The sequence below is a fragment of the Argiope bruennichi genome, chromosome 1 (assembly GCF_947563725.1).
Source record: "Argiope bruennichi chromosome 1, qqArgBrue1.1, whole genome shotgun sequence".
Taxonomy (NCBI): Eukaryota; Metazoa; Arthropoda; class Arachnida; order Araneae; family Araneidae; genus Argiope; species Argiope bruennichi.
In genome coordinates, this window is record NC_079151.1 from 33,448,507 (window position 1) to 33,592,685 (window position 144,179).

General features: G+C 29.8%; 1 protein-coding gene across 1 annotated transcript; it reads right to left on the bottom strand.

Moving 5' to 3' along the window:
* Positions 1 to 54,549: 54,549 nt before the first annotated feature.
* Positions 54,550 to 97,676, bottom strand: LOC129969101 (CRISP/Allergen/PR-1-like). The gene is made up of 9 exons (XM_056083514.1): positions 97,416 to 97,676; positions 89,361 to 89,636; positions 79,360 to 79,447; positions 77,028 to 77,233; positions 61,371 to 61,468; positions 59,727 to 59,842; positions 58,399 to 58,542; positions 56,187 to 56,446; positions 54,550 to 54,834 (listed from the first exon to the last, which is right to left on the bottom strand). Exons 2-9 carry the CDS (start codon positions 89,622 to 89,624, stop codon positions 54,733 to 54,735), a joined length of 1,278 nt encoding a protein of 425 aa, XP_055939489.1. The 5' UTR covers positions 89,625 to 89,636; positions 97,416 to 97,676; the 3' UTR covers positions 54,550 to 54,732.
* Positions 97,677 to 144,179: the final 46,503 nt, after the last annotated feature.

Here is a 144,179-nt window from a genome sequence, read left to right on the forward strand (position 1 = left end):
TTACGAGTCAAGATCACGCACATGCGCAGAATTCATTCGTATCCTTAGCATTGTGCTTTTAGACCAGATTGACACCGTATTTAATATTTTACTGGACAGTCGTAGTGAGACTCTTAGACCCTTCAGAAGTTCTCGGGTTACGAGGCTTCGTGGCTGGATCGGCAGAGTGCGGCGCTTAGTTTTGCAGGTCTTCAGTTCGAGGCTCGAAGCCGACAAATATTTTAATATATTTTTCTTTTTCTTTTTTTTAAAATTTATTTTATCCAGATTTCTTCATCATTCCTATAGATAAATTGAATAATTCCAAATCATATACGTCAAAAATAGAATTTAATATCAAAATATTTCTATATTTATTCGAAATTTTACGAGTCAAGATCACGCACATGCGCAGAATTCATTCGTATCCTTAGCATTGTGCTTTTAGACCAGATTGAAACGTATTTAATATTTTACTGGAAAGTCGTAGTGAGACTCTTAGACCCTTCAGAAGTTCTCGGGTTACGAGGCTTCGTGGCTGGATCGGCAGAGTGCGGCGCTTAGTTTTGCAGGTCTTCAGTTCGAGGCTCGAAGCCGACAAATATTTTAATATATTTTTCTTTTTCTTTTTTTAAAAATTTATTTTAGCCAGATTTCTTCATCATTCCTATAGATAAATTGAATAATTCCAAATCATATACGTCAAAAATAGAATTTAATATCAAAATATTTCTATATTTATTCGAAATTTTACGAGTCAAGATCACGCACATGCGCATAATTCATTCGTATCCTTAGCATTGTGCTTTTAGACCAGATTGACACCTTATTTAATATTTTACTGGACAGTCGTAGTGAGACTCTTAGACCCTTCAGAAGTTCTCGGGTTACGAGGCTTCGTGGCTGGATCGGCAGAGTGCGGCGCTTAGTTTTGCAGGTCTTCAGTTCGTGGCTCGAAGCCGACAAATATTTTAATATATTTTTCTTTTTCTTTTTTTTAAAATTTATTTTAGCCAGATTTCTTCATTATTCCTATAGATAAATTGAATAATTCCAAATCATATACGTCAAAAATAGAATTTAATATCAAAATATTTCTATATTTATTCGAAATTTTACGAGTCAAGATCACGCACATGCGCAGAATTCATTCGTATCCTTAGCATTGTGCTTTTAGACCAGATTGACACCGTATTTAATATTTTACTGGACAGTCGTAGTGAGACTCTTAGACCCTTCAGAAGTTCTCGGGTTACGAGGCTTCGTGGCTGGATCGGCAGAGTGCGGCGCTTAGTTTTGCAGGTCTTCAGTTCGAGGCTCGAAGCCGACAAATATTTTAATATATTTTTCTTTTTCTTTTTTTTTAAATTTATTTTAGCCAGATTTCTTCATCATTCCTATAGATAAATTGAATAATTCCAAATCATATACGTCAAAAATAGAATTTAATATCAAAATATTTCTATATTTATTCGAAATTTTACGAGTCAAGATCACGCACATGCGCAGAATTCTTTCGTATCCTTAGCATTGTGCTTTTAGACCAGATTGAAACGTATTTAATATTTTACTGGAAAGTCGTAGTGAGACTCTTAGACCCTTCAGAAGTTCTCGGGTTACGAGGCTTCGTGGCTGGATCGGCAGAGTGCGGCGCTTAGTTTTGCAGGTCTTCAGTTCGAGGCTCGAAGCCGACAAATATTTTAATATATTTTTCTTTTTCTTTTTTTTAAAATTTATTTTAGCCAGATTTCTTCATCATTCCTATAGATAAATTGAATAATTCCAAATCATATACGTCAAAAATAGAATTTAATATCAAAATATTTCTATATTTATTCGAAATTTTACGAGTCAAGATCACGCACATGCGCAGAATTCATTCGTATCCTTAGCATTGTGCTTTTAGACCAGATTGACACCGTATTTAATATTTTACTGGACAGTCGTAGTGAGACTCTTAGACCCTTCAGAAGTTCTCGGGTTACGAGGCTTCGTGGCTGGATCGGCAGAGTGCGGCGCTTAGTTTTGCAGGTCTTCAGTTCGAGGCTCGAAGCCGACAAATATTTTAATATATTTTTCTTTTTCTTTTTTTTTAAATTTATTTTAGCCAGATTTCTTCATCATTCCTATAGATAAATTGAATAATTCCAAATCATATACGTCAAAAATAGAATTTAATATCAAAATATTTCTATATTTATTCGAAATTTTACGAGTCAAGATCACGCACATGCGCAGAATTCATTCGTATCCTTAGCATTGTGCTTTTAGACCAGATTGAAACGTATTTAATATTTTACTGGAAAGTCGTAGTGAGACTCTTAGACCCTTCAGAAGTTCTCGGGTTACGAGGCTTCGTGGCTGGATCGGCAGAGTGCGGCGCTTAGTTTTGCAGGTCTTCAGTTCGAGGCTCGAAGCCGACAAATATTTTAATATATTTTTCTTTTTCTTTTTTTTAAAATTTATTTTAGCCAGATTTCTTCATCATTCCTATAGATAAATTGAATAATTCCAAATCATATACGTCAAAAATAGAATTTAATATCAAAATATTTCTATATTTATTCGAAATTTTACGAGTCAAGATCACGCACATGCGCAGAATTCATTCGTATCCTTAGCATTGTGCTTTTAGACCAGATTGACACCGTATTTAATATTTTACTGGACAGTCGTAGTGAGACTCTTAGACCCTTCAGAAGTTCTCGGGTTACGAGGCTTCGTGGCTGGATCGGCAGAGTGCGGCGCTTAGTTTTGCAGGTCTTCAGTTCGAGGCTCGAAGCCGACAAATATTTTAATATATTTTTCTTTTTCTTTTTTTTAAAATTTATTTTATCCAGATTTCTTCATCATTCCTATAGATAAATTGAATAATTCCAAATCATATACGTCAAAAATAGAATTTAATATCAAAATATTTCTATATTTATTCGAAATTTTACGAGTCAAGATCACGCACATGCGCAGAATTCATTCGTATCCTTAGCATTGTGCTTTTAGACCAGATTGAAACGTATTTAATATTTTACTGGAAAGTCGTAGTGAGACTCTTAGACCCTTCAGAAGTTCTCGGGTTACGAGGCTTCGTGGCTGGATCGGCAGAGTGCGGCGCTTAGTTTTGCAGGTCTTCAGTTCGAGGCTCGAAGCCGACAAATATTTTAATATATTTTTCTTTTTCTTTTTTTAAAAATTTATTTTAGCCAGATTTCTTCATCATTCCTATAGATAAATTGAATAATTCCAAATCATATACGTCAAAAATAGAATTTAATATCAAAATATTTCTATATTTATTCGAAATTTTACGAGTCAAGATCACGCACATGCGCAGAATTCATTCGTATCCTTAGCATTGTGCTTTTAGACCAGATTGACACCTTATTTAATATTTTACTGGACAGTCGTAGTGAGACTCTTAGACCCTTCAGAAGTTCTCGGGTTACGAGGCTTCGTGGCTGGATCGGCAGAGTGCGGCGCTTAGTTTTGCAGGTCTTCAGTTCGTGGCTCGAAGCCGACAAATATTTTAATATATTTTTCTTTTTCTTTTTTTTTAAATTTATTTTAGCCAGATTTCTTCATTATTCCTATAGATAAATTGAATAATTCCAAATCATATACGTCAAAAATAGAATTTAATATCAAAATATTTCTATATTTATTCGAAATTTTACGAGTCAAGATCACGCACATGCGCAGAATTCATTCGTATCCTTAGCATTGTGCTTTTAGACCAGATTGACACCGTATTTAATATTTTACTGGACAGTCGTAGTGAGACTCTTAGACCCTTCAGAAGTTCTCGGGTTACGAGGCTTCGTGGCTGGATCGGCAGAGTGCGGCGCTTAGTTTTGCAGGTCTTCAGTTCGAGGCTCGAAGCCGACAAATATTTTAATATATTTTTCTTTTTCTTTTTTTTTAAATTTATTTTAGCCAGATTTCTTCATCATTCCTATAGATAAATTGAATAATTCCAAATCATATACGTCAAAAATAGAATTTAATATCAAAATATTTCTATATTTATTCGAAATTTTACGAGTCAAGATCACGCACATGCGCAGAATTCTTTCGTATCCTTAGCATTGTGCTTTTAGACCAGATTGAAACGTATTTAATATTTTACTGGAAAGTCGTAGTGAGACTCTTAGACCCTTCAGAAGTTCTCGGGTTACGAGGCTTCGTGGCTGGATCGGCAGAGTGCGGCGCTTAGTTTTGCAGGTCTTCAGTTCGAGGCTCGAAGCCGACAAATATTTTAATATATTTTTCTTTTTCTTTTTTTTAAAATTTATTTTAGCCAGATTTCTTCATCATTCCTATAGATAAATTGAATAATTCCAAATCATATACGTCAAAAATAGAATTTAATATCAAAATATTTCTATATTTATTCGAAATTTTACGAGTCAAGATCACGCACATGCGCAGAATTCATTCGTATCCTTAGCATTGTGCTTTTAGACCAGATTGACACCGTATTTAATATTTTACTGGACAGTCGTAGTGAGACTCTTAGACCCTTCAGAAGTTCTCGGGTTACGAGGCTTCGTGGCTGGATCGGCAGAGTGCGGCGCTTAGTTTTGCAGGTCTTCAGTTCGAGGCTCGAAGCCGACAAATATTTTAATATATTTTTCTTTTTCTTTTTTTTTAAATTTATTTTAGCCAGATTTCTTCATCATTCCTATAGATAAATTGAATAATTCCAAATCATATACGTCAAAAATAGAATTTAATATCAAAATATTTCTATATTTATTCGAAATTTTACGAGTCAAGATCACGCACATGCGCAGAATTCATTCGTATCCTTAGCATTGTGCTTTTAGACCAGATTGAAACGTATTTAATATTTTACTGGACAGTCGTAGTGAGACTCTTAGACCCTTCAGAAGTTCTCGGGTTACGAGGCTTCGTGGCTGGATCGGCAGAGTGCGGCGCTTAGTTTTGCAGGTCTTCAGTTCGAGGCTCGAAGCCGACAAATATTTTAATATATTTTTCTTTTTCTTTTTTTTAAAATTTATTTTAGCCAGATTTCTTCATCATTCCTATAGATAAATTGAATAATTCCAAATCATATACGTCAAAAATAGAATTTAATATCAAAATATTTCTATATTTATTCGAAATTTTACGAGTCAAGATCACGCACATGCGCAGAATTCATTCGTATCCTTAGCATTGTGCTTTTAGACCAGATTGACACCGTATTTAATATTTTACTGGACAGTCGTAGTGAGACTCTTAGACCCTTCAGAAGTTCTCGGGTTACGAGGCTTCGTGGCTGGATCGGCAGAGTGCGGCGCTTAGTTTTGCAGGTCTTCAGTTCGAGGCTCGAAGCCGACAAATATTTTAATATATTTTTCTTTTTCTTTTTTTTAAAATTTATTTTAGCCAGATTTCTTCATCATTCCTATAGATAAATTGAATAATTCCAAATCATATACGTCAAAAATAGAATTTAATATCAAAATATTTCTATATTTATTCGAAATTTTACGAGTCAAGATCACGCACATGCGCAGAATTCATTCGTATCCTTAGCATTGTGCTTTTAGACCAGATTGACACCGTATTTAATATTTTACTGGACAGTCGTAGTGAGACTCTTAGACCCTTCAGAAGTTCTCGGGTTACGAGGCTTCGTGGCTGGATCGGCAGAGTGCGGCGCTTAGTTTTGCAGGTCTTCAATTCGAGGCTCGAAGCCGACAAATATTTTAATATATTTTTCTTTTTCTTTTTTTTTAAATTTATTTTAGCCAGATTTCTTCATCATTCCTATAGATAAATTGAATAATTCCAAATCATATACGTCAAAAATAGAATTTAATATCAAAATATTTCTATATTTATTCGAAATTTTACGAGTCAAGATCACGCACATGCGCAGAATTCATTCGTATCCTTAGCATTGTGCTTTTAGACCAGATTGACACCGTATTTAATATTTTACTGGACAGTCGTAGTGAGACTCTTAGACCCTTCAGAAGTTTTCCGGTTACGACGCTTCATGGCTGGATCGGCAGAGTGCGGCCCTTAGTTTTGCAGGTCTTCAGTTCGAGGCTCGAAGCCGACAAATATTTTAATATATTTTTCTTTTTCTTTTTTTTAAAATTTATTTTAGCCAGATTTCTTCATCATTCCTATAGATAAATTGAATAATTCCAAATCATATACGTCAAAAATAGAATTTAATATCAAAATATTTCTATATTTATTCGAAATTTTACGAGTCAAGATCACACACATGCGCAGAATTCATTCGTATCCTTAGCATTGTGCTTTTAGACCAGATTGACACCGTATTTAATATTTTACTGGAAAGTCGTAGTGAGCCTCTTAGACCCTTCAGAAGTTCTCGGGTTACGAGGCTTCGTGGCTGGATCGGCAGAGTGCGGCGCTTAGTTTTGCAGGTCTTCAGTTCGAGGCTCGAAGCCGACAAATATTTTAATATATTTTTCTTTTTCTTTTTTTTAAAATTTATTTTAGCCAGATTTCTTCATCATTCCTATAGATAAATTGAATAATTCCAAATCATATACGTCAAAAATAGAATTTAATATCAAAATATTTCTATATTTATTCGAAATTTTACGAGTCAAGATCACGCACATGCGCAGAATTCATTCGTACCCTTAGCATTGTTTTTAGACCAGATTGACACAGTATTTAATATTTTACTGGACAGTCGTAGTGAGACTCTTAGACCCTTCAGAAGTTGTCGGCGTCCGAGGCTTCATGGCTGGATCGGCAGAGTGCGGCGCTTAGTTTTGCAGGTCTTCAGTTCGAGGCTCGAAGCCGACAAATATTTTAATATATTTTTCTTTTTTTAAAAATTTATTTTAGACAGATTTCTCCATCATTCCTATAGATAAATTGAATAATTCCAAATCATATACGTCAAAAATAGAATTTAAAATCAAAATATTTCTATATTTATTTGAAATTTTACGAGTCAACATCACGCACATGCGCAGAATTCATTCGTACCCTTAGCATTGTGCTTTTAGAAAAGATTGACACCGTATTTAATATTTTACTGGACAGTCGTAGTGAGACTCTTAGACCCTTCAGAAGTTCTCGGGTTACGAGGCTTCATGGCTGGATTGGCAGAGTGCGGCGCTTAGTGTTGCAGGTGTTGAGTTCGAGGATCAAAGCCGTCAAATATTTTAATATATTTTTCTTTTTTTTAATTTATTTTTGCCAGATTTTTCTATTATTCCTAGAGATAAATTGAATAATTCAAAATCATATACGTCAAAAATAGAATTTAATATCAAAATATTTCTATATTGATTCGAAATTTTACGAGTAAAGTTCACGGAAATGCGTAGAATTCATTCGTATTCTTAGCATTGTGCTTTTCGACCAGACTTACACCGTATCTAAAATTTTACTGGACAGTAGTAATGATTCTCTTTGACCCTTCAGGTGCTCCCGTATTACGAGGCTTGGTGGCAGAATCGGCAGAGTGCGGCGCTTAGTTTTGCAGGTCTTCAGTTCGAGGTTCGAAGCTGGCTAAATTTTTTATATATTTTTCTTTTTTTTAATTTATTTTAGCCAGATTTCTTCATCATTCCTATAGATAAATTGAATAATTCCAAATCATATACGTCGAAAATAGAATTTAATATCAAATCTATCTATTTTTCTTCGAAATTTTACGAGTTAAGTTCACGCTCATGCGCAGAATTCATTCGTACACTTAGCATTGTGTTTTAGACCAGATTGACACCGTATTTAAAATTTTACTGGACAGTCCTAATGCGACTTTTGGACGCTTTGGAAGCATTCGGTTTATGACCCTTTATGGCTAGCTCGTCAGAGAGTGGCGCTGAGTTTTGCAGTCTCCCGTTCGAGGCTCGAAGCTGGCAAATTTTTTTATATATTTTTCTTTTTTTAAATTTATTTTAGCCAGATTTCTTCATCGTTCCTAGAGATAAATTGAATAATTCCAAATTATATGAGTCAAAAATAAAATTTAATATCAAAATATTTCTATATTTATTTGAAATTTTACGAGTTAAGTTCACGCACATGCGCAGAATTCATTCGTAGTCTTACCATTGTGCTTTTAGACCAGATTGACACCGTATTTAAAATTTTACTGGACAGTCGTAATGAGACTCTTAGATCCTTCACAAGTTCTCGGGTTACGGGGCTTGGGGCCTGGATCAGCAGAGTGTGGCGCTGAGTTTTGCAGTCTTCAGTTCGAGGTTCGAAGCTGACAAAATTTTTTATATATTTTTCTTTTTTTTTAATTTATTTTAGCCAGATTTCTTCATCATTCCTAGAGATAAATTGAATAATTCCAAATCATATACGTCAAAAATAGAATTTAATACCAAAATATTTTTATATTGATTCGAAATTTTACGAGTCTAGTTCACGCACATGCGCAGAATTCATTCGTATTCTTAGCATTGTGCTTTTAGACCAGATTGACACCGTATTTAAAATTTTACTCGACATTCGTAATGAGACTCTTAGACCCTTCAGAAGTTCTCGTATTACGGGGCTTGTGGCTGGCTCGGCAGAATGTGGCGTTTAGTTTTGCAGGTCTTCAGTTCGAGGCTCGAAGCTGACCAATATGTTTATATATTTTTCTTTTTTTTTACATTTTTTTTAGCCAGATTTCTTTATCATTCCTAGTGATAAATTGAATAATTCTAAATCATATACGTCAAAAGTAGAATTTAATATCAAATATTTATATATTTATTAGAAATTTTACGAGTCAAGTTCACGCACTTGCGCAGAATTCATTCGTATTCTTAGCATTGTGCTTTTAGACCAGATTGACCAAGACAATCTTAGACCAGGTTTATTTAGTTCATTTATACCAACATCTGATATTTAAAGCAACAATGGAAGGGTATTTAACAATAATAATTTTAACGTACACCAAACTCGCTCCCACTGCGGTCACTTTTAAGAGATCGGGATTCAAAATGGAATACTCCAGTCCAGAAGCCAAACTGTTACCACTAAACCTCGTCGGACCGTTTCTACAATTTGAACAGCTTTATACATTTGTGTATGGGGTGGGTGAGACGGAAAAGTAGATCAGATTTCATCATGAAATAAAATTTTGGAAAAAGGAAGAGCAAGAAAGATACGTAACGAAAATGCTCATCTTCAGTTTAAGTTCAATCACCTTCTGTCTTGGTGTTGTAACTTTTGAGTATTGTTGCAAGTATTATCTTCGTCATCTGTCCATGGTACAAAATTAGAAGTCTGTTCCGAAACAATTCTTGTGCTATTTTCAAACGGAATTTAAATATAACTTAACAAAACTATGCGCGGACGCAAAGTCAGTTGCCGATTGATATTTTTTATGTTTGCGTGCTGTTATTTGTGCATTAATATGTTCATGTACTGAAATAGCACACACTTCAAAACTTATGCGTATCCTCTTTTATCGTTTGCGACTTGTATCCTCCTTTCTCTCATACGAACTCTCAATCTTTATATGTACTCTCTCGAGTTTCTAAATGTCGTTTGCAACATCTTCTCCCATTATAATTTTTATTCCTTTCGATGTTTATTGATCATTTTTCCGAGTTACTCGCTGGAATATCTGACCAATCTATATATGATTTTGACAAAGAGAATTGATTTGAAATGTCCTACTCTATCATGTATTAATAAAATATATGATTAAAAATTCATATATAATAGGAAATAAATTCATATATAGATCGGTAAATACCCTAATAGATCGGTAAATATTTAACAAATTTATTCCAATGTTTCAAAGCTTCTATGTTAAAATGTACCAGTACTTAAAGATGGGACTTCACTCATGAACAAAACTTAATTCTGTCATTGCTACAGAGAAAGCAAGTTCAATATTATCCTCATTATTTGCAAACATTTTCATAGCCTAATGACTAAGAATTAATTTGATATATCAAATTGTAAACAGAATATTTCAACTAGGGACAGCCAATTAGAGAGCAAAAGTTTTCACTTGGAAACAATCCTTTGAAAATAACGTCAGTAACTAATGGTATATATTTCGGGGGAAACATGCCAGTGGTTTCAATAAATCACAAATAACAAATAATTAGCCACGGTAATAAGTAACCCAATTAGTTATTAAATCCTAATTGGGTTTCCTCTTATACGAGAAAGCGACTCAGTTTTGATTCGAAGAAATTATGTAGAGTAAATATCTGCAACCGAGGAATTAAATTTCTATGAAGGTAGTTTTATTAAAATCGTTGTTATTTATAAACAGCTATCTTGACTCTTCTTATTCTCTAGAAGAAAATTATCTTTATTGTCATGGTTACCCTGCACGATCCACATGAATATAAAAATATCAACAGTGGCATGCATTTATTCACATAAAAAATATAGCATATCTTTATATCCATCTTTCTTTACTAATAATAAATAAGAAATGTGTCTAAGTGTCAGTATCGGTGTTCTACCCAAGAGACCATGGAGGAAAGAGCTAAGACATTAGACACAAACATACTTTGGAGGGATAGAATATGTCCACAGGGAATATTTTTTGAAATTTTTACTAGAAATTTATTTAATTAACAATTAAGCGATATATTGGAGATTTTTCTTTGACAGCTTCTTAAAATATTATAGAACACACATATATATTTTTACATCGTTTGAAAATTTAAAATACGATGTCTTCAACGGTACGAATTTAGTTGCAGGAGAACTAATGGTTCAGATACTTGCTTGCCCTCCAAGTTTTCTTGACGATTTTCAGATAAATAAGCTTTTTTTTCAAATTAAAATATTAAACTGTTTGAGCATTATTCACAAAAATAAAAAAATCGAAATGATTCTCTTGCCTTTTAAAATAAATTTAGTTATTATATTTGAATTTAACTTTTGCTTCATGATTATTTTTTTTTTTTCATGTTTGTAGTGAAGAAACTTCGTAATTGATATTTCATTCCTTTTCTTAAGTACTATATTTCTGAAAATTTAGACAGTTGCATGGTTTTAATCAAATGTATTGTTTTAATATTTTGAGAGCTTAATTTCCCTGCCAAAAATTTAATAAAAATGTAATATCATTTTGATTCTTGGCTGTGGATTTGAGGAAAAAATTGTTATTAGGATTCCTTAAAGATTTTGATGACGGGTTTAAGATTAAATAGAAGGTAATAATAAAAATAAAACAATATTTAAATACACAATTTTATTAAAAACCTAAAAATCAAATATTTTTAGTATCAAATATCGGATGTGAAAATAAAATCCAGAAAGCTTGAGACTCTGAAACAACACGATAAGGAAACAAACTCTTTGAATAATATCAGGATGTAATTGCCTAAATTTTTAATGTAAAAATATATTAAAAAATACGATAAAAATTCTGATTTTTTAAATGTATTTTCCTTAGAACTTCCTACTTTTACATCCCCCCCCCTTTTTTTAATGAAGCAATAAAATTATGTTCTTTAAAAAAAAATACATATTTTTATTATTTTTTATTTCAGAAGTTTAGACAACTTAAATTAGCAATGAACTAACTATATAAAATTTTTTTGAGGGAAAATTTAAAATTAGTTTAAATTTAGTTAAAATAGATTTAAAATTAGTAAATCAATAATATTTGCAATTATACATTAGATCTTAACTATATCAAATACCTTTAAAAATGCCTTTGAACTAAGTTCATTATTTTTAAAAATTAAAGCCCTTAATTAAAAAAAAATATGCCTACGTGGATTCTAGTTTTTAACTTCTTCACATTACGTTTCATTTTCCTCATTTAAAAATCCAACTATCTAAAAGAAATTGAAACTGAATATGTATGCGTAGGTATATTTTAAAGCAAAAGAGGAATCGTTATTTTAAATTTTGTATAATTTCTTCAAAATTTAACATTTCTGGAACACTTCAAAGACATTGGGAATGTAAAAAATATGAGAAGAGGCATTAAATATATTTCATTTAAAGATTTAACTATTTAAAAGATGCTGAAACATAATATGTAAGCGTAAGTTTATTTTAATGCGAAATATGAATACCTTTTTTAAAATTTTGTATAATTTCGTTAGAAGTTAACATTTCTGTAATGTTTCAAAGACATTTAATGAAGAAAAAAATTGTTTTGAAAAGATACATTAAATATATTCTTATTCTTCCTAATGCTTATTCATGTTATTTAAAAAATATTTTTTTATTTCGATTTTACTCGCATATAAGCACATATTTTGAAAATAAAATATTAAAACAGAGTTTCATTTCTTTGTCATCCATATACCCTTTGAGACAATCATCATATATCTTATTTGTTTAGTTTTTAGAACACTTCATCAATTGATAATCAAAAGGCTGTATGAATATTTCACTCATGACATTTTGCTGCCTATCCCATTAATTATTTAAAAAGCAGCACAAATCGATAAAGGGTTATATAACCGAAGAATCTGCAGGAATATAACAACACATTACTCCAGTGTTTTTTCTTTGGGGGTGGAAAAAGATATAGAATTAAAAATGAATGATTTCGTATATTGTTTTGATGGCTTTCATATAAAATTAATTTCGATGCGTAGAGATAATTTTTTATGGATCGCCTAAGGGATTTTCCTATGAAGATTAAAGATTCATTGTCATTTTCTTCCAGTCTCAAGTAACGTAACAAAGCTTTTTGAAATTATCTAGAAAATTCCTTAACAGATAAAGAAGAAATTGGGGGTGGTTGAAGAATAGATAACCAATTTCTAAGAAGATTTCGAGATAAACCGTTTTTAAAAATCGGTTTCCCTAATGCTGCAGATTAAATTTTCAATTTAGAATTCGAAATTCAAAGAATGGTAGGTTGCACTGTTGCATCTACCTGTTGCAAGCTTTTTTTAATTTTCTTTTTACAAATTAATATTTTATGATGTCCTCGAGAAAATTTCGATCATGTTACTTGATTTCTGAGAATAAATCTTTTAAAGATCGAGTTAAATAAAAATAATTCATATGAATTATATTAAATGACAATTTTAATTATTCTCCATAATAATAATTCTTTGCTATATCGATTGGAGTAAACTATTTGAAGTTAAAGACACAATATAATTATAATTCTTTTTGCTTTTTTGTAAAGGAAATATACAAATATACAAAAGCATCATAATAGTAAAAAAAATTCGAACTCGAGATTTTGACGTCATGTTTCAGATTTCTCTGACTTCCCAAAACATAATTTTAGAATTACACCTGCTGTCTGACCGTCCTTGTATCTAATTATGAACACGTAACTGAAATTTTGGATTGTATTTAGAAAGTCTGTCTGAGTGTTTGTTTGAATATTGCCGCATTGAAAGGAGGCGATCTACTCTCCATGGCCGAATGGTTATAGTACTGATTTCTTAATGCGGAGATCGTAAGTTCGAATCTCGCTAGAGGCAATGCGATTCCCAGTCTGTGTAAATATTTAATTCCTTGATTTTATGTTTTCCTTTATTTCATGTTCCAGAAGATTCTTGACATTTCTTTAGTATACCAGACAAGTGTTCTGGACTTTTTTTACTGTCTCCAGAAAAGTATTCTGGAACTTTCCCTGTTAGCATAAAAGCAGAAGATCTGTCAATCACCGTGTTCTGAGTTCAGAATTGAGTTAATAAATTGGTTTAGCTCTACTTCTTGTATGCGTCATTGAGTTCCACATTAGAGTACCTACGTGACAATATAAGGTACCATAATAGTTATCAAATGATAAAACCTAAATCGATAAAATTTGGTACATAGGTTTATTCTCTCAGGTGTAGATTGAGTATGTAATATTCAATGTGTTGACAGTTGAACGTTTTTTTTAAATATTTTTTTTTATATGCATGTAAACGCGATGGCTCAAAAATGAAACGACTTGCCGGCGTCCTGGCAAAGGGGTAGCGCGTCTTCCACGTCATCTGGTCTTCCCGGGTTCGAGTCCTTGGTTAGGCATGGTTGTTCTTCCTGTTCTATCTGTGAGGTGTGTGAATGTGCCCTCCTATAAAAAGGGGTTGTGCAAGCGAATGAGTGAGTAGTGAAGTCGTGCTCTTGGCCCAAGTTGGCTCTAAGATAAGGCCCTCCCCCTTAGGCTTAAATCGGCTGTCTTCGAACAGAGGGCTTGTCCGTGGCAAGTGCCATAAGAAACAACAACATGAAACGACTTTTATTTAAGTAGTTTTATATGAGAATTTGTAACAAAAATTAAAATTCTCTACAAAATTTTGGTTTTAATAAGTTTAAAAAATGGCATAAAAAGGCTCATTCGTTTTTTAAAATTAGTGTATGAATTGCTGAAGATCATATGTTAATATTCTGTTTCGTAACTATTGTTCACTCATATGATGAGGCGAAAAATATACAAATATTAGAGAATATTTTAAAAAGTTTCAAGGAGAACACTCCCATTGGTTTATTTTAACGTAATAAATTTTAATGATGAATAATTTTATTCCAAGGGCGTGTTTTCCGCACGATTCTATAGTCTATGCTGAAAATTATTGCTTCTCTTAATTGCACAATAATTTTTTTGTTAGTGAAGATTGTTGCATGGGTGAAATAACTTGAAGACACATTTTGTCTTTTATGTGGTTTATTGGTAACATCAACAACAACAGGCACATGATTACGCCATAGTGTAGCAGACCTAGAGAACTACACGTAAAATTTCTCAGGAGAGAGCCGAGACTCTCGTCAAGTTCGCTTCTACTGGAAAAGAAAATATACTAACATCAACAGTGAAACCACGTGGTATTTACATGAACAGCAGCTAGATCCGCCCAAGAAGATCACGGGGTTAACTGAATCCTTAACATATGCTACAAGACTCAATTAGAGCAAAACTTTGTTGTTTAATAAAGGAATCGAATCCATATTTCTGAATTCTTCTTTTTGACTTAGTAGGCACTATATGTTTGCAGATCTTTAAATTTTGTATTTTACCAAATGCTAAATTTAATTTATATCGATTATTGCAATTTTGAATTTGTACTTTCACAGGCTTAAACTGATAGATAATTAATTCTTAACAGTTAATCAATCCTCCGACAACTTGTTCTTAAATTTTGTAAAGACTTAAGATTATAGTGGATAAAAAAATTAAATTTTATCTATCAACTCGTTGTATCTTTGAATTATAGTAAATATTAACATGCTCCCAGACAGACAGATTTCCTTTTCATGAATTTCATTAAAAATCGTATTTATGACAAGATTCCGTAAGGAATTTCATTTGTCTATATTGTTTTCTTCTTTTGAATTTTCATGCTAATCAACTGACGATGTTAATACTTTCATGTAACATGCTTCATTTATAATACTGAAATAGTATTCAAAAGACTTAAAATGAATTGTACATCTTTTTAATCAGCTGAATCTCAATGTAGCAAACAATTAAAAGTCGGAAAGTTTGAATTCTAATGTTTGAATAAAAAGTGAACATATTAAATAATTCAGTTATAATGAAATATTTTGATATTATCTTGTAAAAATAAATGAATAAATTTTTATGCTTTTATTAGAGAATACGTGAATAATCCTCATTTCTGTTTTAATTAGCAACGTACAACATATGTAAAATATTTAGTTCAGAACATATATCGATTTACCATGCCAATTTAATTACTAAATTTCAAAGTAAGATTGGGTTACGCTACGCTATATCAAGTATCTGTTGTTGTTGTTTCTTATGGCACTTGCTATACACAAGCCCGTTGTTACGAAGAACGCGATTTTAAGCCGGTTGGGGGAGCGTCTCTTGTTTTTATATTAGCGCCATCTAGGTCCAAGAGAACGATTTAGCTACATACACGTCACAACCCTTTTTACGGAGCAGACTTCATTCACGCATTTCATTCACTCATCCGCAGATCGTAATTTAGACCTGAATCAGAGAACGATCACCCCTGTTCCAGTATCCCCAGTGGTATTACTCTCGACATGGAGGACTTTGTGACCACGACAAATTTATACGCTCGTCAGCCACCAAGCACGCGGGGAATCTTCGGCCGGCGGGGTTTGAGCTCGCAACCTACGGAACGCGTATCCAACGCTCTACCAACCATCTTATCGCGGCCTCATTTTGAGTATCTGATTTTAATAATGGATTGTATTTGGTATTTTAATACCGATACTGTCAATAATCGATTCTTTTCCCATTTAAATGAAATCGAATATTTGGTGGTATCGGTTCTCTCACTTGTGCCGACGCTGGTAACTGTTATTAATATGGATATCATTTTAAACTGAAAGGTCACTTATTTGGAAGGGGTATTGATGGCGAAGTGCTAGTGACCTTGGTTTTGACAGTGAATGACGGATGGTTGAGAAGAGAAAAAGCAAGGTTTGGCTGTTATAGCTAGTATAGAAAAGAGCAAGAATCTTTATTGATATGTATTCATGGGGTAAAGAGCAGTTATGGCTGGGGATAAAACATATATGGCTAAAAAATATCACGCATGCTCATAGTGTCACTAAGGCAGAACGATGAATTAGGTTATATTAACCAAATGCTTTGTAAAATCAGCTGAAAATTTTTATACTCACTAAAAGTTCATAATTATTTTTAAATTTTTAATCCCTTTCTCGTGAATAGTAATTATAGTCTATAATGTTAAAGCTCTGTTGAAAGAATAACAAAACTCAAAGCTATAAATTGCGTAAACCACATTTGCTTTAAAAAATTCTATAAATGTTTTTTCTCCAGCTAAAACTGATAACATTCCAATCGCACAAAAAAAAAAAAAAAAATCTGTTGCCAACATATAAACATAAAATAAAGGTTAAAATTCAGAATTTTTTTTTTATTACATTGATACAGATCAAAAATAAATAAGGCCGAGAAAATATCAATAAAGTGCAAAAACTGATACAAATATTTGATATTCTAAATCTATATCAATTTTGTGCATCAGATACAAAATATTAGGTTGATGCAGAATCATAAGGAAGAAGAGGACGGAATAATAATGAGAATATAGATACAATTTTGTAATATAAATGCGACCCCATGTAAATTAACTGTATTTAAATTTAACATGATAATGTTTATAAGCTGATATATTATCTTTAAATGCGATGAAATAATTAAAAAAAATTATTTAAAAGCTTTACAAGTAGATACTTGAACCTAGAGCTACCAAAGTTAACACTTAATTACGTCTTGGGTTGTGAAAGTTAAAGTCCAATAAAAAAAGTGTATATGAAAAGTTCAAAAAGAATCAATCAATTTTAAAGTCATTTCCTGTTTGTGTTATTGCATAAAACCAATTTGAATCCTTTTAAACAAATCAAAAAGCAAGCTTTATTTCCATATTTGTTTTAGTTTCATGTAGTTTTTTTTTTTACTCTAATTATACTAAATATTTAAAAATATTTTAATATTTTCTACATCATTATTTTTTTCTTAGTAATTTAATTTATATTCAATGAGACGATATTAAATAAATTTCTTTTCTGAAAACTTTATTGATGCTGCATAATTAAGAGTAAATTCTAAAAATAAAATGGATGAACCGTATCTACGTTTTGGGCTACGATTCCAAATATCCTTTAATTTTCTGACTTTGTTCCCTTTACTTTCTTCTTTTCTTTTCGAGACTTGAAATGAGAAATTAGGCAAAGATCAATAACAATTAACTATACTGCTAGAACAAAAAACAACTATTGAAACAACAAAACGCCCATTATTTAAATTACTAATGGAGCTTTAACTGATTACATCAGTTGATCGATTGCTACATTCACTATTTTAAATATTATAAGTCAAATAAATGTCATTTATGGAACATTGAAAACTATTAAGCTAACTATATGAGAGGAGATGAACGCCATTAGTTTTTTTTTATTTGTCGAGGCGCTTTTGATTCAAGGTTTGGGATAAATGCCAATAATTTATCTGGGGCGAAAGCTGAACGACTGCCATAAAAAAATGGAACGTTTTTTTGTGATTAATTGCATTTCTGACAAAATATGTGATCAATGGAACGATTCAAAGACAGTTCGGCAGGATCACTGCGAGAACCTAAGCGAAGAAAAAAACTTTCAGGAGCAAATCATAATTGGAAGATCGAATGAAATGATAAAGTATTACCTTAGATTTTATAGGCAACGGGAATGCATTAGAATAAATAGTTTATAGCACAGCTAAACAATAAAAACACGACGAAAATTTAGAGGAATGGATACTGAAATATTTCATTTTTATTTTATTTATTTTCTCAAAAATTATTTTATTTAAAAATCGTTTTCGCATTATGATGATTTTTTTCTCTACAGAAATGAATTAATTCTATAAAGGAATAATAAATAGATTCGCACTTTGCGTTTATGGATATTCGAAAGCTTTTATAGTTTTGTGTATGAAAAGTTTATGACAAACAATATTTTATATACTTCTTTATGAAATATACATTGTAACTGAATAATATAAATTTTCAGGTTAAACGATAAATAATGGCTTTTAAGTGAAAACTGTTTCCAGTTCAATAGGAATAAAGAAACATTAACAAAGAAATAACAAAGCAATTAAAAAGCATTAAAATGTTGCCTTTTTTCTGTTTTGGGAGTATTGTTTCATATTCCTTTACTAAGCAGAGTTCAAAAGAATTTTTTAACGTTATTAAGTTGTCATTGTTTTAGCAATAAAGTTTCAAAGATATATAACAGTAACATTTTTATTGCTTTTGAAAGAGGAATATCTCCAAATTATAATATCGCCCTTTAGAATAATTTTAGAGTTTCAGTAAAAATGTTAAATAGACAAAGCCTTCAAAAAATTTCATACATATGTGTATTTTTGTTTAATGATTACTTACTATATTTCATTCATCTAGTATATTACAGTGTTGGATTATATTGCTACTTTACATATATAAACACAACATCAAAATCATCAATTCTAAACTGTTCGTGGCAAATATTGTGCTAACTATCGGTTATAACGGCGACCAAAAATCGTCAACAAAAGATTTCGCCAATCTGACGATTTCAGTTGGCAGCATGTGATTCACATTTGATTTGATCCATATTTTTGCAAATATTTATTATATCTATATTTATCCACTTGTGTATATTTTTGTAATATGGTGAAATTTTTTCTTAGCGGTTTTTGTTCTTCGTTAAAATTAACAAATATCTAAATTTCATACAGATGTATATTTTTGTTTAATGATTACTTTCTAAATTGAATTAATCTAATATTACAGAGTTGAATTTTTTTTTCTACTTTACATAGATAAATGCACCCTCAAATTTCTTATTTAATTAATTTCTTAATTTCTTAATTAATCACGGCAATGTTTGTATCATTGATTAGAACTACAATTATTAATAAGCTGGGAAAAACTTAAATATTAATAATAATTCTGACTTCAGAATATTGTTTTATAATTAAGTTCATTATAAATTCTTTCTCTTTCTTATTTTTATTTCTAGACATTATTTAGTCTGAAAGGAAATTTAATATTAAGTCCGATAAAATAGATTTTTCATTTCTTGCCTCATACCAAAATGCAGTGTCTTGATATGATAATTAATAAATAAAAATTATGGAACCAAATTCATTTTATCTAATGAATTTGTTTTCTTAAAAATTTCTACATTTAGTCGTCTTAACAAGTAATCATATTAATAATAGCTCGTCATATGAATAAGATCAATTTAATTCATGCAACTGATTAACTTTTTAGCAGGCTGATCTATCTTAAACCAATGACTTTCAAAAATATAATAATGTTCATTAAGAATTAAAAATCTACCGCCCTCAACATTTTATGATTTACTTTTAAATTGTTAATTTTATCACACAATTTATTTCTCATCGAGTCAGAATCTTCGTTATTTTCTGAAATACCTTTTAAAAGACATTTTTCAAGCCGTTATAATTAATTGATTCATTTCTTTAATCTGAGAAAATACTTTGCATTTAAGTGCAAGAACACTTCACATGTCTGGAGCAGATAATAGTTTTTGGAGTCCATAAAAAAATGATTTTAAAACCTGCCACTTAACTACTGAAGGACATCTGAATATATCAGCAGCTTATGTCGCGAATTTAACTAATCACAATCATTATCAAATAGGATTTACTTTTTTTTTAGTCTTGATGTATAAATATGTAGAACGTTAAATCATAATGATCCATTTTAATAATGCGTTTTTTTTCTTGTTGAATTTTACATAAGTGTTAAGTTTTTTTTTTCTCTTTACAAACTGCGAAACATGACTTTAAAGTCGAGTTCTGAAAATATCGATCAAGCAAAATTATGCACCCCCAGGGTTTCACGGATGACTTATTTTCGTTGTTCTCGGTAACTAGTCACGGAATGTGACCATTACGGAGCTTATTTTCGCTGTTTCATCTGTTAGCTTATGAGTTTGAAGGAAAAACAGATTGGATGCTTATTGAATAATTTTCCCCCGAATTTCAAAGGAATAGTTTACTGCGAAAAATCGGTTCTTTATTTGTAGTTTGAAAGAATTTTTATTTTATTTCAAGTTTATTTAGCTGTTAGGAGCAGTTATCGAAAAGTTTATTTATTTTGCCTTAGAAATTCGGTTTTTTTGAAGACCGTATCATTGACTTTTAGATTATATCCTAAGCAGTATTACTTCTCGGTTAGCTAGCAGATTTTTTTTCTCATTTTTTTTTTATCCAAAGCGTTAGAGTAAGTAATCAGTTCACATATATATGAAATGAAGGATCAATTCATTGTAAGCTATTTGATGAATTTCGTGTTAAATTTGCGATTTATCTCCATAGAATTTCATATAAAAATATTTACATATGAAATTTTCTTCCAAAAAAAACATACCAAATCTAAGAAAGTTAAAAAAAATATTTTCGATTCGCTATTTATGTAACTAAACTATTAAATCTATTATTCGCAGATCTTTTACTCAAGTAAAATTACCTTAACATATGACAGAAATCTATTCAAATTTCAATCTATGCTTATTTGTGAATTAGACTAGAGCTTTATTTTTGCTCCATGAGCAGTATTTGGTAAAGGGACATTAGTACTTTGGTAGGGCTGAAATTTAAATGATGAAATAGGGTAGGCCTACTTATTAATTAACGATGAATGAATCAAAACTCGCCAAATGTAACACCAAAACCAAAGTGACATTGCAACTCTATGAGCGCTCTGTTACTTACTTACGAGAAGTAAGAAACAGAGCGCGAAGAAAACAAGCATCTGTTTTTACAAAATTTACAGGAAGAAAAGCGTTTTTTCGCGCCAATAAATCGCCAATTCTTCGCCGTTAATTAATAAATATCTGAAATAGCTTATTTGCAAGATATATATATATATATATATTCTGATCTAAATCTTAAAATCGACCACCTTTTGGTAGTCCCTGGCTATTCTGTCTATTATACTCTTAGAATAAAGACCTGAAAAACGTGGTATAGTGACAAAGGCCGGATTCAAGTTACCACATTGTGGAAAAAAAGTCATATTCATTAATGTTGGCTGAATGTTTGACTAAACAAAATCACTTTTCCACTAAATATAATATAACGTTTCCACTAAATCGAAGAATTGGAAAATAGAATGTTTCCATTTTACAGTAACAATTTTTTATGAAATCATTCAAATGTTCAAAGTGAAGAATCGTTAAAGTTTTAATGTGTTTATTTGATTGCTCTAAACTATTTATTTTCAAAAACTGAACAAATTATATCGCATAAATGAAATTAGGGAAAATTTCATCATTGTTATTTTAGATTGAATTGTATGTTTATTAATAGTATTGTTATTATGTAACCCTGATAGTAAAGAATACGCTTGGTTACTTGTATAATAATCGTAATTGTGAACTGGAAAGTCAGTGTAATTGAAACACCGGTATTTTATATGCTTTTATTGTGACAAAGCAAGTAATAGAATTGAAATTATTTTACATATAACGCTGCGATTCATTAACAATAAAACAATTTGTTACCCAATTAAAAAGTTTTCATGCTTTTGAATTTCTTTCTTTGCACTAAAATAAAGAAATTAATTCGATTTATATTGCTAGCTACCATTTCTTTTATTCTATGTTGATGTTTTAGAACGAGTTTTATTATACTTCTTCTCAATTTATATCAGTCCGTTAAAAAATAAAAATTATAAACAAAGTGCTTTGTTACAGAACATTCTACTAATAAATAGAATATATTTCAAAAGTAATACACATAAAATAATACGTTATAAGAGCAAACGATTTATAATTTAAATTATTCTGTACTATGTTTTCGTCAAAATAATCCAAGTTAGTATCAATTATTCATAGCATTGTTACTAAAATAATATCTGCTTCATTTGTTACAGAAATTTATTTCGAGTTATATTTTTGAAAACAAGGTGTAAGATGATACCTTGTCTTTCTTGAATAATTTACCGCAATCTTAATTAGCTCTATCCGTATGGAAGTAGTTTATTTAGACATTGTTAATTAAAAATTGTTACATTTTCTTGGAGAAAACATGTGAGAAAAATATCTTCATTAACGAATGAAAAGGTTGTATTATTACTTTTGTAGAAATTGTTATATTTATCTTTTTGATACATAACAGTTTGCCATTCGAACCTTCATTTGAATAAATATAAATTAGAAATATGCAAGAAATAAATTTTTAAACAAAGACTTCATTCTTGATTTATTTATTTACTAAATATAGTTTCAGTTGATAAATAGATTCCACTATCAAAAAATAATCTTTTAATAGCTATACATTTGCTCAAATATATTTTTTAATGTTTTTAAAATAATTTTAATCTTCATTCACAAATTTTATTTAAAAATGCATCTTTTGATTCAAAAGTTATGATTAAAAAGAAATGAAACTTTCGATAATCTAATTACATGATTATGTTAAATTTTAGTTACTGTATTGATGGTGATGAAATACTGGAAATTATAAAAATGTTGAATATAATCGCATAAATTAAATTATAAAAGAATTTAGGTAACATTACCCTATCGGTAATAGTCTTGATATAAATCTAGTTCTAAGCTGTTTGTTTTTAAACAAATTTTGAGCAATTATAGTGAAATTTTGCCAATTTCTATTTTCAGTATTGTACTTTTTCACAACAATAATACTATTTTACTTATTAAAAGTGCTTTTTATATACTAAATAAATTTCATTTAAGTAAGGGTGCAAGAAAGTCAAATGAATCATTTTCTCAAGACAAAAATATGATTGGGCATGCAATGAAAATAGAGTTTAAAAAAATTATGAAAAAAGTTTTGAATGATAATCTGTATCTGTTACTTAAAATATTTTATGTGTCTATCGTATATATTATTTTTGTGCATTATCTCTTCCGTGTTTATTGGGATGAAATTCATGATCTTTTGTAGTTTGTTGAAAATATAGCCTTTGATAGATTCTATTTAATAAAAAGTCTCAAGTAAAAATGCTTTTTAAAAATTATCTGCTTTAGTATTTTGTAGGAATAACTTTTATAAAAAAAACATGGTTATTTTAAATATATTTTTGTTAGTGAACGAAAAATACATTTTTTATTTTAATCATTTTGTTATTTTTTTTAGTTCTTAATTGATAATTTATTATTACAAACATTGCGAAATCATGATAAAAATTTTCACAATTTATTATTTAGTGTCAAATTCTAATAGGTTTATGAAAAATACATACTCATATGGAATCCAAATTTATTGAATTGATCTTGTTGCTTATAATGGCACTTGCCATGGACAAGCTCGCTCACGAAGTCAACGATTTGCAGCCAAGGGAGCGTCTCATGTTTTAGTAGCGCCAAGAGTACGTCTTAACTACTAAAGCATCAAATCCGCTTGAATGACCCTTTTTTTACATGGGGGCGCATTCATACATTTCATAGATAGAACAGACGAAGAACAACCATGCCCTAACCGGAATTCGAACCCAGGACGTCCATATTACGAGGAAGACGCGCTACCCCTATATCAGGACGCCGGCTTGAATTGATCTATTACCCGATAATTAATTTCTCACAATATTAAAATAACGTTTTTCCAATAAGAACGCACAAGTGTTAAAAATTTAAAAGCTCAAGCATATCAAAAAGAGAAAGAAAAACCAGTTACAAAATTTCATTTTTAAAATCAAGAAAAATTTTAAGTTAAAAAGATACGGATAAATGTATATCATTATTAAATATATATCAGAAATAATAAAGAGCACGCCATGCCACTGAGAAACTTCAATAAATATTTAAAAGATATTAATATTATTCCGACTATTATAGATTCAAGTACTTCTTTAAAATAAAAAAAAAAGATTATCACGGAACTGGATGTTGAAAACCTTTATCCGTGTTACAATCTCTTAAGTTATGAATTCTAATAACTTTAACTGCGGCTGTTTGTCCGTGATTAATGGCAAGTCAAATAACTCATTCCTTATTGATGGAATTTTAATGCGCTAGTCAATGCACTGATCCGGAAACAAAATTGCATTCGCTCTGGGTTAAAGTATTTGTCTTAAAATGTTTCATTCATCAGTTAAAATTGGAGATAACAGCGAAGATACTTTCAGCTGCAAAGATTTGATAAACAGTCCCCCTAATTCGCTGCAGTAATTGATGAAATGCCTCTTCTCCAAAACCTTTCCTTATGTAGCTTGCCAATACGATATGAGGTGATCAAATATTTATTCAACCATTACTTAGTCGTCTGCGAACTGAATTTCTGACAGGCAGATTGAAGAAAAGTGGGACGAGTCGTTAGGGTGGTGTATTTTTATGCAGGTGGTTCTCCTGAGATCATGTGAGAGATATGATATGTAATTAGCTCTGATAATAGTCAGGCGAACATTAAATTTATAATGAACATGTTCATTACCGAAATACTAAAGATTGGTTATCTTTATTTGATTTTATCGTGCTCATTTTTCTAATATATCTTTCTTTATCTTCTAATATACTTCTACTTAATTCTTTTAATATCTCTTTTTTAATGTATAATTCTTACTGTGTAGCACTTTTATCTTATACACGAATTGTAGAGGGTGTATAGTAAAAAAAAAAAGAAAAAAAAAAGATTCTCATTCAATTTAAAGAAAATAATACAAGAAAAACCAGTCTTTAATTCTATGTTTTCACAATTAACTTGATTATTAGGAATAAGTGGTTGGAATATTAGTGACTATTCGATTTTTGTGATTCTCTATTTATGTGATTAAAGTCACAGTTATAAAATTAATATTCTAGATCTGACATTTGAGCTGTTGGTCACGTGCACATTATATCTGAGGAGGTTCTAGATTATGTACGAGATCGATATATTTTAAGACTTTTATGAATGTTATAACATTGATGTTCTCACTAATCAACGGAAGATAACTATTACAAGAATAAAAATAGTTCTCGGATGAATAATGAAATATTTATCTAAAATAAAGGAACTGTGATATCCTAGACAAAGAAAACCATTGAAGTTTTAGTTGTAATTAAAAGAGACCTTTGCATTAAAAATATATCTGAATAAAAATTCAGTAAACATGAAGAGAAAATAATTTTTTAGCTTAAACTAGGAAATAAATATTTTCATCTTTAAGTATTTGTTTTTAATAGTATCTCTTAAATATATTACAATACGATTAACATGGCTAGAAATTTAAAAATAAAAATTCAAAATATACAAAATTATCCCAACTGCAAATTTCCAAAATTAGTGAGATTTCTCAACTTTTTGGGCTAAAACTAAAAAACCGATTTTTTTATAGTACAAACTATTTCAGTTCCTTTGACATCTTGATTATAAATAGATATTGTGCAGACAATTTAAATACGTGAAGTATGCTTCTCAGTCTTTTAAAGATAATATATTCACAGGAAAATTCCCATTAAAATTTATTCCATTCAAACTTTTGCAAGAGCTTAATTCTTGTTTCCACCCAAAATGTGAATCTTATTACTAATAAAAGAGTTCTAGTGTAATTTATAAAATTTTCTCATGAGTTTCGAAGATATTTTAATCCAGCTTATAAAAAGGTTTTGATTTTACGGCCAAATAATACCATTGTCTAAATTTATATTTAACATTATCTTATATAATTGTTGTAATATTCCAAGAGTTTTTTTAATCTATATATGACTAATACTAACTTCAGCAGCGTAATATCCTGCTATCATCAATTTTTCCCAAATCCAACCATAAGAAACTAATTCCTGCAGATTCTGAAATAAGAGCAAGAGAGAAACAATTAATGATTTGAAGATAATGACCCAGCACCAGAAAAGAAATTCGCTTGAGAATTCCATTCAGAATCCCGACAAAGAAAAAAGATCCAATTTAATTGATGTCTGCTGCATTTGGCCTTATCTAGAAATTCATTTGGTTGTTCGCTTCCCTCGATTGCTTTTTTCAAAACTCTTCTTCAACAGAACGTTAAAGTAGGATTATTTTTCCTTTTTAATTGAAGGCAATAAATGAGTAGCTGTATTCTGATGATAAATTTGTAATTTTCTTTACATAGGAAAATCCTGAAATAAGACGGTGTTGAAGGTGAGTAAATTATTATTCTTACGAATCTGTAATATCTTTTCCCTGAGCAGCTGCTCTCATAGCGTGGAAGAGAGATTTACATGTGTTATTAATGAATGCTGAATAGAAGTCAGATCAGTGTTTACCCATCTTGGCGACAAATTTGGCGAGTTTTTGTTTTGGGAACTAGTTTTGGCATTGCAATGAAACAACTTAGCAGCGCAATAAAATAAAGATTTTCGAAAATATGAGAATTTCGGTTATATCTCTATTGAGATCTGAGATATGCAGATACTTGTAGAGAGTTCTGTATGAAGAGTGTTCCATATCCTATCATGGAGAATATAAGAGGGAAACATATACAAATAAAGGGAATTTTCTTTTTGGAATATTGATTGTAAAGCTATCTCTCCAATTGTTTGGATTTAGCTGCTTTCTGTTTAACAATTTGCTACTTTTATATGTATTTTTTAATTTCTGTATACAGGGTGATTCGAAACTTATCATTCAAATTCGGGGGGGAGGTATGGAATACTTCAGGAAACCGATTTCACATAGGAAAGTATGTTTGCAAACGTCATCTGCATGGGCAAAATGGACAAGCGAAGTGAAGACAAGGAAGCGGTACAGTTTAATGGTAACGAATGTGAATTTTATTCCAACAAGGTAAAGTTCAAGTTTACAGTAGGTGCTCAAAATTGAGACCATTTGCAATAACACATGATTCACAACGCCGTTGCATTGACCGCTGAACATTTTCAAAAACTCCTGGCATAACACAGACAATGCCTGCAGCAGCCACTATTCGTGCAACAAAGTCCATTTCATTGTCGACAGCTATCTCGTAACGCGATCTTTCATGGCCCAGCACAAAAAGAAATCAATGGGCGATAAATGGTGACCTGGGTGGCCAAGTAATCGGTACACCTCTGCCAATCCATTGAGCTCCTTATTTTCGGTTCAGATAATGACCCGCAAAAATTGTGCTATGGTCTGGAGCTCCGTCATGTTGATATCAGATCTCGGCGGATGTTCCCCAGTTATTGTCCGTGATATGCCAGGCGTTTTTGAAAATATTCGGAGATCGATGCAAGGGTGCTGTGAATCCCGTGTTCATGTAAATGGCCGCAATTTTGAGTACCTACTGATAACGAAGGTACTTTACCTTGTTGGAATAAAGGTCACATTCGTTACCACTTAACTGTACTGTTTCCTTGTTTTCACTTCATTTGTATATTTTATCCATGCAGATGAATTTACGAACGTACTTTCCTATGTTAAATCGATTTCCTGAGATATTCCTATAAAATTTGAACGATAAGTTTTGAATCACTTTATATATTGTCTGTGTTGGCCTCTGCTATATTTTGCTGCCTGTGTTTCATGGGGTCTTTTTCTTTTGTGGAATAAAGTATCGTTAACCCCTATCAAGCCTATTATAGGTATTAACGAATAAGTATCGTTAATACCTATTGCTCATGCACTCTCTAGATAGTTTTCATAACAATATGAAGAGGAACAATATTATAATGATATTCTTTTTGTTGATCTCGAGAAATTAATTGGAAGAAATTGATGAGAATGAAAGACTGAAGGTAAAGATTCTGGCCTGGTTGCAAGGTATTCGGTGTGGAACCGTAGGGTTTCAGATTCGAGACCTAATTCCACCAAACAACTGTCATGTAAGAGGGTTTGGTGCACACTAAATCCGTCGGGGACAAACATTCTTTCGCTGATGTGGTGTGGAAGTTTGGAGAGGGGGTGGTGTCAGACCAGGAATCGTCCTCGTCATCTGATCCCAGTTCAAAATTACGAGGTAGTTCCAAAATAACCCAAGTGTTGCTTTAAAACGGAACATTAATATAACTAAACTAAATTAAACTGAAGGTAAGGATTCGAAAGAAATTTTGAGGAAATGGTGAATGAAAGTTTGGAAAAATCTCTTTCCTTCAATTTTAAATGCAGAAGAATTGATATTCCATAAAAATAGCTTTAAAAGCAAAATAAAAATTCTTGCTACTTAAATTTTTATGGAATTGTTTTGTGTAACATATTATGTAAATATTATTGTGCCTCTGGTGAGAAACACATAGCTTTGAAAGATAGATTTATAGCAACAGTAACAAGATAAATTAGAAAGAAATTGCAGGAAAAAACACATTAATGATTAAAAATATATATCTGCTGGGTAACAAACTAAAAAAAGTTTTTAGAAAAGAAATAACCGCAAATATTTTTATCGTCACATCTATTGACTTTACTATCTCTTTTTAAAAGAAATTAATAGTTCATATATTGTAACTTATTCCCTAAACAATGTATGAATATTTAATTAAATATGAAGAAAATTCGAGAAAATCTGAAGCGATAAAAATTGATGGGATAACTTTTTTTATCCTTAAATAAAAAGTCGCAATTAAGGCAAAAGTTTATTGCACGTTATGTTAATAAGATACCATTTCCGCAATAAAATTTCTTGTGCATATTTGCGGATAAACCAGAAATGGGTTCCATGTCAACAGTCCTTTAGAAACTATTTTCAGTAATGAAGCTATTAAACAAACGAGAATCCTAAAACTTCTGAAAAAATTGTCGTAAATTTTTATAGTCTAACATTAAATTTAGATAAATTTATTTGAATGTCTTCAAAACTATAGATACATTTAATTGAGTAATTTTGATTAAGAGCTTTTATTCGGTCTTGGGATTTCTTGATAAATAAATTAATTTTAAGTTATTTGATGAATGAATAAGTTAGACATTGCTCATAGTATGTAATTTCTAAATGAGTGAAATCATTATTAGGAGTCTGAGACATTTGGATAAGCTTGGAAAAAGGTTTTTTAATTAATTAAGTAAAAACAAATTTAAGAAAGATAGTTTTTTAAAACATTCTTGTAATAATGAAAGAATATTTAATAGAATATTTTATTGCATATTTTTTATTCTTTGATTAGAAATATTATAGTGTATTAAATATATTTTCCACAAATTTGCTTCTAAGTGGGGGAACATGTGTGATTGTTTAAAATTTAATTGTATTTATATCTTATCGAATAATGAAGTTTTTGAAATATTATTGTGATCAGCATATAAAATTCATGTAAAATGGAATTTTACATGAAAGAAGTTGTTTTTAAAAAATACGAAAACATATTTCTCCTGACATCCGGCATTTAAAAGGTGGTTTGATTTACATATGAAATTTTTAACGCCAATTGGTATATGTTGAAAACATGATAGTTAGAATATATATATATATATATATATATATATATATATATATATATATATATATATATATATATAAACAAACATAATTTTTAAGAAGAGGCCGAAGAGAGGGAAGACACTTTCGAATTTTAAATTTCGCTTTATTTCATCCCGGGAGGCATAATTTATGTACAAGCAGCAGCGACGAGGCACATCAACGCAGAACGACACAAGAGCAAAAAGAGAAAAAGCCGATGAAATATTTATCTTGGTGATTATCCTGGTGGAATTGGATCAGGAAATTAGAGAACATTTTAGAATGAAGTTAATATGGGCTGAATGAAGATAAAACTTAGAAAATTAATTATGGTTTATCTTAGATTTTAATATATATATATATATATATATATATATATATATATATATATATATATATATATATATATATATATATATATATATATATATATATTCTCATTTTTTGAAAAATAAAATAAATTTTTTGTACTTTTTTTTTTTTTGTAAATTTTAACTTCAATGTCAAGCGATGCAACTTAATTTAAAAATTTTATTGAATACGTACATTTTTTATTTCACACACACGTTCTTTTAAATTTCTCCAAAATGTAAAAAAGAGTTAGAAAAAAATTCTTCATATGGTTGAACAATTTGTGATCTTTTCAACATAGCCATTAATTATTTTTTTTCAAAATATTTAATTTTGAATTGAAAGTAACTGATAAATGAACGGAAAAACATTAGGTTTTTGTTACACTCTTTAAAAATGGTAATTTCTTTAATTTAGTTGTATTCACTTTTTATTTGGATTCAAAACGAGAGTTACTTTGGAACGAACTTCCTAATTTTGAATAATGGTCAGATGGCGCGGCTGTTCGTGAACAGTTAACATCCCAGCAGAGAAGCGTTAGATCCACGATATGGTATTTGGAATACATCATCCATCCATACAGCCGCGGAATCGAGTTACGAACATGGAACCCTCCGGCCCCAAAACTGCTGTTTTATCATCAGTCTAATGCGGGTCCACTGAGGGCGCCTGTGGATTATGCACATCAGGTTTGATAATATTTTAGTACACTGCTGGAGACTTCATGATTTTGGCAAACTATTTGTAATAAAAGTTTTGTTATTAAGAATACATATGTAAATAATAAACTCATGCATCAGTCGAAACTGAATCCCAAGTATTAAAAAAAATCTTAATTCTTCTTTCTCATGAATTATTATATTTCTATTTCAACATTTGTCAATAATTAGATGAACTCTCTCTTTTAATTACTCCTTTCTGAATCTGAGAAAACGTTTTTCGGACCGGTTCATATAAATGTGAACACAATCTAAAACTCTAAAACAAACTGAAACACAGAGATGAAATTTGATACCTGGAGTTAATAACTAAGATTATATTTTGGCAAATTTTGCTTTTAATCAATAAGAGAAAAGACTCTGCTTATCTATGCAAGTCCTATAGCTCAGTAAGATTTATCGTGAGGTATTGACACAAAAATCGTAGGCTTATATCAAATTTTGATTAAATTTGTTCTCTGGATTTGATCTTTAAAAATGCAATGAAAATAAACATTATTTCACAAAAAATTACAAAGTATAGATGACAGATATGTTATATATTATTTGAAATATAAAATATATTATAATATATATATCTTATAATATATATTATTTGAAACTTTATTATATACATGATAGTAGTTTTGAATTCAATCCCAAAATTTTGCTTCTATCATCTGTGGTTTTCAATTACTAAACTGCTTTAACACTTAACTGGGGAGATGCGGTATCTCAGACCGCTAAAGATGGACATTCGGTTGCCCCTAAGCTCAATCGAATGGATCAACGCTGTAGCTTCTTGCTTCACTACACGTGCACTTTTTCAACCAGTTCCAGCTGATGTTTTTTTTTCCAAATATTTTAGTTATTTGTGAGACCGCAGCTCCCTTTTAGTGTTCCAGTATTACACAAGGCTTAGCATGCGGCTCTAAAACTTGTTTCTTGAAATATCATCCAATCTACAGACACAGTTACGAAGCAGAGTTCCAGACTTTTTAATGAAGCAGAAAGAGATTTTAGTGACAAGGATAATTGAACAGAAAATTTTTTCGATGAAAGTTCACATTCGACTGATTCTGATATGTATGTTGAAATATAATTTATTTTTCTAGTGATAATGTATTTTGAAAAATTTCTAAAATTATATTAATATACTAAGAGAAATATCTGCAGAATTTATAGGCTGATTTTTATACTGGTACTTAACCTGTATGTTTAAAATGCTCTCGAAAACCGTTTGTACGTAGAAATGTTACCGATAAAAAAAGGGGTTAATTTTTGCTTTATCAATTTTTTAATTTTTCATATAATTGTTGAATTTTCCATTATATTGTTTTTTATATACCTTTGTATACTGAAAAATACTATAATTATCATCCAAAAAAATTAAGATTCATTGTAAATTGTTTCTAAAATTTTAATTTAAAAAAAAAATTTCTTTCAATATTTTTAAGACTCTTTGATGTCTATATGCTTTTACAAAATTTCTTCCCAAGTACTTCATAATAAACATATCTACATTAAACAGAGTACGAATTTCTTTCTGATTGTGATATTTTATTATTATTATTTTTTATTGTTAGACGCACTAAAATTTCGGAAATATAAAAACAATTTTTGAATTTTTAAAAACTTATATTTGATTTGACTTTATGCACAGTTCTGTAAAAAACTGTATTTCAGTATATCCATAAAACAGTGCGTATGCCTATTTCATTTGTTAAAAGAAACCTAATTATCGAATATAGTTGACATTTCCCTAACAAAGTATTTCTGCACTGTTCGTGAGCACGTACCCTGTGCTCCTGTTTGCAAAAAATAGACGATTCTACGCAAGAAAAATCAGGAAATAGTTTTTCGCGCTAATCATCCATTTATTCACACCGAGCCACTCCTTATTTTTATACAATGTCCGATAAGCAATTCCATATCACGGTTACGATTATTTCTTAAAGACAATACAAATTATTTTCTTCATGAACTACTAATTTCCCAAGAAACTCGCTCCGTAAATTTGCTCTGTTTTTCCTCGCGAGCGACTCAGCGCTCACACTCACTTGAACGTCTACTTTTATTGACTACCAAGCAAACAAAAAAATTTTTCTGCAGAACTTTCAAGGCAGCTGGAGTGAGCTGCCATCTAGGGTTAGGAAGAGCAACTAATCTCGACATTAATGGTTTCAAAAAATAGAACAGGTATAGAAACACATCATGAGAAATATTAAAATTATCATTCCTGTAATAACATGATATAAACTGTTTACCAAAAAAATTGCAACAATTTGTGGCAATAAAATATTATATTTTCATTCTAATTATATATATATAAAAAAAAAAAGAGGACCAAAATTTTAGAAATATTAACAATTATAGGAAAACAGATGCATGTCGCTGAATTGATTTCGTGAGCAGTTCTGCTACAAACACAATTTTATAGCATGAACAGAAACTTATACTCTTTTAGTTTCGTTAATTTAAAAGCTTTATGCTTAATGTTCCTTTATATTAACACCCCGTTTTATAACAACACTAGGGCTATTTTGGGATGGCCCTAGTAATTTTCAGCCGCAGTCAGATGACGAGGCCGACACCTGAGCTGGGAACCCTCTCCAAACTTCAACAGCACACCAGCGCGAGAACGTTCGACCCCGGTGGATTTAATGTCTACGAGACCATCCCCCACGACGATTCTTTGGTGCAAATGGGCCTGGAACCTGAAACCCCCCGTTTTTGAAGTCGAGACATTACCACTAAGCTACCGCGACCTTGCGGTAGCGATTAAAATCATTTATTTTTATAAAGAAGTACAGTTTTTGTATAACATACGCCATAACTAAAGAATTCCTTTTAATTTTGAAAAAAAATAAATACTTAAAAAACTTCAATAACGATTTCGTCTTGAACTTTACTGTTTATCAGGCTCTTCTTTAGCGGAGGGTCCTGCAAATTGAGTTTTGGAGACATTGTTTACTCTCTTGCCACTCACCAATCTGTGTTAAAGGACTTAAAAAACAGATAGAGATCTAGAATTTTATTAAAATAATTAGAATGTGGCAAGCCTATAAAAATATCGACATTTTGATGAATATTTGGGTGCTATGTCACTTTAAAAAATGTGTCTATCTCTAACTTACATGCAGCATATATAATTGTAATATAAATACTTGAAAAAGCAATTTTTCTTATATCTTAAATATCTTTTATAGTAGCAAGTTATTTCTGATTATACCTCTGTCATCGATATTTTTGAAAGATAAAAAAAAAAAAAAAAAAAGGTTTCGAACTTAAAGACTTAATAATTATTCAAATTACTAATAGAAATTATTAATAAGTTTTGGTCCTTAGATACCTGATTAGAATTCGATTTAATATGTATCTTAGATGAAACTGAAATACAATGTCAAACTATGCTTACTTCTAATTAGCACGGAAATAGCCTAGAACTCGCCTATCCGCTGAGCGCAATGAACTGGAAACTGTAAATATCAAGAATCTTCAAGTGCAGCCCGTAATTAGAAGACAATGGAGCTAAAAATGTCCGTTCGAGAACACCATTCTGAATATAACGTTATTAAATATCCAATTAGCCACGAAAATAGAACCTTAATGACTTCCATACTTTAGAGAAATTTCTCGTTCCTAATGATATTTGTATTAAAATTTTTAGTTTGCTTATAGATCAAATAACAATAGTCGAATAGTTTTATGCAAAGATTTAATGAATCGTACAATGATATTTTATAATTTGAATTTTTTTTGTTAAATATTGAAGAAACTTAAAATGTTTCGTACTGAATTTGAATATTTTTAAACATTACCAATTAAAAACTAATGAATGGATATGTTCTTCAGTATATAAAAACATTAATGTATTGTTAATGCAAGATTCTAGAAATAACTCAACATTTTTCCAAATCTCAAGGGTTTTCGAGTAAAATCATAAAAAATTTGACTTTTTCCTCCATTTATAGCTTAAGAAGAACATAGTTTTATAATGGTTTCACTTATATTGGGATTCGTTTTCTAGACAGTATTTTAAAGTAAATGTATGCCAAATTTCAGATTAATGTTTTTAATAATGTTTTAGTAATTGTTTACAATTTAGCCGGCTTCCTGGCATAGAAGTAGCACTCTTCCCCGTGATCTGGGAGTCCCGGGTTTGAATCCCGGTTTGGGAGTGGTTGTTCTTCATCTGTTTTATCTGTGAGATGTGTGAATGTGCTCCCCTGTAAAAAGGTGTTGTGCAAGCGAATGAGTGATGCGTGAGTAGCAAAGTCGTACTCTTGGCCCTAGTTGGCGCTACTATAAACACAAGAGACGCTTCCCCACCGGCTTAAATCGCTGTCTTCGTAACAGCGGGCTTGACCGTGGCAAGTTCCATAAGAAACAACAATATTGTTTAAGATTTGAAAATTTTCGGATAAGTCATATTTCGAGAAAAGCGCATTTAGAATTTTTTAAACATTTTAAATAAAATTTTTAATGACATAGACAAAAAAATTTCTCAAAAATTCCTTTTTCTTTTGTTTGAACATAATTCTTTTTTTTTTAATTTTTACTTTTGAAAATTTAGCTCAAATGGTCTGGCTTGTAACACACGAATATACATTCACGATATACACACACCCATACACACACACGCGCAAACACACACAGACACACACACACACACATCCACACACACACAGACACACACACACACACGCACATACACACACACACAGACAGACAGACACACACACACACACACACACACACACACACACACACACACACACAGGTCTTTATTATGATTACATGCAAAATGAAACATTAACACAGCGCTTTCTAAAGTTACATAATAACACTTTCAATTAGTATTTTAAAGCTGTAGTAGTTGCATTTCTCTATCTTCTCTTTTGGATAAAAGATGGCGATGTCTGTTTAAAAATGCATCCCATAGTGCATCGCGACTGTAGTCATAATAAGATGAGATGCTGGCCTGTAAGAGATGTATGTGTATTAATGTCTTGTCTTTTATTCCTGTTTGTTTTGTGTGAAATGGGATCATTAAAGAAATTTTCTCGAAACCATGGGCCCTCTTGCTTCCACTGCACGGATCATAATGATCTTCATTCCACCACAAAGTTAGTAAATCTACTCATAAACTGTTTTCAAGTAATATTATTCAAGCTAAATAACATTTAGGAAGCAAAAAACTATTAAGATAACTATATGAGTATAGTCGAAAAACATTTGTCTATTATTCCTCGAATCTCTTTTGATTAAATGGTCGGGACACATGCCAATAATTTACCTGAGACGAAAGCTGAGAGAGTGTCTCAAAAGAAGGATACCTTTCTCACGATTAATAGCATTTCTGACAAAATATGTGATAAATGGAAAGCTCTGGCTGGCTCACTTAGAGCCCTATAACGAAGGAAAAAAAAAACTCGGTTTTAAGAACAAATTATAAAAAGAGCGACCGAATTAGAAAAGTGATACCTCAATGATTAATGACAGCAAAAATAAACTAGGTAATGGTTTCCTATACAATAAAAATTTAGAGAGAATAAATATATTGATATTGTAGTATTAGGAAGATTCAGAAATGATTTTATTCAATGAAAAATGAAATGAAGTGGTATTCAGAAATGATTTTACTTTTTAGTGCATGGAATACACAAAGAAAAAAATATTTTAATATATATATATATATATATATATATATATATATCCAAGATTTTGATGAATCTCAGCGTTTCTGACTTCTTTGAGTCTGCATAACATATTTTTATATGCATTTTCTGTTTTATGGTTGGGCCGCGGTGGCCTGGTGGTAAGGTCTCGGCTTCGAAACCCGATTCCACGAAGAACCGTCGTGTAAGGGGGGGTCTGCTGCACGTTAAATACGTCCTGACCAAACGTCCTCTTGCTGGTGTGGAGAGGGGGTGCCAGCTCAGTTGTCGTCCTTGTCATCTGACCGCGGTTCAAAATGACGAGGTCTGTCCCAAAATAGCCCTAGTGTTGCTTCAAACGGGACGTTAATATAACTAAACTAAACCTGTTTTATGGTTTTCTCTTCTGTGAACACTATAGTTTAAAAATATTTTAAACTAGAGGGATAAAATTTGGCATGTGATCTTTATATCAAATATATGGATTTCTCATGAATTCTAAACGAAATCTATTTCATCTGGAGATATGTTTGGTTGTCTGAGTGCAAATGAACGTGATAGCTACAAACGTAAATGACTAGAGGAAAATAATTTGTTACACAATTTTAACATTTAAAGTACATATTAGATGTAATTTTGAACCAAATGCGTCAAGCGAAGGACAATCTGTTGGACTCTATTTTAGCACCATGTGAACGCGATAATTCCATAATTAAACTTAGCATGCGTTCTAGTTAATAAAATTTAACAAATTTTATTTTTAATCGGTTTTAAAAAATTTCGTCAAAAATGCCTATTTGGTTTTCTATTCTGTTCAACGAAATACAAAACTGAAGTTTGGGACTCTGAAAATTAAAATCTGAGCATTCATTGAGTTCAGCATTGAGTTGAGCATTTGAACCTATCAGTTGATTTGCTATTTGTGGGAAGGAGAGCTAACATATTTATTAGATGGTATGTGAGAACTTTTTAGACGAACACTATCGTCTAAAATCTGTCACAATTTAAAAATTTACTGTGGCTGGATTTTTTTCTCATTTTCCGTTGTATTTTTTTTATCTTACATTTCATGAAATCGTCGCAGAAAAACTTTATCGCAACTTTCTTTTGCTACCAGTGAATATGATACAAAAAATTTTAAATTCAGGCGATATTTTTAAAAAAATTCCTATTTTAAATATAGATTCCATTTCTTTAGAGATTTAACCTTCCTTCTTGTAGCATTTTCCCACTAATTTTATAAAATTTAGAATCAGTTTTAAAATTAGAATCAGTTTTAATTCTGAGAAAATAAAAAATGCACTTTGTTTTGTGTTGGCATCCTTAAAAGGGGACACAAATTTTGATTAAAAAGTCTTAGAGCAGTTATTAAACGCTTTAAATCTGGTGGTGCGGGGAAAATATCAGTCGCTATATATTTCTAACTATCACTATTATCTCTAACTATTTCTGAGCTATTGAAGTCAACAACAAAAAAATTTCAGCTCAAAGTTATCTGTTATAACGAGTCAAAAATAGCCTAATTTAAACCATCTTTCTACCTTCAACAGCAAAAGAGAAATGAGGAAACCAAAAGGGAATTATAATGTGAGAAAACTCATAGACTTATCAAAATTTCTCGACAAGAGACATGCAATGGATAATTTAATATTTTAGGGATAATGATCGGTTAAGATCTGCCAAAATTTCACTGTAGAAAAATATTTCCATAAGACAATAGATAGTATTCCTATAAGGAATCTACATTATATTTAGATTATCTATATCTTACTTATCCTATATTTGCTCACATTATGGCGGTAAGCAAAATACTATAGTTTTGATAACATTTGAAAATCGGCGAGGGAATGATCGTGGGAAATGAAGTAAAAGTTTATAAATAATTGCTTATAGGTAGTTGATGAAAAATGATTTTGAGCTCCGATGACCCTTATTATCCTTTTGAAACTATCATTAGTCATTTCTTCAAAATTTTCATGTCCTCATCATGCCTCAAAGTTTCATAGAAATACCTCATACTCAAGAGAAATGGAATCGGATTTCGGTCCGCAGATCGTAATGTCTGTATACAGGGTTGATTCCTGATAAACATATTAGGGGCAAATGGTCCTTAATAGGATATTGTGTGTACAATTGACGAAGAGAAGTTGTTTGAGATGTCATTTTCGTAATTTGATAGAGATTAAAAATTATGAAAGCTTTAAATGTTCCTTCTCTAGCTCTTTCAGAAAATATCATTTATCAAATTAATGAAGCTATTGCTATTTCATAAAAAAATCAGAACAATCAAAATGTTAAATGATGCATTAAATATTCATTTAAAAAACATTTTAAAAAAGTTGAGCAGACAATTTTTAAAATATTGATCGAATTTTATTCAAAATAATAATCTTTACAAACAAAAAGTTCTCATTATCCGGCGACCTTCGAGAAAATATTATTAAAAAAAGTTTCAAAGATAGTGGAAAAAAAGTTTTAGGCTAATAGCCGCTCATTAAACTAATTTCTGAAACTTTATTCAAAACAAAATTTTGTCCCTCATGAATTAAAAATTTACCGCCAGCATGTTTCAGCGCTTTTCTTTTGAATTTCAATTTTTTATCACATCATTTACTTTTCCGCTAGTCAAATCACCCGAAAAGTTATTTTCCTTAAAGCGACATTCATTAAAGTCCATGATTAATTTAGTTCATTTTGAGAAAAAAAAAAGGAATCGAGTTTCTTTTAAGTGTTTGTGCTTCAAAAACATGTATTTTAAATTTTTTCTTTTTGATTCCAGAAAAATTATTTTTAAAAAAGATTCCTAAAAATTAAATGACATTTAAAATGTCATTTATCTCTTCTTACTCTAAAACTCCGCCAATAACAATCGTTATACTATTGGAATTGTTTTTCAATTTTGATGTCCATGTGTAAACATTATTTATAACATTTTTTTATTTAAATTTACAAATTTTATTCAATATTAAAGAAAGACATGATTTTAAAGGCGAATTTTGAAAATATCGATTAAGCAGAATTATATATCTTGGGGCACCATGGATGACTTATTTTCACTGTTCTTGGTAACTTGTCACGGAATGTGGTCATTATGGAGTCTTGCCTTTTCCGATTGGTTTGTTAGTGTACGGTTCGAAGAAAAGTGAAATGAAAGACATTACTAGGCGTTTATTAACTATATCCTATTCGATATCAGAAATAATGATCTATTGTGTCTGAATAATTATTATACTTTAAAGGAATGTTGATGCCGGCGTTCTTGCATAGGGGTAGCGCATCTTCCCAGTGATCTGCCCGTCCCGGGTTCGAATCGCGGCATTGTTGTTCTTCACCTGTGTTCTCTACGTGAATGTTCCCCACTGTAAAAAGGGGGTTGTGCAAGCGAATGCGTGAGTTTCATCTTCGTTTGAGCTAGATGTCAGACTTCTGCACTCGGTTGCTCAGGGGTCTTTACCCTCATAAGCTACTGCGCTCTCTTTCCGTGGTAACGTGGACACGACATCATCATCAGGAATGGTGATTAATCTGAAAGAATCATTTTTTGAAAAATATTTCATTATTTAATTTTAAGAGTTCTTCTATCTTACTCATTTCTTAATAAGATTTGAAGCAGAAGAACAAAAATCAGAAGATGAAATATACACTGAAGTGCCAGAAAAACTGGTACACCAATCTAATATCGTGTAGAGCCCCCAAAAGCACGCAGATGTGCCGCAATACGATGTGGCATGGATTCAACTAATTTGTGAACACATTTTGTAGACAGTCCACACCATGATTCTTGCAGGGCAGTCCACAAAGCCATTGGAGTGCAAGGTAGTGGATAACCCCTAAGGCCAAACGTTGCAAAACATCCCAGATATGCACGATAATGATCATGTCAGGAGAATTACGTGGCAAAGAGAGGGTGCGAAATTCAGAAGAGAGCTCCTCAAGCCACTCAGTAGCGACTGTAGATTCTGCAATTCTGTTGGAATTGTCCACGTCCATCGAAATGCATAATGACATGAATGGATGCAGGTGGTTAGAAATGACGTTAGCGTACCGCTGACCCGTCATGGTCGAGTCTAGACGTATCAACGGTCCCATTTCATGTCAAATATACACGCCCCATACCATCACAAAGCCTCCACCAGCTTGAAAAGTTCCTTGTATGCATGAGGGATCCATGGATTCATGAGATTTTCACCACACCCGATACATGGTGACCAGACCAGACTTCAGACCAGATAATGTTTTTCCAATCATTTAAGTGTCCAATGGCGATGTTGGTGAACCCAGGCAAGGCGCCGAGCTTTGTGCCGCTAAGTCAATAACGGTACACTAGTTGGTCTGCGGCTGCGAAAGCCTATATCAATTTGGGTACGTTGCACCGTGTACGCTGACACTTGTTGATAGATCTGCATTCAAATTCTCAGCAATTTGTGGAAGTATTGAACGTCCATCTCGTGTAATGATGCTTTTCAGCCTTCGAGGATCCCGTTCTGTCATAGTTTCTTACCGGCCTCACCGCTGTCAGATTTGAACTTTTATACCGGAAACCTGATATTCGAGGTACACCCTTGAAATGGTCGTGCACGAAAATCCACATTACATCGCTATTTCGGAAACGCTGTGCCCCATCTTTCGTCCCACGATTAGTCCCGATTGAAAATCCCTTAAACCTTGATAACCTGCCATTCTAACAGCAGGAATCGATGTAACAGACTCCTCAGACACCTGTTGTCTTATATACGCACTGTCGACCGCATCGCATTACGCTGCTTGATTCAACAAATCCATTATTTACATAAGACCTGCTAACTACAGTGCGCGAAAAAAGTATAAGGACAACATGTAATTGCATGAAAATATGCTTTATTTCCATTTCACCTAAATGAACTTTTTATATTTCTTACTCCTGCTGCATAAGTTTGTGATAACACTTATACCACATAAAAAACATAATTTAGCTTCAAAATATTGATTTTACAAAATTTAACATTAAAGGAAATACGGAAAAAATTATAAGGACATGTTGTAAAATACTTAAAAAATGTTTCAATAATCAAGAAAACTACCTTTTTTTTCAATCACTTGAATAAGCCGAGAGGTCATAAATCCTGAAAGATCTTTTAAAATGTCCACAGATGTTTTTTCCCAAGCGTCTTTGATAGCGACGACAAGATCTTGTGTACATTGATACTGTGTGCCATTTTTATAAACTTCTCCGGCTAGAAGTCCCCATAAGTTTTCGATTGGATTAAGATCGGGACTTCTCGCCGGCCAATCAAGTAAATTTACAGAATTAGCTTCAAACCAGAGTTTTGCACTCGTAGAAACGTGTATCAAAGCATTATCCTGCTGAAAAATATAGTCCCCTGAAGTAATTAGTGGCACTTCAGGTAACAAACTTTCTCCTAAAAATATTAACATACCTGTCCGAATTCATTTTACGGTTAATAAATACAATTGGAGTGGTTCCATTTGCCGCAAAAAGCGCCCCATACCATAACCGAGCCACCACCATATTGACGCCTGGAAAACACTTCCTTGGTCTTTCGCAGATCATACCAAAAATAACGAAAACCATCAGGTCCATCAAGATTGAACTTTTTTTCGTCCGAAAAAATTACATCAGCCCACTTTTGACCAAGAGAAAAGTATTTTTTGACAAAGTAAACTCTTCTTTTCTTATGATGATTTGTAAGAGGGGGGCGTGATACTAATTTCCCATAAGAAACTTGAGGATGTTTACTCAAAACATTTTGAACAGTCCTTGTTGAGCATGGTAAATTCAAATTTTGTCTAACTTCATTTGCAGTTTCTCTTTCCTCGCAAGCTCTCCTTACAATCATTCTTTTTTTTTTGTCGACGAGTGAGAATTTCTGGTCTCCCAGTTCGCTTTTTTATACCATACATCCCAGGATTTTTTATAAAATTATAAACCACCGTTTTATATCTCTTGATTCTTTTTGAAATTTCCCATCCACTTAATCCACATTCTCGAAAAGCAACAATTTTTCCTTTCTCAGAGTCAGAAAGTTGAGTTCCTTTGGGCATCGTTTAAAAATTCACACTGAAAGTCGCCGAGTGGGAAATTCTTTTCGCAAATGAATCTTTTAACTCGGAATCGTCATTTTATGATTTCAAATATGCAAATTTTTAAATAATTACTGGAGAAAAAGCAATGTCCTTATACTTTTTTACGTTTTCATTTAGGTTTAAAAATCAAAATTTAAATTTTAGCAGATTTAAAATTGAAAATTTTAATTACTTTACGCATAAAATATTTTAGTTTTACTTCTATTTTTGCTGCAAGAATTTGCATACGATTCTGTAAACAAGGCTTCTAGATTTGGCGATTTTTCGCGTGTCCTTATAATTTTTTCGGGCACTGTAGTTTTTCTCGCTCTTTAGAGCATATTTTATATAGAAATAGCTAAAACAACAATGGTGTGACTTATTATTAAGATGCAGCCTCTGGCGACCAGCTCGTTCGCCGTAAATATTGATTATATTTCATTTTCGATAAATTGTTTAGATATAACTTCATTTCCGTGATTTCACCAAATTAACAGGCATTAATGTTGTGCAAATGACGTTATAAAAATTGAAAATGCACAATTCATTCTTTTCTAAATTGTTTCCAGTTCTTTCTAAATTTCTTGCTACTGTTACTTCACTTTTTTGTTTGTAATATCAACTTCATTAATAGATTCTTTGTTCTTTATCTTTCAACACTAGAAGAAAATCACGCGATTGAGTATTCGATAAAACACTGAAAAAGCCGGCCTCCTGGCCTAGGGGTAGCGCGTCTACCCCGTGATCTGGGCGTCCCGTGTTCGAGTCCCGGTTTGGGCACCGTTGTTCTATTTCTGTGTTCTATCTCTAAAATGTGTGAATGTGCCCTCCTGTAAAAAGGGGCTGTGCAAGCGAATGTGACGAATAAAGTAGCTAAGTCGTACTCTAGGCCCTAGTTGGCGCTACTGTAAAAAAAAGAGGCGCTCACTCAGCTTAAATCACTGACAGATCAGCGGCCTTGTGAAGTGCTGTAAGTCACAACACTGGAAAGGATTTTAATTTTAGGTCAACAATGTAATATATTGTAGGAAATTAGGCAAAAAATATTTTTAAAGAATGACTGCAAAAATGTGCATGGCTACATAATTGATATGATTAAAAAGACAATTTATTAAATAATAACAGATAACTTTTTTCTTAATGCTTTCCGAACTAGTAACTTTTTACTTCCGCTTTTTAGTTAATTTAATTTTTAATTAAAATTAAAAAAGTTTCTTGATTCACATTCTCATTTTCCTAAATATACATGCACCGAATTTGGTAACTACAGATCAAACGATTTGGCCTGTAAGGCGCAAACGCGCACGCACACACACATACACACATATTCATTCATTAAGATTTATTTAAAAATTGATATACCAATGCAAAGCTTTAGTTTTTACTTTTTTACTTCCAAGTGAAAACATGAGAGTCATTGCAAAAGATAGAATTCCTTTAAAACTCTTCCTTATATTATAAAGATAAATTTTTCCATTATAAGAATTAGTAATGGAAGAAGTTACCTCATTGCTATAAGGGCCAATTTTTCTTGAATGTCTTTTCTCTGCAAGTTCAGCAAATTTTCTGAAAGGTTACTCTGACGGACGACAGATGCCACAATTACAGTTTGATATCAATCTTGAAACCCTGGATTTTGTTAGATAAATTAGGTTAAGAGGAATTGAAACAAATATAGCAGAATTTTGATTATACAGCAACAAACTTTCATCTTTATAGGATGGATGATATCTCAGCGTTCAATTACTTAAGATTCATGAAATTCATATGTTTGAAATTTGACTTTCTAGATCCATCATTATGCTTTTAAAGCACACGATGGCTATTTAGGGATGGAATTTGGCATTGTGGGCCTAGTTGAGAAGTCGAAGACGGCAGATAAGTCGGTTGCGAACTCTTCCCAATAGAGGACTACATCAGCGTTAAAACATTTCGCCCTATAAGTGACTCCTCCCGGGGGGCGCACCTCAGAAATCAGAATGAGAAGCTTCTGGTACGGTAGTTCTCGACACCGGTCAAGTACAGAAATGATGGATGTCAGCCATTTTTTAGCGATGACGGACATGCTTCCCAAAGGAAGGATTGTACCGTGGCTAGTGAGGACCCTTAGGACTCAGCCATATTCCCACCAGTGTTGCTGTCGTGGCGGTCCAGTCATTCAGTTTATCCGTATGTCTCCGGGTCTGTCAGAGTTGCTGTTTAAGGTTACCCTCTAAGTGCATGAACCCAGATAAACGATAGGTCTGCTTTGCAATAGATTTGAAATCCTCCACTGTCTAACCTATTTGTCCAGACCATGTATTGACTTGCAAACCATAGAAAGGCAATGGATAATTTCAAGAATGAAATTTGGCAGTTTTCAATCAAAGAAGCTAGTCTGTGGCAGTAGACTTTAAGTATACTCTACCGAACACATTATATAATTAAAAATCATCAGATAGCTGTCAAGATATATAAATATATATGCTAATTTAGGCATAAACGAATCAGTTTTATACTGAAATTATTATTGCTGTAAAAGTTTAAGAAATGACTTATTACACTCCCGAAAGAAAATTACTGATTTTGATTAAATAATGGAAAATGGGGATTGTAGAATAAAAAAATGTCTTTTCCAAATTCAATACAAAGAAACTTATAGAAAGTCATTGTGAAATGCAGAAAAAGGGCGTCGAAAATTCTCAGCGACATGGGAGAAAACTAAATGCCAATAATCTGACACATTAGCAGTTAATCATTCTCTCTGAAAAAAAAAAGACTTTTAGATATCATTCACTTCGTCCATTTTATTTGAAAATCAAGAAATTTATTAAAATATTTGAAATATTTTTAGATAAATTGAGTATTTAATGAAAATTTGTTTTCCTACTTAAGACAGATTTTTTTTCTTTTCGCTTTGAAAAGCTGCTAAACACTAAATCAATATATTGAATTTAGTTACATTTCCTTAACAATAAACTAACTTAGCATTTCATCACTTCGATGTATTTTAGCGTTTTGAGAATTTTTAGTTTCTTGTTACAAAGTATGCATTTAGGAGATGTTTAAAAGACTTCCGAAGAGAGGTACAATTTTTCCATTTACTTTAAATAAAATTGATACCATAAGAAAATGAAAGCAGAAGTTATGAAAATAGAGTTAAATTGAGTGTGAAGATTATAATAGGATAATAAAGAGGGAGAAAAAGTGGATTCCTTTTTTTTCTTTGTTTTTACGACTTAACTACGAAAGCACTCCTTTTAATATTGAAAATCACTTAAGACAGACCCAAACGCTGCTTTCGCCTTTAAAATGTTTTTAAGTAATTGAATTTGGCAGTAAATACGTACTTAATAAGTTTGTTTATTTTTTTTAAAGAAATTTCACTGTAAGGAATGAATTTTTTTTTCCTTTGAATGCTTTTGAGCTCATAAATTTTCTTACGTAATGGTTTATACCTAATTTATTAACTTAAAAAAAGGAATTGAAAATGGAATTTTTCTTTATCTTCGAAAAATAAATTTTCGCTTCAAGGAAATTCGATATTGATTATGAATGTGAAAAATAAATAGCTAAAATCTTTATAAGCAATTATTTTTCAGTTCTAAAAATAATATGAAAATTTTAACTATATTTCTATGAATTCTCTTTTCCAGTGTGGAAACATTACCGTTTAAATCCCTCCTGAAATCTAATATCAAAGATTTGAAATTAAAGCATCCATTTTTCGTGAAATTATAAAATTTTTATAAATATTTGAAACAAAAAATATTATAAAGTAATGTCTAGTCATTATATTATAGTATTTAATATCTCTTCCATATATTTTCAGTATATACACTATGTTAAATGACTTTATTTGTGGCAAATTTCTTAAATTTGAAATATAACTTTAACCGTATTGTTTACCTGTGGTTAATGGGAAGGTAAATAACTCATTCCTTATTGATGGAATTTTAATGCGCTAGTCAATGCACTGATCCGGCAACAAAATTTGCATTCTCTCTGGGTTAAAGTATTTGTCTTAAAATGTTTCATTCATCAGTTAAAATTGGAGATAAAAGCGGAGATACTTTAGTTGCGAAGATTTGATAAACAGTCCCCTAACATCTTCTCCAAAACCTTTCCTTATGCAGCTTGAAAATATGATTTGAGGTGATAAAATATTTATTCAACTATTACTTAGTTGTCTGAAAGCTGAATTTCTGACAGATAGGGTGAGGATAAAATGAGGTGAATAATCGGTAGGGTGGTGCATTTTTATGCTGGCGGCGGTTTCCTTAAGAATATATATGGTTGGTATGATGCATAATTGGTGCTGATAGTGGTAAATTTGTAGTTTGATGCATTAATTTGTAGAATAATCTCAAAGTTTTTATCGGTTAAAAAGTTTCTAAAAATATCATGAATTATGTCATAGAAATGAGATAAGAATAATGTATAGAATAAATTTTTATAATAGCAACCTGTCTATGCAAACTATCTTGAAAGTAACCTTTCACTTTCTTATTGATAATTTAATTAACAAAATTAAAAGAATTGATATTCAATACGATATTCTTGAAGTTTTGAAGCTTATTCAGTTTTGAATCACTAATTTGATGACAAAGCTAGATTTTATTCAGGTGATGCCATAATGATTCACCTTTTTTATGCAAGAAAATAAAGGAAACATTGGAATGAAAATTTAGATTTTATGTCAAAGATACAATTTCTATATAAGATAAAAGCCCAAATATCCCCTGCCATGATTCTGGTTTGATTAAAGCTGATACCTTTCGGCCATTTCCAGAGCTACGAAATATAGCTCTTGAGTAGATGTTTATTCAATTAATTTTCTTTTTTATTTTCTGGGAATTTTTAAAACTTTTCTTATCCACCGAGTTAGTAATCTAGTTTCATTACTTTTTTAAAATTCCAATACAGTTCACATTATAATATCATGTGGCAATGATGGTGAATTCAGTAGACTACATTTTGGTATAATTTGTTCTTTAGTTTGTGATGGTTTCCGAAAGTGGAGGCTGCCATGTTCGAGAATCAATTTGTTCCTAATACTGTTCACTTGACTGTATTCATTATCATTTTAGACTGGCGTTTCTCAACCGGTGTTATGCCTATCCCTAAGGATGCGTGCAATGATTTCAGGGAGACTCGTGGATCAAAAATGTAATAAAGATATAAAAGATAAAAGCTTTTAAAGTGGAAGTTGGTAAATTTTTACATAAGGGGTCATTGCCGACAAATTCAAAGTCAGTTTGTTTCAAAATATCCAAAAATCTGTAGTATTCGCAAAACCATACTCCATTATACTAAATTCACTCATTTGTTTTGTAGAAAAGTTTCTATGTTTTTATTTGAACTTATACTTGAAGTCAAACTGTTCTTTAAGAATTTCCCTTTTCGGCTTTCATTTGAATTTTAAAATCTTGAGTGACTCCAAATCCATCTATCTGAGATCTTTTAGAAATTAAACCAGCGACATTTGTCTCTTCAGAACAGTGACTCAACCGTATTCCAAGTTAATAATAAAATAGAATAATTCGGTAAAAAATAGACGTGGAAGGTATATAAGGAGAAGGACTAACCTCAAGTTCTTGAAACAATGAACGATTTTTTATCTAAAACTCACAATATCCCCAATCTCAAATAATCAAGAAACAAATGAGACAGCAACTGCATTTACTGTAGGAGCTTTCGAAAACTATTTCTCTAAATATGGAACAGATGATCACTCCATTGCGTACTTTTTCAAGTACTGGGTACTGCTTACTTATTTCATAAGTATAGTGTACATCATTATCAGCTCGAGAAAAATTCTAATTAATTTAAGATTGAATTGAAAAAGAAATTTTTCATTTTATTCTGGGTTAACCTGAAAGAAGAATATGCTGAACAATCCAACGAGTCAATCAGTATTTTAAACACTATATTAACGGAGAAGTAATTCTTATTTTTCATTGCTGCGTCAAGTACCCCAAACCCACCCAATTATGTATAATTAGTAACATTTACATGCAGGTACAGAAATAACACCATGATACAGAGATATTTTTACTTTTACCAGTAACACAAAAAATGAGTATATACCCATGAGTATATATATATATATATATATATATAATAAAATGAGTATATACCCATGAGTATATATATATATATATATATATATATATATATATATATATATATATACTCATTTTTGCGTTACTGGTAAAAGTAAAAATATCTCTGTATCATGGTGTTATTTCTGTACCTGCATGTAAATGTTACTAATTATACATAATTGGGTGGGTTTGGGGTACTTGACGCAGCAAAAATCTTTCTTCGGTTTTTAATGTTCATAAGAAAGTATTTATTTTTTAATCTTAATTTTAATATTGGCTAAAGCATGCAAATTGTGGCTTTGGTGGAAAAGTTTGAATTTCGTCGATACATTAAAAATTAATATTACAAATTTATGCTACATTAAAAAATATTAAAAATAAAATATTGCATCGATAAGAAATTAATTAAAAAAGTAATTTCTTGAGAATTAATATAATTCTAAAGACCATTTTCGTGGCATTATAGATTCGGAAAAAATGATAATTAATTCATTAAGATATGGTAATGATTATGGAAATAATATCATTTTCCATAAGTGAGTCACAGTCATTACTCATCATGTCATGGTTAAGCCTATTTCCGCACTTGATTAAACTTTGGCACTTTTTTCTTGAGTCCTTTTACAAATTCTTTTCTTTGAGTGATATAGTTTTTGGTGAGCTCTCTCTAGAGCATTTCTAATAATATTTTATAGTTTTATTAATTAATGAAGCGTTAAACTGAGAGTAGTTCAACTTAAAAAAGTTCTCTGAAGTATTCTGAAATGTTTATATGGTAATTTGTTTACATTTGATTGTGGGTACTTGACAATTTGTAATAAAAGATGCCAAATGCGTTAACCTTTAATATATAGAAATATACTAATTATTTACAATTTATTGAAAAACATATAAGGAAGTGTTCCGAATATATTTTTGTAACAGCGCATTTTTAATATTTTGACCGAGGTCAATTTTCACATTAATAATCAATTTTAAAGTAAAACCTTTTAAAAACGTCTGTAGTTCCTTCATTTAAATTACTTTTTCCTCCAGAACTATTAAGTATTTCCCTTTGTAAATCTGGGCAGTTAATTAACAAAATGTAACAAAAAAAAAGGGGGGGGGTTTCTTTCTTGATTAAAAAATATTTTACTAATTGCGTTCTATGGTAATGATGGGTTTCTGAAGACTCTGACGTAATGATATAGCGCCCTGTTTTTTTTTTTATTTTTATTATTATTTCTTTGTCTTTTTCCCGCTTAGCGGTTTCAGTTCGAGCGCGAAAATATTTACTTTTTTTTTCTGAAGCGGGAGTGTTGAAAGTAAGTTTATAATTTTTAGAAATTATTTAAGCATACGATATTTTATGAAATAATTAAAAGAATTTTTATTCTTAAGCTAGATTTTGACTTTCTAAACCCAATAGTTTTTTCTCAGTATTGTTAAGGACTTTATTATTACAAATCACCTGGCAAGAAAAATTACTGAACCGCTAACGAAGATCAATCGAATTAAAAAGAGAGTTGGAGATGGAGTCCTTTCGCATAAAGATTTTTTTACGGGTAAGCAAAGATATCTATTACTTCTTTTTATGAAATTACAGGATGTAATTAAATTACAGGATTAATTAAAATTACAGGATGTAATTTTAAAAATTTGTAAGTGTGAAACGAAATCAAAGCACTATTTCTGGGCTAAATTATGGTTTTTTTTTCTATATGAAAACTTTTTTTAAGATTAATATTTTACATCAATATATACGTCGTTCATAGAATATGGAACATGAATTCAAAAGCTCCAGCTCATAATTCTATAGACATATATATCAAATTACTTTTTAATTTGATTATTTGTAAATTTTTAATTTTTAATTTGTTTCAATTTCTTAAACACAAAATTATAAAGCATTTTTGCAACTGATTTAAGGGACTTGCAATGTTTTATGCACAATTTAGGCAAGTACAAATTTTTGTAACATTAACTGTATTATGCTGACCTATTTTAATATTAAAAATCTCATTTTTTTAAAAAAAGGCTTTTTTTCAGAAAGGTTCCTTTTTTTAAAGTAGTTTCTTTAGGAACGTTTTTTCTTAGTTCTGTCTTTTTTCTAAGCTTTCTGTTTATCATTATTTAACAATAAAATGACCTGAAAAGTTAAATTTTTTGCCCGAGAATGAATATAGTTTTAAAGAATTCCACGTTTTTGCTGAGGCCAAATAAGTAATTCATAATTCTCATCTAAAATTTATCTCTAAACTTAGAGGTATTGAAATCTGTATTATTTTATAGCATTCAGAGTTAAACTGCTAATAAATCAAAGATTTCCAATTTCTTTTTAATATGGAATTCTCGTGATCTTTATTTTTTTCTATTTTGAGTTCCCCTTTTCTCATTCATGAATGAGTATTTTATTTTATTTGTATAGTCAGTTTCTTCGAACATTGGAACTTCTGGGAGCAGGAATATGCGTCTTTCTATTAAAATATTGTGTAAAAAAATTTGCTTAGTATTAGTAGCTTTAGACGACAAAATACACAGACACATCTGAATGTTTATTTCAATTACTATGGATAAATCGTTTTCTGGTTGTCGTTTCTAATGGCACTTGCCATGGACAAGTTCGCTGCCAAAGTCAGCGATTTTAAACCGAGGGTGCGTCTCTTGTTTTTAGTAGCGCCGACTAGGGCCAAGGGTATGTTCTTAGCTACTCACGCATCACATTCGCTTGCATAGCCCCTTTAAACAGGGAGGCACATTCACACATCTCACAGATAGAACAGATGAAGAACAACCATGCCCGAACCGGGATTCGAACCCAGGACTCTCAGATCGCCGGGAAGACGCCGGATATTGTATTCTTATATATATATTAAAAGAAAATATTACAGTTTCCAGAACATTCCATGTTGAGCGTTTGGTGGATACTTGCATTTTACACCTTTCTTAGTTTGGTTTCTTTTCTTTTTTCTTTCTTTCTTTTTTTCAAATTGTATTTGCCAGAAAGTGAATACGGAATACAAAAATGGAAAATGACACTAGAATAAAATTTGATGCTTAATATTTCATTTCAAAATTCTAGATCTATGTAAAATTTTATATGAAATCTGTCTGAAAGAAATCTGTATGTCCGGTTGTATTTGTATATTAAACAAGAAAACTCAAACTGAGTTAAATAGATGAAATTTGACATATAATTTTGTCAGCCGAATAATAAATCTATATCAAACTTTGAACATGAGTCTAGAGTCTGTGTTGGTCTGTCTGTCTAAGTCTATGAGAATAGCATGATATAATCAAATCTCTAATTTAAAAAAAATACGAATAAAAAAAAAATTGAAAGATTATGCAGTTATAAATAATGACGAGAATGAACTTGCTATTGATATTTCAGGAAATTAAATTTCTTGCAGGATTTTCGTTAAAATATCATAAATTATATTCATTAATTTAGACGAGAAATGAATACTTTTGTTACATTTTGGTGACTAGGTGTTCTGTTAATTGATCAGTTATCATACAATATAATATTTCTTAGTATGCAAAACTATTTTAAAAATATTAAAACTTTCTCCTCCACTGTCTTCTCGCTTTAGCTGTATCGAACTGCCGATTCACTACTACACGACTGGCTACTCCTCACAGGACTCGATGCTGCTTCCACAATAAACACAAGGACTCTGCACACAGCTCAGTTCAGCACTCGCTTGATCTCCACAATTCCGCCTTTGCTTTGTTATCCTCTCGACGACTCGTTTCACGACTCCAACTCCGACTATTTATTGTAGTTTGAGACTGCCTGTCTTTTATAATTCCAGGGAGGCGGGCCGATAACTTTTTGTGCTAAACAGGCGTATTTCAGCTCCTGTTGGATGGATCTTTAAAATTCACGAAGTTTCTAGCATTATCTATTTTGTCGTCAAAATCACCAAATTTTTTGCCAAGTCGTAAAATGGTCGCCAAGTTTGTCGTCAATCTCTGCGATCACTGACCGGACCCGATCAGCATCCACTGGGCTGGTCATAAAAAGGTCTTTCCAGTGATTCGACTGACCGTGCTGGGAAGCAACTTTACAGCCTTGTAACAATATAAAATACCATACAACTGCATTTGAAACAATATTATATCTGCATCTCGGCATTAAAAAACAATAAAAGCAAGCATGGTTTGAAAAATGGTACGGAACTTTGTCTTTCTATTATAGAAGTGGAGTAATTTAGCAGCATTTTTAAAACCAACATTTACATTTATCTATAATCAACGGAATGTAGACAATTAATAAGGCTTAAATTGAAAAATAGAGTAAAGATACAATTCGTCCGAGTTCCCTTAAAATATTCTTCGACTTCAAAGATAAAAACATCCTGTTAATAATGGGCAATTCATTCGAAAGCTTTCCTTAGAAAACTTTATTCGATGGTTTTTAAAAACAATTCTAAGAAGAAGGGCACAACTAAAGATTAAATGGCAATTATAAACCAATACAGAATTCATTTGAAAACTCTCTTCGGAATCGAGACAAAGAAAAATTTCAATTTAATTGATGTCTGTTGCTTTAGGGTTAGAATGGCAAGTCATTAGGGTGAAGCCTCTTTTATCGATTGTTTAAGCAACCATTTGTTTTTAAAGCCCCTTTTTAATAGAAAATTAATGTAAGGCTATTGTGGTTTAAAAATAAGACAATGCATTTGTGAACAGAATTTCAATCGGGTTGCTTTGTCCTGCTGAGAATTTAAATCTCGATTTTAGTAGATAATACTTTTCCAAAAAAAAAAAAAAAAAAAAAAAAATGTGGTTCAAATGCCAGATGAAGCCTCAAAACGTGAGTAATGGTATTCAATTTCTGAAAGAACGTAAAAGCTTAAATAATATAATGATAAATGTCTATAAATTGCAACATTTAACGTAAAGTTCTTAAAAATATACTAGTTGATTATTTGTCTTACTATGTTTTGAAGAAAAATTTGCTTTAACCACTTAACTTTTTTGTTTTCTTAACTATCTGATAAGATGACACCTTCTATTTTGGGAATATTTTCTTATTTTGATTCAAATGGAAATTCGTTGAATACTTGACTTATCTGTGTATTCGAAGTAATTTTAATATTGAATTATAATCGTTATAAAATAATTTATTTTTTCTTACAACTATCAAAATTCTATAAATCGATGCACATATGGCATTCGGGCAAATACAGTTAAGCGGTTAAATAACTGTCAAAGAAAGTGTGATAAAACTTAAAAAGGTTTGTAACTTAAACATAAAACAACTTACAAGTGTGTAACATAAACATAAAAACAAGTGTCATAAGCAAGTATGATAAAGCTTAAACAATTTTTTTTCTTTGCCGTTTCAGCTTTTATGCATTTGCAACAAATTCGGTCTACTTCTATTTGTAAAGACAGGATTTTACGATAGAAATTTATGATTATTTATTTATAATTTTTTGATTATTTTTTTTACTTCTTTGCTGATATATCCGAGATCTAATTTTTTTTTTTTGCAATGCCAATAAATGTTTACACATTATATAATAATAAATGTCAATGTTCAGTTTTATGTCAATAAATTTTCTTTATGCTTTTATTAGTTATCAGTTAATCGAAATAATTTTATAAAATTTTAATTTCAAATCACTCATTAATAAGATTCTGTAATTGATAATTATTCATTAATTTATTTAAAATATTAACCAGATCATCAGTTTCCTCATTTATAATATTCATTCATTTCCACATTTATAATATTTTTTTATTTATTCCCTCATTTATAATATTTATTTATTTATTCCCTCATTTATAATATTTATTTATTTATTCCCTCATTTATAATATTCAAGGAGTATTTCACAAGTTTTCATTTATTTCTAGTATTAAATTATAAACTAAAAACTTGAGAGTATAAAATAAGGAAAATAAGACTTTTTATTAGACTGATAAAAGTATGTTTTTAAAATTATTGAATATTTTAATTATTGTTGCAATAAAGGATTTATTTCAAATTTTGATTTTTTTATATCTAAAAAAATGCAGTGACTAATTTGACAAAATATATTTATTTTCTGAATTGTTTTCAATATGGGCATTAATACAGTGAAGCAAAACAGAAAACAGCCAAAACAATATCGCCAAACTTAATAGCAAAATCGCCAAAAATAGCGAAAACAAATTTTAATGAGATCTTCATGTTCCCTGAGGTGATATGGTAAGTTCACAATCTTCAAAATGTTCTTGAATTGCACTTGCCGTCATAAGCGATGATTTGTCTGATTTCCAACATCTGCGGACTGGCGTTCTTATCGACTGAGAAGGTAAGTGAAAACTAAAATATGGAAACACAGGTCATTAAGAACTGTTGAAATTTTCAGATTTCGCATTACTTGTATTTTACAATTTTGTTATTTATGTAGACAATGAATAGAAACACAGAGATACAAAAAAGTATCCAAGAGTATTATGTTTTGGAGTGAGATACATCAGATAAAGAAGTCCGATTTTATCATTTAAATATTTTAACCCTTTCGCCGTCTTCTCTTGTCCACGTTTCTGTTTTTCGACGCATTAGAACAGACAAAAATAAAATTTCTAACAGGAAAACATTCACAAAGCATTTTAAACGTTTAAAAGTTTTAAAATATAGAAGAACGTTTGAAGCGCGTTATGGCCACCCTGCAGGAGTTTCACTTGAACGTGCTAGACGCGTTAAGGACGACGAAGAGGTTAATTAAAAACTAAAAAGAGAAAATACTTTCTTTGAATAAGCATGGATATGTAAGAAATGAAAAGGAGGATAAGAATAAGGAGAAGAAATAAATAATATGGATAAATGATAATAATGAGCAGGAGAAGGAATGAAGAGAATAAGTAAAGAGGAATAAGGAGAATAGAAGGAAGAAGAAGGGGAATAAAGAAGAATAAGGAAAATAAAATAGAATAGAAGAGAAGGAAAATAGAAGAATAAGGAATAGAAAATAAGAAAAATAGTTACTGGTGATGAAGAGGTTAATTAAAAGCTAAAAATTGAAAATTCTTTCTTTGAATAAGCATGAATATGGAGGAAATGAAAAGGAGGATAAGAATAAGGAGAAGTAATAAATAATATGGATAAATAATAATAATGAGCAGGAGAAGGATTGAAGAGAATAAGTAAAGAAGAATAAGGAGAATAGAAGGAAGAAGAAGGGGAATAAAGAAGAATAAGTAAAATAGAATGATTCAAATAATCCTTATTTGAGTGCAACTTTAAGGCCATTCAAATCATGTCTCTGTCAGTTTTGATAAATTACTGTACAAACTTTTACAGATTAGATCTGAATTATTTACATGTTGCATTTGATTATTGCTAAATATTGTTTTCCAGTTGGCAAACTCAATTAGGAAATTTTCATATGAAATTATTAGTTACATGTCTAAACCGACACAGTTCGGGTAACCAATTCTCAAAAAGCAGTAATTGTAAAATAAATTAATATGCAAAATGAATCGTCAATTTGTGACGAAAATAGTATTTCAAAGGAATTTCAGTAATAATAGTATTGCAAAGAAATTGAAATATTAAGTAGTTGAAAATGTCATAATGTCAATTGAAAGAACATATACAAACAAATCAATAGTGGTTTATCAAGTCTTCTTTTTTGCAACTATTATTAAAAGAAAAAGAAAAAAGAAACTTACTTTGGTGTCTGCTTTCCAGCTCAGATCCAGACTGAAAGGCACGTAAATAGGCGAGGTCAAACTGAGGTCCATATGGACTGGAAGGTAGCCAGTGGGGTTGAAGTCCGCACTCAGATGACTTCGGTCCGGCTCTCCAGCTTTGAGGGGGCCTTTCCGGAAGACGATCCTAACGCAGAAGTTGCTTTTGGTGGGAGAAATCTTGTTCTTGAAAATAACGGTGCTTGATTCGCCCCCGTCCAGCACGATGGATACATAGTTTCCTATTCAGAAGATCAATGCTAATTACACGGAAGCAAGTAAATTGATATTTAATTACCCTTGCAAGGCAGATTGCTGAGCAGGAAATCGAACAGGTTCAACAAAAGTTTGGAATCCCTCCTCTTGAGTAGCAGGTACTTTTTTTTTAGTTATAAAGATTAGATGGTTAAGTGGGGGTATGACTTGCCACATTTAAGCGAATATCAAACGTCCCTTTGGATGATGTTATTAAATTATTCAAGGATTTTGTATAATGTATCATTCAGGTTTTATCATCATTCTGATTTAAAATAAAATAAAATAAAGTTATAAAAGTAAAAGGAATACTTATATAAAAATGGATGAAGTGTTAATTACTCGTCGATAGCATGAAAGTGTAGCTCAAAAAATAAAATGACAAGATATAAACTCTTTTTGAAAGTACCAAATTGGACATATTATTCGAATTTAATTGATTGATTATATTTTATTCCCTCATACATGAAGTGTTCAAAGAGAAAAATTGTAATCATCAAAAAATTCTTATTCTAGATTTTGACGAATCTCCGCGTATAAAGCAAACATGAGTTCAGAAAACACATTTTTTTTTAAATACTGGATCTTTGCCTTTTGCTTTATTTGTCTGTCTGAGAAAATGGCATCTTAAAACCTTTTTGAGCTAGAAGGACAGCACTTGATTCAAAGCCATTACACTAGATACGTATATTTATAATCAATTGTAGACGAATTCCATTCACAGGAAGTTAATTATACAACACAAACGTGGTGCACAGTTAGCGCCTAAAGTGTAGATGCTTATCATATTCTAAATAAATCCATTCACGAGTCGATCTTGTATGGAATACTGTCTACGTGTAAATACAATTATTCAAAAAGAAAAAATGGCTCGGATAAATGAAATTCGATAAGTGTTCTTGCTATTAAAATTATAGTTCTGTGAAGATTTTTTTTACATAATCAGTCGACAATGGGACTTCTAAAATGCAAACTCAATTTTTTAGCTATTTTAGAAGCACAAACACACTTATTCGGGATTTTGGAATAAAAGTCTGAGCAGAAGTGGCTTTCAGGGCTTTGCTAAAGTTCACAACTTTTTTTGCGAAGGGAGGGGAATAACACATTTATAGAAATATATGCGAGAAAGATTGGTTTTAATTATCCACGATTACCATGTTTGGTTTTATAAGATTGGTTTTAATAATCCACGATTACCATGTTTGGTTTTATAAGATAGGTTTTAATTATCCACGATTACCATGTTTGGTTTTATAAGATAGGTTTTAATTATCCACGATTACCATGTTTGGTTTTATAAGATAGGTTTTAATTATCCACGATTACCATGTTTGGTTTTATAAGATAGGTTTTAATTATCCACGATTACCATGTTTGGTTTTATAAGATAGGTTTTAATTATCCACGATTACCATGTTTGGTTTTATAAGATAGGTTTTAATTATCCACGATTACCATGTTTGGTTTTATAAGATAGGTTTTAATTATCCACGATTACCATGTTTGGTTTTATAAGATAGGTTTTAATTATCCACGATTACCATATTTGTAGGTCCGTATAGAAGTAAATAAACGAATCTAGCACTAAATTTATGAATTTGAATCAAATTTTAACTTAAATCTATCGATGATACAGTTATTTCTTTTTATCTATTCATAGATAATATGATAACTTAGAAACAGAGCAGTTAGATAAATACCATATAAATAAAATCTATGCCAAGATTACATAGAAAATATAAAGATTCTATTAGATCCTCTTTTCTATACAACGAAATTAAACACAAAAGGCAACATGTAGCGGAAATATTCCAATATTCGTGATTCAAGAAGGAATCCCTCATCTTGGTCTTTTTAATGGTTTACTGTAACAGACCCTCAACATCTTCGATTGCAGGGAAACATGCTCGAAAGACGTTGAATAGTAGAAAGGACTTACCAATTAAGTTGCTTTTGAATTTCCACTTGTCAACTCCTGATACTCTAGCGGCACAATCTCTAGTATTTCGTTTAGCATCGCAGTTGAACATCAATCCCGTCGAATTAAAGGCATAAACGGGAGCCGAATTGGGATCATTCATTTCTGAAACAAGAAATTGGATATTTACAAGAGTTTTCTAGAGATGCGCAGTTACATGATAGATACTATGAAAAACATTATTTCAAATCTGTAATACCGTTTCCCTCCCATGTTAGAGACAGCCAAATCAAACCAAATACCTCTGTCCCCGGGGGAATATTATGATATATTTGACGACATGGCGACCAATTTGGCAAATTAAGTACAAAACGGAATGTTCTGAAAAGAATGATAGCCCTATCATTTTTTCAGGAAGTGAGATCAGAAGAGTCTTCTAGAGAATTCCATGTGACGTGGCTAGGTGTTCAAACGAGTGCATTTATTCTGGAGTTTTTGTTTGCCTACAGTATGAATTGGGAAGTTATTAGATGGTGAGCGCAGTAGATGATTTAGTGATTTGCTGTCTATTTTTGTTGTTAATTTCTACAAGTTAATTTCTTCAATTTTTATTTGTGTACATCTTGGTTGTGTTTTTGTTTTCTTTCTGTCATTTTTTTCTGGAATATTTTGGAATAAATCATCATTTTCCATTATATAGCTTAACTAACTTCAGTCACCATACACCTAATAATAATTTTCGTAACAATATTTAGAATATTTAATAATATTTCTGATTATCGGATTGCGCTCCTTTAACTCTATATATGGCTTATAATGAATTACGTGGTATTAAAAGTAATCGTGTTATGATAAAATTAACTTTTATTTTTAAATGTTTTATCCGACACTGTAGGTTTTTTTAAATTTTGTGCGTCACTTATTTAAATTGTTTTATACAGGTTAAAAATATGAATAAATATATAAATAATTTTAAATATCACTTTTTATTAAAAATTATTTATTAATATTGTAATAGTAAAAACAGAATATATTGATAGGAAATTTCCTGTTTTCAGTTAAAAATTGCGAAAATGAAACAATATGCATTACTCTGTAGTGTAAGTTGGAGTTATGATTTTTATTAGGATCCTGCAATTCGACATTTTCCTATATTTATAAATCTATAGTGAGAAAATATTAAATATTATGAAAATATATAATGAGATTAAAATAAATGACATGGTATGAGTTCCTGATACCCTTATACAAATAAGATTTCATATAAATATTTTTAAGCACAAATATTGTAAAAGAAATAGAAAAAAAATTAGTGTTATAATTTTATATAAAATAGTTTCATTTCTTACTGCACAGTCCTGGATATTCCATGGCTGATTTGCATGACTGGCCGCAACAGGAATTGATTGGGCAAGCCGAACATGCGTTTCCTTCTTTATACACAGGTGCATCTCGAATGTTTCCTCTGCAATCAAGTAACAGCGATATAGATTCTTTGGAATTTCATTGAAAAATTGCAAATAAAAGTTACAAGTATAGCCTATTTCTTCAAAAGTTTCTTGAATTTTTGTTAATTATGTAAATCTATTTTGACAGAATATATATATATATATATATATATATATATATATATTATCATCATCATCTCTACCGCTACCAATTTCAGCAGTTTTTAAATTTTTACTTCATTTGAAAACTTATGACTTTTAGATACGTTAATAATGGCTATTCGCATCCTGCCGTCCTCTACTTTCGAGAAGCAATGTAAAATAAATCATTTTTATAGCTCCCTGCCTTAATAATTGATCCGATTTCGCTGATATTATTAATGAATTTGAGAACATAACTAACTAGACACTATATTGTTACGAAATTTGCGGGGTTCATTTGGATAGTGGGGGTTATATGGTGTGAAGAACGCTCAATCACCAGGCGGCAGTAGAAAATAAAACAACGACGTTTATTTACACGAAGACACACAGGACAACACAAAGACGACGACTATATACAGCACAGAAGACGATTATCTTCAGCCGAGACGTGCAGCATACACAGCAGCATACAACAGACTCTACTGCCGACAGTAGCACACAGCTTAGTTCAGCACTAGCTTCACTCCGTCGCTGCTCCGCTTATCTCTGGAAGGTCAGTTCTTTACCGTCGGTTCCGACTGCTACCACTACTGGGTCACAACACTCTTCATGCCGCTTTCGACTACTCAATTCACCACTACTCTCTCTGGAAGACTCGTTCTTCCCCGTCGACTCTCGACTACTACTCAATTCACCTCTGGTTCACCACTCAATTCAACGTCACTCCCCGGCAGCTGCAGCTCCTTTTATAGATCTCAGGAGGCGGGGATAGAAGCCTCTCAACCAATCAGGAACGTTCGAGGCGTATCTCTTTCCTACTGGACGGATCGGGAAAATTCTCGATGTTTCGGGTATAATCTATTTTGGTGCCAAAATCTCCAAATTCCTCGCCAAGTCGCCAAATGGTCGCCAAGTTTGTCGCCAAGCTCTGCCACCTCCCATGGAACCAACTATGCTGGAAAGTCGCATCACAGATTTGTAATAATATTCAGAATTTATTGCAGAAATATAATTTTAAATAGCACTTCCATTTGGTGTGATAAATTGTAGTTTATTACATTTTTAAATTAATACTAATAATAAGGTTGGCGAACAGCTCGTCGCAAAAGGCATCTGTGCATAATTATTTTCCATTTGATGTTCATTTTTGGAACTTCTTTGTTACATTTAATATTTTCAAATCTATACTGCCTAGATTTGACCTTCATGCCGCTTCTAGTTTTTCTTGTATGCGAACTAATCAAGATAACTTTAATTTTAACTATTCATTTTATCAGTGTATATTGAACAATTTAAAAGCTTTCATAATTAAAAACTTTAATTTTTCATGATTTTCTTCTATTTATTCTGACACAACTATTTAGATATTCTATGCAAAGGAAATAAAATAACTATACATACGTGGGTCCGTAATTACAGACGTAGAATCTTCTGTAATTTAGCCCGGTTTTGAAAACAGTGAAACCACATCCAACTCGCCAAGATTGCGACCATATCAACTGAAAAAAAATTATCAAATTTCATTCAAAAAATAAATAAAAGTTTGGTGGTTTTTGAATATAGTCTATCTTGTCTAAAACGACAGTTGTTTATACACTACTATGTACTTAAATATAAAGAGACGAATTCATTCCGCATAATAAGATATTACTTTATAAAGGGTATATAATCATGGGATGAACTTGGGAAAGTTTGAACATGTTTCTGATTTATTAATCCATGCATTTCTAGTGAGATATTACTACTTATTTTTTAAATTATCAGTTTCATTTGTTATATAGGTAAGTGTATGTATTTGATTTTTTAAACGAATCAGTGACAACGATCTCCTAGATGGTTTTTCGCTTATTCTCTCATAAAAATGCTGTTCTTGTCCCACCCACATAAAAATTATATATGTCAGGAAAGGTCGCGAAAGCTACAAATGCTCGGATTTTTATTTTCATAGCCCCGAGCATGAGTGTTTTGCTATTCGTAATATAATGAAAAAAATGGAGTATGCATTTTAGAAACCTTTTCGTCGATCGATTAAATTCTGCACAAAATTCCAATTTAAGTAAAAGATCGTATTCTTAATTTTATATATTTAAATCATTATCTTTTAAATTATCTAACTTATAGGCGCTCAAATGTATAGATTGACAGATAGTCAACCCTTTGAAGAATTTAGTTCAAACTTTGATGTAAATCAATTCATTAGAATTTAAAACTGTGTAAAAAATATTCTTTCAAACATCTTGCATTTAGTAGTTATCAGATTTCATTTACATTTTAATAATTGAAAGGATAAATTCAATAATTAATAAACCTCATAAATCATGTCATTGGATTTCGTAAAAATTTGATAGAAAAAAATTGATAAAAATTTTCAATAATGAAGAATTTTGTGTCCATATATCTCAAAATGTCTGTGTTATCTTCACAGGCAAACAGGCTGGCATAGTTAAAATTGTGTTGTTGTTGTTTCTTATGCCATGGATAAGCCCACTGTTACGAAGAAAGCGATTTACGACTGTGGGGGAGCGTCTTTTTTTTTTTCTTTCTTTTGTAGCTCCAAGAGTACGACTTTGCTACTCACACATCACTCGTTCGCTTGCACAACCCCTTTTTACCGGAGGGCACATTCACACATAAAACAACCATTCCCAGACCGGGACTCGAACCCAGGGAAGACGCACTACCCCTATGCCAGGACGCCGGCTAAAATCGTGTACTTAATATATAGAAAATAAAAGAATATTCATGTTTTGTGTAAAAGAATACTGAATGAATAAACATGGTTTCATTCACCACGAATGATAACTTAGAGTAGTGCATAATCTTGTTTATAATTTAAAAACAAGCTAGCAGTGGTAGCCCAAAAACTTTCTCATATGCTCTATAATAAAAGCGTTATTCCATAGATTGCCTTGCATGACATTGGTGTACAATAATTACGAAATTTATCCATTTGACGTGAATTTGGATTTTTACTGAATCCATTGCGTCATATTTGGCGAGGTTTTTGGCGATTAATCTCTACGCGTGTTCGAAAATAGAATTTCCCAATCCATATTAAATAAAAATTTAAAATAAAACTACAGTTATAGTCACAAAATCCCATAACAAATTTGAAATGTTTAAATCATTGAGTTTTTGAATTATTGTGTTTACATGCTTCTGAAAGAACAGACCGACAGATGCTCAACCTTTCGTTGGATTTGGCTAGTATTTTAATAGGCGTGTCGGCCCTATAGATTTAAAGTCTGTATACTGAATTTTATACATCTAAATCTCTTTATTTTTTAGTTATCCTGTTAATTTATATTCAAACAGCCGGGCAGATAGACTTCTTCTGAACGGATTTAGCTCGAATCTCGGGATCATAGTCTTCTAATTTTGTATAAAGACGGCTTACCAAATTTCATCCATATGGCTCAAAGCGTTTTTTAGTCTTTTTTGTCATAGACAGGCAGACGAAAATCTTTCAGAAGTGTATTTTTCGAACTCAGGGGAGGTCTGAAACGTGGAGGTTCTTCAAAATCTAGAATTCGAATTTTTTGACGTTTATAATACTTTTTCTATATGACGCATAGGTGGAAGTAAAAAAGATAACTATTTACTGATCTAAAAAAACAATTTATGAATTCTGCAATACAAATATGCAAATCTTCAAAAAATACTTTTAATTTATTTGCTATTAACTATGAACTACGGGAAGAAACATGCTTTATGTGCCACATTCAAATATTAGAGACACATCAATTATAAAACGACAGATGAAGAATATATTGTGTACAAAATGCTTAAAATATCAAACCTATTTCACAAAAGAAAGTTGGTGTGATTTTGCATGAATCAAAAACACTGATGTCTTCTATGGAAATATCGATTACTTCGAAGGCAGACTTATTTTTATAAACATAAACCATCAAAACGCCAAAGCATTAAAATAATGTAAGGAATACTTTTACAGATAACTTTTCATTAAAAACTTCTCGTTTAGTTTTCCTCTTCAAATATAGGAGGAAACAGAAACTTCCTGCCCCAGAAATATCGGATTTTGATTTTATAGCAAACTTATTCCCCATTTCGATCAGGCTCAGGTATGCATAAATTAGTTCCTCAGATCTTTTTTTTTTATCTTCCGTTTCCCTGGAACTAGTTATAATCGTCCGGGCGTTAAAATATTCCTAGCAAGAAAATCGATGGGAACGAACGGTTCTTTAAAAAAGTTCCTGGAAGAAGTTCCGTCTCTCGCCAAGTCTTATAATTAATGTTTACCCTCCACTGCAGTTTCGATGATTGATATTTTTGCTCTTTTCTATGATTTATTAAAAGGGCGCGAATAATTTATATATGTATTTTTTTGTAATTTTTACGCATCTCTATGGAAAAGGTCACTTATTTTAATTATTCGTGTAACACTGAGGCTATTTTGAACCTGTGAGAATTGAGTCATTTGCTTGGGAAGGATCATTTGTCTTTATAAAAATAATAATGAATCATTTTTGTGTTTAATACTAAAAAAAAGAGCTTATATCGCTTCCATTTTTCATGGATTTTTAGTATCAAAATGTTCCAGACATTGTTGCAAATTTTTGTATCAAAATGAGTGTTTGATACTTTATATTAAGTATACAAAGAGAATATACCATAATTATAAAAAAAATGATCTCATTGTTTTAACAAATTCCCACGTTTCAAACCCCTCTAACACTGAAAAACACATTTTTTGGAACTAGGCCTGTCTGTTTGTTTGTCATTATGATATGTATATATATATGTTATTATGTCATTATGATATGTATTCTATGTTATTATGATATATATGTATATACATGTATTACAATGCATGTATACATGTATGCATGTATGTATGTATGCGTATATATGTATATATTATATGTCATTATGATATATATGTACATATGTCATATGATATATATGCACATATGTCATTATGATATGTATGCATATACGATAAACTGAAAACGTTTTAAGATAAACGTAATAAATTTGGTACCTATACTACATCGTAATAAAAATCTGAGCATTCGGGGCATTCAAGGTCTTCTCCCACAATTTTTATCCGATGGGGGAAGGAGGAGGGGGGGTAAAATTTGTGTTAAGGAGTATGCAAAAAGGATTCGGGAGGTTCATTCCCATGAGGTTTCATTGTTGGGTCGGACCCTGTTCATCAAGAGACTAGATGAGAACCCGACTATAAAAGTACCCACTCTAAACCTTCACAGATAGATTTATATCTGTGATTGAAAAAAAATGCTTGAAATGACAAATAGAATTATATATTATTAATTATTAAAAATTCTTTAATAATTATATATTCTTTGAATCCTATAACTCAAAAGCAAATTGAACTGCAAATATGTAATTTGGCATGCTGACTTTAAATCGATTTTGTGGATTTTATTGTATAAATATTGAAGAAATCCGATAGAGGAAGTTTCTTTTTTCGTTTGACTTTGTCCATGAAAACATGATAAATCAGAAGGTTAGATGAATGAAATTAAACAAACAAAGTTATCATTAGAATTCTAGGATTGTGCCATGTCTTAGTGTCAATCTATCAAAATATCAGCTGTCTGACTGCCTATATATTTGCGAGTACAACAGCATGATAGTTTGAAAATGCAATGGCTAAGACCAATAAAATTTCGTGTATGTCCTTACTTCGGAAGTTATAGATCTATCTCAAATTTCGGATCCAATCTGAGGACAGAAAGACAGCCAAGGCTCATGCTCGATGTTCTTTACTATAATATAAAGCCCTAAATTTGCCGTATTAAGTTCATATATCCATACAAGAGATACATACTCCCACCCTGCCATAGTGTCCAAGGCAATCCGAGCAGTCATGATAGTAAATAAAGAACTGAGATGCTCACAAAAGATGTTCAACCCATGTGCTCACAATTCATGAAGAAATATGATTAAAGATCGACATCTAGGCAATTCAAACCTATAGTATTGCTATATCTATCAAGGAAGCGAAAGCCTGCTTATTTATGCGGCAATCTATGGTGCTCCGAGATCTATCTATTACATTATCTATGGTGCTCCGAGTAGCAGATTGAGTTAGCATATGAGAAAGCCAAGGGAAAAGTACTCACGATTGTTGCTTATATAAAGCAAAATAATAAGCAATTAATTATTTATCCTTACAGCTTTCCTGGGCAGTTGTAACTTTGTTACAGTGATGGGCTGGATTTGAAGGAAGTAGATATACAAAAGTATTAATCTACTTTTAAATTTCTACTAAAATTCATCAATTTATATGTGGGTAACACGGGCATCTAATCTACGGACCTCATATTAGTATGACATTAAAAAGAGTGTATCTAACAGATTAGGAAAGCGTTTAAATTCGCGAAAGAGCAATATTAATATTTTTCGATGCAGCATATATATCTATAATAGCTTTCTTATTATGGCTGACAATTGTATGAAGGCGCATGAATATATGCCCACTATTATTGTTTTTATATGAAGTTTTAAATATTTGATAAAAGAAATGAAAATTTATTTCATATTTGTCAGAAATTCCTTTAATGAATTAAAAAAAGAATATTTCCTTAATTCAAAGCATATTTTAAACAAAGAATATATATTTTGTGGAAATATTTACCATGACAACCCTTTATGTTTTAAAATGAGACACGGAGTTTTTCAATCATCATTTCAATATTATGATTTCAAAATCCTGAATAGGAATTATTATAAAAATGAGTTAAAAAGATATCTGAATAGATTTCCGGAAACTTTATTGAATTAAAGTTAAATAATAATTTTTAAATTTAAGTTTTGCTGAAAATTACTGGAAATAAAAGTTTTTAAAAAAAAATGTGTTCAATAAAAATCAAGAAATTAACTGTCTGGTTTGATACTAACTAATTATTTGACAATAAAGTTTTTGAATGGGAAACATTTCCTTTAAAAATTTGTTTTAATTATATGAAAAAAGTTTAACAGTCTTTATATATGTTTATTTGTTAAAATAATTAATATACTTTTAAATTTAACTAGTTAGCTTAAAACTATCCTTTTGTTATAAAGTGTTCGAAAAAAAAATTAAATTTTGTAGAGTTTCTAGGAAAAAAATAGCAAAAAAGTTATACTTTAGATTTTTTAGCTTTAATTCAGAAAAGGAAGAATAAATAATTCGTCATTAGCAATTCTAATAAATTAATTATAGTGTTTATGCAAGTTATGGACAATCATTATTTTTTTTCTCTAAAAGGCTACTATTAATGCGATATTCAAAACCTGAGCTTCACATATATTATTAGAAGTGATGAAGAAGTGTTGGAAGTTGATGCGAAATGTGAAGTTGGAAAATTATATACTTTTGAATTTTTGTTGTGGCATTTGATATTGTCCAAAAAATTGTGCTGTTTTCCAATCAAAGTAAAAGGCTCGGAATATCTTCACTTTGAAGAGTGAATCTGTGGGAACCAGAGTTTAACTAGAATTCCTTTTTTGTTCCTATCTGTCTGATTTGTCGGAGCGCAAGTTGATCATTCATTGAATCTGTCTTTGTGAATATGTTACTACCTTAACTTGTCTAAACAACCTGGTGAATGTCGATCTTAACATAAGATTAAAGTATGTCTTTCTAGACGATTAGAAAAATTACTTTATGCTCATGATTTTTATTGTATTAGATACAGAGTAAAGATGCCGAGTTTATTTGAATTTAAATCCATTGTATATGTTGCAGGGAGAAAAAAATAATTTGCACAATTGTATAAAAGTGTACAGTGTTATTCAGTATATGAATTTGATATTGTGTTAGTTCATTCCATTTTATTTTTTATATTTTTGATGCATTACTATGATTTGGAAACAGTTCTGTCAATGGAAGCTAAACTAAAAATTATAATATATATTTAGAACTAAAACTGAAGTTATAATGTACATTTAGAAGTAAAAGAAGTAGAACTAAAAGTTAAAATATACATTTAGAACTAAAATCAAAAGTTATAATACATATTTAGAACTAAAATTTATGATATACGTTTAGAAAATATACAATTGCATTTAGCATACGACCTTGATATTGTGTTAGTTTATTCTATTTCATTTTTTGCTTTGGAAATTGTGAAGAAATTTTGGAAATAGATGCATTAATAGAAACAAAATTAAAAGTTATACATTTACAACTAAACCTAAAAGTTATAATATACATTTAGAATTAAAACTAACAGTTATATATTTAGAACTAAAAGTTATAATATACGTTCAGATTTCAAAATATGTTAAAAAATTCTTCTGCAAAGTTAATAGCTTTATAATAGTAAATGGCATTGGCTAATTAAAAGCAATGAAACAACAACTATATAAAAGTAAGCTATAAAAAATTATCTCCAAATATTTTCAAAACTGAAATCCAGTTTCCTTACTAGCTTTTTATGATAAGATTCTTCTAATATCTCTTCTAATTTGAATTTTTTTCTTTCAATTTAAATAAATCAAAATAAATGGTATGACCTAAATACTATGCATAATCTTTATAATTCACAATTTTACTAAAACTACAAAACAGTCATTTTTCAAAGCAATAAGTCTAGACTCATTTGGCTTCAATGCTTCTTCGCAGACACACGAAAACATTGTAACATAAGCCAATGATCCTAACTGACTGAATAAGCATTTGCAAATTATGTTTCTTGCCACCTACCACACAAAATGAATTTTGCAGTGGCATTCATTATCTGTCAGTTTCAGAAATAAGGCATTGTGTTAAAAAATATGCACATATTTATGACAATAAATAATGAAAAATCTGGGAATGATTTCAAAAACTCGCCAGTGCAGAAGACGGCACAACCTTGTACTTGAAATCCAATACCCAACAACCGTACATGACAAATTAGATTTTGTAATAACGGATGGAAATAAGTTTTTCTTTCCCTGTTTTCGTAAAATAGATGTAGTTATGCAACTGAAAAATAACCTATACTTTATGCACTCGTAATAAATATTGATAACTGTACCTAAGAATATACAGTGTAACTAATAAGATCTTTTGCAAACTTTATTTATATTTCAGGCACACAGAAGTAAATAATTTTTAGAATAGAATATGAGGGGGTTGCGGTTAAAGATTGTTTGTCATTAAATTAAGAAAAAAATGATACTTTAGTTTGAATGTATAACACAGATTTAATGAAATACAAATTTAGAACGGCAAAAAAAGCATATATATATATATATATATATATAATATGACCGATATAATGATAAGTAGGAGCAGTATCAACAGCAACCAAAATCTTTTAAAATAATTAAAGAAAAGGTTCGATTCGTTGCTTAAAACTATTCACACTTCGCAAGTCGTCAAACAATTGAGTTGTTGTAGAAAGTTTTTATTCCATTAAAACTAAATTTAATATTTTATCAAATGAAATCTTTTATTTCATTTAATTCACAGACAAGCTGGCCTCTGTGTCTGTAAGCCATTTTTTTGCGAACTCAAATTCTATTGCAAAAATGAGTTCAATTCTTGAACAACAAATCGGGTTGTTTTTGTTAAATTCTAGTTAATTTCTGTTTGGAAGCAGCTTGAAAGGTAATTCTAGACGGATCTCGTAATTTTGAGAAGTGGTTAAATGCTGGAGGCGACATCTGGAATGACAATCCCTTTCCAGATTAGCGAAAAGATATTCGCAGCTACGTATTTTAAGTGTATGATACCTTCTTATCCGGATTTCTTTGGTGGAAGTTTCTGTCCCGAAGCCGATATCTTACCAACACGGCCATGGCACCATCATATGGGAATATCCTGCATATTTTGTGTAGAATTCTTTAATTTTTATCTGTTGCACGGCACGATATATACATTTTATTTTAGCAATTAATTTTTTTTAATGAAGCATTATAATTTTTTCCTTCACTTTCCATCAATCGCAGCCATTCTATACTTGCAACTGCCTTGTTGTTTCCTCGCCAAACTCGCGAATTGTACGCCAATCATTAAAGTATTCACTGAATGTACTCGGCAAATATGAAGTTCTACCTAAGAAACATAAAATGTATATATCGTTGCACGGCGCGATATATACATTTTATTTTAGCAATTATTTTTTTAATCAAGAATTATAATTTTTTCCTTCATTTTCCATCAGTCGCAGCCATTTTACACTTGCAATTGCCTTGTTGTTTCCTCACCAAACTCGCGGAACGCCAATCATTAAAATACTCTCGTAAAATGTACTCGGCAAATATGAAGTTCTACCTAAGAAACATAAAATTCTAATTTTTCATTTTTACAATTGAATTTTTTTTGATTGTCATGTTTATTGATTTTTTCCGAGAAAAAAATAGTTTGGCGATTTTTCGTATTTCTTAGATTTTAATCTCGCCAAATGTTCGCCTTTTCGATACAAGCAAAAAATTCCGCTGTGAAACTTTCCATTTTCGTCTCTAATGATTATAACTAAATTTTTGTGGAATGTTACATTTGGTGAATTATCGTTTGAGAAAAATTATACTTTTGCTACCGTATCACAGTTCTTATCTACAAGATATTGAGTTTAGAGAAAGGTTAATGTGTTATAAAAATCTTTATATCTTTAAATGTCTATTTTAGAATTTGGTTGGCTAATTTTTTGTGCCGAAAAAAGAAACCCTTTCTGCCTGTAAATTTTTTAATTCCTTCTAAGTTTATATCTAGAATTCAAAACCTAACTTCCATTAAGGGAAATAAGAATAAGCTCCATTGTTTGAGATACTGTCTCCAATTTACGACTTTTCCGGGGATTATTTCATCCTATTAGTTTCCAGTTGAATTTTCCGGCTCGTAAGGTGAAATAATCCGCTCATAACGAATAGCATGATCTTCTGGGAAATGAACAATATGTTCGCGATCCCATCACTCAGTCCCAACATGTGCTCTCGAAAATGGCGGGAATCAAGAACGAGTTATGGTTACGGGTAAAAATGTGACATAAAGCTGTTGGGAAACTGTCAGAGAAGAGATTTTGTTGCAGTTAACAATGGAAGGAAATTTAATTCTTTCTTTCTACTGCATGAAAGCTTCTGGGGAATCTTTTCTCATTATAAAGTAATGTATTATTTTCTCCTAGTTTTGCTCAATTAATTCCGCAGAAATTAAAATGCGAAAATACGAATGGATCATACAATTGTTTAGAGAAAGGAAAATGTAATGCGTTTGCTTTTTCTGGCCCATATTAAAGAATGAATGCCGAATTTGAATGCTCACTAAAAGAGTGAGTATTCAAATTGAACAATTCAGTTCAATGTAGTCAAGAAAAAAATCAGTGCTCTGACATTACAGTGCTTTGAATTTTCAAGAAACTACAGATTTTTATTGATGTTCAATCATTATTTAATTTCTTTTTCTTTCACTAGTTATTTCCATAATAATAATATGTAAAATAATATTTCGTTTGTAAATTATTTTATTTCATATATTATCCGGTATATGAATAACATTTACTGAAAACTGAATTATATGCACAAACGTTAATAGATTTGTTGAAAATGATTATTATGCTATTTTGCTTAATTATCTGAGATAGAACGAGCTAATGTTTTATTATTTTAACCACATTATTTTTTACTTTTACTTATTGGCATCTTTATAAGACGGACCTAAATTTTAAAATTAAATTTTCCGGAAAGAATATTAGTTTTTCTGACTGTTTAACTATTCAGCTTATTATTTGATGAGGAAAATATGATTTTAATGGAATAAATCTACTACAAATTTAAGCGCGTGTCAATTTGGAAGTATATATAGAACTATAACTAGAAGTGATATAAAACCACTGATAAATCATGACGTGTTATTTTATGAGTCAGGAATTCTATGAAGCGACTGAATTAAACGGTAATATATATGTGCCTTAAAAGATGTAGTTATCTGTTTTCTTTTTCTCAAAACTTGGATTAGCTTTCATTTAGATCACTATAATATATTTATCTTTAAAAAAAACCTAAAATTCAGCCCAATATTAAAAAAAATTGTATACAGATATTTCGGTTTATAATATATATTTATATTATAAACTAGTTTATAAAAAATATTTACCGAGTGATGAATTTCGTTGATTAATTCAATTCGTTTTAGAATTATCATTCGTTCAAATGTAACATTAAAACAACGGATTTTGGGAAATTTAAACCTAAAAAATTCAAACTCAAAAAATTGAAAAATACAAAACCCTTAATTATTGAAATAGTAAATAATGGCTAAGAGTTACACAAACTTACATATTACTTTAATAAATGGAATTCAAAGGAATATTAATTTAAGCAAGAGTGAATTTTACAGCTAGTTTTAAATGTTAAATATTTGTTTATGTATAACAAAAGCGACAATCTGGGGCCTAATATTCAGAACCGAAATGAATTAGGGATGTTTTTTTTTTGGGGGGGGGGGTGAAACAAGTCAAAATTTAATTCTATTCAGAAAAATATGACATACTTGACCAATTTAATAAAACATTTCAGGAAAGACTTTCTATTGTTTTCTTAAGCCCGAAGATAAACAACTGAAACGATAGGATATAATAGTTCATGAAAGGGGAAAAACAACAGCACTGAATTGCTACAAAAATGTAAAAATACCTAAAGCAAAGCTATTTATTGTTAGCTTTATATCGATAACTACAGATTTTCAGAAATAAATATTCTAAGCAAACATAATATATTTTTGAATAAACATCTGCAGAATTAACAATACCATTACGGCATTATCTGCTACAAAGCTTAAAGAGAGCATACAGTAACAAAGTTGAATTTTCTCAGCTATGTTCAACAAAAGCTCGGCCTGTCGGAAACTGTGCTATCAGCAGATGTTCGTGCAACAGAACATAGTTTGTAAACAACAAGGGTAATGGGAAAAGTTTTTTGATCAATTTGTGTAATATATGATCTGGCACGATACAGTTTTGCAAAAGAGTGTGAAAGAGAGAGAGAGGAAGAAAAAAGCGTAGGGAATTTTTATTTTTTTAAAACAAACAAATGTTGTCACGTACCAAATACAATCAGAAAATGTAGGCTTGAGATTTGAATAAGGGAAAAAATAAGGCTCCCAACTGCGTCACGTATTGGTGTAGGAATCTTCGAATAAGAAGATTATGCAGAATTGGGACCCTAAAATACATTATTCGCACCAATATTCAAAGTATAATCAGATTAGAAGTTATGCCAGTAGATTAAGTCAACAGAACTCTTTGAATGTTATTAAGTCTCGTGGGTTCAAAAGATATTTTTCTTAATTCTTTGGTTTTGAAATCCAATAGAGAATTCGACTACTTGCATTACATTAGTGAAATGCAGAGAATAATAGAAGATATAATTAAAGTAGTAAGATTAACAAAAATAGTAGTGTTTTTTGTTTGATATGCTTGCTTTACTCTTTTTCCTTAGAATACTTATTTATAAAGTTTTTAGTGTCTTTTTTGATTCCGTACAAGTATCTGCAATATAAAAAAAAGACTTTATAAAGTTTTAATTAAATTTTAATTTCAGTTTTTTTTTCTGTGCTTGATTAGAAAAACAATTTTTTCTTGTAACAAATAATCTTTAAATCCCTTAGTTTTTCCAGTTGCAAGAGAATTAAAAGACAATTTCATTTCAATAGATTGTCATTAAATTAAGAAGTCGAATTCTTAATCTATCATGATTCGTTTAAAAGAAAACGAAATGTTTTCAAGATTCTCTAAGACAATAAAAATAAGTAATTAAGCTTAATAGTTATGATGGAAAAATGGGTCAATTCGCTGAAAATTCTCAATGTAAATTCATCGATAGATAGTTTAGATCAGACGAATGCATTTTTCCATTCTGCCAGAAATAAACTTGATTTTTAATCACTTTTTATTAAACTTGTCTTGCGTCACATGTGTAAAAGCATTTTCAATCTCTTTCTGATATCGCAGCAGTTCGAAAATTTGTGCATTCTGAATGACAAGCATTATTTTAATAAATTTCATAGCTTTATCATCATAATTAATCTTTAATTAATAATTGAATTGAATTTGGATTTCTTTCTTATGGCGCCATCTAGAAGTGAGTTTTAGAAGCAACCAATAAAATAAAATGCAGTTAATCAACTCTAAATCTAGATCCGATATTTCTTTTCTTTCAATATGTAGATATGAAAAAATATAAAAGGTAAAGCAATGGATTAAGAAAGATAAGGCAAATATTGAACGAAGCGAATGATTTCGCTAAGAGGATAATTAGATAATAGAAAAAGAAACAAAATTGGTCTAACGTCAAAGACGAATCTATTCCTTTTATTTTAGTTACATTATTCAGTTATGATTGAACGGACTGAATGCTTTATAGCGAGCTGAAGAGCTTGTCAAACCATTTTTCAAAACATCTAAAAGTACGTTATTCGTCAGCAGATATTTGAGCTATTTGATACTTAAAAAATAGAATGCAGTTTTTTATATAAATACAATCAAAATTCAAATACATTATTTTTTTAAAAAAAATTGCTAATTTCAGTAAGAAAAAAAGTGGAAAAAAGTATGCTAACGAATGAAAGCAGCAATATTTTATCAGAAATTTGATTTTTAAGTTGACAGCCTATGCATTATATATATATATATATATATACATATATATCATTTTTATATTGAAGCATCAAACATCCTCCTTAAAAATTTAATTAAAAGTGAATTTCCTAGAAATTACTGTAATGTCAATTTTTTAATTAAACAAGGTATGGTTTGGGATTAATCCTTAAAAATAGAACTTTCCTTGCATATTGGATCACTCAATAGATGGCGCTGGGGCCTACCTCTGTTTACATAATTTACCGTTAATTTTTTAAAAACAGGGAATCGCAATCGATAGTTTAAAGTTTCCTTGACTGTTGGATGGTATGTCCTGGCCTTTTCGTTTTTAATTTTAATTTTAGTGCTAGTTTTTGTTTTTATTGTTATTTTTGTTATTGTTTTTTTACTTTGTTGTGGCTATTTTCTTCTAATTTGTTATTTTGTATTTCCTTTCTGTTAAAATGGTATATCTCTTGAGCATAATTTCAGGGGATTTTCGGGTCACGAGGAATCATTATTAGACAATGTCTGTATGTCCTCACAGAAAAAAATCCCTTTCTTTGAATCCCTGCCTGAGGGTGACCCTTGAAAAAGTCTTCAGGCTGGATTCTTTTTTTATATTTTTTTAATAATTTTTTTGGTTTAATTTTTATTTGATTTTTGTTTTTCCTATTAACTTGATTCTAATACTTTTGTGTGTGTATATATATATATATATATATATATATATATATATATATATATATATATTCGACTTATCTATATCTATATACATATATTCGCCTTATATATATTCGTAATTATTATATATGTTTCTAATCCGTCATTGATTACAAATATTATGCTTCGATTTGATGCTTTTCGCTTGTTTTTGTTTTTGAGATTAAATTTGTATCCTTGGTCAGAATTTTAATTGTGTATTGTATACCAAGTAAATATTTCTTTCGTTGTTAAAAGGTGTCAGTTTGAATTCAATGCACTGATGTCTTTCTTTATTTCTATAAGAGCTGAAGTAGTCAAAAATCTATGAGAAGGCATAAAACACATTCTTGTTTCCTTTTTGCATATTTTAACTATGCTATTCACATATTTAACACTTATTTGTAATTTTCTAAGTGAAATAAATGGAAAACTGTCTATGAAATAAATTTTCAAAGATAGAAGAAAATAATATAAATTAACAAATCTTAATGTACTACTGCATTATTCTGTTGATTTTCGTTCAGAACAATTTATTAGACATATTTAAATAAATAAATTTATAAAATAATTTCTCACTTACAAAAATCAACCAGTCTTTCAGTCGTACCACGTTTTGACACAATTTTTCTTTGAAATACCGGCATTGTATTAAATTTGAAGTAAGAAATTTTACGTCTAAGCAATATACTCAATTAAACTATTGTACAAATAAAATTGGAGATCGAATTAATATTTGTTGTAGTCAATAAAATTACATACTCAAAATGCTATTAAATTGATTTATAATACATAGATAGCAACTTGAGAGGCGATGAACAAAGGAAAAAAAATTATGTTTTCCAATCATGGCTGCATGTTCTTTTTGTTTGTACGATAGAGAATATTATATTTTATTCTGCAATGTTGAATTAAGAATTGCTGCTTCTAAAGTGAGATCTTTACTGTTATATTTAATACTTCTTTGAACCATTCGACTATAAAATATTTGTTGAAGGTATATTTTGAATACGTTGCCAATTGGCAATATTAGACATAAAGTTTCGTTAAGCTTAGAAAATTATAAACAATTTTAGTTTAAAAATAATAAGAAATAATTACATTTAATTCAATATATATGATTTAAATTTAAGTAAAACTACATATTTTATATCTGATACTTAGGTTTTCATTTTCAGAGAGATATTTGAATTCAGTTGTTGAAGAGGGTATTTTATAAATAATATTTTCTAGAATGCTTTCTCACATTTTTCATTTTCCTCAAAAAAGATTACTAATTATGAATTATGATGATGAATTTATACCATGATATATATAAAAAAAGAACTATAAGTTTCTAAAATACAAAAAATATGGCCTAAAAATATAATAAAAAATATGGAGTTTGGATTATGCTTTCATAAAAATACTAAGTTTTTAAAAATTACGCATAATGTTTTAACTAATACGTATGATTATTAGTTTAACCTTATTTTAACACTTTGTGCTACAGATGGATATTTTGCAATAAAATATTGTATTTTTATTACAAATTCATTATTTTGAAAAATAATTTTTAGAGACTCCTTCTTACAGTTCATAAAATGAATTTGCATTTAATATTGTAGAACTATACATATTTTTTTTTTCTAAATTAAAGCCTAGCGTTACGAATAAACGTCTTTTAGCCGATTAGATTGATTTTTAGTAAATTGTACTTAAAAAAATGATTTAAATTATTTTTTCTATTTAAGAAATAAAAATAAAAATATATTTATGAAATCAGGGTTTTTAAGGGGTAATTCTTTTTAGATTTGTCAATTTAATTTTATGGTCTTACTTGTGTGAAATGACCTATGACTTGTCCTGGATTCTGTTGGAACTTCTGCACCACCCTTTTATCAAAATCTTCCACTTCCATATAAAAGTCTTCCAGAACCTTTTTCCATTCCGGTTCCAAATCCTCTTCTGTTATGGTGTCCAAACATCGCTGGTCCGAACACAACCAGTCTTGATAGGCTATGTTCTGCCCCACTGGATAATCCTCTGAAAATGACAGCCAATTTAGAAATGAAAGAAAAAAATTATTACGACAGAATTAGGACCTTTAATTACGTATTATTTCTATTTCATATTACAAACTATTCAATTCCACATTTAAATTTTTTATTTATGTTTTTATTTAATCTTATATTGTGTGGTAACCTGAAAAGATATAGCCAATTAATGAAAAAAATAAAAAGATAATTTTCTTAGACGCTTAAGCGGCTCAGTTCTGAAAGAAAAATTTTTTTTTTCTCGTCTGATGTGCAAACGATTAATATAAATATAAATGAATTTTTGTAAATATCCGTTTAATTGAAATTCTTTTATTAAAAGTGAAGACGATAGCAGTGCAAAATACATAAATTGCTTTTCAGATCAGTAAATAATCATCCTTTTTTACATATATTTTAAAATGTTTTCTGAAAAAAGATATACTTTTTGATTCTTTCAGTGAATTTTTTTTTGCTATTATTTACAACTTTAATATTAAAAATCAATAAAACTGTGATCTTCTCAAGGTAAGTAATTTTTAAGATTTAAATAACCAAGTTTATCTTGAGCAAAATTTTCGATGAAATATAGAATTTAACTTTGCAAAACTTATTAATGAAATATTTTGTATCTAATTATTATTTTTAAATAATTTATTTTGATACATAAAAACCTTTTTTCTTAGTTAAAATTCCTCTATTGATCTATAGTTTATATAAGAAATTGTTGAAGTAGTGATTCTACAACGAGATGGCAAATGAAGAACTTGAAAATTTATATGTATATTGCAATATTTTTAGATATGAATTGAATAATCAAAATATTTAACTTCTAAGGGATGGCAGATATTAAATGACTTTTTATACAAAAGATGTGTTTTATAATGAGATAATTATTCATCTAATTTGAATAATATTTATCATACTGTAATTCTTAGGTATTGAAAAAATGCCTTTCTGCCCTGGGATTACCTGAAACTTAATTAATTAAGTGACTCTATAATTTAACAGATTGTGTTTGTTTAACAGAAATAAAATTAAAGATTCAATAATACTTAACGATCAAGGAAGACATATCTTTGTTTCTTAAGTGCGTATTTAATAGAACATATTTAAAACATAAAATGAATCTAATTTCACTTCGGAATTCCAAAAACACTTAAAGTTGAAAGCCGTACAAATATATTGAAAGTAAAACGCAATCTTAAATAATCCATATCTATTACATTGTGTTTATATATTTCATATTAAAGATTCATTTCATCATATTAAACAATTAAGAATGTGAAATATTCATTTAGTATTTTATTAGTTTAGTCATGACATTTCAACGGTTTGGTTCAATTAATTTCATAACTCATAAATTAACTATTTTCAGAATACTGTAAACACTTAATATACGATCATTAATCTCAAAAAAATGGTAAAAATTTCAATCATAAATAGGTGCATTGTTTAAAAAGAGGTTTTTACCATTAAAAAATAATCATTCGATTCTTTTGTTAAAAGTAATTCGAGGATTTATTAACCCAAAAAATGTGTTTGTCAAGTCATGTTTGTAGTTAAAGCATACTGTTACGGAACGATGCCACGATGTGCTAGTTGAAAGGTTTAGACTTTGAACCCCCAAGCTTTAGGTTCGAAACTCTATTTAGCTGTCAAAGCGGACATGGTGCATTCTACATTATTTGAACCAAATTCTCTCCAGTTGGACGAATAAAGATTGGTGTCTCATCATTTTCCAACCACAACGTACAACACCCATTCTTGAACTGCTTCATATCGAGATCTAAATGTAATTCAATTTATATTGTTTTGTGAATATAAATTGTTCAAACGTATTTTCGTGACAACATCCAAACTTTTCTTTTATTGTTGTAAAATGTTATAGATAATTATCACAATTTTCTTATTGGTGGTTGTCACGTAACCGAATTCTGAGGGACGCTGTCGGTAGAATTCTTTAACTAAAATTCATAAAATGTTTCTGATTTAGACGGAAGAGTAACCATTTAATTATTATTTGCTGCCAATGAATGTATATATTCTCTAAATGTGATATCATGCAGGATTTATTTTTATTTTTACAAGATCTCTATTTTAATTCTGCTGGTAAATTAAACGATGTTTACTCACCTACTGCACGGCAGTCGTTGCAATCATGTTGGTAAACGCAATTATCCGCCCATTTCTGTGCAATAGCTGCCAGCTCATCATCCCAGACCTGAGATAAACACAAAAATGAATTAAAAACTTATATACATGTATGAAAAAACAATTGGAAGAAATATGAAATATGCAAAATATTTTTCAGATTTACATTTAAAAAAAATATCGAAACGGTATAAAACGATGACAGCAGCTTGATGCGTTTTCTGTTTCAAAGAAATTTGTCCCAAAAAAAACTAGACCTTGGACCAGCGATATCTCTTGGTTATATTTGCACATAATTTATAATTGTTATACTACTTTTCATTTCGAATGATTATTGTATTTCGTATAATTGTTTCGCCGAACTGTCTCAGTTGTAGTCATATCCTCACCCCAAACTCCAAAGATTGACAACATCCACACCATCCATCACCGCAAGTAAACAATCTTGATCATGAAATGCTTATATAATATGCTTATAAAATAAGGCAGGTTATTTATATATAAATATAATTTATAATTATTATTCTACCTTTAGTTTCGAACGACTGCTTATTTTGCATAATTACTACACCAAAGTGCCTCAATGCCAGTCAAATCAGCACCCAAAACTTCAAATTTTGAAGTGTAAACAAATAATCCTTATCATGAAGAATTCAACCTTTGATTATGCTTTAAAAAAAACAAGGCATGTTTTGAGTTTAGCTTTACAGCATTAATGAAAGCAATTAATTACGTATTTTGGCACTTTTCTCATTGAATAATTGTGCTAAAATTCAAAAATATTTAAATTTTTATGCCAAAGTCATTTATCAAGTTTGAATTACCTGCATCTTTTCTTATTTATTATGTTCTCACAATCAAAAGCTAACAAATCTTTCGAAGGATTTATTCTAAAATTTGATATCAGTCTTTAATTCTGGAAATAAAAATCATACACCAAAATGAATCTTTCCAGCTGATTATGTTTCCTCTTTATTCTTTTGACTCTCACACAGATGGGTTTACTCTTTTTTCCTTACCGAATTTCGTTCAAAATTTATAGAAATATACTTTTTTTGGTATTGAGTCTAAACCCAATATCAAATTTCATTTATTCAGTTTGTACCTTTTGTGTGTTTTTATTCTCGCAGATATATCACCCCCCCCCCAAAAAAAAAATGATTTTTTCTCAGTACTTAAAAGAGTGCTGAAACACTGAGATTAAATAAAATATGCAGATGGAATATTTGTATCGATTTCGATACTTTATTTGGGTATATTTAATGCGAACTACACCTATGTCGGCGACCTGGCATAGTGGTAGCGCGTGTTCCTGGTGATCTGGGCGGCCTGGGTTCGTGTCCCGGTTTGGGCATGGTTATTCTTCCGTTGTTCTATCTGTGAGAAGTGTGAATGTGCCCTCCTGTAAAAAGGGGGTTGTGCAAGCGAATGAATGATGCGTGAGTGGCAAAGTCGTACTCTTGGCCTCAGTCGTACTCAGAGACAGCGCCCTCTAATGCCTGGAGGCGATGACTCAGTTCAGATCAGACGATGACATATGTTGCGTAATTTGATCCATTCTCTTATTTGTATATTCTATAAATAATTCCTTCTTTTATATGTATAATATATGCGTTTTACGAAACCTGAAAATAAATAACTTTTACACTAATTCTTACTTTACTGAATCCCTTAATGACACCATAGAAATAAAATATCTGATAAATTTAAATAGTCGTTTTATAGCTTTTAAGGTATGAAAATATAAATATTTGTAAATACACTATATTAAATTCACAACTGTTTTTCTACTATCTAATTTAATAAAGTAAACATACCGGCCTCCTGGCATAGGGGTAGCGCGTGTTCCTGGTGATCTGGGCGGACTGGGTTCGTGTCCCGGTTCGGGCATGGTTATTCTTCCGTTGTTCTATCTGTGAGAAGTGTGAATGTGCCCTCCTGTAAAAAGGGGTTGTGCAAGCGAAGGAGTGATGCGTGAGTAGCAAAGTCGTGCCTTTAGGTCTAGTTGGCGCTACTATAAAAACAAGAGACGCTTCCCCACCGGCTTAAATCGCTGTCTTCGTAACAGCGGGCTTGTCCAAGGGAAAGGCAATAAGAAACAACAGTATATTTAATATGCAAACAAGTATAATTTGGTAGCTTGACTTCTTTTTTTCGTATCCTCCTCCTTCATAGGAACGCTGATTATAATAAATGTTCAAAACTGATAGTTATTATACAATATAAATCGGAAAACGTTTTTGGACAATATTATCTCTTCTTTAAACGGTTTGTGACTATTGATTTAAATTCATTATTTATGACTTTAAAATCTATGTTTCGGGGTTAAGGATTTTACATATCAAAATTTAAAAACAATGGCTGTTTGAAAAATGACGCATCTTAGCAATTCCGAAAATGTCTAAAATTCGTCAATTGTAATGAAAAGTATGTTCGATTAATTTTAGGATTTGATAAATTTTAATCTAGGCAATTTTTGCGTATTCAAAATCGTGACTGTAGAATTGTGATTTTCAGAAATCGTTGTTTCTGTGAATAAAATAATGTTGTAAAATTTTTAATAATAAGGTTGTTAGCTAAAAAGATTCCTCTCCTTGATGGTTTTGCTCAAAAAGTCAAGTACTTGACAACAAGTTTGATGGAAGGGGAAATGTACCAGATCTCATTAATTATGAGAAACATATTCGCACATACAAAGAAAAATAGTTGCATTTTTGAGTAACTTTATTCACTTTATTCAGACATACAAACAAGAACGAACTTAAACATTACTCCAATATATTTTTTTTCTCTGACTCAAGTCTGAATTTTAACAAATCTCGATGTGAAGTTTTTCAATGGTTGCATTTCTTTTTACATTTTAATTTTTTTTTGTTTCATATTTAAAAGAAAATGCTTGTTCTATATTTTGAATTTATTTGTTCACTCACTTCCTAATGGATTAGTGTTTTTCATATTTTCTACATTTGTATTTTCTATAACAATGTACTATTTTAATATTTCCAGTAATAGCTTATTATTTAATTGATTAATTACATCAAATTTTGATTCCTTAATAGTGGCGCCATCTAGTTTAAAATTTCATAAAAACTGATTGCAAGATTCAATAACGAGAATAATTGTACCTTATTGATTATAAATAATAAATTAATTAAAGGAAAAAAATCCTTATTTTTTATGCACTAACAAAAATATATTTTTCAAAACTTATGAATAATAAATTGCTTTGATATATTTTTATTTGTCCTTATTATAATAAAATATTAAGAAAAATTATAAAGATACCCTCACGATATTAGCTGAGATTCAGTACAACATCGTGAATGAAGATATCGTACAATATCTTGTGGTAATAGTGTTAAAAGAAGTCGAAAGGGAAAATAAAAATTAAAGTTCAACTTTTAGGGGATCTTACAATGAAATATCCTTATGAGATAAAATTAAGATAATTCAAAAGTCAACAGTTAGTCAAAATTTTTAAAAAATCTAGAGAAAAATTATTCAGTGCTTTATACATATCTATAAAATTATTCAAATATAGTATGCTTAAATCTGCATAATTAGATTCTACCTTTTCTTAGAAATAAATAATTGGACGAGAAGCTCTTTTGCGAGTTTCTAAGAGTTTTTCGATGAGAAGTTGCAGATAATAAGTTCTTAAATGAATTTCATTAATTCCTGAGAAAAAAATGGAATTCTGTTGAAAGTGAAATATGAGATATTGATAATTGAAAATTTTTATTTTTGTCTTCATTAAGGAATATTTCTTTAGAAATATCATGCAAATTAATGCAAGAGATTTGCATTTTTAATGCATTCATTTATTTTCATCAAGAGCTTTAATGATTTAAATTTCTTAGAAATCTTAAAGGCGATTGAATATCATATTGAAAATTTAGTTTAAAAAATTTTATGATTTAATTGCATTTATAAAATTTTATAGAGCTTGTCTGTTTTTCTGTTTAGAATTATAGGATTATGTGTTTGATTTTTTAAAAAAATATTTACTGAAAGTTATATGTACAAAGAATGTATATGAATACTATTATATATACAAACAGTTTCAAATTTTAAAGTTATATTTATTTTAAATGAACATAAATATTTTTCACGTTTTTGAAAGCAATTAATTGAAGTATTGAATTAGATTTTATTTTTATGCAAGTGATGTTAGCTGCTAATGTATTTATAAAGAAATTAATTTCAAAATTTTACAATATTTATTAAAGTAAATTACTAGCTATCTGTAACTCTATTAATAATATTAATTTATTCATATTAATCAACTTTGATGAGCTGCAACCTATCCCAAGAGAAAAACTGTTTTAAATTATACATGTGCAATAACCATAGATAATTTTGAATAATAAGCTTGAAAAATGTTAAAATTAATTGGAGAAATCACTTTAAGAGAGTGCTGGCTCTGTCGAAGTTTATTTTGTGAAATTTCTTGTCAATGATGGCCGTTGATAGGGTACAACAACTAGTAACATATCTTTGAATCATGAATTTCACATGGAATAAAAATTAGCGGCATCTGTTTAATGATTGTGGTTGAGGGATTCTACCAAAAATTCATCCCACAAAAAAAAAAAAAAAAAAAAAAAAAATTATAATTATTCAAAATTTTATTAGAAATCATGAAAAGCAGTGAGCATGTAACTATTGATGATGTAGCTAGGGATCATGTGTTTCCATATAAAATAATAATGGTCAATATTTGGTCAGCTGTTGGCAATAATATCTGCATTTTGGGTTCTGCCACTTTAAATATATAGATAAATGTCGAAAGATAGATGAGAGATGGGCTAAAAGACAGAAAATAATCGAAACAAAAAAATCTACTTTTTAAATAAAAGCATTTATTTTATGGGATTACATACGTATGTATGTTCCACATCTCCATCTAAACAAGTGGGCCAAATTCAATTACATTATGCATTTTTATTCTACCAGATCTGAGAAATATTACTGTCAACATTCCAAACTATAAATTAATTAGAAATTGCTTTGTCTTTTTTATGCTTTGAACTATTTTAAGTTATTTTTTAAAATTTCTTCTTTGTTTTAATTCATCTTCTGATAGTATTTTTATTGCCTCCTGAACATTCAAATCAGAAGTGGCGCAGAAGTGATTTATTTTCTTAAATACGAAATGACCAATGCTCATCATGTTCGGGAAAGGCCAACTAATAATCCTCTATCTACACTCATATTCTTTGAAGATAATCTGGCTTGGTAAAAAGAAGTGATATACTTTGGATTGATCCTAGACAATATACTGACTTTTAAAAGCCATATCAGCAATTGTAAAAAGAAGTTTTGGGATAAAGTTCACCTTATTATTCCACTCACTGGCAGACGTTCACCCCCACCCCCTTCACTAAAAAATAAAATGTTGTTATACAAAGAATTTTTAAGACCTATCCTCACATATACTGCTCACATTTCGGGACTTGCTTCTAAATCAACAAAAACGAAATTCAAGTTTTGCAAAATAAAATACTTCGTATCATTACCAATGCTTTGTAGTTTATTCGAAATGATATTTTACCAGAGGTCTTAAAATGCACAGCTCGATGATTTCATCAAAGAACTTTCAAAATTATTTTTTAATCAACTCAAAACTCGTGAAAAACCTACAATCAAAGAACAAATTAGCTATGCCCAATGGAAAATACGCCTTTTCTTACTTTACTACTAAATGAACTTTGCAACTTAAACCTCCGTAGCTTCTTCCGAAATTTAAAATGCATCTAAAGAATTGTTTAATTTAAGCGCATATAAGCAACCCTTTTTCAACTCAACTGACGCACCAGCGGTTTACTTCTATTCTTCCCTCTGCTACTAGCTATTTCAAATCTAGACACTAAGGCTCTTTATACATCTAATTCAAGCAAGCTTTTATTGCTCTTAAATTAGTGATAGAAATGTGTTTAAATTGAATTTTAAGGCAATCGATTAAACGCAGAACATTTTCTTATATTTCAACATTGCTGAGGAAAATTTGTTATGCTAATATAATAAATATTAATAACTTACAAAGAATATTAGCTAGCGGCGTTTTTTTTTTTTTAAATATTTGGTTCTATTGTTATTGAAATTTTAACTAAAAGCAGACGATAAAATGATTTTGCAAGTAATAATATTTTTTACAAAAGAAGTGTTTACTCAAAAAAAAATTATGCGTGAATGGTTTCAATCCCGAACAACTTTTTCTAGGAAAATTATATCAATTGTATTATGTAAATTTCCAAAGCAATAAATGCTGTAAATTACAGCTTTTCTCAGCTATGCTTCGAGTGATATATATTTTTATTATTCACAAATAAAAAATAACACATAATATGGAGTGACACGTCTACATCTTCTCACAAAATACAATTATTGTCAAGAGATGCATTTTTATATCTTTTTTCATTCAGAAACGCTGCATAAATTTTACGTTTTATCAAAGATGGTTTCAAAAGAAATAGAGGTAAGACATTTATTGAAGTAAAGTCGTTTCGTCAAGAATTTGCAGATCGTAATACAGATATGGCAACAATAGTCCGTTGAAGAGAAGAAAGCATTGACACATTTCGAAACGCATTGGCCTTCGTTTTTATTCCGGAACAGAAAACGTCGATATCTTGATAGCTTTATTTGAAAGGGTTCCTTGTATATGAAGTTATGCAAATAAAGAGTATTGTGAGATGGCAAAATTCCGATCTCGAAATCGATGAATCTCCATATTTTGGATCTTCCATTTATGTCTAAAAAGCATTTTATGTCTTTGGATCTGAATGTTTGACTGTCTGAGTGTACAGAAATAAGCTCTCTCAATAACGGAACGAATTAGAAAATTGAAATTTCATTTGTTATGTGATATCCGAGGGCCAAATCTGTAGATATGTATTAAACTTTACATAAAATTCGCTGAAAGTAAGATATTCTGTCCGTCCGTCCATGGTTGTAGCAAAATACTGACTCAATAATCAACAAGTCAGGTGTATAAATTTGATATGCTATGTGTTATAACTGCTGTACTCGCTCCTTCTTTCCATTCTTTTTTATTTTACAAAATTTTGAATATTTAAGAAGATTATTTGCATAAAGTTATTAAAATATTTGCTATTTTGATACTTTCAAGATGTTTATTCATTAGGGCTTAATACTTCAGGAAAGCGTTAGACCGTAACATAAATGCTGAGTAATTACAAAATAATCAAATAGAATATATCAGTATCTTTTAAAATGTGCTATAATTATGCAAATAAACAATGTTTCATTAAAAAAAATACGGATTTTTTTTAAATAATAACCAAAACTCTCTTAGTCTTCGTTTTGTTGCGTAAGACATCTATTGTAGTCACTAAACTTCTCCAGAGTAGTTAATGCATGCTATTCATTGTTTATGTTCTTAAAAACGTTGTTAGTACCTTTCTAGAACTTATTCAATGTCTATGTATTATTGATACAATCGTAATGCATTAACGTAACAGCGGAGGAAGTAATTGAAAAGAATTAATATTTGGTGACTTTAACGGTCACCTAAATAAAGTAAGTCGACAGGACATCTCAGCCAACGCAGTGACTTTTGATGGAATAAACTACTTCTTGCATTTTACTTACGTCTGGGATACATCTGTGACTCACGTAAAAAAATAAAACAATGGAAATAAAAGAAATTAGTATATCTTCTTCTTCTTCTGAATAGTTTTGAATATTTTAACTAGTGTTTCAGAATTATATGGTTTCAAAACCTAAGGTTTATTTCATAACTAATTGTCTTTGGTGATTAAATGTTCCACTGAGAATATTTGTTATGTTTATTTTCAAGGACATTTCTTAAGTATACCTTAATGTTCATAAATTGAATGAAAATATTTTTAAGCATCAAAATGTGATAATGAAAGTTGCGGTATTTTAATAACCTTACACCTGCTCTGTTCATTGTTCATATGATTGATATAAGTTCCATGGTGTCAAAGTTCTACTAAAAATGTAACTGCCCAATTCTTTATCTTAAAATGTTTGTGGATCTTCAACTACTCTTTCTTACTCCTGTTGTAAACAACATAAATATTGCGCAGAATCATTCTTTTTTTTTTCTTTAGATTCTGACAATAGAAGGAAATCATGCAATTAGATATTTAGCGAAACTATAAAAATGGATTAACTTTTATTTCAACAAAGAAATCTATTTTTGAGATTTTTTGCAAAATAAATAAATAACTAAAATTTAGAAAATTAAAAAAAAAGCCATACTTTAAGGGAACTACACGAGAATTAAATTAATATCCTTAAAAAGACATTTTTTTAAAAAAATAGAGATAGCTGTTGTTTCTAATGGCACTTGCCATTAACAAGCTTGCTGACGAAGTTAGCGATTTTAAGCCGAGGGTGCGTCTGTTGTTTTTAGTAGCGCCAACTAGGGCCAAGAGTACGTCTTAGCTACCCCCGCATCATATTCGCTTGCACATCCCTTTTATACAGAGGGACACATTCACACATAGAACAGATGAAGAAAAACCATGCCCGAACCGGGACTCGAACCCAGAAGGCCCAGATCAAGGGAAAGACGCGCCATTTTGTGTTATATATACACACACAAAATGGTGTAAAAGTACAAACATTTCATTTAATTTTAAATTTATCAGCATTTTGATTAAATTTTGAAAAAATGAAAAATACTTTGTTCTGCTTTGTACATTCCCAAATTCAAAGTTATGTGCAATATCTGGTATTTCATTGTCAAGTCGTCTAGTCCCTGAATCGCGAACACATACACACTCATTTTTGTTATTAGTAGAGATTGATATGACTCTTTATTAAGAGGAAACAGCTCTGTACAAATAAGAATAATTTTTTTTGTTACTTAAACGCTCAAATATTCCAAACACATTTGACTTCTAAAAACTTTAATTAATAATATATTCCATACAACTAAAATATAGGAGGCATTTTTTTATAGTATTTATTAAGCCATTTTATTTTTTACGCTAGAAAACGTCGAAATAGTTGGTGAACGATTTACTAAGATTTAAAGCAGTCCTCAAAAACACATCACTTATCCTTAGACAGGCGGCATAAAACCCCTGATTTATGTCCTGAAAATGGGAGACAGCCTGTCAGTGTCCTGACAAACAGCACAAAGAAGGCAGGAATTCATATTTTCAGACATTCGCCAGGGTGGAAAGAAATTTTAATCTGCCAACCAAATACGACGGCATTAAAACCAAAGCATTCTGATGTTAATTTACAGTAAAAAGTTTTTTAATAATAAAATAATTATGTAAAAAAATAAAATAAATTCAATAAATGGTGAATTTTATTTATTTTTTCTTTAGTTTTCATGATTGATTACTTTTATAATTATTTTGCGTTTTTGAACGAAAACTACTTTTTCTTCCCTTTTTTTTTATACTCGTGCTCTTAGCAAAAATAATTTCCTATGACAATTTTTGCCTATTTCGGAAATTTGAACTCTGAATTATATAGACCAATACATTTCTTATGAGGAATACTGACAGGCCATTTCTAAAATCAAGCGATAAATTTTAAGAGTTGGCCAGACAACTCTTATAGCCAAAGAAAAAAAAAAGCTATTTTTACTATGGAATTTTGAGTTTAAGCTCAAAAGCTAATCTGTGTGGGCTTGGTGCTAATTAATAATAATAAAAAAAGAAGAAGAAGAAGAAAAAAAGAAAGAAGAAAGCATATTACATGCATTTTACTGAATGCCAATTTACAATTAGGCCTTAATGGCTTGATTTGCTATTGTGAGTATTAGGCAAAAAATATTATTTATCGTGACATGACATGAGTATTGATTGATGTGGAGCATATGTAAACTGGATGTAAACGGACCTGCCTGGTGTGAAACGCTCGTGAATGACTTGTCTCAGAAATTGGTTACTCGATAAGAATATTCTCTAGTATTAGATACATATTCATAATATTAGAGTAAAATCATAAAAATGTACATTTATATTTCTCACCATTTGCAACATGTCCGAAGCTTGTGGTAGCGTTCCGCCTCTAGCCCTGGTCTCTTTTCCCAGTGCAATTCCACTTCTGTACAAGTTATGGAACTTTAGAATCTCCTCGATATGCTTTCTACTAACACCAGAATGATGAATATCACAGGAGGGGTTGGGCTTCCGGCAGAACGTGTGCTGCGTACTCAACCTATCGTAAGGACAGTCCTGGGAGTTCACCCATCCCAAAAGAAAGAATGAAGCAAGGAAGAAGATAGGCAGCATTTTAGTATGCACCTGAAAAGAGAAGTACTTATTATTTTGCTGACTTAAATTATTTCATCATCACTTGTTAGATATAATATAAAATACCAGTTACCGTACGCAACTACTTCTTTTGAGGGGATTATTATTTGCTGAAATTTTTAATTAAGTATGTTTCGTAACGCCATTTTATTGACTTCTTCAGAAAAATGATATTAAGTTTCTAGTTTTAATAGATATATAATTGATATTAATTTAGAAGCCTTACAACATTCTATTCACTTTGCTAAACATTCTTAAAATTTTCTGTCTACATCTTTATACTTGCAATTACATCACAGAAAAGGGCAATAATATTTGGAAACTGACACACTTTAAAACTTTTTCATCATTTCACTTCATTTCGAGGTAAGCCTTGATTATAAATGCATTAAAAGTTCCAAAAAATATCAAAAGTATCCTTTAAATAGAAACCTTCTCAGTAAGAAAAAGTTAGAACAAATCTTCATGTCTTGATCATGACAGAAAAATTCAGGATGAATTAATAGTAGCAACAACAAAAACGGTTTATATATTGTTGTAAAATGTGCTTAAAATAATTCTTCAAAAAATATAATTAAAAACTGGAAAAAATTATGCAGCAAATATATATATATATATATAAATTTTGAGATGATGGAAAAATAATTTTTACATTGTAAAGTTCTTAAACATTATTGCTGAAAGCTCCAAAAATGAATTTACTTTATTCTTAATTAACTATAATTCTAATTAAGGTACCCAAAAAAAATCTCCACGAGGGACTCTTCCCACCCCCAAATAATTTATTTGCCAAGTGGGATAGTCCAAGATTAAACGATCTGCCTCTAGATCACTAATACACACAAAGACATACATGCACTCACATTCATTTTAAATTTTAATGAAGAGGAAGTAATTGCTGTTGAAGTGATAAGTCGGTTTTCAGTACATGTTCGAACCTTGATCAAACATTCTTCAAAAGTCTTTCTCCTATATACATTAATCTGGAATTTTACAGAAGGGTGTGTGGAAGGAATCATGTCATTTCATGCCGATATCAGTGACCTAGGCATAAGAGAAATAATTGGTTTATGCTCAGGTTTTGCTATATTTATTAAAGGTAGAATAATTTTATCTAATGATACCTATTAATATCCTATTTGGAAATAATACGAGGTCTTTTCTGGGACTGGCTCGACAATTGTGAACCCTATTCAGAGAGGAAGGATGAAACCTGCTCTTGCACCTCTCATCCATGCTTCCACACCACACCAACAAGAGGACATTTCATCCATGATGTTAGATTTAACGTACACTAGACCCTCATATACGATGGATTGTAAATGGAATCCTTAAATCCCCATTAATAAAGTATTTCTTACGTCAGTTCTTTCATATGGTCTTCAAGCTCATACCGTAATACGTAATCAAGTCAAAAATTATCTACACTTTTCATTCTACAGTTTATTAACATGAAGTTAGGGTTATACTAGGGACATCATTTTTCTACGTAATCTCCCTTCTTTCCAATGCACAAATGCTAGAGCCATGACTGATGTTCAAAGCAGATGCTATCTCATCGATAGTGATTCACCAGAACCATCTCTCAAGCTTGCTGAATGGTGTCATCTGTAGTGGAGGTTGATGGCCGTCTTGTTCCCTCTTCATGCGTTACACTTGTTCGACCACTTTTAAACTTCTCGAGCCACAAAAACACAGTGTTGAGTATGTCAGATGCCAAAGGTAGCAAAACGTGTTGAGTATGCCAGATGCCAGAGGTAGCAAGTACCTTAACTAAGTCGTGTAAGCAGTCTTTGTAGTTACACATTTTACTTTTTATTTAGGATATTTGTGTGATATCAATTAACAGACGGTGAATTAGAGACAGCTATTGCTTGAAATGATCAGTTTCAAGAAAAAAAAGAAAGAAGTCAATTTTACGAAATGAAGTGAGATGTGAATAAAATTATTTTTTCTACGCCATGCCGAGTAACTTACGAAACTTTATCTTTAATAGAGATAGGGAGAATTCGTCTTCGTACAGCAGACTGATAAAACGATGTAATACAGGACAAAGTCTGATGCAATCTTCATTCAGAGCTCTATTCTGGAAATGTGGTTGTTATAGTGCATTAATTCACAAATTAGTCGTATATCATTCACACTTGTCATACACAGTCATTTCGCTTATATAAGTAATACTAATTATAACTGTATAATAAGAGGCAATAAATTCTATCCTGTTTAGTAAGTATATTTAATAGTATGGTACTTATATAATATGCCAAAAAATGCCGATTTTCATACAATGATCTGAAAAAATAGTGCAATTACTTTTAATATTTAAAATTAAAATATCTTGTATCCCGACTACAACAAATGATGTATTAACCATGTAAAAGAAAGTATATAAATTTTGTATTGGACTATTCCTATGTTTCCATTAGGTGTAATAAAAGTGCAAATTAACTTCATTTCTTATAAAAGAAATTAACCGGAAGGAAGAAATAAATAAAAGAAAAATTATAACGAAGAAATAAATAAATAAAATATAATGAAGAAATAAATAAAGAAAATTAATAAAAGAAATTGTTCTAATAAAAGAAATTAATTAATGCGATTTGCGTAATTTAGTATTACATACTAAGTTTTGAATTTTTATTAATTTTATTTCTAGAGCATGAAATTTAAGCCTTGAAACCAAAGAGAGATTAGCAACTAACTTGCATTGCACGAAAACTTAAGAAATAAAATAGTATTTTGCTCTTGCTTGACATTTTACCCCATAGCGCAATTTTTCAATGACAAAAAATACCCATATTTTGACTTTAATTATTTCTATACCTTTCCTAAAATAGTTTCGGTATAACATCGAACTCATATAAAACGGCACTAATGTGACGTGGAAATCTTCTAATGCGTTATTAATATGTCGGAACACCTATAACATATTATTGATATAACAGGCATTTTAAATATCGTTTATGGAGCAACACAGAATATACTTGCCTGTTCTTTATTATTTTTGACTTTTTCTTAACACTTATTTTCAAATTTCTCATAACACATTTTCATATAACATGCTGCTTATATAAAGTGCAAGCTATTTAATGTGTAATATACAGCATGTTCTTATTACATGATATCTGTATAACATAATATCGCATCAAAAACATATATTTCGATATGAAATGGAACGCATTTACCTGGTCTATATTATTTCTGGGTTTCTCTTAATATTTAATATTTTGTTTTAACTTCGTATAATGCGGTTTTGATTAATCTCTATAACATTATCAATACATACGGATTTCCTACAACTTTATACTGATATAACATGGATTTCATGTAGCATATTTTCGACATAAGATGGAACATATTTTTGCTTCTATGTTATTTGTAACTTCCCTTTAGAACGATTTCGGAGCAAAATGGAACGAATTAATGAATAAAATAAAGTTGGAATTAATTCCTTTATTTCTTAAACATTAAACATTTTAGAAAGGTATTTTGCTTTCTATAATAGTTTCATGCTTCATATCTAGAACATAAATAATTGAAAAGTTTGGAAAACAATGTTTTCCTTTTTGGTCTCACGCACCAAAACCCTTCTACCTTTCGAATATACGTCACGTGACAGAGATCGGGAGGATTTCCCTTATGATAAATGCATCACTGGATACATGATGTGCTTCCTCATAAAATAATGCGGCCAGGCTGCCCTTACATCCATCACCTCATCTGGCCCAATCCCTCTTTTTACTGTTTTTTGGAATCTTTTTTAATGTACGCAATGCTATATACCCTTTCCGAAGTATTTAAATATATGCAATGCAATGTAATAATGTAATGCAAAGTAATATTTGCGAAGACAATGTAAAGTTATTATCGGAACGAAATAATATGTATTTAATTGTGTCTTCATTACATAGTCATTGGCGTTCGAGACAATCCGCCTTAAAGAACATGTGATTTAATAAACGGACCAACTTAGTTTCAAATTACAATCCGATGAATTTTTTGGCTGGTAATTCTTATAAAAAATGTTATAAAATGCTCTTTATTTATTTTTTTTTTTTGCATGAAACATCTTAAAATATATTTATAGGACAAAACAAAATGCATGTTAAAAGCCCAAAATGTGTTTTGTTATATATGCGCGCGTGTGTGTGTAATGATATTTTAATTCTTAATTGATTTCCTAATTCTCATCTTCATTTAGCCCATGTTAATTTATTCTAAAATGTTCCTTTGTTCCCTGATCCAATTCCTACTTTGTTATTTAATTACATCTAACACGTGCTTCACAAAATTACTGATTTCGTCGTTTCCACGCCAGAAATAGAGTGATTAAAAATCTTTAACACTTGCATATGTTTTTTTTTTAGACAGGTACCTAAGATTCCCTTGCCTAAACCGACGTGTGGCAAAGAATTCCCTATCTCATGCCAAAATCACTGAGGGGGAAATTCCTGTTACTTTGCTCTTATATTGCGATGTAAATAAATGTTATTTCATCATCTTACTCTCTCTCTTGTAGAAATTATGACTTCCGAGTGATACACACACACACACACACACACACACACACATTTATAAATGCGTCATATCGGAGATAATTTAAGGAACAAACTACTTGGTCTTAGATTTAAAAATATAAGCCGTATTTCCAAACTTATTCAACAAGATGCTTTGAAGCAAAACTTATTAAAGATTGTTTACATCCTTTTAAATAAAATACTGGCTTAAGAATTTTATTCATGAGATTTTCGACAAAAAAAGATTCAACCAAAATTTAAAATTTGTGAAAAAGTACATAAAACTGTAAAATCGCATTTAAATGTTTTTTTATGAAAATATAAAATCTATTCTTTTTTTCTGAAGTATGAATGGAGAAGCAAAATTCAAATTTTATAAAAAATGCTTTATCGATGTATGAAGCATTTATTTTTATCATGTGAGAACATGATGTTGTTTTCGTTACGGTGTTTTGAATAATTGAAGGCATCGGATAATTGAAGCACGAAATCGCATAGGCAATGAATAAAACATAAATGGCAATATTCATCTTCATCTACTTCACCTGCTTTTACCAGTAATGCGTTATTATTATGTATACTTCTTTAAAAACAAGTGCGTTTTTAAAAGGTTGACTTGCTGTTAGAGACATGGGGTTTTCACCATAGTAATCCTACAGGGCTATAGAAGATCCTCCATGGAGTCATCTACTGCGCATGTGCAAATGGTTTTCGTTATATCTCGTAAACTACATAGATTAGAGACGTGGGGTTTTCACCATAGTAATCCTACGGGGCTATAGAAGATCCCCCATGGAGTCATCTACTGCGCATGCACAGATGGTTTTCGTTTTATCTCGTAAACTATATATGTTAGAGACATGGAGTTTTCCACTTAGAACTAAAACCCGGGGGTCCTGTAAGCCCCCCAAATTTTGGATCCATTGCGCATGCGCAGTATGGATTTTGCTTAATATTGGTCAAATCAATGTCAGATCGATACCATAAATTCCTATGCGTCTCAGGATGTCGATGACGTCAACTTCCGGTCAGACCGGAAGTTATTATATCTCGACTTCTATGCAACGTAGAGATGAGTCAAACACTCGTCTCAATGAATAGAGTTGAATGCATTTTTACCGAAACTCGTGTCTTGATAGGGTCCGAGATCGGGTCTCGAAATTTACAAATTCGAATTACATTGCATTTGCTCGTATTGTTGGATAGTACTCGCCGAAATGTATGAGTTTCACGTTGCTACTTCGAGTGATTCGCGAGATACGAGCGCTCAAAGTTGCAAAAATTTGAATTTTCGAACGAGGTTTTCGACCTCGTTTTTGCAAAAACTATCTTTATGACTGGTAATGATACACTCTTCTCGATGTGCTGTATCGAACTATACGACATTTACATCTCTTACATTATTAGGAGCCGAAAAACATAAACGAGAACGGAAAAAGAACATGACATAGTTTTGGTTAGGAGAGTTTGAAGGTCGAAATCGCGTAAGCAATGAATAAATCATAAATGGGGCGTCCTAAACTTTCTCCCGATGAAGCCTTGCAAAGAAAAAAAGAAAGGGAACGAAAGAGCAGACAGAGGTCGGAACAAAACCTTCAATCAAACCTTCAGAGACAAAATTTTCAATCAACAAAAAACGAATTATGATAATAATAAACGTCAAATAATAAAACGTTTTCGCCAAAACATTTTTTCTGTTATTAATGGAAAAATAAACAGTTTAATAAAGTTTAAATGTTTTATGAATATTATAAAAGCATTTTTTATGTACAAAAATTTATATTGTAAGACTGTAAATAACAGCCAGAAAATATACAGAATTAAATTAATGAAATATTACATTAATCACCTTGAACAGTATTTACATAAATAAATTTATTGCATTTAATGAATGCTATCCACCTATACTTCTCAGACACTGTGGGGATTTAAGAATGAGTTAAGTCAAAAGAATAGATCGGTGGATGAATACGAAAAAGCGAGTTATTGAAACTAAAATTTAGAAAGCAAGATAATATTTAACTAAAAATGATACGTAAAATTTCAGCGGCTAGAGTTGGTGAGAATTGCTGATTTTGAACAGCCGCTAAGATTAAACAATTACTTAAATTTACTAAACCTATTCGACCTTACTATTCGACTATTATTAATAATATTAAATAATAATAGGCTTCATATGTTGCAATGATGTAAATATGGTTTGCGAAATTATCTTTTTGCTATGTGGTTTGTAGTTAATAAACAAGTATCTACGCTTAGATATCATGAATTAAATATTTTAATAAAAGACTAAAACATGCGTTGTTAAATAAGTAGCAAAATAAATCATTATATTCTTAGAATTGGCAACAATTTGGAACAATAATTTTATTTAAATGATTTAAAGTTAAGGTTAGATGAAATTTTATTTGCTGTTGTTGTTTAAATATTGCTCAGATTAGATCGTAGATAATTGTCTGAATTGGACTTGAATAATGTAACCTAATGATTCAATATCTCAGGACCTCAGCATTGCATTTAATAATTTCATAAAATGGAATGCAACAAACCAAAGCAAAAAATAAATAAATAAAATAAAAAAAGATTATTAAAGAGTTAAAATGTTTTATAGAAAAAACCAAAAATTAGGGATGCACAGTTTTTGTAAGAGATTTTCATCAAGAGGATGAAGTAATATAGTGCTTTAAATGCTCGGCATGAATTCATACATTGCACGTTAATGTGAATATGATAGTAAAAATTGCTTTTTGTTTTACTTGTCTTTAAAAATTGATCCAGTTTGGGGGGACTAATTTCTTTAAACAGACATATGACACAGTTGTAAAAATTAATATTTTCCTACTTTAAAAAGCATTTCTTACAAATTTAAGAATAGATTATAAAAATATAAAATTTCCTTATATTTTTTAATTAAAATTGCTTCTGTATTACTGAACATTAAATTATACTTAATTGTATCCAAATATAGCAGCCTCCCTCAAATTCATACTAGGTAAAGAGTTTTTTTAAAAAATGAAAATTATAGAAAGCTTTAAAATTAATTCCCCAAATGCTAAATTTCTAAGATGCCATTTGGAGCAATGTTTAAAAAAATAAAACCATTTTTAAAGAATTTAAAAATTTAGTGAGAAAATATATTCCTTATAGAATAAGTAGAATATAAAATAAATACAGCTTTTCACTATCATATTTTATGGAATGATAGTAAAAAATAAAGCCAATAAATTTACATCATAAGAAAAGCATTACTTACAAGGAGAGAATATGCAAATGGACCACCTTGACCGTGTTTGTTTCGAAAGAGAAATGATGCTCGAAGAGCAGGTGTTTTATTTTCACCCCTCTCTCACGTCACTGAACTTTCAAAATTTCAAAAACCCACAAAATTAGCCGACGCAGGCGCACGACAACAATTCTCAAATCCGGCAAAAACAGTTTATTTCTCTAACGTGATGCAGGAACAAGTTCACTGGGTGTAAAATGCGGTAGAAAACAAAAGCCGGAGACGTATTTTCAATTCGGGATATGTTTACGAGACGCAAATCCTAGATTTCTATTCGTTGGTGAAAAGTGTTTTGATGTTCACGAAAGAGCACTGCAGAAAAAAAGATATATTGCTCTTTCACTGGGCGGCATTGTTCAATTGTTAGCGTCGCCTGAAGAAACAGGATTCTCCTTTTGAAGTTCTCACGATGTCGTTATGTAAGGTTTTTATGACACCGCATTTGTTCCTGACGAAAGAACAAAAATATGAGTTTTAAATTTTAGAATATGAAGAAAGGATTATCATTAAGAATTTTGTGTATTGTCGTATGAAAACAAAAGTATTGCAAAATTTTATATTTTGGGGAAATTTTATAATTTATGAAAGAATTATCCATCAAATTTTCTTTTTTAAATGAATCAACATTGCAATCCGTAGTTATTTGTATTTGTATTAATCGTTTGTTATTTAGAATTTTATCAGTCAGGGTTTGCTTTTTTTGTGTGTGCATTCTGAAAAATTAAAAAATATATATATATATTTATTCTTCTCGTTCTTGACTTGTAATTGGATTTTCAAAAAATATATTCAACATAGAAACTTCAATTAAATGATTGTTGTTTTTAATTAATTAATTGAATGGAATTCGTTAAAAATGAGTTGCTTTATTTATTTTTTTCGTATTCTTCCCAATTTTTTATATCGATTGAAAATTTGCAAATGAAAAATGGTGCCATGATAAATTAAAATGGAAATTTCGAATTTTGTTAACATTACCATTTATTAGTAAAAAATAATGATACTATAAGATAAAAAAAATCTATTCTTAGAGTAGCAATTTTAATACAATATTGAGATTGCAAGCCTTGGAAAAATTACCTGAGAAAAAGTCTAATAAAGGATCAAAGTAATAAAAGAAAGTGTTCACTATATTGGCTTCTACCTTGCTTCCTTTTTTTTTCAATAAGCTATGAATAATTTAATAATTTATTGCTTAAATAATTTGTATGCAATAGTTTCGATTGGTTGTAAGAGATTATTTCATAAAATTCCTTCTTAAACTTCAATGATTTTAAATTACTTGAAAATAAATTAACTTTTAACTATTGGAATTTTCTTTCAGCCGAAGCAGGATCATATAACTCTTTTTGCCTGTTTGATGTTGAATTCCTTACATATAGAAAGATTCGCGAATATGAATCTGTGGAAAAAGAATCCGCTGCTTTTAATCATTTTTGTTCAAAAACTTTTCAATAAATGTTCATTTTAATAACAAACTTTTCTCTGAAACAGATTGCTAGAGGATATGCCTCTACACAAAGGGTATTACCAAAATTAACTTTAACCGTTGAATTCAATTAATCATCGTTGTTGTTGTTGTTTCTTATGGCACTTGCCATCGACAAGCCCGCTGTTACGAATAGAGTGATTTTAAGCCGGTGGGGAAGAGCCTCTTGTTTGTTTAGTTGCGCCAGCTAGGGCCAAGAGTACGACTTTCTCACACACATCTCACAGATAGAACAACAGAAGAACAACCATGCCCAAACCGGGACTCGAACCCAGGAACCCCAGATGACGGGGAAGACTCGCTACCTCTATGCCAGGACGCCGGCGTCAAGCATCGTAGTTATTATAATGGATTGATGATCCCCCTCCCCCATGTGAAACGCAAATGTAGAGCCAGTTTCCTCTCAAATTCATACAGAAAGGGAAACTACTATCATGTATTGCATTAGTTAGACTTTCATATCTCAAAGATGCTTCTCATATTTAAAGGCTACATGATTCTATCAATTATCAATTCACGCATTTTGATAAATATTTTCGACCAAATAGGATTAGAGAACCACCATGATTTTGAAAGAGGAAATATTTTGGAACCATTACAATACTTTCTATTTGTATATGTCTTATAAGAAGAAGTGAAAAATAAAGAGTTTTTAAAACGATGTAAAAAAAAGATATAACACACCCTATTTTCGTAATCCCTTAATATCTCTACACAATAAAATTGCTTTCAGTAATTAATTTTGAACATTGAATTCAGTTGCTAACTAAAGCAATTTCTTCAATTTTTAAGGACTGAATTGTAGTTAACATTTAACCAACGAAGGTCTGCAAAACTTTCTTATATTAAACTATCTTCCTTTTCACGGAATGAAAATTCTTGACGTCTTGCTATGCCGGGCAGTGGTATTTTGTCCTTCGCAAAATGGTTAGAAAACAGAATACGAATTTTAGATGCCTTCTATCGACAAATCAAAAGGAAAATTTAATATTTTTACGAATCTGTGATGAGGCTTCCCAGCATAGTTGGTTCCATAGTAGGTCCCAGAGCTTGGCGAGAAACTTGGCAACCATTTGGTGACTTTGGCGCCAAAATAGATTATAGAATTTTCCGTCCAGTAGGAACCGAGATACGCCTCGAACGTTCCTGATTGGTTGAGAGGCTTCTAGCCCCGCCTCCTGAGACCTATAAAAGGAAGCAGCCGCAGCTGCCGGGTCGTCGTGAACCAGATCGGAGAATCGTAGTCGGAAGCGACAGCGAAGAGTAGTCGGAAACGACGGTAAAGAACTGGCCTTCCAGAGATAAGCGGAGCAGCGACGGAGTGAAGCTAGTGCCGAAATAAGTTGTGCGCTACTGTCTGTATTAGAGTCTGGTTGTATGCTGATGTATGCTGCACGTCTCGGCTGAAGATAATCGTCTTCTGTGCTGTATAGAGTTGTCGTCTTTGTGCTGTCCTGTGTGTCTTCGTGTAAATAAACGTCGTTGTTTCATTTTCTACTGCCGCTTGCTGATTGAGTGTTCTCCACACCAAACTCCCACTATCCAAACGAACCCCGGAAAATTTCGTAACAATATAAAGCCACAATTTTATTTCCAAAATGACATACACAATTTCTTTTATATAAATAGCTGTGTTATTATTATTTTTTAGCAATCATGAGAATTTCTAGGGAAACAAGCGATTAACTCGTTGAAGGATTTGGTTCAAAATTTGATATACTTAAGGAGAAGGAAGGTATGATGTTTATTATAAAGTAGGGGAGAAAGTTATTAGGAAGTAAAAAGATCTATCATATTTCAGTTGATAGATATGATCCAGAATTTAAAGAATTTCCATAAATTTTGGGTAAAGATAACAGTAGAAATTTCCTTTTATTCGTTAGTTTTTTGAATTACTGAGTTCGTATAAAGAAGAGCAGGCTATCATAAAAGCTGAACCATTTTGTTTTTTATCAATTTAAAAAGTTGCAATTCTTAAAAATCTGATTTTGGATGATTTGTGAAAAATGACAATTATTTCTCTTTGAATGATCAACAATTATCAAGTTAAAAAAATCCTGAACTTATTTCAATAAGGAGATGGAATTTCTTTCTTTTAAAATGACAACTGTATACCCTTTTCATTTTTATGTCTTCATTTATATAAATATATAAATGAAGATTATGTTATATATATATATATAATATATATTATATTAGATATTATATTAGATATATAATATATTAAGATTATATTATATAAATATATAAATGAGGATTATATAAATATATAAATGACGATGTATTCTTTTATTATGTCTTTCAGTGTCTTTGTTGCTGCTCACAGATTTTCTACGGAATGTTTGAAAATTTTCACTCGACAAAAAAGAGCAGTCATAACAGAAACTACCAGAGGAATAAATTGGTTGTGATAGTATCGTAAAATGAAGTTTAACGCAAAGGTCCGGAAATCAGCGACGGATTCATGCGATAGTCAAAATAGACATCATTTCCAATTAGTGGAGGTATGTATTTCATTTTATAAAAAAATCAATTCTAATGTGTCTACGAAAATAATTTATTCCAGTTGATTCTAAAATGAGAAATTAAACAATTAATTGCTTTGATGCCAATGTATGATGTAAATTGCATGTAACTCCTTGAATTAGGAGTAGAACCTGAAACACCAATCTCTGATATTTCAAATGCAAAATCAGTTGTTTTTAAAATTCAATCAGTTGTAAAAAAATTTTGCAAAACAAAAACATTGGCATCGAGCTAGATTAATCATTTTTATCTATAAGTGCTTAAATGTAGTTTTTAAATGTTGAGGAAAAATGCGATTTTAATTCATTTTTAATAGAATTAGAATAAATTAATTTCTTCAGTAATTGTTTTTAAAACTAGGTTCAATGTGCAAAATTTACTGGATGAAGGATGCGTGTTAAAATTGCTCTTTATAATTTCAAATTGAAACTACATTTTTCTTTCTCCATCTTTGAAGATCAGATACTTGTCTCAATAGATACTTGTCAACCTCATTTCCTTCTCAATGAATCTCAGATACTTGTCTAAACCCAGTTAGACATAATAATGAGTAATACACTTTGAATTAGAAGACAAAAGAGGTGAAACGAAAAGAATTTCAATGAAATACCAATTTATTCATTTTTTTGTTTAAATTTCGATAAACCAAATCACAATAAGTAAAACCTTATGTAACAAGATTGAAAACATAGCATATTTCATACATATTTCTGGAGCATTTTCTGAATAGCATAAAATCTAACGGAAAACTAACTAAAACTAAATAAATAAAAACCATTTTTGTCAACTTAAATAAATCAATCTCATTGCTTATAAGGAATCTCCGAGTCTTTCATCAAATGAAATTATTTGTTATATATAAATCTATATCTGACACAGAGAAAATTTATATTAAAACACAAAAATTTATAGGGAACCTTAAATATCTCAGGTATCTTTTATGTTTTTAGACAAACTGAAATAATAAATTTTTCAATTAAATCTAATCAGGAAATTAAAGAAACTAAATTAAATAAATGAATAGATAAGTTAAAATAACAAACAGTTGGGGGATAAATTAAGCAATCAGAATATTAGGTTATATATAAAGTAGATTAAATAAATTTTTAGATTAATGATTTTACTAAAATAGGGCATATAATATTTAATATGTCAATATACTATATAAAGATTTGCATGTCGTCATCTAAAATTATCTTCATTTCAAAATTAATATTTTTATCACAGCATCATTCTTTTTAACATTAATGTTTCAGTATTTATGCATACTGTACGGTTTGACATATAATGATATAATTATTATCCCATTTCGATTACCCTTTTTAAAAAAAAATAGTATACATAAAACGCATGGCGATAATATCAGAAAGTCAAAAATTCTTTTTTCCTCTGGTACATACATTATGAAAAATTACATAATCCACTTTAATTTTATAATCATGGAATCATTTATCATTTTTATGGAAGCTGTCATATGAAAAACAATATGCCATTAAGTAATGAAAGTCCGAAAATTTCCAATTATGGACATTGTACGCGCAATTATTCGATCGTTTGCAAATCTTTAGTTTATTTTTATAAGGATTTTAAAGTTATAAAAATACCTTAAAGAGGCTATATTATTTTATTTTAGATTTTATATAAAGATCTATTTGAAACTGCACTTTACAATTCTATTACTTTATGCATGGTTTAAAAAATTATTTCAGCATAAAATATATTTTTCAAAAGGCCATATTTGGAATAAAGTATAAAAGTTTGAAACATTTTGGTCAAAATACAAAAAATAAAATTTCATATTTCTTTAAATTAGTTTTGTGGCGGGACGAGATAGACGAGTTTCAAGAGTAGTTATTTAATAATTTTCTAAGTTCCATATTTCATAAGACAAAAAGAAACTCGAACACGAAAATACACGACACTCACTTAGAATAAGAAGAGTCTGCCATCTACCAAGAAAGGAAATATACCTTGATGTTAATAAGATAACGCCATCTATTGTATTAAAAATAAAGGTAACAGAGTTGTGTCACCACTACAGTTTGAAAAACCTTTTTCAAATATTTCGAAATATTAAAACGATATATGAAGTTCTCAGTTTTAAGTATCTCATTCTTTAAAAAAAATCAGTAATTGTAAACCCTATTGATGAAATAGTTGTTTTTAAATAAACTGTGTAAGGTGTTATTATTCTTATTTTATATTAGTGTGGGAAAGTCATGAATATAAATATAACCGAATAAAATGAACAAATATACTTTAATTTACTTAGTTAAATGAATAAATATTTCTGTAGATTATACCATTAATAAAAAATTTGCTTAGAATTAAATATAAATCTGACGATGTTTCCTCTTAAAGATTTGCTTTCTGAAGAAATGAATAGGCCGACGCTACGAAAAAAAGTAATTAAGCTTTCAAAAAGATCATTACACATGATTCTAGAATTCGGAAACATGGGCGGAAATGAAACAAAAACCGATATGTACATGGAAAAAATTTGGAACGTCTCAACGACTTGCGCCTGCCTTTGTCCGGTATTTTAAGGCTCCATGGTAACGATTAAAATGTACTTTTTGATGCCAACGCAAAAGGACTAAGCATTAATCTTTGATTTTAAAGAAGAAAAAAGCAGCGTGAGAAGTCTCCAAGAATATTTCTCTTTAAATCTTTATTAAAATTGTAATCTCTTCTTTACCCGCATAAAGGATTGCGGTGGCCTGGCGGTAAGGTCTTGGCTTCAGAATCGGAGGGTTTGAGGTCCGTGGCCCATTCCACCGAAAAAACGTCGTGTAAGCTAGTATGGTGACGTTAAATCCGTCGGGGCCAAAGTCCACCCGCTAGTGGGGTGTGAAAGTTTGGAGAGTGCCAGCACAAGTGTTATCATCGTCATCTGATCGCGGTTCACAATGACAAGGCCCGTCCCAAAATATCTTTCATGTTGCTTTAAAACAGGACGTTAATACAATTAAACCAAACCAATCGCCTGCATAAAGCTGTGGAACTAAGGTAAAGCCCTGAATGATGCCAGTGCTCAGATTTTTGTTTTTAGACAACTGAACATGAGAATTTCGTAATTATAGTAAAGGAAACTGAGTATGGACTTTCGACACAGTTTTGATTAAATATTTAAACAGAATTGCAATTTTTATAATAAAATTACTTACAAAATTTCATATATTTTAAGTCGTTTTATTTTTGAGTTACTTAATTTACATTCATGAAAAAGTGCAATTATTATATGAATTTGATCAGAATCTGATTAGATTTACATTTTATACACTGAATCTGCGCATAAAATTTTATCCATCAAGTTCTTTATGTTTTGCAGTTATAGTACTCATTGATAGTCGAACAGCCAGCCAGACAATCTTTTTCTGAATAGATTTCTTTTAAAATTTGCTAAAAAAAGTACAAAATTATTTAAGACAGCATATGAAATTTTATCCCTTTAGATAAAAGCAACTTATATATATATATATATATATATATATATATATATATATATATATATATATATATATATATATATATATATATATTCCTTTATAAAATTAAAAAAACATATCTTAAGTTAAATAAAGCAGAATAAAGTTATTTTATTCATTATTAAACATTTCGGTTAGTTAAGAATTTAATTACTTAAGAATTTGAAGGATGGATTGTCCGAGATTCAAGATAAACGTACACTAATTTACTTTTTGATGTTCATTTAAGCTGAAAGTCTATTTACTCTGGAAATTCAATAGAAGCTAAAAAGTAGGTAACTGTATTATAAAATTCGAAGCGTTGTGGTATCCACATCTTGTGCATGTTAAAGCAAATAATGACAATTATACTCTACCAAATAAAAAGTTTTATTTTGTTAAATGTATGAAAAAGGAATTGCTGCTTTTTCATTTACGAAGAATACAAGCATTGCCGGCGTCCTTGCAAAGGGGTAGCTCATCTTCCCCGTGATATTGGCGTCCCGGTTTGGAATCCCGGTTGGACATCTGTGTTCTATCTGTGAGGTGTGTGAATGTGCCCCCCCCCCTTGAAAAAAGGGGTTATGAAAGCGAATGAGTGAGTTTCATCTTCATATGAGCTAGAAGTCAGACTTCTGCCCTTTCTTTGGGGATCTTTACCGTCAGAAGCTACTACACCCCCTTTCCTTTGTATCGCGGCCACGACATCATCATCAGAGAAAGCATTGTAATGGACAGAAAACTCGATTCGATATTTTGATGAACCTCCACGTTTCAGATCTCCCTGAGTTTGAAAAATACATTTTTGACCTTGTAATGTTTGTCTATTCGTGAACACGATAACTCAAAAATTTTTTTGATCTAGACTGATGAAATTTGTCATATGGCTTTTGTATCAAATTTGTAGGTTTTTATCATATTTTGAGCGGAGTTCCTTTAGAGAAATTTTATTTTTCCAGTTATCTAAAACTACAAAATGAAGAGAGTTAAGTGAAAAAAATTTGGTGCAAAGATTTAATATCTAAAAAGTAAATGCTTAGCAAATTTGGAACCGATTCTATCAAATGGTTAACTATCTGGTGCTTTGCACTTTCACAATCATGTAAGCGCTATCATTCTAAGTTGCAGAGAATATAAAAATATGAAATCTGGTATGTAATTTTGTGATTGCAAATGTAGTTTTGCAAATGTGACTTTGGAATTGCAAATTTTGGTTTTAGTTGGTCAAGAAAAACACGTCTAAAACAGAAATTCTTCTTTCAGCTACTGTTAACCGTATATCAGGGATTAAACGCTAAAATGTCAACATGGATCCAACGATAGATTCAGTAAAAATGTTAAATATTTGGCAAGGATCCATATTTGATAATTATTGTTCACCAATGCCATGCAAAAAATTTCCTTTCCTACTGAAAGTCCATGATTTTATGATGGAATGATGAATGGAATTATACATTTATTAGAAAGTATGCGGGAAAATATTGAGAAGACCACTCGAGCTTTTTTTTTATCAGTTTTCAATCTTCTTAACTGTAATCTAACATGCATATCAATGATAAACACTGTTAGTATTTAATTATTTTCTGAACGAAAGCTCATTAAGTCCTTCAGAATCGAATACAATCAAAAGATTGTAAAGAAACAAGTACTGGCGCTGTTATTCAAAGAAAAACAAAATGTTGAAGGTTATATTTTTGTGTGAATGATCCATCAAATAGAAACAATAGATTAGAGCTTGAAATATTCGATTTTCCTTTTAATTGCAAGAATGATTTTTTTTTATTGAAAATGATATTTCATAGTGACGATAACATTGCATTGTATGGAGGAAACAAAAGAATTTTTTATAATATCTTTAGAAGAAAAAAAATAAGAAAGTAATAACATTATTATTGCAACGGAGAAAAGAAATGAAACAAACGTGAGTTCATTGAAGGTTTTGATGGATCATTGTTGGATAAAAAAGTAATCCTATTGAGAATGAAAAAGAAATCCGTGAATAAAGATCCGATAAAATGTGCTGTCTAGATGTAATTTACGAAAGCGAAAATAAAGTATGTCTGTTTTTATGATGAAATCTAAGCCTAATGCGGAAACATTCATAATAATAGAGGAAATTTCATAGGGGAATTAGAATAACCCTATATAATGTTTCATATTGTGTTTACCAATATTTGATTTAAAAATTAAAAGACGGAAAATTAAATATAATTCTATTTCCTTTACTTTAGATAAATTAAAGGAAATAATAATATTCATTTAACGAGGATAAATATTTCTGATATGTTTCAGTTTTACAAATAAATAAAAAAAAATAAGTGACGAATTATCTTAAAACTCAAAGAAAGGCTAAATAATATATTTTTGGCTTCATTTCGTTTCAGAATTTATTAAATAACTCGAAAATATACATTCATTGGTTCTGTAAAAATATGAAAAACTTTTAATTCGGAAATATTTGTAATAATAGAGGACATTTCATTGTGAAACTAGAATAACCACCAATAATGTTTCATATTGTGTTTATCAATATTCGATTCAAAAATTAAATGTAATTGTATTTCCTTTTTAATAAATTAATGGAAATAATAATATTAATTTAATGAGGATAAATAATCTATTTCTGATCCGATTCAATTTTACAAATAAATAAGTGACAAATTATCTTATAGCTCGAAGAAAGGCTAAATAATATATTTTTCGGATTTGTTTCGTTTTAAAATTTATTAAATAACTCGAAAATAAGCATTCATGTTTTTTTTATAAATATGAAAAATGGTGAACAAAGCTCATTAATTTTAATTAAATCTCAAATAAAGACACAATCATAAAACCCAAGAAATAGAAGTATTATTTTCTAGAATCGAAAGGAAAGTTTATTTTCTAAAAGAATTCGGTTAAGAATGTCAATTAAGAATATTTTATTTACAACCATTTTAAGAACACTTCATTCTTATGTATTTCTTTTTTCAGCAGCATTTATTTTAATAGAAAAAAATATTTCCCCAAAAGAAATCGTTCACTAAATTCCATAGTTGTTCTTCACATTTATGAATAAAAAATGTTTAAAAAAAGGAGTTTAGAATAAAAACAGACGCTTTCGGAAGCTAGCAGCTGCAATTGCCATTTCTCTAGACTTAAAATTAATCTTCAACGCGGCCGTTCAAATATTAAAAGACATTTGAAAAGTTAATCACCTGCCCCACCCAACTCCACTCAACAGCTCGTGTTCTGTTCGTGGGCATATTGCGTTCGCCGATGATTCGTATTCAAAAGACACTAAATCACAATCATCATGGAAATTCCAAAAAGTAATCTGGTGCCATTCGAATTCTTTTTTTTCTTCAGTTCCGATATAAATATGTAGATTAGGCAATCTTTAATCGGAATCGTTCTTTTTTTTTTTCCTTTCTTTCTGTGCTTTGTGGAAATTTATGTCTGGCAAATGGTCTTGGAAAGTACTTTTTAAAAATTGAGGTAGAACATATCGATCTAGAGCGATTATGTACCCTAGGGTTTCATAGATGACTTATTTTCGTTGTACTTCATAACTTGTCACGAAATGCGATCATTATGGGACTTGTCTTTGTTGTTCGCCCGCGTTGGTTTATGGATTTAGAGGAAGGGTATAATGATCACTGGTTGCTCATTTACTGTAATACTTCTTGAGAACTTCCAAGAGATGGCTTATTGTTTTAATAGTTATAAATCCATTTTTTCTGAAGATAAAAAGCTATTAATATGAAACGAGAAAGATCAGAAAAGACCATAAAGAATCGTTAAGAACTTTTTGTAGATAATTTTAGATGAATAATGATTTTCCATAAGTACATTGTTCCATTTAACTTAATTAAAATTGACAGTATTAACTTAATCATCTAAATTAGTTTTTCCTTGGAATCAAGGTTTATAATTTAAAAATTTGTATTCTTTTTTAAACTATAATTATGGACTCAAAATGTTAATGGAAAATTTGCTGCTATAAAGTTACATTAATACTTGCTTGTAAAAACCTTTGATATGATTTTTAAGTATTATGGGATGTTATTTTTATTTTAATATTAGCTTATGCAAAAAAAATCCATTAAAAAATTTAATAGTCTAAATATGTAGATAATTTTCTTTATAAAACTGATTGAATTTAATTTCTCTATTTATTATTTAGAATGTGATATTGATTCTTTACTTGCAATTTTTACGACTTAATGTTCTTTTCATGGTTTATTCACAACTTAATATTATTTTTCACATTCGTTCATGACTTAACGTTGTTTTCATTGTTAATTCACGACTTAATGTTGTTTTCCTCATATATTTTTCAAATTATAAATCTCTAGGCAATCTCATGAGACACCTCTTGAATGTATATTTTTTTGTTCCAATTTGATATATTAATTTCTCAATATGTTCTGAACTACAACGAAAAAGAAAAATGTCATTTAAAACTATTTTATAGTTACTTCAATGCTTTGTGAAGTGAAAAAAAAACACTTGAAAATACTATGTTTTTTTTTATCTGACAAATTCCAATTTATGTCAAATTAATTTCCAATCTGTCAAATACCAATGTATTGCTATCCAATGTTTAAACATTGGATAGAAATATAGCCTATTTTTTAGTACAGAAATTAAGTGATATGTGTTTGAAAATTATTTAAGTGTTTGAGTATATCGTTTGATAAGCCTCACGATTTTGCTTTATTTTTGTTTTATCTAAAAGAAAGAAGAAAAAAAATTTGCATATATCTTTCAATTTTGAAATAGCATTTAGAATTTAATTGATGATATTTTTGCTTTTCAAGTTGTTTTTCAAGCGCAAAAAATTCAAAAATTAAAGAAAAGTTTTACAATAAATTAAAAAAAAAACACTCCACATGTAATCATATATCTTAAAAGCAGAAGTAGAAAGATAGTGTTCCCTTAAAAAATAATAATTTAAAAACAAGAGTCATGAAAATGGAAACAATGGATTTGCAGATAAATATATGAAAATAGATTTTGTGGAAGAATTTTGAGTAAATATTTGTTTGACTGCTTGACATTTGATCTAATATTTGCATACCTGTTCCCATGCGATATCTGTCGATATATTCTGACATTCTCAATTCGTTTGAAGCAATTCAGTCCTAAAAAACTGTTCTACCGTCATATTCTGACGAAATCGATCGTTCACAATTTATTGTGTGTAAAGAATATTTTTTTAAATAAAAGAAAATTGTAATTATTTTTTTCATATAGTGAAGAAATTTTTGATTAATATACACTTTGGAAATGATTTATGGAATAAAAATGTGAAATAGTTCGTAAAAAAAGCTTATTTTTCGATTTTAATGTGGGCTATCTATCCTGTAAAATTTAAGAAAAGGCAATAATCCAGACACTATTCTTTAATGTGGATTTTTAAGACATGGGAAAGATTATTTCTGATGTCATTCTTATTATTTGACTAAAGCTTAAAATTTCAAAATCAGCAGCCATAGAAATCGAAAAGGTATTTATCTATTCAAGATAAAAAGTAATAAAATAATCAAAATGTAAAGTACTGAGATTAGTCTAAAATGGTTCAGGAAAGACCTGTTTTTTAACATTATACGAACGTACTGAAAAACAGTGATGGGTTTCAAACTAGGCATCTGCCTAGGATAGCCTTAGTTGAAGGGAGTTTCAGGTAGATCGATTGAAATATATAATTTGTGGAATCGATCAATGAATATGTGTCGGAGTGTCAGGAGCGAGGATAGAACCTGGGACCTTGTGGTTCGCAGTCCAGTAACATGACCACAATACAAAAGCAATTGCTCGGGTAGTGTAGCTGTTAACTGGCTTATAAGCTTTCACCACAAATACATTCAGAAAGGAATACAAATTCTAGGAATTATAAGTATAAACACTGTTAAATTATAAATGGCCAGGTTCTTTTCTATTGCATGTAGTTAATTATTACAATATTCATAAACATCAAGGTGCTGCTTGATATAATTGTGCATAAACATAAATGTATTGAATTCACAATTTATAGTAAAATAGTAAATACATCATGCAGTTTCATAAAAATAAAAGAAATTCATTTAAGATAAATCATTAATATATTTATGAAGTCAAAAATATTTTGAAATGTGAAATTAGATTAATCAGTTTATTAACAGAAGGCTAGTTTTCAGAAGTACTTGATATAGATATTGTACTATCTAGAGTCTCAAAGTGCATAAATTAAACACTGATGGGAAAGCGACACGCAAGACAAAATATAACTATCAGGCTGGCGCTCCCTTTTTCACCTGCTTTATTCTACGCTCACATTTTATGATTTACATTAAGGAATGGTTTCTTTTTCCTGTCATGTATAACCTTGAATACTAAAAAATAGATTCATTTTCGTTATTTGCTATGTTCTATGCTCATGAAAATCTACTATCGCTAGCTTTTTCGCATTTCATCAGACAAACCATCAGAGAATTGACCCTTTATGATGGCAATTACTTCCAGCACTTCATTTCATAACCAATAAAAATATTAAACTCATATATTTGTTCATCAATTCCTTTTGACTTTCTCGTATACGAAGAATATGACGTATTGGTTCTCTTTAAAGAAACTTATACAATGAAAGAGTTGATGAAAGAAGATTCATTCGGAATGAAAGAAATAGAGGCATAACGCGATTTTGAGCTCAGAATGTTTCCGAACTGTGGGAACACCAGCGATTTTCATCAAGAATTAAAATCTCCACTTTCAAGTATAGATAATTAGTAAGAATATTACATCATTATTGCTTAAATACAATTTAAACTAGTGTGATAAAAATAATGTGGTATCGTTAAAAAAATATGGCATTTTTTGTGGCATCGTATCTTATTAATCTAGGGGAATTTTTAATTTTTATTAATACTGGAGGTCTTTGGCTATTATTTGAATATTATTAATATTATGCAACTGTACTCTTATAAAATTCATCTTATCAAAATAGAATAAAAAAACTTATTCAATTTTGATTTTTAATTATCTTAGAATTATATATATATATATATTTTGTTTTCTATCATTTACATATATATATATATATATATATATATATATAAACATATATGTAATATATTTGGAATCCTGTCGGCTAAATAATGTGCAACATTAGTTTGGTTCAACAGCAGTAGTGAAGAGACTTGGTATTTTTAACTTCGTTTTATTCTCTCTCTACCACCATCCAGGAAAGCATAATTATTTACAAGAAGGCGCTGCGCGGCACAAAAGCAGAAGTAAAGAAGAAAGGGCGAAACAATGATCACTCGCCCTTTATAACAGAGGATTTCCGGCCTATATATATATATATATATATATATATATATATATATTCGAAAATTATCCATCATTCTTGGAAATTGGTGAGGGGATTTAGCAGTTGATGTAATCTCTCATACATAAATTGAAATCATTTATACAGAATTTCGTGTCCATCATTCTCTCAATAAGTATTTTTAAGCATTAAATAACGACAAATATTAATCTATCTTATTTTAGAAATTTTATACTTTCTCTATTTACTGTATGGATAAACATTACACAGGAAATTGATTCCCATAATAGTAATAAGATTAATAATTAAAAAATTTGATATCTGGCAAGTCTTTTTCTATCTGGACACTTTATTTTGAGGAAATGTCATTTCTCTGTCCGATTTTTCGTAATTTCTACATAAATGATAAGGATTTTTCCTTCTTAACTGTAAACAATAGATGAAAAATCACATGATTAAATATTTAATGAAAAATAAATGAAAATTATCTTTGTAACAATGAAATCTGTTGTTGAAAATTATACAAAAAATATTTTTAAAAAATCGCCAAAATTTAGGAAAAACTTGCAAGATAACTGAAAGATGGCGAAAATCTCTATAAAGACGACCTTTTTAAATTTTAAAATGGGCCAAGAACATCTGTTTGAGTGAATGATATTTTCTTGGCTTATTTCTAAAAAGCGCCAAACTCTCACTTAAATTTCAATTGCAAAAAATCTAATTAAATTTCTGAGGTGAACATTTCTCACTTCCAAAACATATTTTGCCAAATTTGATACCTCTATATCAAACAATCTATTCTCTAGAGCTCCAATACACACCACATTCAGATTGAATTTTTCTGAATCATTCTGATGACATGACCGATTTAAAATAGCTCACGTTACTCGGTTGATAAACTCATCTGCTTTTATTTATTAAGTATACAGTATAATTCTTGATCAAGCAGATAAAGAGTTCATTTTATCCAGATAATAGCTGGCAAATTTTTCGAAACTCATGTTTCTCTTTTCCATTTTTTTATGCTTATTATTTCAAGAGGTGAGAAAGGTTTCTTCAATGAAGTTATTGCCCTCGGCTCGCGTGTTGGTTTTTCCAGTGCAATCGTTTCGTGCCAGATGTCCAAAATCAGGCGGAAGTGACAGTATACAAATGATCCGTCGAGAAAAACATTGCTACCTACCTCCACTCCTTCTTTGCACGATTTGAATAGATACAAGTTGTGGTTTCGTGTTGAAAAGGGTTGCTACTGCAGACGATGCCGGCATATCGTTAGCATATTTGTAGGCCAAAAGCGTTAAGATGCGCTTTTATCAACATGATTGAATTTCTATAGTTTGTTTTCAAATAAATGAGGAGTGTTAGGAAAATACATATGAAGAATTTTTGGGATAATCCATTCCTGACGAAATGAAAAAAATACACACACGTACTCGCAGTATATATATATATATATATATATATATATATATATATATATATATATATATATATATATATATATATATATATATATATATATATATATATATATATATACATATATATATATATATATATATATATATATATATATATATATATATATATATATATATAATTTTTTAATCAGAAGGCATTGAAGAGACTTTCGATTTCTGGACGTCGTTTTATTTCATCTCGGAGAAGTACGCATTTTGTACAAGCAGGAGCGACGAGCGCACACACAACACAGAACGACACAGAAATGGGGGAAAAATTGATATACCTTTTATCCCTGACCTTATATGCTGTGATGTTTTAATAGGGATTTCAATAGCATGTCAATCAAAAAGCAGGGGAAACACTGGGATCTTTTAAAAGAATTTGTAAAGTCAGAGGTATTTTGTCCCTTCACGCAGAGCGTGTGAAAATGGCAGCGTTTAGCGATTCAGCAATTTTATAAAGCTTCTCTTGAGTTAATTAAGTAGAGAAAGTGAATTTGGATCAGGAAATAAGAGAATGAAATGTCTATGGGCTAAATTAAGAAAAAGCTTTGGAAATTAGTTTGGATCACACACACACACACACACATACACACACACACACACACACACACACACACACACACACACACACACACACATATATATATATATATATATATATATATATATATATATATATATATATATATATATGTTATGTACTGTAGTATTGATCCTATATTATTATATATTACTAACCATCTTTGACCACCAGCTGGTTAAATGTTCGGTATAATTTTCAATTAAATATTTTATGTAACACGATCTAAATAGTGTATTCAGCAAATTATTGTAAAGTTTCGATAGATATATAATTCATAACATTTAGAAGCTTTCTGCAGGGCTATTCAATTCATTATCCGTTTCCTAATTTTCTGTCAGATTACCTAAAATCCCCCCCCCCAAAGGCGTAAGATATTAAGGGCGAAATAGTGAAATAGCAAATAGGATTGGAAACAAAAATGGAAGAAACATCTGTAAACTTTAAAAGTGGCTTTTATCAATAAATTTATTATTCTTTCAGAATTTCCAATATTTTTTTGCCTTATCTTTCATGATAATTTTAATATTTGTTCAGAATTCTAATTTATCATGTATTCTTGCTGCAAAATATGTTTAAAATACTTTGAAAATTGATTAAATATCGCCAGTAAGGTGAGATGGGTCTTAAATTTTCTTTGAAGCTCATTTTATTACAAGTTCTTTGATTTTTTAAGGAAAAAATATAAAAGAAAGAGGGTCTAAACATTCATCCTCCAAAGTTGCAATTTTGGCTATGGTGACTTTTAACATTCTCCCTTTATTTCGATCAACTCATGATCGACCCATTACATGTGATGGCAATTTGATTGTTTCAAAAATGATATCAACGTCAATTCAATCTCTTATGCCCTTTCTTTATTGATACAGTATTGCGGTCTTCTACCCTTTCATGGAAAATGTGGCTTGGAGCCGAATGATTTCCATCTTTCTCCTTTAAGCAACATAAAGATTCTAGGCAAATGTAGTAAGAAATAGTAAGGCCCATCCCTAAAGAAAAAAAGCCCTTCCTTCAAAGAAATAGTAAGGCCCATCCCTAAAGAAACAAAAGCCCTTCCTTCAAAGAAATAGTAAGGCCCATCCCTAAAGAAAAAAAGCCCTTCCTTCAAAGAAATAGTAAGGCCCATCCCTAAAGAAAAAAAGCCCTTCCTTCAAAGAAATAGAAAGGCCCATCTCTAATACTGGAAGCTACGATCTTCGAAAAGAAAACCGGTCCACGTATGACAAATGCTCGAATCTTCAAGGCGAAAAAGCAACCATGAATACACATAACTTTTCACTTTATTTCGATATACATTTGGCTAACTTTTGACTATACTGGAATAATTTCTGGCTTTCTACTCTGATTCTTTTTTATGATCTATTGAGACTTGAACAAAAAAATCTTTCGTATATTTGTGTAAAATGAATATTTAACATTTTTTAAATGTCTCTGTATGTAATAAATGGTAAAAAAAAGCATTTTTAAATGCTGTATGTTTTATGAATTATGCATAAGCAAGACATACCTGTTATTTGATACTTATATCCAAAATACATTCTTTTCTCATTCTGCAATATATGTTTCCTGGTTTATGCGTTAAGGAGGTGGAGTCTGTTATATGAGTCTTAAGTTCATATAAAGTAAGGCGAGAGACTGTAGCCTGACCTTTCAGATTAAAATTTGCACAAAAGCGAATGTTGTACCTGTCCTCTGTAATATTTAGAAGAGGATCTCGAAAACAAGATAGGAATATATCAAATTTAAATTCCAATACAATTTTTCACTGAATGTAATCATGCTTAATGTATATTAATCAAAAGATAGTTAAAATGAAATAAAGTATTAATAATTTAATAATTATAAAAAAATTAAATTACATGATAGATTTATATTAACAGATTTAAAGATATAACGATAATAAAATATCGATATGAATTTTTATGTGTAAATGCTGAATTTATAAAATTTATACTACGTATAATACAAACATCTAATAAGCTTAAAAATAAAATGAAACTCCTATTAAATGGTGATTAATCAGACCATCTCACAGAAACCTAGTCCTAAAAGCAACGATCCTCTAAACATTTTGGTAAGGTTCATGAAATAAGTTCTTTTGTTAAGAGGAACATTTGGATATCTACTCCAAATTTACCGGCAACGGGAATTTAACATTTGTAAATTAACATTTCATTCCCTCTAGGGGGGACTAGCAAATTTTTAATAGCGCAATTAAACTTTCTAGATACTTAGGAACATCATGGATTCTCATTATTCCAATTAATTATTAGCATTCCGATTGGATACTTATATACATATATAAAATTGAAAATTAAATCTTATAAATACCCAACGCTTTAACAGATTCGAAAGAAATTTAGCACTCTGTTTCTTAGCATCTAGACAATTTAATCCTGCTATTAAAAAAATTTTAGCCCCCCCCCCTTTAATGGGAAGGAAATAGTGGTAGAAAGATTTCACGTTTTCTGGCCATAACTTCGGCACATAAAATTACATTAAAACTATTTTTATACCATCTCAAAATTAAAAAGGAAAAATATTTCTCTGTGAAATTAATCTTAACTAATTCCCATGTAATTCTTTTTTATTTTTAATCCGTTTTTCAAAATTAATTTGAATAAAATCAGTGTAAGAGTATGTAATATGCGCATTTTGCTTTAATACATTTAAAACAAATAAATGAAGTCTCCGAATACAACGATTCGTAAAATATAAAATTATTTATTTTAGTTTCATAGAATTGAACATTGTATTGTCTACTTCTTAGTAATGAAATAAACATTGTAATATAAAGAAACGCATTGAAAAATGTTAATCACAAAATACCAAACACGATGATTATGACTTTAGAAACGGAAATGAAAAAGAACCTGATTAGAATTTGTTCAAACAATTATTTTTCATTCCCAAATTACATTATTTGATAGCAAACATTAAATGAAAATTAAAATAAATAATGGGGAGAAATAAAATGAAAATATTAAAAAAAAGCAATTATCTTTTAAGCGATATGCTGATAAGCAATGAATATTTAAATCTTTGTTTGAGATAAAACAAAAAAGAACAATTATAACTGAAAAAAGTAATAAAATATTTCTATTTCGAAGTATAATACATTTAATAAAAGCACGCTTGTTTTAAAAGCCACATCTTTAATGCATAGTAATTATTTTAACTATTATTAATTTCAAGACTTTTCTGTTTATTATAACCTATTTAGCTGGATATCAAAATATGTTTGGACCATCTAAATGTTATTGGCTTCATACATTTCCCTAATCAATAAACATCAATATGCTATATATCTGTTTCAATCAATCTTAAAAGAAATTTCCTGCTTTGGCAAAACTATTTGAAAATTGTGAAAAATATATTTACGTTATTTATGTTCCTAGTCATTTTATTGTAAAATTCTTGTAAGGAACGAAGTTTTATATATAACAGTGGGTTTCTTGATATTATTTTATTGGATAAAAACATTACTCTAATTCTGATAAAATTATTCACAGATAAAATATATCGATTTCTTTTGTTATTTAATTATACAAAATGTTCCAAATTTCATAATCTTCTATTTTTGTACATCTCGCTTCTTCAGAGACATTTCTCATAAAAGATGTCAAATAAAAAACAAAACAAATTTCATTTGGATTACAGAATTGTGAAAAATTTCAAAACTGTTTTTTAATAGGAAGAACGAAAATTTAATTCAAACATGAATCAAATTCAGTTAATACAAAAGTGTTGAAAATTAAAGAAAATATGTCAAATTTAGAAAAGATTAAAAGAATTCTTTTACCTTAACAAAAGGCAGACACATTTCGTTTCTATTGCGAATAAATTTCTACGAATACAGATACTTTTTTTCTTTGAATTCCGGCATAGATAACATAAAGCTCATGCAATCATAATAAATCACTTTTCTTATTTATTTCTTTTATCGTATAATAAATTTAAATATTAGTTTGAATTATATTCAAGAAAATAAAACAGACGCTTACACTTGATTTAAAATGCTAATATTTTTCAAACACTTCGTTTGAAGAAGGAAAAAAATTCGTCTGCAAAAAGAGCAGATGATTCACCAGAAAACAAAGAACAAGGAGTACTTGACATTTCGTTGAAGAGAGCTTGATCAATGACAATTAATCACTTCCTTTCATCAGACAATAGACAAAGGTAACTGATTTTACAGCCGTTTTAACGTATCGCTGAATCAGACAGCATTTTAGTTTTCGCGAAAACGTTAATTTTATATTGTGCATCTTCGTAATAGCTGGCGTTGAGAAGATGACGATTTCAATAAACTGAGAACAATGGTTTATTTGTATTATCGTAATGGAAGTGATCAAAAACTCGTCATTATTATTATTATTATTTTGAGTTTCCTTAATTGAATAAAAATGGGAGAAGAAAATGGCGGGAAAAATTATTGCAACTAAAATAATGTAAATACGGCTGAAATTTATCGCCTTAAGTTTATCGAATTGAGATTAGTATGAAACCTTTTGCTTTCTCGCATATGTAGTATAGAGAAATTATTGTAATTATCAAAAAATTCGAGCACCTAATTTTGACGAATCTCCACTTTTTAGATTTTTTTGAATTCGAAAATAGCTTTTTTTGGTAAATGTTTGGCTGTCTATGGCAAAAATAATTCAAAACGCTGAAATTCGATATATAGTCATTATAATAAATCTGTAGATTTTTGTCAAATTTGAGCCAACTACGTACAGAGAAAGTCTGCTTGGCTAACACGATTAATAAAAAAAGAAGCAAGCTAGATAAAAAAAATTCAATATTATTTAATTATTTAACATCTAAAGTGTAGACTTTTATCAGATTTTAAGCTAAATCCAACATGGGTTGACCGTCGATCGGTCTGTACTTTAGAAACATGTAAACAGATAATTCAAAAACGCAGTGACTTAGATATATCAAATTTGGAATTGGGTTTTCGACTACAAATGCAGTTTTCTGTCAATTTTTTATTTCAATTGGTTGTGAAAAATATGTCTAAAACACATATTTTTGGAAAGTACTATTAATGAATGCATCACCAAATAACTAGTCAAGCATCACACGATAAATTCAGTAAAAATGCTAAATTCACACCAAAAGATATCATTTCGTAACCATTGTACGCCAGTGCCATGCAAGCCATTTTCTTTCATGACAGGTGTATTATACAATATGTGAGAAAATTTTAAGAAGACTACTTTGGTTAACTCAAATAATTTCACAGTATTATGCTTCAAGACGCCTTTAGCGACTATTCGGTTTGCCAGGATCAAAGGTTGCTATAAATATCTATTAAATATTTTGTGTAATTTTGCTTTTAATGACTTCCGCAGCAAAATATTTTTTTAAATTTTTGTTAAACATCTAATTTATTCCATTTTAGAATTCTTCCTTTAGAATAATTCTTTTTGCTATGCATTTCCCTAATTTTCTATTTATATCTTTATACTACAAATAAATAACAAAAAAAAACGCAATATTTAAAAATGGACACACTTAAAAAAAATTCACCATTTTTTTTTTTTTAATTTTTAGTTTAAAAAATGGTGAATACAATTTGGCACACAAACTTAGAATCTAAAGTATAGAATCTAAATGTCATTTATAACTTCGCATGCTTGTAAATGCGCTAACTTAAAAATAAAATGACTAAGATAAAATTAAATCTTGCACATGTACTTGCTATCTAAAATTTAAATGTTTATCAAATTTTGAATCATATCCGTAAAAAGTTGATCATTTGCTCGTCTGTGCTTTCTCATGCGAGTAAATTTGGAAATTCAAAAACAAAACGATTTACTTTAACGGCTGCAGTTTTTAGATAAATGAAATTTGGCGTCTGATTTTTGGGGATAAAATTTAATTTCACGTGAAAATTTCATTTTAATTGGTTGAAAAAAAGGCAACCGAAATGCAATTTTTAAAGAATACTATGAAGCAAAAAAACTCACATGTGAAGACTTTGAAAACAAAGTTCTGAACACCCTTGGTGTTCACGAACTTGCCAAAAGTTCACAATTTTTTGTGAAGGAGTGTATATTTTTCATCAGAGGTAAGAAAATACATTTCAGAGTTATCTTCTCGGATGGTATCGTTCTGGGATTCCGTCAAACATTTGAGGTTGATATACAATTTTAATATTAACCCTTTATTTACCGACGAGACTTTAAAGTACCGTTTAAATCCGGCTGATATCTTCACAACATGACTATTTTTTCTAACAGTATTTGAAAGAACACGAAGAACGTATTTTCAGTGGAAAGCAGTAGTATCATTAAAAATCTTTAAATTAAATTTAAAATTAATTAACTAAAGTATTTTAATTAATTAAAACAGTTTTTTTTTCTTCTTGGACTTATTCTACATCAAAACTTAACTAATGGTTCAAAAATAAATTTGAAAAATTGACTGTAAAATAATTCGGTAAATAAAGAATTAAAATCATATGCATAATATTAAGTATACAAGAACATAATTCCATCCAAGGCAAATTGAAAAGTTAAATAAAACATGCAAATGAAAAATGAATGACAAGTTTTTTTTGTCACAAAATTACCATCTCTTCTTTCAATATCTATAACGCAAGATTTCTGACTAAAGAATGTTGCGAATGTAAATCGACAAAGACATCATTCATAATAAAAAAAATTAAAAAAAAAAAATCACGTGATTTTTCTCATAAATGTAAACAATTCAGAATTCAAATGGAATTTTAAATGCAAAAAAATATCATAATTGGTGAAAGCAGATTTTGACGAAGGAAGAAAAATTGCTGGAATTTCTAGGAAAATTTCTTATTAAAACATGTTTTTCAGGCAACACGAGTTAGTAAAATTTAGCTTCAACTATTCAACTCTTCTTACAAAAAATATAAACGACGAACTGACTGTAAACCACTTTTAAGAATCGTTTTTTGAGGTAAAGAAATTTCATTAGAACAGAATGCAACTGTTTATTCGACTTGTGGAATAAAAACCTTTAACTAAAAAAAAGAAAATACTGCAGATGTATCTTGTTTCCAAAAAAGTTAAGCGAACATTCTTTCGTATAGAAAAATACAAATTTCGAAGAAGACAATCAAGTATCCAAAACATATGTAAGTTAGATTTTTTAAAACATTTTTTGAAAAAATATTATGCAGCAGGATGCCTATTCGAACAAGAATCTCGGTTAATAATAATAATAATAATAAAAACGTAATAATAAATTCTAAATTAAGGGATTGTTGTTATAGTCTTATAAACAACGAACGATTAAAACAATTTTTAATTAAACTAGTTCGGAACAAAACTCATTATTAAGAAAAACTGTTTTATTATTTTATTTTTTAAACTCAATAAAATATGAAAATTATTAGAGATTAAATAAAATTATAATGAATATATAGAATAATTGGAAAACATCTTTATATTTAATTCGGAATTGCAGACGATTTTTATTATTCAAAGAAAAATAGTAAAATATTAATTCTTTTTAATTAAAATTGAATGAACAATTTTAATGTCGGTTTCTTATAATTAAGAAAGATAAACACGAATATACTTAAAGATTTTATTTAATGAAGCATCGTTAAAGATTAATGGTATTTCATCTTTGCATTAACTGTTTCATTAATTAAAAAATGGGATAAAAATTTAAATAAAGGATATTTTTAAGGGATACGAAATCATTCTAGAATTTTCATAATGTAATTATCTGAAGAGCAAATGCGAAGTACGCTTTTTGTTCGTTGTTGAAAAATATAGTTGATGTTCGAAATAAGAAAACGATTTCATTTTGTAGAGTGTTTTTAATGCTTTGATCTTTTGGATAAATGAATTGAAATACTAATTTTATGTCTGTGAAATTATTTTACGTAATTTGTATTAAATGTAATGATGTTTTTTTTTCGTTCAGAATTAAAACAACTATCTTTTATTTCCGAAAATTGTCATTAAATGGAATTAAGAAATTAATGAAGATATACTAATGCTGATGATTTTAACACCTTTTTGTAAAATTCATTTCATAAAAAATTATCATTAGTGAATTAAATTCTTAAAAAATTATTATCATAATGAATCTGTATCATTAAATGTTTAATCATGTATTTCTTTTAAATGAGAAATGTACAATTAAATATTTAAAGATGCAAATTCACGCAAAAGAAATATCGAGTGAATATATGGATATTATCTTTAGAGCACGTCTGTTTATTTTCATAATATATTTAGAGCAGACGATATACAAGTTAAATGACGTACTTAAATAAAAATCAATTTTTGGGAAGAAAAATATTGTACAATTATGGAGGGTTTTTTTAGCTTGTATTATGAAATCGCTTGCAAAACAATTATTGAGTTTAAATGGCATTATGTGAGCTTCAAACGATTCTTTGCTGTTAGAGAATATGTTTGTGCGATACAGCGATTTGCCCCTCCCAGAAAGTAGATATAGAAAATAGAAAGATGTGGAGATTTAATTTTGTAAGTTCTGCCAAATCTTAAAGTGATTTCTCATGTTTTTTGAAACGCCTGAATATTGTTATTAAATAGCACATCGAAATTAATACATTCAATCCTTCCCCGACATTTTTAATTTTTTTCATTGTTAATCAATTTCCATCTCACTCATTTCCCCAAGACGTACAAGGATAAAATAATCAGAAAACATGTATTGATCTTAAAACAGGTAAAAATTCAAGTGCAAATTATATAATTTTATACCAAATTCGATACGTTTGATAGCTTATATTTGTATGAAAAATAAATAGAAATTTAAATATAAAGCCTGTAGCTTTTTAGTGATTCGAGGTATGATGTAATACCTTAATTTCTAATCTAACCATTTTCTACCGTTATATTTGAGATAATCAATCTGATTTAAAAAATGAAATCTCATTCTCCTCATGGTAGATATTTACACAAATTATTATTTTTATACAAGATATATCTCACTTCCAAAAACCTTCTTTTGAGTTTAATAAGTCTTATTATTATAATCATGAACTATAAATGTTACTAAGAGGATTTTTTTAAAGATAGAATTAAAACAATAGTAACAATGATAACTGAGCAAGCGGCAGCTTAAATTTTAAGAATGCTCTAATTTTAATCCTTCACTGCTCATTTATACATATTTGCACCAGTTTTATCAGTTAAAAACATTACAATTGCTTGTAACATATTAAGTCTTATGACAACCTCAGAATATATTTTATTTTTCTTATGATTGGAACAAAAATTAAGGACAAAGTTCAAGGTAGTTACAAAAATGACCAAGATGGAAACAGTGATTAATTAATTTTTTTATATCCATCAATAAAAAAGCTGAGTTATTTTTGAATTGATCACAATTACTGATATTTATGAATGAAGCCTAACTTTTGAGTTTTATGTACTTTATTATAAATCAAGACTTTTTAAATTATGAGTAACGACACCAAACAGGATTGCATTGAATAATATTGACATATCGGAAATTTTGAAAAAAAATTGCGAAATTCTTCAAGACTTATATGCTAAAAAGCATATGAATTGCAAAGAAATTTCATCCGAATTAGAGTTCTGAATGATTGAAAAAAATTCACAAATGAAAACTGTTCAATATCGTGTTTTTACTGTCTCGGCTATTGCAATTTTTTCAATCCCATATTCAGCTGAAAGTAACAGTGCAAAAAGATAACGTTTTCTCAATGTGCATGCGCAGAAGAAACATGTTGGTATTGGTTGAAAATGCAGTATTTTAAGAAATTCCTTTTCTTTTGTAAAAGGAGGTTTACATCGACTAGGAATAACTTTTAGCAAATTAGCTTTTAGTGAAGATTTTCTCTAAGATCGAAAATAATGAAAAGTAAATATTCTTAAATGGTAGGAGGTTTTAAATATTATGCATAAAGATAAACAAATCACTGCTTTATTTAATATGCATCAAAAATAAATACGAATGCTATAATACTGCAAGTACGTATGCAAGTGTAATCAGCATTTACATTTTACTCGTTTTCATATCGTAATGGTCTATTAACAATGTTACAGCTTTATAATTGGAGGATCTTGGATTCGAGATCTGATCGTTACAAGAAAACGCCATGCATACGAAACTAGGTTCGATCTCTTATATTCGTGATCGTGGATCGAATATCATAAAAGCTGACTTAGCATAATAATTCAAAGACCTAAAAAAAAGTAATGGTTAAATGTCATCTAACAATAGTTAAATTATGAAGTCAGTTCCAGAAATCGTCCTTTGACATCTTCGTATGGGAAGTTATTTTAATAAATGAAATATAATCCAATACGGAATTTCTTTTATTTTTCTGTTTATCATTTTGACAAATAATGGACTTCAACATCCTATTACAAAAATATTGATAAGTATTAAGTAGCACGCATCTGAAAAGAAATATTTTTTAAAAATTAAAATGTTTTATGCATTTATATCTAAATTCAAGTTGGAATATATGAAGAAATGTAAAATTTTATTATTGTACTTATTGAAGAATACCCATTACTCGTTTACAATACTAAAATATGATTTCATTTCAGGGTAGAATTCTTTTCACAGTTTTTAAGCAAAATGTGTCCCTAAATTAATTTCATTAGATTTGAATGTGCTATCACTCGTGCAGTAAAGTGTTGGTAACCTTATTAAAAGAGCCATTTACAACTGATAGTTTAGGTTTAGTAAAAATGGAGTTTTACGCGATAAATCATAGACAAATTAAGAATTTTGATTAAATAAAAAGCACAGTTTTATTGAATCGTAAAGTACACAGGATAGAGTCATATGTGGAATAAAGCATAGGGCAAATATCTTTCGTGGCAATGCTGGCACATACCTATTCTTTTTTCGAAATTTTCCATGGCTATTTTGCATAAATATGGCCTGAATTTCGTTGATGCAGCGTTGAATTTCCTCCTTCCATGCACATGTATTTGTGGGCTTGTTGGCATCGATCTTTGACTTCAAATAACTCCATAAAACAAATCCAATTATGTTAAATCGCATTATCAAAGAGGCCAATTCTCAAATTTTTAAACTGTGTCAGCCAGATTTTCATTATTTTTGAAATATTGTTCAACAATGGAAACACGTTGTTCTATCGTGTAACGCCCCATTTTTACTAACCCTAAACTATTTTTGTAAATAGAGTTGCCAACACTTTACTGTACAAATGCTGGCAAATTCAAATCTTGAGTTAATTTTGGGACACCCTTTATAAACTATAAATCATCAACAAATAAAAAAAAATACTGATTTCTACTCTATAAACTAAAATATATTTGACTTTCTGTAAAAAAAAAATAGCCAAAAACAAATAGCCTTTAACAATTACAATAACAAACTTTCCTAAATGGCCATTAATTGTAATCAAAAAGTGTGATTCCCTGGAAATAGTTAATTAGCTTTATTTAAATTAGATCCGAATGTCTTAAAGAGACTAAAAAAAGTAACAAATTGCGGGAAGTGACAAAAGATGTTTTGAAAGCAACTTGTTCAATCGACAGAACTCATTTCGAATGCTTCAGGAGCAGCTGTGCAGAGAAGAAACGACAGCTGATTTGCTGAGAATTAAACCGGCATTAGTTGAAATTTTTTGAGAATCCCACAGCCTTTGTATTCAGACAAAGAGAATTTCAGTTTAAGTGATGTCTATTTTCTTTTGCTTTCGCCTGAGGGTCATTAGGACATTTCACGCGTATCGATTGGTTAAGAAATGTGGAGTTTCTTTTTTTCCCTTTCATATTGGTATTCTCTGCCAGGGACTGGTGTTTTAATAGTTAGGAGAAATATATGTTTCTTTGTTGAAGATTTTGGAGCAGAAACTCATAGATATTGTTCGTAAGCGAACAGACAGGTAGATATGTCAGTGTTTCTATTTTCTAACAGAGGCAAAAAGAATCTGAAAACAACAGTGTTTTAATTTTTAGAACCTGAAAAAAAAATTTTACACTTTCTTTTATAAAATCTTTTTAAACGAAAACTTCATCTACGAGAATTTAATCTTCATCTACGAGAATCTTTTTTACTTACTCGTATATGAAGAATACAAAGGAAAGTTATTGTCATCATGAACTAATTAGAGCTTGAAACTTTGACAAATCTGAATATTTCAGAACTCCCTGAGTCTGAAACACGTAATTATGTCTATGTAATGTATGTCTATGTTATTCATGTATTATGTCTATGTAATGTATGTCTATGTTATTCATGTATTATGTCTATGTAATGTATGTCTATGTTATTCATGTATTATGTCTATGTAATGTATGTCTATGTTATTCATGTTATGAAATGTCTATGTTATTCATGTTATGAAATGTCTATGTTATTCATGTATTATGCCTATGTTATTCATATATTATGTCTATGTAATGTATGTCTATGTTATTCATGTATTATGTCTATGTAATGTATGTCTATGTTAATCATGTATTATGGCTATGTTATGCCATGTCTATGTTATTCATGTATTATGGCTATGTTATGCCATGTCTATGTTACGCCATGTTATGTAAACATGTCTCTCTATTCCTCAGTGAGCTGATAGCTCAAACGCACTTTGAAGTCTAACTGATGAAATTATATTATTATGTAACTTTTACGTTAAATTTTTAGATTTCTAGGAAATTTTCAACAAAATATATTTACAGAATCTCTGTCTGTTCGGCTGTCCAATTAGAAGTGAATATGATAATTACAAAATGGAGACTGCAAGACAAAATTTAGTACACATTCTTAATATCTAATTTGCAAATTTTATAAAATTTTGAACCAAATCTGTCCATCTATTGGTCTGTACTCCCGCATGAATGTAAAAGAAATAATTTAAAAATGATTTGAACGAATGAAATATGGTGCACAATTTTAGCATCAAATGTGTAGATTCTTATCAAATTTTGAAATGAATCCGCCAGAGAGTTAACTTTCTATCAATCAGCGCAGCACACTGCACTGCAAGTGAACATAGAACCTCAGAAACTTTGTGACTTAAAAATGTAAATGAAATTTCCTATGCAAAATATTTTTACTAAAATTGTTGTTTTTGTGATATTCAGTGTTGGTGTTAGTCGGTCGAAAAAAGATGCTCAAAATGATTATTTCTGTTTCCTTCATTGCATTAAGAGCACGAAACGCTCATGTGTGGGTCCTTGAAAAAAAATGTCTAAACACTCCTGACGTTCACACTCTTCTTATGGTTCCCGATTTTATACGGAGAAGGGAAGTGACACCTGTGAGAATATGCGAGAAAACTGCAGTGAGACCACTCCTACTGGTTATATTATAAAATGTGTATCGTTTTTTTTTTCATCTGCAAAATGAGAAATTATTTTGAAAAATTTAATTAATATTAATTTTAAATTTTAAATTAGGTACATAATCAAACAAAGATATTTATATTACTTCTTTTAAGCAATTACATATTTTTTCCTAACCTTGTATTTTCATGCTGAAGATATGAAAGCAGAACGTGTAAGTTATTTTTAAAGAGCGTACTTGTTCCTGTATAATAGATTTTTTAACCTTGTTCTATGGGACAAACACATGTCTGCAATACCAACCCTCCTTCCCCCCAAAAAGAATACAAGATTCAGCATACAAAAGTATATACAAGATATAGAAGATACAAAAGTTAAAAAGATAAAAAAAAAGTATAACATTATCTAAAATCACTTACGGGTATCTGTGCATCTATTATTAACTGCTGCAAATAATAATAAGTTTTTAAAAATGAATTTTCTATTATTTTTCTCCCGAATAAAATACAAACTTGTTAAATCGCTTTTAACAACAATTGGAGTTAAAATCTAATGCAATAAAAATACATAATAGAATACCATTTCAATTATTTAAGAATTTAAAATTTGCAATTGTTTCTTTAATCTTATTATAAACAATCGGAGGTACAAAATGTGATTTTGTTTTCTGCAGATATGATTTCAAAACACATAAAACAAATTGAAGTATAATTATTCCATTTAATTTCTTTCTGGAGTTATTTTTAACAATACTTTTCAATTATTGATTTATTTTTTGATTAGAACTTGCTTCAGTTTTCTTATTTTTACCAACAACATTCAGTGGCAAAAACTAATCTTTTTTATGTAAGAAAAATTATATCAATAACATTATGAGTTATTAATTGTATATAAAAGAAAGCAAGAATTGCGTTTTATGTGCTTTTGTTTTCGAATGAATATCGAAGTGTTCATTCAACTAGTTATGTTTATATAGTATCAATAACTCCATTCCATTAATCAATTTACTTTGATATCAGCCGAAATTAAAAGAGTTTAGTAGTTTGTAATCGACTTTGAATCATCAGTTTATATAAGTATCTTTTAGCTACAGCGATAAACAAAATTTGTTTTCAAAATAAATGATTTTGCCTGAAACTTCATTGGGATTAAGAAAAAAATTCAACTAAAAAAATCTTCTTTAAAACTTTTTTTAATCTTGTAACAGAATATTTCAGAATGGTTATTTATTTCTAGTTTTTTCTTTCACTGCTATCAATTTTCAAATTCCTGACCAATTTATTCATTGCTGTAACATTTGAAACTTTTTTGAATATTTTCTTTTATTGTTTAAATAATTAATTATAATATTTTTGGAGATTCCATTTTATAAATTATTATGATTAAAAACATGTAACTTTAATTAATTGCTTTTACTCTTACATTCCTGCAACATTTGAAATTAACAAAAATTGTATTAATTTAGATATTAGAGCGAATGAAACACTAGGCGTAGGGTAATCATTTTAACAAAAATCAAATCTCAAACTAAAGAAGACTTAATACATTACAAAATGTAGAATCTCATTTATGAGAAAATAAACTAGATATGTTTTAAGAGCATAGAAAAAAAACTATTACTGCCATATAAAATTCTAAATTTTGACATATATTCCGTAATATTTAAAATGCTTCCGAATTCATAACAAATTTTGATTAATAATTTTCCAGAATGTTTAAGACGACAAAATAAATAAAAAATTTTAAAAATGGTTATTTCAGCAATAAAAATAGTCGATTTTCTTTCATATTATTTTCAGAAAGTAATGTATCATAGAAATAATAGTAAATATATATTTCCATTTGTTGATGTTGAAAGTATCTCTTAATTCACACTAAGCTAAATTCCTGATTTTTAGGAATTTTGATTGCCATTGCTATTATTTTGAAAAGTACAGTAATAATCTTTTCATGATAAGTTGATTATTTTAGGGAATATTTTATTAAATAAAATATTAGGCATAAACATGACTCTATCAATGAAATTTAGAAAAAAATGTTTATTTTTCTAAGATTCTAGATTATTCTATGTATGCAAATTTTTTTATCTTGGATTTTTCTTAGAATTTCTTTATAATGAACAGGATTCTGTTATATAATTTGAGATGAAAATAAAAATACATAGTCCAAAATGTAATTGCTTTCGCAAATAAATAAATAAAATTAAAAAAAAAAGATATAGAAACTTATAAGTTGCAGTTTTAGAAAAAATTTTGATATTGTGTCTTCTGCAACTTGATACTTTATTTTGTACTAATCGTATAATGCAAACATTTATATGGAGTTTGACATATTCAATTCGAAACCCATGAACTAGTGATTAATTCTCAAGTAGACAGTTTTACTTCAATTAATCTTACAAATGCCAATTTAATTATTTTAAAGTCATTTGAATAAAAATGCTTAAAATAAGGGGAGAAAATCTTAGCTAGTAGTTGAATAAAAAAATTTGCGTATGAGGAATTCGGTTGACAAGTAAACGGGGTTTTTTTTTTCGATTTTTTTTCTCATCTGGATTAATGAAGTAAATTACTGCAGATTTCTTAATTAGGTTATTTTAATTATTCAATTCGAAAATTACTTTCAAGTAATGAAATTTACAGCTGATTTAATCATATAAATAATTAAATCATAAATCTCATTATTGATAATAATAACTATTTTTTTTGATAATTTGAGAAAATATTTTTTTTTATCCTTTTGAAAATGTAAAATATCAATATCGCCTGAATGTATCTTCTAATGACACGTCGTCTTTTACGTAATTTAAATTGACTTTCTTATTTCTTAAGTAAATTTATGATACCGTTAATTTATTGTAAAAATATTAATCACTAACGATCATCATGTTCTATTGAATTCAAATTTAAATTGAAATATTTACATTTAACTCCGTTCCCATGATTCAACCGAACTTTCAGATATTGAAGAAGAATTATTTTAATTGTTTTACATATTCTTTGTTTATTATGTGTATGGACCTTTTCAGTGAAGATCAGTCACGTGACATCATAGCGCTAAATATCATAAAATATGAAGTGCATCCGTCTTCTAGTTTTGCTGTTTTCTAACTTCTTTTTAATTCACCTTGTAAGTTACAGAAATTTAAAGATATTTTTTTTTGCTCTAGTTCTTAACATTGAAAGAGACTTTGAAAGATCATGTAATTAAATATTTAATGAAACAATTAAAACGGTTTGAATTAAATTGCATAAAGCAATATAATGTTTAAAATTATGCAAGAAAAGTATTTATTAAAATTAAAGGAGAGATTTGCTTCGTAACATTAAAAAGATTACTTTTTTGAATTTTAAAGTGATTCAGAATTCCTTTTTTAAAACATATTTTCGAAAATCATCGAAGAAGAGCTGTTCAATTTCTGTTAATTTTTAAATATTCAAAATTAAAAAAAAACCGTAATTGATTTTGTGGTGCAGATTTTTACGTTGTAAATTTTATGTGCGCTACATTTGATAGCTCATATACTTGCGGCCTGGATTGTAAGCGTCAACATGCATAAACAATCATTCGTCATTATTTTTAATAGAGATTTCATTCAAATAAGTTCGTTACATTTTTATATAAAACAAGCTTGAAGCTTCTATAAAAGAAATGTCAATTGTTTAATATATCTGGCACACATCTCGAATGATTGTTTTTCTATTAATAATTCCAGTGAAATTCTGAGAAACGACAAAAAGAAGTTTCGCAGCATCCTTCAAATTTTAAAAAATATTTTTTATTCAAGCGTATAGACATCTGGAAAAATTTTTTTCTACAACTTGCAAATAGTTTTTATTTCCCTTACAAGGATCCTATAATATCAAATATTTATAAATTTTTGTGCTAAAGAACTTTTAAATGGTACACCAAATAAAGTTACTTGAAATCAAAATCTAGGCTGAAAAACATCTACACAAAAGCAATAATTCATTTTATTTGATAGACGTAAATTTAAATTTGATAAATATTTTATTTATTTTGATAAATATTTTATTTATTTTTTGATAAATATTTTATTTATTTTTGATAAATATTTTATTTGAAATTTGATAAATATTTTATTTATTTTGATAAATATTTTATTTATTTTTGATAAATATTTTATTTGAAATTTGATAAATATTTTATTTATTTTTGATAAATATTTTATTTATTTTGATAAATATTTTATTTATTTTGATAAATATTTTATTTATTTTTGATAAATATTTTATTTATTTTTGATAAATATTTTATTTATTTTTGAATTGATGCATTTGATTATGTTTTTAATATTCTTTACACTAAATAATTTCAAAGATGGCAAATTACAGTTTTTTGAAGATACTTTTACAGTGAATGTTATTTCGATTCTGGGGTTAGGAAAAGGCATTTAAATATTTGATATGATATTCAAGCGCAAAGAATTCATGTAACAAGTCCAAAAATGATTTAAAGATTTTTTATGTGATAAAATTTTTTTCAAAAGAATTAAAATGTCATTATTCGTAACATGAAATATGATATAATATACAAACTACGAAAGAGAGGCTACAAATAAAAGTCTACTTATATCTCATCAGATAAGAAATCCTTTTTTCTCTGCGATATTTTTTACCACCTTATCGATAAAAGCTAAAACTTCCTTTCATTCTTTATAGATATATATATAAACGGGCGAGAAGCATTATCAATCATTTTTCCGGATGCTCTTTCTGACATTTTCGTAGATTTTAATCTGAAGTTCCATTTGTACTGCTTCAGTTTTACTCATTCAGAAATCCAAATATTCTGAACAAAATAAGCGAACAAGAAATGTTGATCTCTTTTAAACTGCCATTATATTTATTTGAAAAATATGCGAACCATTTCTTTCTGTTATTTTGTAGAATTAATAAAAGCTTACTTTTCAAGTAGGTAAAATATAACGCCGTCTGTTGCATGTTTATTTTTTATTAGCATTGATATTTTCTTCACCTTCGACTTTGAAAAACATGAGAAACTTCGGAACATTTATATTTAGAATGTTTGATGGCAACATTCAAGAAGTTAAAACAAGTGCAAATTAAAAGTGAAGTTGTATTTTGAATTTGTGCCATTTTCAGAAAAATGTGTGACTGTTTGTCTGCATTAATCTGGGTTTAACGTTGAAAAAGCATTGGCCAAAATGAATGTTGACAAAATCAAAGAATTGTTGAAAAATTATTTTGTTTAACGTTGTGTATACACTTTTTTGAAATGTTATGTGTAATATATTTCTAATGCGATAAAAGATTTCGGAAAATAAAACAACGCAATTTTTTTTCTCTAAGACATTACAAAGACAACAATATCTAAAATCGTGTATTTTAAAGTTGATTTTGGAAGACCTTTAAGGCTTTTAATGTCATTCATTTTTTCCATATTTAAAAAACCATTTTTAACTGATAAATCCTGCATAATTACAGTAATTTGTTAAAAAAAACACGTCTTGCAACAAAACTCGTAAAAAAATTCACACAACATTCAAAACTCATAAAAAGATTTTGTGAGGAACATCTATTTATATATGAAATTGGGATGAAATAAATTGCAAAATTATAACCTGAACTATAACAAAAGCGAGAATTCTTCATTTAATTTATCACTGAGTTATTGAAATGTGTTCTGTTATAATTTTAAAAATATTTCTTAAAGCTGATTGCTAAAAAAATTGCGAAAATTACATTTGATAGATTTTTATGTCCCACATTTGACCATTTTTATGATAGAATTATCAGGAATATTGCAAATTATTAAGCATAATTAAAAAACATTCTTGATTATTTTTAAATTTAATTTTATTATTTATAGATCAGGCATTTTATAAATGGACAAACTTGACATTATAACCTGTTGTATTTAATCTAACTGCAATCAAATGTTCAATGAATTTAACATCAGCGCTCTAACTAACTCTCTGAAACACTGGGATATTTTTACAGATTGTTTAAAAAAAACACAAATATTTTTATAATATGAATTTTAGAAATGGTTTCTCGTAGTGTAATAGTGTTGATGCTCTATTTGCAAGTGCGAATTTCAAATTCTTTGATGTTTGTTTTACCCTCTCCCAAAATTTTCAAATGATGAAAATAACTGAGAAAATAAAATAATGTAAATAAAGCAATTATTATTTTGAGCAAAAAGAGATTTGTTAAATAAGGAAGCATATGATGGAAAACTTAATAAAATTACACTAAATATCTTTAAAAATCACAGTGTTTCAAATGCATAAAAAAAGATGGAGAAAGGATTCTTCGTCTAAGAAAAAACCTGTATATCAATAGTATTAGAATATAAATTCTATAAGTTAGAATACTGAACTTCACTCAAAATGATACTCCAATTTGACCGACAGGAAATATATACATTCCCAAATTATGAACGAAAATGCTTTACTATGAGTGTATGTTTATGACTTTCACAACGAATATGTTTGACCAATTCATTACCTCGTTTAAAAAGGTGATAGTTCATTTGCTTACCTTATCATAACTCTATAGCCCCTAGTATTTGTAAGAAAATTATGACGCCATGTAAAAGAAGTACTCTTATTCAAAGCAGTATAATTATAACATATATCGGCATAAGATTCGTGGAATTTTTTTTTATAAAACCGGATTAGTTTAGTTGTATTTATGTCTCACTTCATAGCAACAAAAAGGCACTTTTTTGATAGACCTCGTTATTTTGAATCGTTGTCAGATAAAGATAAAGACGCATGAAACCCCCTTTTTCTCTGAAATTCCGAACTGTAACAGCGGGAGAGATTTTGACTCGAACGATTTCAGCGTTCGCCAAGCCCTCTTTCAAGGCATTTCGCTGGAATCCAATTTCGAACTTGAAGCCAAGACTATTTCACCGTGTTCCTTTATTGGGGTAGATATTTGAACCTTAGCACCACAAAATAAACGTTTATTTCCTTCCTTAATTCCTATAGTTATCATATTAGTTAAAACAATATTAATGGAAAGGCTGAATCTATTGGTATACTTTGAGTTTTATCAAGCATAATTTAAACACTGGGCAATTTTACAATAAAAATATTGTTAACAACCTGCCGATAGCAAAGTCAAAAAGAAGCTCAAAAACCTAAATTTGATATGAAAATCAGTCACAATTCTGTCGGACTTTCGACTGAGAGGAAAACTCAGTTAGATTTGGTTTCAGCTGTCAACTAATTTATTTGCATATGCAACACAGTCAACCATTCCTCGGTGCACAGTCATTTCTTGATAAGCAAGATTGTTACTTTGACTAATGTCCCTGAAAACATTATGCCTCATGAATCTATTAATGTCTTTTATCTTCAATAATTCTTTGTTACCAGATATGACTTCATAGTTTTGTAAGCGCCATTTTCTTGATATATAAGGAATGAAGAGTTGTACTGAATCAGAATTCCAAAAACCCAGTGACAATTACTGGAGTACAGTTGTCAACTGTACTCCAGTTGACAGATTGTGGGTCAGTAACACATCCTCATTTTTTAGCGCGGTTGGTTTCGGTCCATTTGATTTAACTCTTGCCCTTGACATTCTCTATGAAAATAAGTGTTTGTAGTCACCATTCGTTTTAATTACCATTTTTCATAAAATTGCCAATTTTTTCATTAAGTTGGTAATTTGTTTATTCGTAGAAAACAGAGAGAGGAGAATGCAATAGCAAATGCATTCAAATTTTTTGTATTTTAATTTACTTTGTATTTTAATTTACTTTGTATTTTAATTTTTGTATTTTAATTTTGTAAATAATTTTATTTATTTGAATTTTAAATTACCAGTTTAATCAACGTAACGAGACTCAATTTTGAATTCATTTTTCAATGAACTGCAAGAATTCATCAAAATCGTTAACTTTCAAAATGCACACAGAAAGGACCAATTCGACTTATCAAACTGACTTACATTTTAAATACTGATGTTTTACTAATGGATATTTTTTGCACTATTAATTTTGAACGTATCGGTTAGTTATATATTATGATTTAATTCCAGTATTTCTTAGATATCATTAAAATATTAATTGTTCTCTTCTTAATAGCAAATTACGGCCATTATATGTATTAAAATTTTTTGACAGAATGCATTAATCAAAATAATAAAAAATACATGCATTGTATTTTCAAAAAAGAAATAGCAAATTATTTCACAATAATATGTATTAAAATTCTTTGAAAGAATACAAACTCAAAACTAACAAAATGCATGAGTTGCATTTGCAAAAAAATAAAAAAAGAAAAATAGCAAATTATGGCATAATAATTTATGCTAGATATCTTTGAAAGAATGCAAACTAAAAAACCATAAAAATGCATAAATTGTATTTCAAAAAAAAAAAAAAAAAAATCTACGTAAGCTCTAACTCAAATCAAGAACATACATTCTGACAGTGACAAAAAGTTATTGCCATCTTACAGTTTACAAAGAAAAAACAAACGATAATATCCTAACACACATAATATATTAAAATTTCCTTTCAAAATCAATTACTGCTCTCTTCGCAACCAAATTTAAGACCACAACTCATAAATTATTGTGAAAGTAGAAGGGGGATCAAATCTCTCCCTTCCCTCCCTATGAAAAATGTTAAAATAACAGCCGGAAACAATGGGGGACTGGGAGATAAGCACTCGAATAATCCATGCAGGATAACAGGGACCTTATAAAAGTAGATCGAAAACGACAGGCAATTTCCTATCCCGGAAGAAAATCGTTAGCTGCAAACGACGGTCTTTTGATCCGGTCCGCTGGTTGTCATCTCTCAGTTTTTCGAAAACTCTTTTAGCCCTCCTTTGATGACAGACGTGAAACAAGGTACCATTTGTAACATGGTATCGGTATATTAAAGAGCGGCCCTCTGCAGTCATTAACTCGGATTGGTTTTCGTGTAATGCTGAAAAAATATGTTGCGCAAATAGTAATCGATTAAAATGCAGCGATTAATTTTTTTTGGAATATGTATTATAAATTTGAATTTGGAAAAAAAGAAGATAATATTAATTGGCTTGTATTAGAAATGCTTGGTTGCGTCATTCTTTTTGCTGATGTGTTATCCTATAAGAGTACGTCTCTGTCTCGATCATAAATAAAACAAAATATATTTAATTTTTCATTAGCAGATACTGTAAATCATGAAAAATTTTTGTTTTTGAATATCTTCAATAAATATAAATAAACTTTTTATCAATATATATAAGTATCAAAAATGTAATGGAATTAATAATCAGCCAGTGAAATATAAGCAATCGAAGTTATAAAGTTTTACAGAGCAATATCCACTGAAAAATGCAACAATATTAAAACTGTTGGTTATGCACTTGCTAAAAAACACTGGACTGCAAACTAAAAGTATTTTTAAGAAAAAGATTCAATGCTCGATTTGGCAACATAAAGTCAAATACAGTTATTAATTCGATATTTACCAAAATGAATCTTAACTAAGCACGTGCTAACAAATACGACTACAAATTGGGAGCATTTTTATGAAAAAAATTCAAAAGAATCAATGTTCAATTTAGGTACATAAACTCCTAATGCATTGATACTATATTTACCAAGAAAAATCATAACAAAGCAAATATTCATGTGCCTGATTACTGATTATTGATTATACTGCCATTCTGATTACTGATTATAAAATTCAGAAAATTACTGGAATTTTTTGCATCACTTAAAAAAATATGACATTTTCAAAAAACATTTTCAAAATTTATATTTCTTACACTCCTTATCTGAATCAAAAGTTATATCTTGCAAATAAATGACAAATATTAGCAGAAATCAACAATTCTAACATCAAGAATTCAGCTGATGTATTTGAAATTTTTCCTGGTAGAATGCTTTTAAAATAAATTCTGTGCTAACCTTATTATCTTAAATTAAGATAAGAAAATGAAGGAAGTAAGCAACTTGATTGTGGAATCCTTCTTAATTATGAACCCGATTCAATTATCTTATTAAAAGTTTGTTTAAGCCAAGGATTAAAAGTTGAGGTAAACTTCTATCGTGAAAAGTTATCGGGAAAAATTTCATCCTCCGTTCTTTTAAGCGAGAACTAGCTTGGTCAAAAGAACTTTTTTAATAATGTGATTCTTATTAAGATTGCATTGAGGTGCTACAAAGCATTTAATTTTATCCAGAGCATTTTAAATATGTCTTATAATTTCTCTTTGAAAGATTCAATTCCTGCAAAAGTATTTTCTGACATCCGAACGCGTGCATTATACCTTTTGTTTAATTTACTAAAAGACTTGTATTGTTTTCCATTCTTTATGGATGGAAATTATGCGAAATTGGCTAATTAATATTATTGAATTTCTTTTGAAGATATAATGAGTGGAAATAGTCTACCTGAAACTTTCTCGCATATTATCTATAAGTCTCTTTTTGAGGGAGTTATTACTCTTTATTTCCCTCCGAATACAATTGTGGACTTGTATAAGGATTTGAAAGGTATGAGTTCTCAGATTTTTATTTTCAGAGTCTCATACATATGCATTTTGTGTTCGTAGAACTTGCAATTTGGACTCATTTTTTTAATCGATTGAAACAAAATTTGATACAAACTGTACAACATATTTTTTACAACTGTAACAAAACATATTTAAGTTATTTATGTTCTTACATTTTTTACTTATTGCGTTTAAATGCATGAGAGAGTACAAACTAATAGATGGTCAATCCTTTGAGAAATTGATAATGATCTATACTTTAGATGTAAAAACTGTGATTCGTTTACTAATGCCATTTATTTTAATTTAATTTTTTAAATTTGAATTGCCACATTTAATGCACGCGAAATTGTAGACCAACAGAGGGTCAACTCTTTGAAGATTTGGACTCAAACATGATGAAGATCTACATTCTAGACGCTAAACTTTTGTATAAAATTCTATCTATCTAATTCTTTACGTTTTGTAGTTATGGTATTCATTTACGCTCGGATATCCGTACATACTGTCCTCCAACGAAATGGATTTTATACAAAATTGCAAACAATTTTATAAATTTGACGTAAAGAATGCATACCAAATTTAATCTTTCTAGCTTAAATCATTTCTGAGTTATTTGGTTGCAGTTTATAATGGCGCCATGGACAAACTCGCAGACTAAGTCAGTCATTTTAAGCCAAGGGAGCGACTCTTGTTTTAGCAGCGCCAACTAGGGCCAAGAGTACGTCTTAGCTACTCACGCATCACATTCGCTTTACAACCCCTTTTTACAGGGGGGAACATGCACACATCTCACAGATAGAACAGATGAAGAACAACCATGCCCGAACTGGGACTCAAACCCGGGACTCCCCAGTCACGGGGAAGATGCGCTACCCCTATGCCAGGACGCCGGCAAGTTTCTTTTTTCTCATTGAAATGTACATGATTGCAGAAATGCAGTTTTTAAGATTCAAATAGTTCTGAAATGTAAGGATTCGTGAAAAACTCGAAGTCGAAATTTTTTTGGCAATTATTAAAATCTTATTTTTTAAATAATACTTTTTTCTTATATACTCGTATACAAAATAAATAAATAAATAGAAAAGCTACGAACGTTGTTCTACCCATGATCTTCTCATATAATTTTCACTTAAACCCACAATGATATGAATGAATGGCATTTGAAATGGCATGGATTAATAAAATTCCTATAAAACATCTCTCACAATAACAATTTTAGATAGATTTCTTTTTTTTAATTTCTCGTAAAAAAGTATAAAAAATTGTATATTATAATTGACAAAAAAATTTGATTTCAAGATTCACATGGATATTCGCATAGCTCCTTTTGAGTTTCGAATTTAAAAAAAGCATTTTTCACAGCAGAACATCGAAATATTTTCATATTGCGCATGCTCAGAACCCATTTTCATGTTATTTATGTTATTTGAGTTAATGGATTACTAGCCCCAATCTTGCCATCTTTGAAAATAAAATGTCACCATAAAAAAAGCCATGGTAGTAAAAAGTATTTAAATTTTGTGTCATACATTTTATGAAGATCCAAGACCTTTTGAAGGTTAAATCTTTTAATTTGAGTTTTTTAAAATTTATTACTAATTATAAATTTTGCTTCGTGATTCAAAGAAATCCAATCGTCACCTAAGATTGCTTTAAATGAATCAGAATGTTATTAATAGGCAGTTAGTTTGCCAATTTTAATTTCCCGAACTTTTCTAGTTCACTCTTTGTTTTGAGTTAAATTATTTGCAGAGCTGCTTCCAGCTAGAGTGGAGTTCAATAAACATGTATTTCGGACAAGAAATACGTATTTTATAAAACAACTTAAGGATTTCAGAAAAGGAAAATGAGCAGAATCGTGGAACTGCTTCCTGATGCGAAGATATCATCTTCCTCTTTTCTTCCTAGATTTAAGCAGTCGTAAATAAAAATATATGGCTTTTTGTAGGTTGATGAAAGCAAATATTTTGGGGGATCTGTGAGAATAAAATACTATTTACCATCTATCATTGATTTTTTTTGTATATGTTTGTGAAAATCTTAAGTTCATATATGATGTGTGAGAAGTAACTAATACTATTATTGTATACCATTTAGTTTTCAGTAAAAGTATGAAAATGAGATTAGAGTGTAATTTATCTATAATTATATAAAGCTCAATGTGTGTGCGTGTGTGTGTGTTGGCGCTCTACAGGCCTGAACAACAGCTACCAAATTTGGCACATGCATACCTTGGAGGTCGAAAATGATAATTAGAATTTTAATTATTAATTTAAAACTAACTTTCCCGCCAAAAAAATCTTTTCATTTCCCCACCGCGAAATGAGTAAGGCTTCAGATTTTTTTCCCATGCTAAAGAGGTTAGGCTTAAGAAATTTTTAGCACATTATTTCAAAGGATTCTGTTTATTTTCTTCATGTTTGATGCATTTAAAATTAAACATTGTTAATGAATCGATCTTTCAGATTCATTCTGAAGTACTTTTGAATTAAAATAAAACAGAATAAAGGAAATTAAAAATAATAAAAAAGAATAAAGGAAAAAGGAAATTGCCATAATTGGCGTTGAAAATTGACGCATGCGCATTGTGTTCTGATTGTTGACAATACGGACCTGGTTTTGAAGGCTTAATATGTTTTTGACAGATTATTTTAAACTATTCTGTTCATTTTTTAAAGTGTTTCATGCATTTAAAACTAAGCATTGTTAATTAATTGATCTGTTCGTGATGAATATGAGAAAAGTTTTTAGAAAACTCCTTGAGATATTATATAAATTAAGCAAAATATTCTTTAGTGCCCATAAGGTTTAAATTCTCAGCGACTCTGTTTTCAGTACTCATATTTAAAAAAAAATGCTTTGTTTCAGTAAAAAAAAATATTACATTTATTGCAGTTTAATCATTTCACTTTTATTTAAAGCATAAATTCTACGGGAGCTAACAGAAAATGAGAGAGATACATATTACGTTATGGCTGAAGGCCTTTATGATATTATGAGTGAATTATATGGCTATTAAAATTTGAAGTTTTAAAATATTTTAATGAAGAAACAATTAAAATGGGAGTTTCATAAAATATTTAATTATTAAAATTTTAACGTGCATTAAGAATGGCGAACCGGCTGGTAGCCAAAGGCGGCTAGTCATTAATATATACACTAAGATATCTTAAGAACACAACAGAAAATATAATTGTTTTGTTTAAAATTAATATTTATGAACAAATTCTAATTTGCTTTATATTTATGAATATAAATTAGTTATGTACCTTATTGTCAAGTCAGTTAATATATTTTCAGCTGTCCATGTCATCGAAATTTTAGAATATTTTGTACGTATTGATAGGAAAAACCGCTTTGACGAAAAACGTTTTGACAAATATAACAATTTCTCTACATTCACTAGGTGGTCAAAATTATTTCCATGAATACCAAAAGTTATTATAAAAAGATTATCGTAATTTGGCCTCTAATTGTTTCGATATATTGTAAAGATGATTATAAAGTTTTGATAAAATCCCTTATACCAATAAATTTAAATGTGAGCATCCTTAGTAGCTCGAAGAATGGCAAGGAAATATTCCAATTTTCGACTCATTATTGTTCAAGATCATATTTGACACAGCATCTGTGATCCTAACTTTAAATGCATCAATATATTCAGCTGACATTGCAAACACTCGGCCTCTCAGATCATCTTCTTCTCTAAATAAATCTAAATGATAATATCTTGTGAACGTGGACATTGGAGGTCATTGGTACAATTTTAATAACAATTAAATGTAAAATCTACATTTCTATGTTAGTTGCTCCATCAGTTAGATTAAAAAAAATTTAAGTAAATTACTATTTCATAGTAAATATTTTATGGTATTGTATTCAACGTTTCTTTCGTAATAATTGTTTCTCGTCAAAATTTTTTCAAGGATTTTTCTCGTCAAGGATTTTTTTGACAACTCTGTATTTTGAAAATGTTAAATGTTAAGAAAACTCTTCTCTTTAAATTGATTAATAAGTTTAATGAATTTTGATGAATTAAATTTTATGTTAATGTGAATTAACATAAAAAAAAATTATGTTCAGAGTTATGTTAATATTTTTTTTCAATCAGTGCTTCTAGCTGATGAATTGATATTTTAAATATTGATTGTAAACTGAAAGGAGGTGAAATACTAGCATGAATCAATTTCTAAATAATTGCAATTACTTAATTAACCCAAACTACGTTTTAGGAATGGAATTTGAAGAGAACTTTAAGATATTTTTTTCATACTAACATTATTTAAATTCTCATCATCACCTTTCAAACACATCGGTACATTTTGCCATTCTCTGCTGATCTCAGTTCTTACTTTTTTCCGAATAATCCGAAACAAATCTTTCAAGATCTCCGAATGATTCTTTAACAAAAAAGAAACCATTCATCGATCACTAAAACAAATGATATTCCAAAGCAGTTCCAGGTTCTTACCTCATGACACTGAATTGGTAAATTGTAAACGAACATTACTCATGATAGAATTTAAAAAAAATGATTGTTAATTTTGGTTTCGCGATTCGATTTCCCCCCCTTCCTTGTTCTTGACAGTTCAGTAATGGACATTCGACTAATCATTAAACTTCCTCTTTTTAATAAAGATATATAGGGTGTTCATTAATTATTGTCGGGGTTTCCGTACCTCATAACTTTCGAATAAAAAATATTACGCAAAAACCGATTACGGATTCGTAAATTACAACTGAAAGAATTTTATTATGATATAAAAGTGTAAAGCTTGAACAATTTGCACTTTGTAAGCATTCAGCTGAAGGCGATTATATATTCGTAAATTGCAACTCAAAGAATTTTATTAATGATATTAAAAAGATTAATGAATTTGAACATGGCTGCCCTTCGTGGCTCGTAACACATCGAGACGAAATTCGATTTCCCTCCAAGTGTTCTCCAGCATTTGTGGGGTAACATTTTGGATCGCAGTAACAATTCTGCGCTTCAATTCATCAAGAGATGGCACAGGGGTCTTGTTCACAATGTTCTTGACAACCCCCCATAGAAAGAAGTCCAGCGGTGTTATATCTGGTGATCTCGGAGGCTATGGAATTGGTCCACCTCTTCGCATTGTTGCCACGTAAAATTTTTTGAGTTGTAATTTACAAATACATAATCGCTTTCAGCTGAATGCCTACAAAGTGCAAATTGTGCAAGCTTTACACTTTAATATCCCAGAGCTTGGCAACCATTGGCGACTTTGGCGCCAAAGATTATACCCGAAACATCGAGAATTTTCCCGATCCGTCCAGTAGGAACCAAATTACGCCTCGAATGTTCCTGATTGGTTGAGATGCTTCTCACCTCGCCTCCTGATGCCTATAAAAGGAAGCAGTCCTGCCACTGCCGAGTAGTTGTGAACCAGGGGTGAATTGAGTTGCGAACCAGTGGAGTCGAAGAGTAGTCGGAAGCGAAAGAGTAGTCGTCGTGGTGAACCAGGTCGTAGTCGTGGACCAGTGGAGTCGAAGAGTAATCAGAACCGACCTTCCAGAGATAAGCGGAGCAGCGACGGAGTGAAGCTAGTGCTGAACTAAGCTGTGTGTTACTGGCTGCAGTAGAGTCTGTTGTATGCTGCTGTTTATGCTGTTTTGTATGCTGCACGTCTCGGCTGAAGATAATCGTCTTCTGTGCTGTATAGAGTTGTCGTCTTTGTGCTGTCCTGTGTGTCTTCGTGTAAATAAACGTCGTTGTTTTATTTTCTACTGCCGCCTGGTGATTGAGCGTTCTTCACACCATATAAACCCCACTATCCAAACGAACCCCGGAAATTTCGTAACAATATTGTTTTTTTAAGTTCAACGAAAAATTTTTAATTTGAAAATATCTAATTATAACGACTATTCTCTGTTTGCATAGCAATAAATATGAGTTTTCTGATCCTTAATTATAATAAACGAAAAGTTTTGAATTAATTTTTAAAAAAATCATGAATTTCTAACCTTTAAATTAAAATATTGTAAAGTCAAGAAATAAATAGTTTAACCTGTCTTGATTGTATCCGTTGTTATATTCTTTAAATCAGGGTAAAAATTTATTTTTAAGACACAAATCAAACCTGAACATATTGTCGTATTTTTGGAAAATGCGAAAGTGAAAATCTGCT

Coding starts and splice junctions, on each gene's coding strand:
- LOC129969101 (XM_056083514.1), bottom strand. CDS start 89,624: ATGCTGCCTATCTTCTTCCTTGCTTCATTCTTTCTTTTGGGATGGGTG. Junction 77,234..79,359: donor CAACGACTGCCGTGCAGTAG/GTGAGTAAACAT, acceptor TGTCATTTTCAG/AGGATTATCCAGTGGGGCAG. Junction 59,843..61,370: donor GTCTGTAATTACGGACCCAC/GTATGTATAGTT, acceptor ACTTGATTGCAG/AGGAAACATTCGAGATGCAC.